The sequence below is a fragment of the Tasmannia lanceolata genome, unplaced genomic scaffold (assembly GCF_043159265.1).
Source record: "Tasmannia lanceolata isolate RefF3 unplaced genomic scaffold, GAP_Taslan_0.1 ptg000024l, whole genome shotgun sequence".
Lineage (NCBI taxonomy): Eukaryota > Viridiplantae > Streptophyta > Magnoliopsida > Canellales > Winteraceae > Tasmannia > Tasmannia lanceolata.
This window is the reverse complement of record NW_027518701.1, coordinates 5951440-6095618: the sequence shown is the minus strand read 5'-3', so window position 1 is coordinate 6095618 and position 144179 is coordinate 5951440. Positions and strand designations below refer to the sequence as shown.

The 144179-nt window shown below is 38.7% G+C and overlaps 4 protein-coding genes and 1 long non-coding RNA gene across 6 annotated transcripts; all 5 read right to left on the bottom strand.

Moving 5' to 3' along the window:
- Positions 1–15679: 15679 nt before the first annotated feature.
- Positions 15680–27037, bottom strand: LOC143857213 (multiple C2 domain and transmembrane region protein 7-like). The gene is made up of 5 exons (XM_077367629.1): positions 26898–27037; positions 19383–20303; positions 18908–19097; positions 16961–18631; positions 15680–16260 (listed from the first exon to the last, which is right to left on the bottom strand). Exons 2-5 carry the CDS (start codon positions 20251–20253, stop codon positions 15969–15971), a joined length of 3024 nt encoding a protein of 1007 aa, XP_077223744.1. The 5' UTR covers positions 20254–20303; positions 26898–27037; the 3' UTR covers positions 15680–15968.
- Positions 27038–45292: 18255 nt separating this feature from the next.
- LOC143857389 (uncharacterized) lies at positions 45293–46815 on the bottom strand. Its single transcript, XR_013238649.1, has 2 exons — positions 46619–46815; positions 45293–45727 (listed from the first exon to the last, which is right to left on the bottom strand). It is a non-coding gene; the product is annotated as an uncharacterized LOC143857389 (long non-coding RNA).
- An 8530-nt stretch (positions 46816–55345) lies between these two features.
- Positions 55346–81986, bottom strand: GSTT1 (glutathione S-transferase THETA 1). Its single transcript, XM_077367178.1, has 7 exons — positions 81853–81986; positions 81428–81501; positions 80251–80311; positions 75725–75778; positions 75381–75460; positions 62673–62878; positions 55346–55737 (listed from the first exon to the last, which is right to left on the bottom strand). Exons 1-7 carry the CDS (start codon positions 81915–81917, stop codon positions 55525–55527), a joined length of 753 nt encoding a protein of 250 aa, XP_077223293.1. The 5' UTR covers positions 81918–81986; the 3' UTR covers positions 55346–55524.
- A 2017-nt stretch (positions 81987–84003) lies between these two features.
- Positions 84004–96864, bottom strand: LOC143857215 (copper-transporting ATPase HMA5-like). Of its 2 annotated transcripts, none has more exons than XM_077367630.1 (6): positions 96540–96864; positions 88869–90257; positions 87771–88025; positions 86974–87096; positions 85419–85898; positions 84004–84606 (listed from the first exon to the last, which is right to left on the bottom strand). In XM_077367630.1, exons 1-6 carry the CDS (start codon positions 96849–96851, stop codon positions 84190–84192), a joined length of 2976 nt encoding a protein of 991 aa, XP_077223745.1. In that variant the 5' UTR covers positions 96852–96864; the 3' UTR covers positions 84004–84189. The 2 variants fall into 2 exon arrangements, with proteins under 2 accessions (XP_077223745.1, XP_077223746.1); XM_077367631.1 differs by having other exon boundaries at positions 96567–96864.
- A 4489-nt stretch (positions 96865–101353) lies between these two features.
- Positions 101354–129631, bottom strand: LOC143857335 (putative copper-transporting ATPase HMA5). The gene is made up of 6 exons (XM_077367763.1): positions 129320–129631; positions 110026–111414; positions 104461–104715; positions 103868–103990; positions 102711–103190; positions 101354–101925 (listed from the first exon to the last, which is right to left on the bottom strand). The coding sequence occupies exons 1-6, from the start codon at positions 129602–129604 to the stop codon at positions 101509–101511; spliced, it is 2949 nt and encodes a 982-aa protein (XP_077223878.1). The 5' UTR covers positions 129605–129631; the 3' UTR covers positions 101354–101508.
- Positions 129632–144179: the final 14548 nt, after the last annotated feature.

Below are 144179 nucleotides of genomic sequence, written 5' to 3'. Positions count from 1 at the left end.
AAGGGTCGTGAAATTTTAATGAACAGTGAAAAGCACTTCAAATTGGTCGTTTTGAACACTCAACTTCTTAGGTGTCAATAGTCCAAAAAAGAGCTTTTTTTAGGTCATTTTCCCAAAAAAAAGGCAAATGAGCTAAAAAAAGCTCTTTTTGGGACTATTGACGCTAAAGCAGTGGAGAGTTGAAAATGACCAAAGTGAAGTGCTTTCACTGTTCACAGCTTTTTTCGGACCCTTTTGCCCTTCTCCAAATTCGAATAAAACGAGTGCCTTTCTCGAAATTCAGACCCTTTTGCCCTTCCCCAAAGTAGAGGTTGCAATCACTACGCACAGCACTCTCCAACCAACGCCTTTAATGTGAGAAAAGACAAAAGAAAAGAGACTACAGGATGAAGAAAATGGTATCTTTGTGGTAGGTGCAAAGGAAAGTACGTGAAGAAGAAGGTAAGGGATTAAAAAATTGCTTTTTAGTGCTGATATGACCACTGTCAGTGGCAATAGGTGGGAGGGGCAAATGGGTCCTGAAATTTTAATGAACAATGAAAAGCACTTCAAGTTGGTCGTTTTGAACTCTCAACTTCTTTGGTGTCAATATTCCAAAAAGAGCTTTTTTAGGTCATTTTCCCAAAAAAGGGCAATTGACCTAAAAAAAAGCTCTTTTTTGGACTATTGACGCTAAAGCAGTGGAGAGTTGAAAATGACCAAAGTGAAGTGCTTTCACTATTCAATGCTTTTTCGGACCCTTTTACCCTTCTCCAAATTCGAATAAAACGAATGCCTTTCTCCAAATTCGGACCGTTTTGCCCTTCTCGAAAGTAGAGGTTGCAATTACTACACATAGTACTCTCCAACCAACGCCTTTAATGTGAAAAGAAGAAAAAAGAAAAGACACGACAGGTAGAAGAAGATGGTACCTATGTGGTAGGTGAAAAAAAAAGTACGTGGGGAAGAAGGCAAGCGATTAAAAAAATTACTTTTTTAGTGTTGATATGGCTACTATCACTGGCAATAGGCGGGAGGGGCAAAACGGTCCTGAAATTTTAATAAACAGTGAAAAGCACTTCAAGTTGGTTGTTTTGAACTTTCAACTTCTTAGGTGTCAATAGTCCAAAAAAAGAGTTTTTTTAGGTCATTTTATCAAAAAAGGGCAAATGACCTAAAAGAAGCTCTCTTTTTTACTATTTACGCTAAAGCAATGGAGAGTTGAAAATGACCAAAGTGAAGTGCTTTTACTGTTCACAGCTTTTTCGGACCCTTTTGCCCTTCTTCAAATTCGAATAAAACGAGTGTCTTTCTCCAAATTCGGACCCTTTTGCCCTTCTCCAAAGTAGAGGTTGCAATCACTGCACACAGCACTCTCCAACCAATGCCTTTAATGTGAGAAAAGGAAAAAAGAAAAGAGACTAGAGGTTGAAGAAGATGGTGTCTTTGTGGTAGGTGGAAAGGAAAGTACGTGGGGAAGAAGGCAAGGGATTAAGAAATTGCTTTTTAATGCTGATATGACCACTGTCAGGGGCAATAGGCGGGAGGGGCAAAAGGGTCTTAAAATTTTAATGAACAGTGAAAAGCACTTCAAGTTGGTCGTTTTGAACTCTCAACTTCTTAGGTGTCAATATTCCAAAGAAGATCTTTTTTTAGGTCATTTTCCCAAATAGGGAAAATGTGCTAAAAAAAGCTCTTTTTGGACTATTGACGCTAAAGCAGTGGAGAGTTGAAAATTACCAAAGTGAAGTCCTTTCACTGTCCACAGCTTTTTTGGACCCTTTTGCCCTTCTCCAATTCGAATAAAACGAGTGCCTTTCTCCAAATTCGGACCCTTTTGCCCTTCTCCTTTGAAGAGGTTGCAATCACTACACATAGCAATCTCCAACCAACGACTTTAATGTGAGAAAAAGAAAAAAGAAAAGAGACTACAAATGAAGAAGATGGTATCTTTGTGGTAGGTGGAAAGGAAAGTACGTGGGCAAGATGGCAAGGGATTGAAAAATTGGTTTTTAATGCTGATATGACCACTGTCAGTGGCAATAGGTGGGAGAGGCAAAAGGGTCCTGAAATTTTAATGAACAGTGAAAAGCACTTCAAGTTGGTCATTTTGAACTCTCAACTTCTTCGGTGTCAATAGTTCAAGAAAGAGCTTTTTTTATGTCATTTTCGCAAAAACGGGCAAATGACCTAAAAAAAGCTGTGGAGAGTTGTGGAGAGTTGAAAATGAACAAAGTGAAGGGCTTTCACTATTTACAGCTTTTTTCGGACCCTTTTGCCCTTCTCCAAATTCGAATAAAACGAGTTCCTTTCTCCAAATTCGGACCCTTTTGCCCTTCTTCAAAGTAGAGGTTGCAATCCCTGCCCACAGCACTCTCCAACCAACGCCTTTAATTTGAGAAAAAGAAAAAAGAAAAGTGACTAGTGGTTGAAGAAGATGGTATCTTTGTGGTAGGTGGAAAGGAAAGTACGTGGGGAAGAAGGCAAGGATTAAAAAATTACTTTTTAATACTGATAGGACCACTATCAGTGGGAATAGGCAGGAGGGGCAAAAGGGTCCTGAGATTTTAATGAACAGTGTAAAGCACTTCAAGTTGGTCTCTCAACTTCTTAGGTGTCAATAGTCCAAAAAAGAGGTTTTTTAGGTCATTTTCGCTAGAAAAAACAAAGAAGAGAACCGCATTGGGTAACGTTAAATTCATAAAATTCTTCTCTAGAGTGCTTCGGTCACTCACACGAGCATGTACTCTATATGAGCATTGTTGGTTGGTGATAGTGATTGTCCGGTCCCACATTGAAGGGAAGATCGTAGCCACTAATTCTAAAAGGGGACTATTTTAGGGACGAATAAGATAGTGGCCACATGCGGAAAAAGTATAGTAAGGCCATCTATTTGGATAATCTAAACCATGTATTTGTTGGAAATTTTATATGATGTGTGTGCCAGAAGTCAGGGCCCACTGCTTAGAATGATCCAAACTGCTCATTTGATGGGCCACAATGTAAATAGGCAGTATCCTACAAATCATATCCATAGGATGATCCTAACCCTCCGATCTGAAAAGGGATTGCATATTATAGAAAACCCATCCAAGTGGAGGGCTAGGATCATCCTATGGAGATGATTTATTGGATACGGCCTATTTATGTTGTGGCCCATCAAATGAACGGTTTGGATCATCCTAAGCATTGGGCCTCACTACACCTCTTGGAAAATTCAAAAGCTATTGTTTTTGTTGTAGCCTTCTAAGAAATTTAACTTACAATACAATGTAAGTAGAACCTACTAGGACACTTCGATGGATGATCCAATTCTAAATGGATTGGACTGAGACACAGTAAGTAGGATTCGACGTACTACGAATCCAATCCAACCATTAAGGAATTTGAATGGATCGTGACTGACACCCCCCTAATTTTAATGGGGTGTTGAGAGCTTTATAGGAATTGTAATAGCCTTTGATAGCTGGTTAAAGTATAAATGCAAGGTGAGGTTGTCATATTATCAAAACATACTAGTGCAAATATCACTAGCCTATAAATAACAGGATTTGCTAAGGACTTTTGTAGAAAGGCATTTCGCGGTTGCTTGTTGGATGAGAGTAGGGCCACTTTTTCTCTCTTTAAATAAATATAATAGGGAAAATGTATAGGAGCCGTTGTGTAAGGCTTTTGATGCCCCACTTTTTCAAGAGAGAAGGGCCACTTCGTAAGGAATTTGCCTTAATAATTTAATTCGTATGAGGTGGCACTCCTCTCTTGAAAAAGATTGGCTACAAAATTGCTTTTGCGAAGTTGCCTACACCATTTTTTCAAGAGAGAAGAGCCACATGTGAATTTGTCTTAATCATTTAATTCATATGAGATGGCACTCCTCTCCTAAAAAGGATTCACTGCAATTTTACATAGACAATCCCAATGTATAAACATTGGATAACAAAATAATGGAGATATGAATTTGAAATTAATGATGTTGAAAGTGACAATCCAAGAGGGGGGTGAATTGGCTAATTAAAAATTTTGAGCTTAATTACATGGATTATTAAAACTAATTTATTAATTAAGCATTAATTAATCTAACCCTTGTTCAAATAATCAATATATTGAAAGCTAGGGTTTAGATATTACTTTAAGCTTATATGCTCTAACCCTTGTTCAATAAAACATTAATACAAGTAAAGGGTAGAGATTACAAATCACCAAATGTGCAAAGGAAGGAAAAGAGAAAGCATGCCACGAGAACACACAATTTTTATAGTGGTTCGGTCTATCACAAGACCTACTCCACTCTTCCAAGTTTGTCACCTTGGGTGCTCCACTAAAGGTGAGGTTCTTCAATGGCAAACCTCCAAGCCATACAAACCCAACTCTTCCAACTCCAAAGGGAACAAATCCTTTCTGCACAAACCCTTGACGAGGGGACACACCCTCTTACAATGATTCACTTTTCTTATCGGGCCGAATCGAAGACCCTCAACAAATGAAGGACTACAAATAGAACTCTCTCAATGCCTCTTAATAGGCGGATTACAACTTTGTAGCTCACAACTCTCCATGATAAAGATAAAATGTAGAGGCCTATGGAGATCCTCTTGATGGAATGTAAAAATACAAGTTCAAAGAGGTAAAACCTTTGATATAAAAGTTTTGGTTCAAGAAGATAAGATTTAATCTTACAAAATGATATTTATAAAGGTTTTTATGATGTATATATAGCCCATTTGAAAATATGACCGTTTCGGGATAAAACTGTAAAAAAGTGGATTGAAAATGTCAACCTACAAAAGCCTCAACGGCTAGTTTGCCAGACCGACCGGTCAACCAAGGCACAGCGGTCGTCCGCCCCTATCGGGTTCCCTTTTTTTATTTTCAAATTTCTTACCGTTGGGGTCGACCGACCCATGGCGGTCATCCAGTGAGGGTTACCTGTTTGATTAAAAATTTAAGCTCAAAAACTTTCCGTGGTCGATCGACCCCATGGCGGTTGCCCACCCAAACCATGCTGTCGCCCGGCTTATCCCGGTCGACAAGCCCGCCTTTGGAATCCAAATTCTGGATTTTCAGCCTTGCTTTCGTGGTCGCCCGGGACACCCCGGTCGATCGGCCCTGTGTAAAATTCCATTTTAACTTTAAAAGATCAGGGGCTTTTGGGCCATGGTCTTTGAGCTAAAGTCCTAGGTTTTCAAACACATTTTTGGGTGTGTTGATGATTTTCAAAGATGTAAAAAGTTACGTATGAAACCATTTGAAAACCTTTTGAAAATGCATTTTACATAAAAATAAGAGGACTCCAAATACATTCTAAAAGTGGATACCATTGAGTCTTCTTGGAATATCTTTGCTCCTTTGCACTATCTTGGACTACTCCGGCTTGTGAGTGAACTTCTTGAACTGATTTGGCTCTTGTGACTTCCTCCAATCTTTAAACATGTTAAAAGATGCATAAGGTGTCACCAATGGCTAGTTCAACTCCAAGCTTCTTCTTGACACTTTGTTAGGCGACTTGTGGGATCTTGAACTTGAGCTTCTTGACTTGAACATCCTTCAAATGGTGATGTCTTCAAATGTATGTGCAAGCTCTTGAACATTATGTGTGTGGATTCGCAAGTCATGTGTTGTGTTGAGTTGTGTAATGGCGATATGATATATTAAATTCCTGTATATAACACAATATCTCAAAGCAACACATTAGTCCACAAATGCTTATCAATTTGGGTTTGCTAGCATCAAAACAAGAAGGTAAGGTGAATGATTGAACCCATGGGAACCCTTGGGCTTACATTCTCCCCCTTTTTTATGATGGCAAACAAATTGATTAGGGAGACATGAGATATCAAGATAATAGATATATGGAGATTAAATGATATACAAATAGAGCATTGCTCCCCCTCACTATATGCACAAATATAATATATGAATGTAAAGCATAAGCTGTATATAAAACATGGACTGCCTAATCAATTCCAAAAACTCTCTCCCTTTTGGCAGCAGCAAAAAGGAAGGATTTTCACAGTTAAAGTGTAAATAGTGTGTCAAGGTAAATAATAGCTTATCTAAGTTATGTACCTAGTGTATGATATTTCATTAAACCTCATATGATGCTTATCAAAGAATAAAACAAAGTAAAATGCATGATAAGCCAATTTTTTTTATTTGAGATGTTTTGCAAATTAAGCACAACTATTGGGGTAATACATCATGTGAGCATATCATAATGATCTATAAAAATATAAAAGTATAACCATGTGGCTCTCCCCTTATGTATTTGTCATTGGCCCTAGGTGAAACCTACGTAATAGGGCATGATAGGGTACTATGGTGCAAAAGGTGAATGATTTGAACTCTTGAGCTTGATTTGCAACTTTGAAGCAGATAATATGCTAGATTTATGATGTAACCATTTAGGTTTACAGGTTGCTTCATACAAGAGTTTATACATATGAGAGTGAAAGCTCCCCTGACAATGTGCAGCTAGTCTAACTGTGATAGCTTAAGGCACATAGAGCCCATGATTTGAATGTAACCACCTTTAACCATTCAAAATTGCTCTATTCACAAGAGAATCACAATTTGATTAGGAATGGATGAATATTAGACAACAGATAATGACAACCAAGAGAATATGGTATAGTAAACACATGGATACAGAAGAATGAAACAACAGATAAGTGCACATTCATTGTAATCAAGGAACATGTATATATAGATGAGAAACATGAGGTTCCATATACATGAGCAACAGATGGAAGAGACACACCCTCTTCTCAACCTATCATAACATCATTAGAGAGACACAGATGGGCGTGAGATACATGTACTCATCACCACTTCAATAGATACAATCAACTAATCTCTGAATCATGAACCAAAAAACAATATAAAGCATAAGGCCACTTGTGGCAAACATCCTGTGCATCCATAATAATGCCATAGATGGCATATCCATCCACAAAAACATAAAGATAAAAGCCCCTACTGGGCATGTCCATCCATCATAACATCTAAAAGCCCATCTAAGGCAAGATCAACATCCATGAAGAAAAAGATATAACATAGTCTAAAGGCCCATACTGGGCAAGAGGAAGAAGCTGAAATAAGAAGATGATGATCAAGCAGCGATCAAGATAAGGCAGGCTCCAGTACGCCTGCTGTTGAGAAGGTGCTAAGCATCTATCACTCCTAAGGAGGGCCCTCGTCAAGAGGAGTCCTGGAATAGTATCTGGTGGTTTGGCCCCTCTGATAGTCTCGCATCATCTTAGCATGCTGCTCAGCTCTGAGTCTCCTGTCCTCTCTCAAAAACTCCATCATAGCAGAGTGATCAATGGCTCTCTAGCTCTCTGCAGTCCCGAACCCAGTGGTGAGGGTCTCTAGTCCAGTCGTGAGAGTGTTTAGGCCAGTTCTCAAAGATGCAATATCTCTGGCAAGAGTCTCATATGAGCCAGTGAAGGGAGCCTAGCGCTGCTGCTCCTGTGTGCGAATCTGCTCCTGCATCTGGGCCACTAGTTCAGCTTCAGCCATAGCCTCATCAACCTCATCTATTGTAACCCCACTAGGACCATCTCCACCTGGTGTATGGATTCTCATAAGAGTAATGGTGGTATGGTTGAGTACGGGATCAGGGCTCTCTGAGAATGCATTGTTTAGGTTGATTTTCTTACGCCTCAGGAGCTTAGTAATTTGTATCCCATAAGGAAGACCACCCTGTCCTCTTTTGATAGCCTCATCCATGTAACCTAGAATGATGAATCCTAGGTTTAACTGAATCTTTTTCATAATGCAGTGAACCAGGAGGGCTTCAAAGGGTTTTACTGCATCAAAATTTCCTGCTCGAGGTGTGATGTTAGGCTATAACTTTGTGAACTAACCTTGTAGTAGGATTCATCACATTGGCATTGATGTTCAATTTGTCACTTGGAGGAGGAACGGTTCCAAGTGTCTCATATACTTCCTTTTTTGTGAAATGTTTTTCAATTTCGTCCTTTTTCCAAAAGAAGATCATTCTGCCATCATTAGGCACATCAAGCCAAGCACAAAGCTCTTTCACATTTAGCCCAAATTCATTTCCTTGCATATATGTATTCATCACTACTCCTCCATGGGCAATATCTAGATTAGCGTAAAAATACCTAACTAGTTCAAGATAAACCAAGGAGCTATAGGTGAGAAAGAAGGTCCAACCTTGGAATTCAAAAAGTGGTAGGAAATCGAACTTCTTAAAGTCTTGGAAAATGACTTTTCGTCTAGAGATTACGCCTCGCTGTTGAAAAACGGCGAATCGATCCATAGCCTTCTTGTTGAAGAAGTGTTTGGTGGGGAACACTTCCTCTTCAGGTTCATTCCTTGCTCTTTTGCCCTTTTGTGCGGTGGATTTCCTTGAAGTTGACATTTTAGGATTTAGGGTTTTGTGAGAATGGTGAGGAAATCAAGAAGAAATGTGAGATTTTGATGTAGGATGATGGGAAATAGGTAGATGAGATGAGAAATGAGAAGGATCGAAGGATTTATGAAGGATATGAGGAGAAATATGAGGAGAGTGAGCTATGGGATGATTTAATGGAGAAGATAAGGAAAGAAGATGAGAAAATGAGAAATCAAGGAAGGGGAATAGATCAAACTCACTTAATACCCTTACTTCTTGAAGCTTTGGCACTGAAAATTAATTTGGGGACGGAGAGGAGCAAAAACCCTAGGAGAAAGAGAAACCGCGGAAGTTAGAAAATGTCTCGCGGAAAGGGTTTAAAACCCAGTTTTCGACCGTCGCGGTCGACCGGGCTATGGCGGTTGCCCGCTGCGACCCGCCTGACTCTTTTTATTTTTCTTTTGTTTCCCTACCGTAGTCGCCCGCCGAGGCTCGGTCGACCGCCACACCCCTGTTTTGGATTTTTCAATATCTCTGAAGGGATTTTGTGGTCTAACCCATTTTCTCCTATTTTTCTTGGGTTTATGGGATTCTAATGGACATATATACTTGATCCCAAGACTATGTGAGGACTCCTAAAAGTCTATTTCTATATCCTTACATTTAGACTTATGTGATTGAGTTGACATATGTTTCCATGAAGATCTTTGAGGATGTGATTTTGATGGATTTTGCTAGATACAAGATATGATATGTGTTTGATCTATGTCTAGCAAGATTTGACATATTAGTTCTTCTAGTTGTGGATGCTAAGTGCACAAGTGATGTGTTTTTGCACTTAGATGGATTTTTCTAAACGATTTTCAATAAAGCACATATTATAGTCTAAAAATAAATATAGCATTATTTTCTTTATAGACTATAGATAATAAATGATGTGATCACTAAGCTCATATGAACATAGATACATTCTATTGAATCAAGTATAATTATATGTATCTAAGCTCAACTTTTAAAAGGATATGTCTTTTAAGCACATGTATTCTGGATACAAAGAATGATGCAATAACATGAAGTATCTAGAAGAAGTTTATATGATATAGCAATTAAAGCACAACCCATTATATTGACATATTCAATGAATAGTTTGAATGGGAACCTTTGGAACCCAAATTACTTTGGTTCCATACAAGTTTGTTGCGGGAGTGCATCTTTTCTTACCCAAACAAACTTGTTTGATTTCACAAATCTAAGCTTACACCTAGATTTGTGATGTCCCATCTACCACAATAATTACAACAATAATGATAGGTAGATGAGGAGCAACTAGAACCACAAGAAAACACATGTGAACATGCATGTTTGTCTTTATCTTCTTGTAATATTTGGTTCTTTGTAGAGAGTTCTTTATTTACTAGTTTTATCTCATTTAATTGGTTTTCAAGAAAATTTATTTTATGAGATGAACTTGTTTTTTATTGTTCTTCATTTTCATAAACAAGTTTATATTTTTCATTTAAATCCTTGTTTGTATTTTCAAGGCTTTCTTTTTCTTTTCCAAGGATATTACATATTTTAATTAAGTCATCATTTTTATTTATTAAAACTTTGCTTAATTGACTTAATTTTTCATTTATTTTTAAGCTTTCATTAACTTCCGATTTCAAATTTTCAATTTACTTTTCCAAATCGAAAATTTAATGTTTGAAAGAATTTTTTTTTGCACAAAATTTTTGTATAGTCTCCTTTTGTTCAAGAACAATAGTTTTAACATTTGAAGAGAGACTATCATTTTTCTCATAAAAATTTTCAAGGTTAGTCCAAATATCTTTTGCATCTGTACATGATGATATTTTCTTAAAAGAATTGGGACATAGTCCACAACATATTATAACAATAGCTTTTGAATTTAATGAAAATAATTTTGCATCATTTTTAGTAATTTCCTTGGAATAAAAAATCCCCTTTCAATGACATCTAAAATGTCAAAATCTATGGATTTGAGATAGGCAAGCATTTTTACCTTCCAAGCTCTATAATTCGTTCCATCAAAGAGTGGAGGAATTAGAGAGGATCGGCCTAACTCAAAATCCATTTGGATTGTCACGAATCTTTTCTCTTGTAGATTTAACTTTAAAATCTCTTTAAGAGCCTTAGCTCTGATACCAAGTGAAATGCAAGTGTGACAACCCAAGAGGGGGTGAATTGGCTAATTAAAAATTTTGGGCTGAATTAGATGGATTATTAAAACTAATTTACTAATTAAGTATTAATTAATCGAACCCTTGTTCAACTAATCAATATATTGAAAGCTAGAGTTTAGATATTACTTTAAGCTTATATGCTCTAACTCTTTGTTCAATAAAACATTAATACAAGTAAAGGGTAGAGATTACCAATCACCAAATGTGCAAAGGAAGGAGAAGAGAAAGCACACCACGAGAACACACAATTTTTATAGTGGTTCGGTTTATCACAAGACCTACTCCACTCTTCCAAGTGTTTCTCCTTGGGTGCTTCACTAAAGGTGAGGTTCTTCAATAGCAAACATCCAAGCCGTACAAACCCAACTCCTCTAACTCCAAAGGGAACAAACCATTTCTGCACAAAGCCTTGACGAGGGAGCACACCCTCTTACAATGATTCACTTTTCTTATCGGGCCGAATCGAAGACCCTCAACAAATGAAGGCCTAAAAATAGAACTCTCTCAATGCCTCTTAATAGGCGGATTACAACTTTGTAGCTCACAACTCTCCAGGATAAAGATAAAATGTAGAGGCCTATGGAGATCCTCTTGATAGAATGTAAAAATACAAGTTCAAAGAGGTAAAACATTTGATATAAAAGTTTTGGTTCAAGAAGATATGATTTAATCTTGTAAAAGGTTATTTAGAAAGGTTTTCATGATGTATATATAGCCCATTTGAAAATATGACCGTTTGGGGCTAAGACTGTAAAAAACTGGGTTGAAAAAGTCAACCTGCGAAAGCCCCAACGGTTAGTTTGCCTGACCGGCGCAGTCGACCGAGGCACAGCGGTCGTCCGCCCCTATCGGGCTCCCTTTTTTTATTTTCAATTTTCTTACCATCGCGGTCGACCGACCCAGGGCGGTCGTCCGGCGAGGGTTACCTGTTTGATTAAAAATTTAAGCTCAAAAACTTTCCGCGGTCGACCGGCCCTATGGCGGTCGCCTGCCCAAACCATGCTGGAATGGTTCTGTTTCAACAGAACCATTTTCGAGGTCGCTCGGCTTACCCCGGTCGACCGACCCGACTTTGGAATCCAAGTGCTGGATTTTCAGCCTTGCTTCTGCGGTCGCCCGGGACACCCTGGTCGATCGGTCCTGTGTAAAATTCCATTTTAACTTTAAAAGATCAGGGGCTTTTGGGCCATGGTCTTTGGGCTGAAGTCCTAGGTTTTCAAACACATTTTTGAAGGGGTGGCCAGAACCGAACCAGACTCGAAGAACCGAACCGGAACCGAACTGTTTAAAAATACTTTGGGTCCGGTTCGGTTCCACTGATGAAGAACCGAACTTATTCGGTTCGGTTCCGGGTCTAATGTTCTTGGTTTGGTTCTGGAACCGAAGAACCGAACTTTTAAATATATATATATAATATTTTTTATATTTCTATTATACATATACTTATTAATATAATTTACTTATAATATTAATAAGTAATAGTTAATACTATTCTTATAATAAGAAAGTAACTTATATTATAACTTTAATTAAAAGTTTTTATAAATTATAATTAGTAATTAGTAATTAGCCATTAGAACCGGAGAACCGGACCGGACTGAACCGATTATGTTCGGTCCGGTTCGGTTCGGTCCTACTATGTACTATGGTTCGGTTCGGTTCTTATGGTTCATGGACCGGGAACCGAGAACCGAAAAAAAAAAGTAACCAAGGACCGAAAACCGAACCTATTGGCCACCCCTACATTTTTGGGTGTGTTGATGATTTCCAAAGATGTAAAAAGTTACGTATGAAAACCTTTTGAAAGTGCATTTTACATAAAACTAAGATGACTCCAAATACATTCTAAAAGTGGATACCATTGAGTCTTCTTGGAATGTCTTTGCTCCTTTGCACTATCTTGGACTACTCCGGCTTGTGAGTGAACTTTTTTAACTGATTTGGCTCTTGTGACTTCATCCAATCTTTAAGACATGTTGAAAGGTGCATGATGTGTCACCAATAGCTAGTTCAACTCCAAGCTTCTTCTTAACATTTTGTTAGGCAACTTGTGGGATCTTGAACTTGAGCTTCTTGACTTGAACATCCTCCAAATGGTGATGTCTTCAAATGTATGTGCAAGCTCTTGAACATTAGGTGTGTGGATTCACAAGTCATGTGTCGTGTTGAGTTGTGTAATGGCGATATGACATATCAAATTCTTGTATAGAACACACCATCTCAAAGCAACACATTAGTCCACAAATGCTAATCAATTTGGGTTTGCTAGCATCAAAACAAGAAGGTAAGGTGAATGATTGAACCCATGGAAATCCTTGGGCTTACAAATGTGATTAAAGAGAATAAATAAATATAAGAAATAAAAATATATAAATTAAGAGATAATGATACTAGACAAAAGATGTTCATTAATAAATCAAACTTGATAGTTTTTCAGAGAATTGCTAGGGAAACCGATAGTAGGACCTATATGGGGACAAAACAAATAGATTTTTGCCACATCATCCCAAGTGACGTGAGAAATCCCTTAGATTTAGAAAAATCAAGAAAAAAGTAAATTTTTTGTACACATGGCATTTTCTCATTGTAGGTCCCATGCTCGGTGGTACTCTCGGCCTCCGTATCAATTTCCTTTTGTCATATATAAAAGTAAACATTGCAAAGATAAATATGATCGTGTCACGATTACAATTGAATCCGTTGAACAAATTTACAAACATATAAGTCAATCAAGCATCAAGTAGAGATTCAAATGTGATGAGGCATGAATATAAGTAATAAATAAATAGCATATAGAGCATAAATAAGATAATCAAATGAATACATTTTCATAAGGAATTTGCTAGCTTCCATCGCAAAAGGCATTTAGTGGATGATCTGTTGCATCTGATAGCAGCCATAGGCCCACAGAGGCTCACTTTTCAGCAGATTTTGTCTTCATTCACGAGGTGGCTGTTGTCAAATGCAACAGACCATCCACGAAATGCCTTCTGCGATGGACACTAGCAAGTCCCTTTTAATGAGCACTAGATCATATGAATTACATGAGATTCAAGCATAAATAATAAAATTAATTAATTAAAATATGAAGCAAATAATGAATGATTAAGACTTAGATCAAATAGATAACATAAAAAATATAATAAAATAAAGAATAATACTTTTTTGGTAAGAAAGATGGGATCGAACCTGCGACCTCAAGGTTGAGGAGAAACAAAGCCTCAACCATTGAGCAACAGGCCCAAACCCAATAAGAATAATCTACTCAACTCAATTAAACCTTTGTCCCAAACTAGTTGGGGTCGGCCAATAAAGAATAATACTATGAACAAATGAATAGAAAGAGTCTAGTGCTTCTCCTATCCCTGTGATTAGTTGGGCCGGGGGCATATAAAGGGGTGGATTTATAACCTCACTTTTTGTAATCCTATATCTTGGAATGGGACTATTACTACGTGGGTTGCCACATGATGGTTTATAAGATTAACAGTCTGGATTTCAGATGCACACGCCGAGGGAACCAAAAATTGCATGTTTCCTATGTATCCATGCAGCGGTTTGTGTAGTTGTTCTCGAAAAATTAATGGCACAAACCGGATGTCAACGTGTAATTGAATTAGTGAGTTGAAATTATGAGAATGAACAGCAAAATAGAGTTGCAAATGAAAATTTGAAAGTAAATAATTGAAGGGTATTTTACTTGTAAATCATAATTTTTGAATTATACTCCATTTAGTCAGAGCGAATCCTGATTTATCCAAAAAAAGTAAGAACTTTTAAAAAAAGAATAGTTGCAATAAGTCCCTAAATACTACTTCAACGCATAGTTGCGAAAGCAGGTTCGGAAAGCAGAAGCAAGGGGTTTAGAAAAGAGAAAATGCTGGGACAGAAAGGCTGAAAAAAAAGAAGTAAAGAGATAGGTGTGTGAAGCGTCATTGAAAGGTAAAATGAAGCATGTAAGAAGCTTTATTGAAAGCGACCAAGTACATAAAAAAGTAGAATTGTGATAGGTTAGGGAGGAGTGGTTAATATAGGTAAGGATTACAACTAGAAAAGAAGACTTTGTCACTAATTAGAATTACAAGTTCTAGGATTCCAATAGGGGTGGCGAATTATTAGGAGGCTGAAGTGAGAGCTGTTCATCAAGGCATTAAGTTACTTACTAGTAACCGATTAAATAATGTGGTGATTGGGAGAGATTCTCTCAATATCATTCGTTGGCTCAACGGGCCAGCTTCTTCCCTTTGGAGTTGATCCGATTTGATCATTTCTTTGATGAAATGCTTGATTGGATGGGTTGAAATGCTTGATTGGATGGGTTGCTGATCATTTCTGTTTAAGCATATTTTAAAGTTCTGCTAATTCGATGGCAGATGCTCTGGAGTTACCTTGGAGGATTTGGCGCTTTATGATTCTCTACCTTCTTGATGCCTTGCTCCTAGCATTTTCATGCGTTTTCCATTATTTTTTTTGTCTTACATTATTCCTTTTTCTCTTTATTTTGACCATCTCAGTTTTCCTATACATTGTCATTTCATAATTTTGAAATACACATTTGAATTATTAGGCAACTGCGGAAGTGTTTTCCTTATTTATTTTTCCTGGTTTGCTAATCCCTCTTTCCACTAGTAATAAAACTAAGAAAATAGGTGTTGCTGGCAAAATATTGGGGTGCCGACATCAGCAATTTCATTTCATAATGTCCTGCTAGGCAAGAATTTGTTTGAAAAGGTAAAACTTCTCCAAAATTTCTTAGTTTTCCATTTTCTTGGATGGTTTTTATTATTGAGGAATGCTTGATTCACAGCCGCCCCTGCAAAAAAACAGGAGCCAAGGGTGCCCCTATTGGTCAAATAACATTAAAGGCTGATTGTAATTTTCTATGCCATCTTTAATGCTATTTGACCGATAGGGGAGCACTTTGCTCCCGTTTTTTTGCAAAGGCGCCTGTGAATCTAGCATTCCTCTTTTATTTTGTGAATACCAAGCATGCTATTCATTTGTTGCAGTGGGGATGTGCCGTGTGCGGTCTCAACTTGGATATTTAGTTTTCCATTGGTTGATTACAAATGAAAAAAGCAACCTATACCACAGCAGTACAAATTTTATATAGAGGTACCTTCAATTTATAAAGACATCCCTCCAAATATGCCATAAATTCATCATTTCCTTCAAAATGGTGGACAAGAAAAAAAATTCCTAGGATAATTTTTTTTTGGGAGAAATGTTTTTCCTGCCATCCAAACAGGGGATAAAGAAAAGTTATTTTATAGTCCTCGCTCCCAAGTTTCCCCACTACTCTAATGAAAATGCAACAACAGAATTCATATAACAAAAAGAAATAACAAAAGCAAGTTCTCTACACATACCAACCGGAATTTCCCACCGGCCGGGAGCGACTCCACCGGAAAGTTTCCAACCCTTATTCACAACATACTATCTGTCCTCGCGGGCAACCGCCGGAAGAAATTTACCGGCACCGACGGGAGCCTGTGCCTGAACCTTGGGTGCCTCATCTGATAGAACCCCGCCACAACCGCAACCACCTGGAAAGATGTTACATACAACACCATTGCTGATATGACACAAAATATTACAAAGATAGTCGTGGCACGAGGGTCCCGCCAACTAAGTAATGCCTGGACCCGCTCCCCTTGGGTGGCCACATCCCCCACCACTGTTTGTATCCTCCCCGCCACGCTCCTCAGCCGATCATACCTATAATTAGCAAAACACCATTTAAAAACTCATTTCATTGGTTTGCCATTTAACATTCGGTTTAAAACTTTTACCGTGAAAAAAAATACTCTGTTTTAGATGTATCAAGGCAATGTATGCCGGTATGGATATTTTTTTCATGATAAATTAGTGTCTCCGAGTGGTTAGAGAGGGGTACGGCGAGTGGGCGAGTGGGCGTGCAGGAGAAGGAGAGAGATTTGAGAGGGTACTACTGAGATGAGGGTGAGAACTGGCTAAAAATCACGAAAAGGTCGATCTTATTTTGATTAGAGTTGTTTGTTTCCTGATTTTTAGCCACTTCTCACCATCTAGAGATGGTATGCTCAATTTTTTTTCTTATTCTTAGCCAATTCACCCTTTCTACCCCTCTCGCCAGTTGCAGACACTAGTTTATCATGAAAAAAAATTCATGATACCAAAATGTGCCCTTAATAAGAAAAAAAAAATCCTTCTTTTAGGAAAACGTCTTAAACTAAAACGCATTTTAAACATATCAAACATGTTTTTTTGGCCAACTTTTCAACTTTACCCCGCTATATTTTCTAAATGACAATTGTAAACGCAATTTTTTGTGTTTTCATTATTTTACCACGTTGTCTTGACCCAAGACCGTATTAAACTCGAATTTTTCCTGTCCCATATTTTTGCCGAATCACATTTTGCTATTTGCTATTCATACCTCATCCGAACAATCTCCGGGCTACGAGAAGTTGGAAATGTGTCAAATTCCTCATCAAGCTCATCAGGATGCACGGCCTCCGCATGCGAGATCTTCGTGTTCATATGAGGAGGATAACGAGGCCGATACCGATAATTCCACATCCCGATCAAGAACATATATAAAAACACTGTGGGGAGGATCAACTCCGGGAAGCACACGAGCATCACAAAGAGCACGTGCACGAGAACAGTGGTGACCGCATTTCTCCACGCACAAACATCTCCGAACCACTTCCCCACCACGAACACACTGGAAAACACCGACATTAGCCGGAAAAAGTTTGCCTTACTCCGGCGCATACTCCATGAGTGCGAATGCACATCGGTCATGTACTCTACTACCTCCTTCCGAAGTGGCGGCTCAGCCCGGCTTAGACGAGCGGCCACTATATTGACGGCATGGAAGCGGAGTAAGTCAAGCTGAACCACATTCAATGGCCGTATATAGTGCATTTTCGGCAAGAGTGGCCTACAGTATATGTACATCATGTTAACCAACGATGTACACGAAAACCGTATTGCCAAATGCAATTCCCCCATCTTCTTCACGCCCGAAGGGTGTAGAACTAATAAAGGATATGAATGTGTATAAACACGGCCAGTTTCAAGTGTTGAGAGGCGAATTCGAACCTTCCCAATCTTCATATCTTTGTTATGACTATCATTTGAGCCCTTCTCGCCAATCTGAGAGTTGTCAAATACGCCTATAGTGAGGACTGTGGCTGGATCATAGACCTCCCAAGTATATTGCTCATTATACTTTGGGCTTAGACTGTTGACAATGGTTCGAGTTCGTATCCATTTATGACCATATTTTGCTACACAATATGTATCAGAAGTACCCTTACCTTCTCTGGTTTTCATTGGGTGTAGACCCTCTGCACTTAGAACGCCGAGTTCTAAGATCCCAATTGATGGCTTCCATAGCTGTTTTGCTGTTGGGCGTAGATCACTACTGTGGTGTGTGGACTCGTCAAGAACGTGATAACCACCATCTAGACAGAGGCGGAGATGGAGCCGGCTGGAGAACTTATCTTTCTTCAACTGATCAACATCTATGGCCACTGGTTTTTCGAGGTGGAACCAACGTGTGTTGATCATCCGATCATCTGCTCGTTTATCTATTTGGTTCAATGGAATAATCACCCTCCCAATCAGCTCATCCTTATTGGGTCCAACACGGTCTTCTACCGATATAAACAGATGATCTTCAAATGGTTCGGCGGCAACTAATAACAGATCTTCATTCCATAGTGGGCTCTGTGTCCTGGACTGGACTGTTTTTGTTTTCAGTGTCTGATTTCCAATTTGCACCTTCACATACACGTCTGGGAAACGGGTTTTATCTGTCGTAACCAGGTCTTGTGCCTCTATGACATTGACGCGAACATACCATAGCCGTGGAGCATGGTAGACCTTCGAACGTATGTGGGTGGCAGAGGAATCATGAGCGGTAGCGGCATCTGAATGCCAAGCTTCTGGGAATGCCTCATCAGCTTGGGTACCAATCCAGACAGCCAGCATCAGTTCTCCTCTAGTCTTATCCCCCTTCTTGTCCTCAAGCCGGTACCATTCCGGCGCCAGAGGACTATCCGGTGGAACACGAGTTGGAACATCATTGAGGTCAAACCTGTTGAAGTATAAATGATTAAATAACGCAAACTCTAAAGGCTTAAGCTTTTGGAGTGATTGGTTGTTTCACATGGTATCAGAGCTATTGCCTTGACGGCATGTCCTGATCAGTTCGAAACCCAAAAACACCTTGATATTAAAAATCCACGTGTAAGGTCAACCCAAAAGAGGGGCCACATGTGAGGCGGTGAGGGTGAGTGTTGAAGTATAGATGATTAAATAATGCCAACTCTAATAGCTTAAGCTTTTGAAGTAATTGGTTGTTTCACAAAACCTGACGAAGCCGACAAAATCATCTTTGACAAGGTCTTTATCCTTGACCACGACTTCAAGGACCGACGATTGCATCCGGTCCCTTGAGAAGGCGAACACATCATTCCACACGGGATCTTGCTTCTTCTCGAAATGCTTTGTCACACCTTTGTAGTTCCCAACCTTCACCTCCACGTATGGATCGAGACTCCCTGTTATTGATGTATAAATGACTAAATAACACTAACAACTTAAGCTTTCGAAGTAATTGGTTGTTGGTATCAGAGCGATTGCCTAACGGCAGGTCCTTGCTTCAAAACCGAGCAACTCCCTGGTATTAAAAATCCACATGTACAGCCAAGCCAAAAAGAGGGGCCTGTGTACGGCCAACTCAACAAAAGAGGGGCCACACGTGAGGGGGAGTATTGAAGTATAAATGATTAAATAACACTAACTCTTAACAGCTTAAGCTTTTGGAGTAATCTGTTGTTTCATACCTGTAATGTCCATTGCAGGGAGCTCACGTGCCTTCACAACTCGTACGAAAAGGAATTGCATCTGCTCCACAAGGTCATAAGTAGTGGCAGGCTTGTCTGCACGAATGACACGACCCCCTACAATCTGTCCACCTCCGAGGAACGGGCTAGTCTCTTTAAGTTCATAATCGGCCGGTTGCTGTGATGAAGCTGAAGAATACATGCGCACAATTTTCGGTGGCTCGGGTTTCATTTCACCGGCTGAGTATTTTATCGGTTGTTCATTCATCATGGACGAAGAATAATGTTGCTGCTGGTTCTGGTGCTGGTTGGGGAGGTTGTAGAAGGTGTGTTTTGACTCTGCCTTTTGGTCAGAAAATGTGGTTGGATTTGGATTCTGGGCTTGAGCCATTGATTGTGATTGGTCATGTAGTGGATTAGAAATCGGAAAGGGATCGATTGCCGGAAGTGGATTGGAGGAGGATTTCAAAGACGGGTCATCAGTGAGATATAGTTTAAGGCCAAGTTCTCCTTTTACGCGGGAGAAGATGCTGCGTCTTTCTACAGGGTAATGCAAGACAACAGCATCGGAATGGTGAACGAAAGAGGTACCACTGAGGCGGACCTTTCCAAGGAAGGATTTGGAATGTGTGGCTTTGACGTTGTTATAGACGTAGGCATCAAGGCTGAGGTTGGGAAGGTTGTTAGGGTCGGAGATGTTGAAGAAGAAGCTCTCATTCCAGACGGGGTTGAGATCTTTCTCTTTGATAGTGGTGCGGTACTTCTGGCCATCGAAGTGGAGCTCTACAAAGGCACTGGCAGAGCCCTCGCCATCTTTAGGCATGAGGTTGTGGGCACTCACCACCTCCACACCTAGCTTAAGGTTGTTCATGTTTGGTTTCTTTTTCTTGCTGGTTGGTGGTGTTGGTGAAGGGAGTTCAACTACCAGAATGAAAAAATATCAGCAAAGAAAAAACAGAGAATTGTAAATGGCTTAACCAGTCAGCATGCATTATACAAGGCAATCCAAGTACAACTAATGGTATCTCTCTAATACATACGAACACTTTCCAAGGCAGACAAAAATAAGATCAGCTTTGACTTACTAGCTACAAAAAAGAAACTTTATCTCATCAGATTTCACTGTTAGATTGGGTTCAAATAAACTGTTGGATCATCTTAGTGGCAGATTAGGCAAGTGGGCTAAATGAGGTAACCTAGCTAGATTAGGTAGATAGATTAAATTGGTAATCAGAAAGAGATAAGAATTACCTCATTTAATCCACTTGCGTAATCTGCCACAAAGATGATCCAATGGTTTATTTTAACCCAGTCCAACAATGAGATGTCACATATTCTAACACAAGATAGGGTAGTTCAAGAGAAATCAGGCATGATAGAATAAAACACAATGGAAAGCATTATTGAACATAATCACAACTGATCCATACATTTACACCCTGTTCGTTTTGGATTCGAAGAATTGATTTTGAATTCAAAACTGAATCATTGGACTCAAAATTGCGTTTAATTTTTAGTCCAATAATCATTCGACTCAAAACTCAATTCTCAGAATCCAGAACGAACAGGGCCTTTAGCTTTTGTATTTAATGGGCTTAATGGGCCAATACTCAAGATGCCGCGACAGTTTTGCACATCTTTAAAAGGAGATTGACAAGAAAGACGATCTGTCTTGCTGAGCAAAAATAAATATGACTTTGTAAGTTGTGTACATGACTTTGTGTAAACATGGCATATGTGCACTGTGGTTGGAATCATTTATCTGAAGGACAAATCACAGTAAGCCCTGTGGGTCCAGATCCGATGCCAAAGGTATCTTAAGTGTAAGATTGGGGTGTCCACAAACCAACGACTCAAACACATCTTAAAGGGCGTTTTTTGTCAAGCTTAATCAACTATCTAGAATCATCCGAAGAGGGTGGGACCAAGGGAAGAGGTTGGACTTGTGCTGGCCAACAATACTCGTGGACCCGATCACCGTAAACAGATAGTGGGCCCATCTCTATGATGATATTTTCATTCCGTTCCAAAAGTGTTTCTCCTTTAAAAATATCAATTTACTTTGATCAAACCATACTAATGAATCAAGTAAATAGGCGAGAAAACTGTGATTAGGAAAGAGAACAACAACAAATGCCTAGCCGCCAACTAGGAAGGCCAATCCAATAGTAGCCGACAACTATCAGCACTGTGACAATTAACAGACTCAATTTGAACATAAGACGATAGACAAGAAATGACACACATCTGCTATGGAGTGCAGAAGTGAAAGAAGATTTAACACTGAAAAATAAAAATGTAGCCCTGTAAAAACAAGAAGCAGGGAATGATTACACTTCAAAATCATAATCAACATGCAGCTAACCCATTTGAGTGGATAATTATAAAACTGTGTGGAATTGCAAACTTCTAACAGACTGGATGTCAAAACTCTAGACCAACAAAGAGCAACCCTAACAGTAGCATATGTCCAACTTACAGGCCAACTCAGTAACTGTTTCTTTAGTAGTTCTATAATAAGTAACAAGACAACTGAATTTTTCAAAAATATTCAAAGATTGTATGTATGTTGGAGATGCATGTCACCACTCATCAATGCACCTATCACAGTCAGATTTCTGTTTTTTTTTTGGGGTGTTGTTCTCATCTATGTTCCACAGATACAGGTAACAGTGTCGAAATCTGATATGAGTACCGGCTGTCGGATTCGGCTGACCTCAGAAAGAAGAATTCGTGGATTCACCAAAAAAAAATTTTAATCAATTCTAATTTTAATTATTTCCCATGATAATATAGTTATAATAAGTAATATATCAGGAATTTTAGTAGATGAATTAAATATTATATTTTATTTCCATTCTAATTTTAGGAAAACCTTCAAAAATAAAATTTGGGATCTTCTAGAGCTACTAGTTGGTGATTAGTTTGCCATTTCTTACATAATAAATTAGTGAACAAATACTGCACATCGAAGAGAAAAAGGATAGAAAGAAAAGAATTAAAAGAAGCTCAAGCTTGAATAATCTTTGATAAGAACATGAACAGGCAATGTATCATTGACTATTTCAGAAATAGTTACTTTTGAATCAGAAAAGGAGAAGAAATTTGCTTCAAAAGTTTTTAACTCAACGAAATAATGAGTAATTTAAAAAGTATCTACCAATTATTCCAAAAGCAAGGGGGTATCCAACATTTCCCAAAATCTATTTGATGCTTCTGCCACCTCAGAAGCAGTTAATAAATTGGGCAGGCAATTTTTAAATAAATCAAATAATGTCACCATTTAGGTAAGCTGGGTGTAGATCTCTTTATTTCATGTAATTTGGGGAGAATCCTTGATTCTCATAGATAATTACCTTGGTGACTGGTGCATTTAGAACTAGAAAACTTGGGAAAAGCACACGGTGAGGATAACAGTTAGGAATAGACAAAAGTCATATTCTCCAAATTTTACCATGATTTAAAAAGAAATAATTAAAGGGTGAATTTATCGGCTCTCTTAGTTACACAGAGTAACTGGTACTAAGAATCGAATCCAGAATTTTTCCTTGCACAGCCCAAAAAAAAATTGAGGATATGGAAGACACAGACCACATTACAGCTACTGGACTAAATGTTCAAAAAATTTACCAAGTATTTGCTAGGTAAAATTCCAAACAACAAGTGATGATGTCAATTGTTCTTGATACTAAATACATATTTTACTCAGGCACAGAAATGTGTAGTGGTGACAGACATGCATAGGAGATGTCAGAAACCATAGCAAATATGACAAAACTAGGTAAGGACACACACACACACACACGAGTCTGCGTGCGTGCGTCAGGGAAAAATATGAGTACAGGTTAAGGTTTTTCACTGATAGCCGTCGCAATTTGTGTCCTTCATGAGTTTCCGATGTGGAAAGGTTTTGGAAAATATGGTCCTAGCTACATGGCTAGATATTGATGTACAGAGATCCTCGGATGCCAAGGGCATCGATGAGTCCAAGGAAAAGTTCCAGATCACTGATGAATTTGGAAGGAATGGTTAAGATGTCTGAGGGGCTACTTTGAATTTCCAAACACAATCCGTATTGATTCAGGGATTAAGAAAATTAATCACTTGCTTTTGCTAAATACCAAATACTCTTTCAGAGTCACAGAACATTTTGCTCGGTGTTAGAGAAATGTTTGTATAAAGGACATGCTTCTGCACGTTCTAGTCCACAGGAGTGGTAAGATGGATACACAAACATAAGCAAACCAAGAGAGACTGGGAGAAGAGAAATTCAATATTGCAAAACCATTAGCTAACAAAATCCCAAAATTGTTCTACTTCAATTCAATTCTCTAAAATGTTCTCAACTCACTATGCCATAAAACGATTAAAGACACCAACACTTCCAAAAACTTGAATACAGTTCAAAACCCAAACTAAATCCACTATAACCTACGAAAAACATAAATGCATTACCACAATGGCCCAATCTAACCCCTTCTTGAGTCTGTTAGCCCAATTTACAAAACCTAAAGAACCATTACTTTATCTCCAAGCTAAAATCAACCGACTTTCTAATAAAGGAAAATGACACAAAACTATATGCAGAATAACAAAGGATTGAGATCATTAAGCTAAAGGAACAGAGAGGAGCTACTATATGCAGAATAGCACAAAGATTGAAATCGTTGAGTGAAAGGAAAAGAGAGGAGCATTAAAAAAACAATGCATGTCTTCCAGCCACAATTCCCTTCCGAGGAGCAGAGAGGCAAGAAAAAAGTAACAAAGTTGAGATTCAGAATTTATATTAGGGAGGTAAAAAATTTAAGGTGCCTGCCTGTGTTCCTAGATAAATTCCAGGTTACAAAAAGATCTCCTTTACACTACCTTGTTTAATACTGAAAACCCTCTCTTTATTTTAGACATTTTTATATTGGATGCTACAATTGCCAAACAGCTTCCAGTGGCTAATCAGGGATGTCTGAAATAAAGTGAAAGGAACTGAGTGCAGATATCATCTCCCTTTCTTTAATTCCTACATCCATGGTTTTAAATTTCGACACCGACACCGAAATGTACCGAAACTTACCAAATTCCGGCAATTTCAGGGCAAGGTTTTAATTTTCTATTCCTTTACCGAATTTCAGCCGAAATTAATTTCAAATGAAATTTCGGCCCAAAAAAATGACATTTCATGCGCCTTCACTGACTTTCGGCAGAAATTTCGGGATTTCAACAAAAATTTCGGTTTTGGTTACCCCCGCAATTTTGGCCAAAACCGAAATTTAAAACCTTGCCTACATCTATCTTACAGAGATTAGATGCATATGATTTCATCAAAGGCCAATATATCAAACAAGTATGATGGCCACTAAGAAGCTGACAGCAGGACGTGCACAAACTTGTCTCCACTGAATGGGGAAAGGACATAGAAAATTACCCATCATTTCACCTTTTACGATTAATGATCCTTATGTTGATGGTAGAAAATGCAGAAAGCAGAATAACAGACAAATATCTCATTTCATTTTTTCTTTATCTTTTTTTGAATAATAGATATCTCATTTATAGCAAAACAGTAAGCAGAACGATAAAAAACAGTGGGTGTAAGCAATTTCTCCTTAACTGTGCCAATGAAATTTCACAGAATGAGAAAGCAAATCATTGAATTAACAGAAATTTCAGCTTTCGCCTTTAAAAAAAAAACAGAATTTCAGCTTTCTAAGATAAACCCTCAAGTCTCTTTAATAGATATCTCATTTATAGCAAAACAGTAAGCAGAACGATAAAAAACAGAGCAAATGATAAATATACGTGTGTGTGTGTGTGTGTGTGTGTGTGTGTGTTATGTAGAAGCAATTTCTCCTTAACTGTGGCAATGAGAAAGTAAATCATTGAATTAACAGAAATTTCAGCTTTCGCCTTCCAAAAAAAAAAAAACAGAAATTTCAGCTTTCTAAGATAAACCCTTAAGTCTCTTTAACATAATTTCCTATAGGAAATTAAAAGCAGATAATTCATCATTCTCATTTCAAACTGTAAATATATCATGTTGCAAACAGAGAATGGTAATACAAAAAACGCAGCCTTGGACTTCAAATCTAAAACAGAAAATGTTAGAAACAGAGAATCAGTAGCAACTTCGCCTCTTCACCCTTTTTTTCGAAAAGCGTCTTCACCTTCTTTTTAAAATTTCTGGAAGAAATAAACAACTGAAAAAAGGGTAATGAAGACTCGGATATCTCAAGTCTACCATGAAATAAAAAGATCAGAAAGAGTTGCGCCTTTTCTCATCAAATTCATTACAAATCACATGAAATAAAAAGGAGAAAATCAACAGCCCAACCCCGCCAAAAAAAAGATCAGAAAGAGTTACGCAATTTTCTCATCAAATTCATTAAAAATCACATGAAATAAAAAGGAAAAAATCAACTGCACAAAATACAGAAAGAATTCATTTAATTATGTTATCCACTAAAAATGCGAGAGAAGCAATCAAAGATCTCATTCCTAGCTCTTCTAACTAGATTAAAAAAAATAAAAGAAAACAAAAATAGCATCTAGAAAGAAACAGAAAAGAAGCTGCATCATGTTTGGATTGCAAGAAAAAACATTTTCGCCTTGAAGTAGAGAAAGAAAAATTCAAAAATAAAAATAAGAAACGAAGAAAAAACAAAACAATTAAGCCCTGTTTGGATTGCAAGAAAAAACATTCCTGACGGAAAATTATTCGTTGGGAAAAAAAAAAAATTAAGAATTTATAGAGAAATGATATGTCTATGCTTAATTGAAGTTCACTCTAAATAAAAATTGAATAGGATTGGTTTAAGACTTGAGTTATATTTTTTCATGTGTAGAAAAAGTAAGAAATTATATAAAAAAAATCCCTTCCCAAACTTTTCCGAAAGATTCCTGAATTTTTATGTGTAGAAAAAGTAAGAAATTATTAAAAAAAATTCCCTTTCCAAACTTTTTGGATATTCCTGGATTTTTATGCTTAGAAAAAGTAAGAAATTAAAAAAAAAATCCCCTTTCCAAACTTTTCCAGAAGATTCCTGGAATCCAAACAGGAAGAAAGTTAAAAATTAAAAATTAAAAAAAATTAAAAAAAAAATTAGGAAGAACAGCTTAGAGATCTCATCATTTCCAACTAATTCCACAACAGCACAAAATCAAGACCAAAGAAAAACTGATTTTTTTAGTTTCATTTAACCTTTTCTTAGCTACAGCCCCTGGTTTTAACTCTTTCCTTCAGATCAAGAGCTCATAAAAATAAAAAATTTTCACTAATTTCTTTGATCTTTGCGTGTTTCATAGGATCTCAGCCAGATAAAACAAAAAACATAGAATCGACCACTACATCAAAAACTAGAGAGAAACAAAACTGAAGAAGATAAAGAGAAAAAGCATCACTAAGTTTCAGCTAATTTCTTTGATCTTTTCTCGATTCATCGGTTTTGCAGAGAATCGAATCGGTTACTAAATGAAGAACTAAAGAGAAAGAAAACTGAGAAAGATAAAGAGAAAAATCATCACCTTGTTTTAGCTAATTAGAGCTGAAATCTGTCATGGATGAGAAAATAAAAAGAAAATGAAACCCTAGAAATGATTCGAGAGAGAGAGACAGAGATAGGGAGGGAGAAATCTGTTTTTATAGTCGTTCCGTAGAGAACGAGGTTTTTGCAAAATTTAATTTTAAATACATAAAGAAGGATAAAATGAAGGGAAATGATATTCCCTCCCCCCCCTAAATGGATAAAATCCCCCGATTTAACGGTTTCTGTGAGAATGGTTGATTGCTTGAGAATAAATTCACCCCCCTTTAACGTTTTTCTTGGCCTTTAAAACCTAACGGATAACGTTACAGGGGGGGATTTTATCCGTCAGCGGGGGGCGGGGGGGGAATATCACTTCCCTAGACACCGAAACTTCAAACCCTGTCCAACGTTACAGAAGAAATTAAAGATAAGTAGTTGAAATGACGGATTTCACGTTGGTTCTTTCCTAGAATAACGGAAATGCCACCCAAATGTTTTAAGACAGAATTTATTAGATACGATAGAATGGGTGACAAGGATCCGTACAACCAGTGGGACCCACTGACGGAGTGACGGGGAAATGGCATTTATTAGGAAAGTGTTATATTCGCTCCTTTTCTTACTTGAGCCAGCCCCTCTAGTCTCTAGTGTATTTATCAGTCCATGGTTTTAAATTTCGGTTTGGGTACATATCTTGATGTTGTCCGGAACCAAAATTTCGGATGAAATGCTGAAATTTCGGCCGAATTCCGGTATGGTGATACGAAATCTTGAATTTTTGGGCCAAACTTTCAGTAATTTCGGTCGAAATTCAGTAAGAAAATAAAAAGAACCCATTTTATTGAAATTTCATAAATTTAGGTTTTGGTACGTTTCGGCTTCGGTGTTGACGGCTAGGATCGTTTTTTTATAACTGCCCTTTTACACCAAATGGGGCTGTCCCAAGTAAAGAAGATGCGAATATTTCATTTTCCCATTTCTTCATCTAATTTTACTTTTGTGGACCAACTGTTGACGGCTAGGATCGTTTGGTTTAATCTTTCCAGTGAGTGGACTTCTCAATTTAGGTTTCGTCCAGGACACGATATTCATTAGATAAGATAGAGTGACTAGGATCCATACATCCAATGGGACCCACTGGGAAAATCCTTTTCTTAGTTCAATATTTCATTTTTCGAGCAATAATGAACGGTCAGGATCGTTTGGTTTAATATTTCCATTGGGTGGGCTTGTCAAAACATGACCACAAGTTGGACGGTCACGATCAGTTCCTATGAGCCTTCTGTGCGGTGAAGATGCATTTACACAATTTTATTTGGGGGTAGTACCGTCTTTTGTGGGAAATCTGGTTGATTAATGTTTTTTGGGGAAATTATTAGATAAAGATAAGGAGATTTTAGTAATTTGCCAGGAATAAGTCTCTCAGTCTCTAATGATTTTGATTGCCCGGGGGGGGGGGATGTTATCAGCACTACTGTATTTTGATGAGGGCACTCCTCACTTTATTAAAAGTACGGTATGGGCCTATGGCCAACACCATAGGATGATCCAAACCGTCCATTAGATGGGTCGCAGCCTAAATAGATTGTGCCCCAATAATTATTTCCATAGGTTGGTCTTAACCCACCGATCTATACAGGGTTAAGATCAACACTCTAACAAACAGATCGGAGGGTTAGGCTCAATCAATGTAAATGATTTTTGGGCCACAACTTATTTAGGCTGTGGCCCATCTAATGGACGGTTTGGATCATCCTATGGCGCGGGCCATACCGTACTATTAATAAAGTGACGAGTGCCGTCGTCAAAATAGGGTGGTTTAATAAATTAATATTAATAAATTGACGAAAATAACCTTTTAAATTAATAAAATACCCTGAGATATGGGACCCACAATTGGATGGTGAAGATCTATGTCCACATGGCAACTTGTACGGTGTACATTTTATCAAGTATCTATCGTAATATTCCATAACATGACGTCGCTTACGTGAAAAGACAAAAAGCCTTTATTTGGTCCACGATGCTTATCGTTCTTTATAAACAACTAGGAACATTACATTTTCGCTAAAACTATGATTACAACTTAAAGATCGATGTTTATCAGCACGACTCATAATGATGCGCGTATCAAAATTGGACACATGTATTCCAATATTTAAAACCATGATTACAATGGGCTAGCAAATTTTATCTTAAACATCACACTTTCGTTAGAACCAAAATACACTTAATAGCCCGAACATTTTTAGAAAGTAAAGAAAAAAGAAAATTACATCATGCAAGCTAGTATATGAAATTATATAAAAATAATAATTAACCTCTGGATAATCCTTAATTTCTTTTATTTTTGAAATGACCATAGATTGGTATCAAAATTTGAGTCGACATCAAGTAATGCCCTATAGGAAAAGGGCAAAATACCCAACCGAGGAAGAAGAAGAGGATGAGGAAGAATACGAAGAGGACGAGGACGAAGAAGAATTGATGCCGAAAAAAAAAGGAAGACACCGGAAAAATGAAAAAAGAAGAAAAAAATTAAGAAAAAAGAATCATTGACCAGCAAAAAAAATGAAAAGCACCCCAAAGGAAAAAGAAAAGAAGAATACGATATTGTTGTTTGGGATTTGCTAGGGACCATGCAGAAGCCATTTTGAAGATGGTCTAATGCATCATAGAGCAGACACATTGTGAATAAAGAAAAAATCTGTTGAAAAGTGAGCCCATGTGGCTGCTCTCCAATGAAATGCCTTCTGGGATGGTCCCTAGCAAATCCCTTGTTGTTTAATCACATGATTTTGTTGTTCAATTAGTAACTGTCATGTGGGGCCAAATTAATTTGTGCCCTCAAGTTGAATGGTCACGATCGGTTCCTAAGAAATTATATATGGTAAAGATGCATCTACACAATTCTACTTTTGATAGGGGGTAGTACCATCTATTGTGGGAAATCTGGTTGATTAATGTTCCCTGGGGGTAGTGCCATCTATTTCTTAGAGGTAGTACCACCTAAGAAATTATATATGGTAAAGATGCATCTACACAATTCTACTTTTGATAGGGGGTAGTACCATCTATTGTGGGAAATCTGGTTGATCAATGTTCCTTGGGCAAGTTAGTTAAAGAGGAGGAGATTTTAGTGATTTGCCAAGAACGATTAACTTCAGTTTCTTCAATTGGCAAAGGTCTGTATTCTCAATTGACCTTATTGACCTCAGCTTAATAGTAATTCTGATAAATCCCCATTCAACTATGGGTTTCGCTAACGAGTGCCTTAAGGCACTTGTTAAGCATCCTTTAATTGCCCTTGGGATCTTGAATTTACACATACTTTGAGGGAAAAATCTCAGAACATGTGTAAAAGTCTAAAAAGTCTAAAAAGTCTAAAAGTATGTGTAAATGCAAGTTCTAAATAGGCAATTAAATGATGCTTAACAAGTGCCAGGCACTCGTTAGCAAAACCCTTCAAATATTGATAAATTGACCAAAATAACCTTTTAAAGCTTTGATGTTTTCAAGTATCTGATGTAATAATCCATAAAATGATGTCAGCTCCGTGGAGGACAAAAGGCCTTTATTTGGTCCACCATGCGTATCACTGTTTACGATAAAAAAATGCAGCCAAGTGGACAGAAAAGGACAAAGTAAAGGGGAAAGAAGTCCAATCTCATTCCCTCTGGTTGTAACGTGGGTTGGACTGAACCCGGACCGACCGGGTTCAACCCAATTTCGGCTCTAGTTGGGTCGCATTGGGTGTGGCTGTTGTTGGGTTGGGTTTGGCTGGGGTTGGATTTGGGAAAGCCAACCCCTATTTAGGTTGGATTAGGGTTGGGGGCCTCGGCAACCCGACCCCACCCGTCCTATACTCTTTGCGCCCATTTCAATGGATGGATTGTTAAATCCTGAATTTTACGAGCTGAAACCTAGATTCTGTAAGCTAAAAGTTGGATTTTATAAGCTAGAACTTGCATTTTACAATCTTGAAAATGCACAGTCAGGCTTTAGCTTGTAAAATCTAGGATTTTACATTCTACATTATAAAATCCATGTACCCAAATAGCTTAGGATTATTATTATTTTTTTTTTTTTCTTGTTTTTGTCCTGGGCTAACCCGAACCAAACCTTACTTGATTGTGGAAACAATTGTTTGAGAGTAGACCTGGCAAACGGGTGGGTCAGGCCGGCTTTGACCGACTCGTATGGGTCCGGGTAAAAATGACCCGTAAGGGTCAATAATCGTGGACCCGGACCCCACATGTACTGTCCGGGTTGACCCGCAGGTCACCCGTTTTTTCTTAAGATTGAATGTTCGATGACGTCATGACTATGTGTGAAAAAAAGGAGATATCTTTTTCTCTATGGTTATTTTAGTCATTTCGTGACAGATGATGTGTGGAAGTGGGACAGATTCCGACCAAGAAAGATAGACATGTGGGAGCGGGTGTTTTACTTACTTTTTACATAAAGGGAAAATGTTCCAGCTGCCTAGTCGATAGCTCGGCGCGTCATTTGCCTACGCTGTAAAAAGTTAAAACATTTAAAAGAAGGGATAATTACATTTACACCCACTCTATAGTTTCTGATACATCCACTTCCACCCCTTCCACTTCCACCCCTGTAGTTTAAAACGTGACAAATACACCCCTGTAGTTTGAATTTGTTTAAGGTTTGCCCCCTCAGCTGAAAGTTCGTCCATAGATTGAAGGGTTAGGATGATCCGATGGAGCTGATTTTTTGGGCACACCCTATCTATGTCCAGGCCCATCAAATGAATGCTTTGGATCATCCAAATAATGTGGGCCCATACCCGAATCCAAACACTATCAAAAAATCATCCAAATAATGTGGGCCCACATTGTTTGGATGATCCAAAGCGTTCATTTTATGGGTCCTGACATAGATAGGGTGTGCCCAAAAAATCAGCTCCATCAGATCATCCTAACCCTTCAATCTATGGACGAACCTTCAGCTGAGGGGGCCTACCTTAAACAAATTGAAACTACAGGGGTGTATTTATCACGTTTTAAACTATAGGGGTGGAAGTGGAAGTGTCAGAAACTAGACGGGGTGTAAATGTAATTATCCCTTAAAAGAATTCTACTTTTTTCACGGCACCCCTGAGTCCACCAGGCCCGGCTCAGTTTTGACGGGCCCGGTGGACCAGCGGGTCACTTGTAATCGGCCACTATTTAATGACCCGGACCCGTAATTTATGGGCGGGCCGGGTGGACCGGCGGGTCCAGGCCACTTTTTGCCTGGTCTAGTTGAGAGATCCGGTTAGGGTTGGCGAACCTTAACCGAAGTTCGGGTTGGGTTGGGCTGGGTCGGGTTAGGGTTGAGGGAATGTTATCACGGGTTAGCATGGGGTTGGCCTCAACCCGACCCAACCCAGCCAGAGTTGCACCCCTAGTTCCCTCATGTTCTTTAAAAAGTCCTAAAACAAAAGACCGATGCTCCATTATTTTGACATCCACATCCACACTCCTCTCTTTATTCTACTAGATAAGTGCGGATATCAAGAAAGATCAGATATAATAAGCCCACTATTGAATAATGGTCCCACCTTAATTAATCCGACATAAGGTCAGTGTCCAGGTTGTCCTAAAAAGAACATGCTTAAAATTATCTTCCTAGCTGCTCCCACAAGGGTGTGCATATCATTATCGATATGATATATTGGCTGATATATTGCATTATTTAAAACCATGATTACAAAAGAACCAAAGTACACTTGATAGGGAAAATGCATTAAAAAAAAAGGAAAGATAAAAAATAATATCAAGCAAGCTAGAACTGTGAAATTATGAAAAAATAAAAAAAAATTAACCTTATTTTTTTTTATAACTATATTTTGATATAAAATATAAAATAATACTCATTAGAGTATTATTTATAACTATATTTTGAGTATTATTTTATATTTTAGCTTTTCTTTTTAAAAAAAGAAGTATGTGTACCCATTAGATAATAAATACTAACACTTTATGGATAAGTGATCTTCCCATCTTCTTTTAATATTAAAAAAAACAAGGGCAGTGATAAATCGACTCCCCAAATGTCTATCTCTCTCCTCTTTCTCTCTCTAACCTAGAGGAGAGAGAAAGACACATGAGGAGTCGATTTATCACTCCCCTAAAAAAATTGAAAAGGAGAAAGGTCCGAGTTTTTATGTATTTTTGCCTTGGCTTTTCTCAACCGTTTTATCGCTTTCATGCCACGTGGATGCGATAGGATCGGAGCACCTTGATCAGATGTTCCTATGCCCTTGACCCATCAAGTTTCGGATCAAGGGTTTCACCAAGTAAAGCTAATGCTGTGTTTGGCAACCATGAAAAAAACATTTCATGTAATAAAAGGGGGTCAGTTGTGAGAGATAGGTGGTGAGGGGAGATTTGAGGGGGTGGGAGTGAGGGAATCAGGAAAAGACCCTCGAAAATCCAATTTGAGTATTAAAACAGAAAAGGCAAGTTGAGTTTGTGCGTTTATTAAAATATGATAGTGCCAATATCACTAGCCTATACTTATTTATAGGGATGCTGTCTCATGCAACAGTCAGCTGCGGAATGCCTTTGTGCGAAATTACCTAGCAAATCCCTTAATTTTAAATAGTGATTATAGGACTACATTAAAATTATATTATATGGAAATAAGGTGCATCTTTGGTCACATACAAAGAGGTCCCAATCATTTTACATTTGTCTAATTTTTTTGGCTAATGATATTGGCACTACTATATTTAATAATTGCAATAACTCATCTTGTCTTTTATTTTTTAAATTCTCAGTGAGCCCTTGCATGCTTATTAATACAGAAAAGAGAAGCTGAGTTAGTGTGATTATTAAAACATGGCCGTGCCAATATCTCGCCACCGACATAGCTATCTGCAAATAGATATCCCAAGTTTTTGGGTCCCGTATGGAGGCCAGAGAGGACATTATGACTACATAAAGGGCTACAATAATTTATGGGAAGTAATATTTACCCCCCTTTTCATCACGAGGGACACCCAGCGCTAGTGTACGTGGCAATCAAGGCCACTAGATTCTTCTGATATCAAAGTACATTAGGCTCCCTTTAGTCGTTGGTATACTGGCACCAGGTGTCCTTGGTGATTAAAAGGGGCGTAAATATCACTTCCCTAATTTATGGTTTATCTTTTTTTAGCTAAATCCTGACTGAAGGCTTGATGGGTCAAGGTCTATCTATCATCCAATCACTGTATTCATAATGAAACATAGACAAGGAGGAAGTGAGGCCCAACAAGTTTCTGCTAGGAAGGAGCGTGAAAGGGACTTTCTTTCTGACCTGAAGATGACGCAATGAAATTCATGGGTCTCACAACTGCTATAGTTTTATTAAGGAAAATTTTCCAAATGACGTCGCAGAAATAGGTAAAGGTCCGTTTGAAGTCACCCAATTTCAACATGTCGAAGTGGGTTCGAAATTTAATTCCGGCCCGAAAAAAGATGGAAATGCCCTCACGTTTAAAAATCACAAGCATGCGAGAGTTACTTTTTACTTCACTGATTTTATTTTTCACCGTTTCGAAACCCTCGTTTTCTTCTTCCTCCGAAATCTAAGACTGGCCGGAGAATCATGGTGGTCCCGCCATTTGAAAACCCTTGTTTTCTTATTCCTCGAAAACCCTTGCCATTTCATCTGCCTTCGCCGCCGCCGTCACCGTCATTGTCGTCTTCCTTCCGGCGTTTAGTCTCCCGGCGTAAATAGGTAAGTGGAAGTTATTTTTTTCAGTTATTTTTTTTCTCACTAGTTTTTCCGGGAAGACGGTGTGTACCATTGAAAATTCTCTGTTTAGACTTGATACCCCCTCTAAATATTCGATAACCCCCATGTATATGTTGAAACGTTGTTTTTCTTATGATCTGAAACCTATTTTACAACTAATAACTGATATTTGGATTTTTTTAGCCTTCTTAGGACTTCAGAAACTCTTGATAGCCTGTGTAGATAATTGATAACCCGAGTTTACCATAGAAAATCTTGCTTTTTTGGTGTGTTCTGAAAAGTTATTTAGTTTCCATTGATTTTGTTAGTGTATTCTGAAGAAGTTTGTATGGTATAAATTGATAACCTCAGGTCGACCTGCAGGTCGACCTTTCCACCATTCCGTCAAACAGGTGTAAAACATGTGAAAATGTATAATTAGTGGTTCCTAGGTAAAATTAGTGGTTCTTAAGTATACTTAATGGTTCCTAGGTCTAATTAGTGGTTCCGAGTGTTTAAAATCTAATAAATACAGTCATTCGCACTTTTTATAGTGGTTTTGACTGCATAACTATTTCAATCTCACAATTTAAACTCTCGGAACGGAACAAGTATTAGGCCATCTAAACTATGAACCACTATAAGATCTAACTATTTAGACAACTATTTAACCCATTGTTCATACATTCAATGCAACTTTGACATCCACTGAAGTAATATTGATTGTGTGAAATAATATTTCTACCTTGGAACCACTATTTATGCCTTGGAACCACTAAATACTGGTAAATAGTGGTTCATAGGTAAAATTAGCGTTTCCTAGGTATAATTAGTGGTTCTTAGGTCTAATTAGTGGTTCCGAGTATTTAAAATCCAATAAATACAGTCATTCTCACTTTTTATAGTGGTTTTGACTGCATAACTATTTCAATATCACAATTTAAACTCTCGGAATGGAACAAGTATTAGGCCATCTAAAATATGAACCACTATAAGATCTGACTGTTTAGACAACTATTTAACCCATTATTCATACATTCATTGCAACTTTGACATCCACTGAAGTAGTATTAGATTGTGTGAAGTAATATTTCTACCTTGGAACCACTATTTATACCTTGGAACCACTAAATACTGGTAAATAGTGGGTCCTAGGTATAATTAGTGGTTCCTAGGTCTAATTAGTGGTTTCGAGTGTTTAAAATCTAATAAATACAGTCATTCTCACTTTTTATAGTGGTTTTGACTGCATAACTATTTCAATCTCACAATTTAAACTCTCGGAACGGAACAAGTATTAGGTCATCTAAACTATGAAGCACGATAAGAGCTGACTGTTTAGACAACTATTTAACCCATTGTACATAAATTCATTGCAACTTTGACATCCACTGAAGTAACATTAGATTATCTGAAGCAATATTTCTACTCTGGAACCACTATTTATACCTTGGAACCACTACATGGTTCCAAGGTATATTGTGTGAAGCAATATTTCTACTCTGGAACCACTATCTATACTTCGGAACACCTATTTATACCTCGAAAACCACTATTTATGCCTCGGAACCACTAAATAGTGGTAAATAGTGGTTCCTAGGTATAATTGTTGCTTTTGAGTGTTTAAATACTGGTTCCGAGATATGAACAGTGGTTCCGTAAACAAAATATTGCTTCTACACATTTAAATAGTTGTTGTAATTGTATAGACATGAGTTTCATCCTGGTTACTCTAAATAGAAACATAGAGGAATTGATAGGGAAAATGCATTAATAAAAAAAAGGAAAGATAAAAAATAATATCAAGCAAGCTAGAACTGTGAAATTATGAAAAAAAAAAATTAACCTTCTTTTTTTTATAACTATATTTTGATATAAAATATAAAATATTACTCCGAAATTATTCAAAGAATAGAAAAGTCCAGTGATTACGTTAGCTTTTCTCTTTTAAAAATGAAGTATGTGTACCCATTAGATAATAAATACTAACACTTTATGGATAAGTGATCTCCCTCTCTTCTTTTAATATAAAAAAAAATTGAAAAGGCGTAAGGTCCAAGTTTTTATGTATTTTTGCCTTGGCTGTTTCTCAACCGTTTTATTGCTTTCATGCCACGTGCATGTGATCGGATCGGAGCACCTTGATCAGATGTTCCTATGCCCTTGACACATCAAGTTTCGGGTCTAGGGTTTTGCCAAATAAAGGCAACTATGAAAAAAACATTTAATGTCTTACGATCATCCAATCAACGTATTCATAGTGAAACATAGACAAGGAGGAAGTGGGGCCCAACAAGGTCTCTGCTGGGAAGGAGCGTGAAAGGGACTTTCTTTCTGACCTGAAGACGACCCAATGAAATTCATGGGTCCCACAACTTTTATAGTTGGGAAGTGATATATCCGCCCCTTTTGATAACTAGGATCACCCCATTGTCAGTGTTTGTGGCAATCAGGGGCATTGAATTCTTCTGACATAAGTACAACAGTCCCTCTTTAGTCATTGATACACTGGTGATAGGGGCGGCTATATCATTTCCCTTATGCTCTGTTTGGTTGCTGGGTTTTTTTTGTTCCCAGGATTTATGTGGGTAAAGGTTTAGTGGTCACATCAGCTTTTTCTTGCTGACATCAGCAAAATCTTGTCTTGAAATGGGTGTTTTCTCTTTCTCTCTCTACCCTCTCTCTCCACTCATCATAATATCTTTCTCTAATTAATGCTTGTCCCCTCTTTTGTCTCCTACCTTTACCCACATAAATCCCAGGAAAAAAAAAAAAACCCGGCATCCAAACAAAGCATTATAGTTTTATTAATATTGGTTCCTTTAGACCACATGATTCACATCACAATGTGCTACATTTGACATGATCTATCCGTTTGCATAAGGGAATTAAGGGCATGATTGGCAACAATGAAAAAAAATTTCATTGAATATTAGTAGGGCTGGTTGCGGCCCATGCCACCACCGACTCTATCCTCTTCATAGAGTCCTTTCTATTTTAGGATTTTGTTTTATAGATAGGATAAAAGGAGTTTGTCTTTATCTAGATTAGCTAGAAGTGCTATTATTTATCTACGATTCTTAGAGTCCTTTAGTCTACATGCAATATGTTATGTTGACTTTTTATGTGAAAAAAGTATTTTTGTAATTCAAACTTACAATGGGGTGTTTTTAGTCATTATATGTTTCTCTTGCTTTATGCTTTTGGGCTTCCCTCCAAAAGGACTAAAGTCATGAAAAAACTTTAGTCCTAGATGGGAAGTGTGAGAGGGTGAGAGTGGCCATATATATACTTTCACTCTCTTAGCCTTGTGAATGAACAAGAGGTTATGGGGATCCTACGCGCACGAATCTCCCACTTGGGTCCGGCGGGCTTTTGGTCTTACCACACACGCGGGCCGCCCAGCTCGGCTTGCCGCGCGCGTGGGCCAAAGCCTTTCAATTTTTTTTTCTCTTGGTTTACTAATTATTTAATAAGTTTTACCGTTTAAGAAAACACGTGATCATGGTTTAGTGACCGTTGGGAAACATTTCTCACGCACTAAATGAGTGCGAAGTTTCAACCTAACGTGTCTCTTAGTTTTCTATTTATTCGGATTTGTGGAAAACAGAAAAATATCTTTTTTGGAACGACTTTCTGTTTTTCTACTGTTCTTCTCTTTGTTTTCCTGTTTTCTGGAACTTCTATTTCTCCCCTAAACTTTCCGATTAAGGCGATTTGGCTTATATAAGCAAGTTCTAAGGCATCCGGGCTGCTTGAGTGCACACCCCTGGAGCGAGAGTTGTTGTATCCTGGAGGTATACGCCGAGACGCCCATCTGCACCGTCAATTCGTCATAGTGGGGGCGAGATTTACCTTAAGGACAGCGAAGATTCTTCTTGCCTCAACTCGATAAGTGTTCTAACTATTTCTTTACAGTTTATTCTTGCAGAAAATAGAACTATGATTTCTGATTTCAAGTTGTGAGGTTAATTCGTTATAAGGTATTCTCAAATCCTAAAATTACAGATTTGCACATCATTTTTCTAACTTGTTATGCATAAAAAAAAGTGAACGTGAATGAAAAGATAGAGTGCTCTTTTCACTTTTTTATCAGAGTGGCTCAACGTTTTCTTCCACAGTTTTGCATATTATTGGTATTTCTGTGTTTCACATGCAATTCTTATCTATTCCTTGTTAGTTCCAATAGTGTTTCTTCTCCAAGATTAACCAAAGAAGTTTACATGGGGACATGTGTTGGAGCGGGAGTGAAGAGAGCAGGAAAAACATCAACTCCAATTTGAAGTATCATAATTTTTTTCACTGTTTTTTACTTTTTAGGGAGTTCTCATTCCGCCCCACACCCCCCACCCCGCGGGTCATTCTCATCTCTTATTTCACAATTAGGGCCATGACTATTCCGTAGAATAATTTTTCATGCTTGCCAAACATGTTCTAAAGGAAAGCAAGTAAAGCTCACAAAAAATCCGGATAGAAAGCCACACTTTGAAGTAACATAATTTTCTTCACTGCTTTTTAGACATTTCTAGTGCCCTACCACTCGCCCTCCTCTTCCCATCTCTCATGGACGAAACTTGGCTCAGGTCAGAGGGTATGAGGAACTTTCCTCAGACCCCTTGCTAATGGTCTGATAGCAAGGGGTGTGGAAATATCAATTACGTCTGAAAATAAAAAGTAAGCATGGAATTGATATTCCCACACCCCCACCACACTCTATGCTGACAGGGGTCTGAGGAAAGTTCCTCAAACCCAGACCTGAGCCAAGTTTGGTTCCATCTCTTATTCCACAGTTGGGCCCACGAATAATTTTTCACGCTTGCCAAACACGTCCTGATGGAGAGATGTCAGTGTCAACTCTGAATAAGGGTGCAACTTGGGTCGGGGTGCAAGTATCAAAAGAAGGGGTTAATCTAATATATAAAGGGAAGCTAAAAAGAGGGGCAGTTTTGTGATTTCAGGGCATATCCAGAGTATTTATTATGATTCAATGAAAAGACTCAAATTGCATGGGGCCCATACCTCGTCCATGACCAGCGATTAATTGCGACCAACCGAGACAAAGTACGGAAACATCGTGATCGCTCTCTAACAAAAGCACCAACAAAGGCACGGTCATGATCGTTACACGTGGCTCAAGTGAGTCAACTTGATTTGACCCGACCCATCACGTGGGGACAACAACGCAAAACACGTGAAGGGATTTTCAAAGGATCCCAATCGCAGGAATATAATCTAACTCAGATTCGCACTTATATTAAATGGTGCCACGTGTAATAAATTCTGTGGTTCCACGTCATCCTTTATCTTTGTTCTTTTGGAACTATGTGAGAGACGACAAAGGAACAGAAAAAGTAGCTCACTGCTTGATTAATTAATTATAAGCTTTCTGCTTAGTCCCTTTTAATTTACATTTATTATCTTAAGAGAAAGTCATCTAAGGATCAATTTTTGGGTCCCACATGGACACTTCCTGACCATTGATCTTGTAGGACATCATGAGGCAACCCCCATAATCTCAGTCCCCTACGTGTAATATGAAGGGCTACAAAAATCGACGGTTTGGATGTTCTTGATGGATCATCCGATAAGTGTAGATCTTTCTCTAGCGGTTAATCAGGCCCTCAGATTTGATTACTCATGTAGTACATGTTGGACTAAAATAGTGCTGTTAGGAATCGAAGTCGGCATTCTATTCTCATTCTCATTCTAATTCTCCTGTAAACGGAATGAGATAATTAAAATGAAAATACAAAAAAATTCTACTAAAAAATTGATTCTGATCAGGGTGGATGTAGAATTCTATCTCGTGGGGTGGGAAACAGATTCCGACATTCTTTCGCCCTTTAATTATGCCCTAGTGTCATTTCTTGCCCTTATTTTATTCATTTTGTTGAAGAAGACCTCGAAATCAAGCAGAATTGGCCACTCAAAGCGACTCTGAGTTACGTAGTTTTTAATTACTTCCTCCTTAAGTGTACGCCATGTCGCCTCTTTCAAGGTAAATAGATGGCAACAAGGAAACAACTTACGAGGAAAGTTGCTTCTATTTTGATTATACGAACACCCTTAAGTTTTGCATGCAGGGTAAATGAATGTTTTACCCCCCTATTTACCCTCACACGAAGGTTGTTTAGACTTCTCACTAGTTGAAAATTGTACCATCTCTGGGGTATGGACTTTTACAATACTGAGTTTTATTGAGATAATTGGGATATTGTGAGTCTTTCAATTTCAAGTATAGTAAGATAACTGTTGAGAAATTTGCCCGGTAAAATCCGATCTGATGGTGCACAACTAAATAAAAAAGTGAAAGTAAAAGCAAACCACAAGATGAGAACACCAAGATTTTACGTAGTCCAGTCAAGATACCTACATCTACAAATGACAACACGATCTTCCACTATGTGATAACAAAATTATAAGGATTGCAACAAGATTAATCTACAAACCCGCAAATTGCAACTCGTTCCCAGGTCCTCTCAACCAAGATTGTACACCAAAACGAGCGAAAAGAAAACTGAGAAGAAACCCAAAAAGAAACTCTCCTTTTCTCACTCCCTCCTTCCCATGTTTTGTATTGTACACCAAAACGAGCGAAAAGAAAACTGAGAAGAAACCCAAAAAGAAACTCTCTTTTTCTCACTCCCTCCATGCCATGTTTTGGAGCCGCCAATCCACTTTTAAGTGAGATTTGAGAGCTCTTATATTAGGTTTTACAAAACCTAATGGAAACCCACCTTTCTCGTTTTCCCCTCTGGCCACAGCTTAGAATCCTAGTTAATGTAGGAAATAACCTGTATGGGATACACAACAACTTTCCTAGCAAGAAGCCTTCTAATTTAGCCAAGCAGCCTCTAATCTCAACAAATCTATTTTGACCCTTATTCCAACAATTGAAGGTTCTCAAATCTTACATAAATTTCTTTGGATCAGCCTTTGTAATGTTTTGTATAATCTTGGCCAAAGTATTTTCAATTGACGAATTAGTTTGCACAGGGTTTTCATGAATTTACCTCCAACATACAATGAAGCTCAATTTGTGTTCTGACTTTTGCTAATGTTATGCACATATTGAAATAAAACTGAACTCCTTTACGCCCTGTTTGGATTGCAAGAAAAATATTGCTAATTGAAAAAAAATTCGTAGGAAAATTTATTCTTTTCACAATTTAGAAGCAAATAATATGAATATGGTTATTTTAGAGGGATACTATCATAAGTTGAAGGTCCCTCAGCTTAAAAATTGAATAAGTTAGCATTTTCATGCATAAAAAATGTAGGAAATTTTAGAAATATTTTTCCTTTCAAACTTTTTAAAAAATTCCTGTAATCCAAACATGACCTTAGACTTTGCAAGTCCGCAAAGATATTGGTTTTTATTTTTTATAAAATACCAGAGAGAATAGGAACGATGTAAAAAGCCTTCAAAACACTAGACAATTGTAGTCCCCATCGTATTTTTTGTAGTGTACTTGATTGATTGTATTTGGTCTTTTTGTGTCTTTTCAATTGAAATTGCACTACTTGCCCGATCAATGCCATATTCCAACTATTAGATCAAGTCTGATCACGATCACAACTGTACAATCCAAGTCCTATTCAGATTGTGTCCATACGCAAGTTTGTATTTCAGATCGGACTGGGCAATTATTTGACTGTGCAAAGCATGCCAACGAAATGCCACTATGCACCTGTAGCGCCTTACATCCCACTACTTCGCCTGCTCACTTGCAAATGGTTCAAACATTATTGATGCGGACATCAACAATGGGCGTGGATCAATTGTAATTAGGTAATTAGGTATTGTCCTGGATCAATTGTCTATTACCCACCAAGTAAGAAAGGATGTGTTCAAAAAATGTGAAGTGGAGGAATCACTATAAATATCTCTCTCTCTCTCTCTCTCTCCTCATAAGTCTTCTCTCTACACTTTTAAGTTTTCAATGTGGGACTAAACTTTCAATCTTCCCACATGCTCCCTACAACATACATTATGAAAGACCTAACTTAGACTGCTTCAATTAATGAAAGGCTTACTTTGGGTGTTTTTTTTAATAGGTCTTTACTATTAATAGTCTTGGTGGGATGTCTTGTCCTTCTCTTGTATTTGGATCGCTTGGTTTTAATAAAATTTTGCTACCTTTGAAAAAGAGAGAAAAAAAAAACTAAACTGGGACTGCTTAAATTATGAAAGAAAAGAATGGAGAATAGTATGTTTGGGTGGGAAAGCTTGTCATTGGCCAATGAATGCAGATAGGGTTAACCTTATCAAAGCAGTCATTTTAGCCCTCCCAACCTACTCTTTGTTTTGCTTTCAAATTCTTCAGTTCATTATTGAAAAATGTGGAAAAACTCAATGTAACCCTGTTGAGAGAGTGGAAAACCTTACCTACCACAGCTCTCACTTGTGGAATATAGAAGAAATTTCCAAAAGAAGGGATAAGGATTAAGGACACATTACCTAAAATCCAACCCATTGTTCTTCCTCTCTTCCCAAGCAAACATAATCTTCATTGGAAATTGGGAGAGACTTGATACGGTAAGAATGGAGAGGGCAGGAGAAATCCTTAAAAATGGTGATAAAAAATACGCTAATTGAAATTGGGGTTTTATTTTCTTGTTTCAGGGGTTTTTCATGCTTCCATCACTCCCACTCTCTCAAGTCTGTGCATCTCATATCCATCTCTTACAACTGCCTAGAAAGGTTAAAGACCATAACCGCGTAGGCCATGTTTGGCAACCCTGAAATTTTTTCATGAGAGGGCGCGAATGAGTAGATGAGAAGTTGCTAAAAAACGAGGAAAAAATGAATCATATTTGGGTGAAGTTTTTCGTTTCCTCGTTTTACAGGCTTTTCTTACCCTCTATTCATTGGTGACTATACAATATATTTCTTTTGAGCCATATGCTCCATGCTGACACATGGACCAAGTACATCTGAGCTTCCCACATCTAGGAGCTAAGGCTGTGTTCTTCAATGCTTCTCATACTTCTTTCTCCATATTAAAATGGAGTCACCATAACCGTAATGCCGCGGGGCGGGGGGGTGAAAATATCATCACCCTGAAATATTTTATGGTGGAAGTTTATTTGATCTATGAATCTAAGAAATAGTGAGAATTCTTGATCTCTCTAGATAAAAAGATAGATTTGACTTGATGTCGTTACATTGATTTATGTTCCTAATCAGTGGTTTATGTTGGGTGCACAAGGAAAGTTTTGATAGAGCGGGATTGATAAGTGTAGGTGCACATTTAAACAAAAAATGCAATGCATCTCTGATTGTATTCTCTGATTGTATGTGATGATGCTTCCCATTACTCCTCAAGCTCCCGATTCACCATGACTTTGCCTGGGTTCCGGCCGGATAACCGCTGAGCCCCCTTTCCTAACAATACATACAAAGAGACCCGCCACCAGTCAAGTAATTAGTGGACCGGTGAGAGATGAATATTTACATGGGAAATGAGATATTCACCTCCTTTTCTTCCCCAGGCCACCACCTTCACCTTGTAGTTCTTTTTTTTTCCACGTCTGATGGACACTCAACTCCCTGAAAGTTGACTTTAAATGTTCCCATTTGGGGTGTGGTCCATTTAGTACTTTTAGGAGTATGATTAGGCTTGAACATCTAGTGGTCTTGATTCCAATTTCGGGAAAAAAGAAGAAAGGGAAATGATCTCTTGGTTTCGACACCAGTGGGCGAGTACAAGAAGATTTCGAAGAATGGAAAGATAGATTTCCACCATTCAAAAGCGATCCCTCATTCATCGCATCTACAACAACATGACCACATCCTTTAAGAGCCGTTTAAGGGACCCAATCACAGGCGTCCGGCATATCGCCATTGTGGGAACGGCTTCTCCATTATAGTCGATGTAACGATGACCGAAAACCGCTTCTAGCACTCAAGTGTTTTGATAAACATGCGCTCCACTTGTTTGTCGTGTAGTATTTAAAGGGATATCAGAGGATATTACGGTTCTCAAAAAGCTCTTAAAACCCTTTAAATACTACACAACAAAGCTTTTTGAGAACCGCAATATCCTCTCCTCTGGCATCCCTTTAAAACTACACCTCCTCTGACATCCCTTTAAAACTACACGACGAACAAGTGGAGCATGTGTTTATCAAAACACTCGAGTGCAAAGATCATATCCCAAAAAAAAAAAAAAAAAAGCATTGTAATCTTCACTGTTGAGGAATGTGGGATCATTGTGGATAATTTTAGGGTGATGATATTTTCACCCCCCTGCATTACTTGCACACCCCCCTGGTAACGTGATTTGACATAAAGTTGCTCACTTTTCTGTCAAATCAGGTTATAAGGGGGGTGTGCACATAATGCAGGGGGGGTGAAAATATCATCTCCCAATTTTTCTAATTGATTCAAAGTTTACGCACAAATTGCGCCCAAGATGCTGCAATTCAATTACACAAACAGACACCTAAATAACTTTAGAAATCTTGGGAAGACAGGATGGATTACTTTCCAAAATGCTACCAGATTTATCATAACTAAAGATTGTTCCCTTTGTGATTTTTTGATTTTCCTCGAAGAAGTGAAACAAATGTCTCCTCCCTCAAACCAGTCTTGAAAAAATATTTTAAACCTAGATCAGTCCCTGCCGAATTTCGAGCTTCAACAAGCTGAAACAGTGATTCTCATGTACCAAACAGAATTTCTGAAATACAGATTTCAAACCGGAAGGCATAAACAGTATATGATTTCTAACCCAACATTTCAACAATAAATAACATCGCATCAAAGGCCCAAATCAGAATACCCAAATGAACTGCTGTCATTCAGTTCATTTATAACACTGCATAGCTCAATAATTTTTTACAGAGACAGTGCAAAAGCATCAAACCTCGCATTCTTCCAGCTTTTCACAGCTTTGAAGGTGTTGTGGTGTTTGGGCTTGTCGTCATCTTGTTATTAGCAAGAAGCAACCGATTGTTATGGAATCTTGCCTTAGCTTTGTAGAGTACCTCATGAACTTCTTCAAAATGAGGTTTTGTTGCAATTTTCAGATTGTCGATCCACTGCAGAACTTTCTTGTGCGGCCCCAGTATCCGATCATAATCATTCTCATCCAAAAGCTGAAACCAATGGACAAATAAAGAAAGTAATAAATCAGAAGCTAATTCTACTAATCCTCAACGACTAATAATCTCTTCGACATATGAAATAATGCAGAACGGATGCAAGAGGCCTTGTACGGTGTTTAAAATCTTATATCAAATACTCAAGAATATCTTCAAGTTTACTTGAATTGATCAAGACTTAGCTTGAGTTAAAATGCTCCTCAATTTTCTTAAAACCTGAACAAAAAAAACTTTAAAAACTCGAAGAGCATAGCGTAAAGCTTTTTAAACTAGAAAAAAGGCAATCAAGTACTTAGGCTGACACAAACTCCAGCCCTCATCGAGGTAGACTTGAAATCAAGTAATTAAAACTTTGAGGTAATCTGTGTCTTCATCAATAAGCCCAAAATATTTCTTTTCCATTACATGCATACCCACTTTCTGTTCAGCATACATTCAATAAATTGGATATATTTCCATCATTAAATTTCACCTTCTCAAAAAGGAATAAGAAAACCAAGCCAATGGAGAAAAACTATTCAGAACACGGTCAATTTTATTTTTTGAAGTAAAGAACCCATAGTCAAATGACTTGCAGATATTTCCAAAAACATTGCAGAAGGGTGCATCTGTTTCAAGAAAGCTAACTTAGAAGATATGACTGCATCTAGACTTATAAGAGGCCAACTTTCAAAGGTTAAATATCACGATTCTTGACTTCAACAAACTCAAAACACGGACAACATAGAAATCATTTTCTCAATTTCTGGGTTCCGTGCTGCCTTGTAAATTGAAAGCCTCTCAACTTTACAATTTTGGATAAAGGTAAAGTATTCACAACACAAGATTTCTATTTTAAAATCGAAGTTACAGCCTAATTAAACTTGCTAGAATGGGTCGACTCACCCAAGTTCCAAGTCGATCAACAAGAATTAGTGCACATAACCACAGCTCTTAATTTCAACAGGAATAAGTTGTAAAAAGGAGGTGAAATATCAAGGGTCAACAGTACCAGAACTGGAATTGCTAGTTATCAAGGCATAAGAAACAAAAACAGCAGGCTTCTAAAGGTTCAGTAAATTGGTGAGGCTGCAAAGTGACGGATTATAGTATGCATCCATGTATTCTATAATAATCCATGTTTTTTTTAAAATATTACTATAATAATAAAGGATTTGTTAGCGTCCATCGCAGAAGGCATTTCATGGATGGGCTTTTGCATGAGAGAGCAGCCACACAGGCTCACTTTTCAGCAGACTTTTTCTTCATTCACGAGGTGGCTGCTCTCACATGCAACAGCCCATCCGCGAAATGCCTTCTGCGATGGACGCTAGCAAATCCCAAATAATAATCCATATATATCAGTTGCGGTCTATTTCTCTTGCTAGAAGCCTAGAACTCCCTCAAATACCCATAAAAGACACATGTAACTTGAACAGGGACACATTATATTAGTTCATAACAGCATAAAATAGAGACTCGTTAAATAAAATAGGTGGCATATAAATTATGCCAGAAGAATATCAAACTGAAATACTGAGGTTCTGTTTTCTTTGAAATACTGAGGGACTTTCTTTCTGACCTGAAGACGACCCAATGAAATTCATGGGTCCCACAACTTTTATAGTTGGGAAGTGATATATCCGCCCCTTTTGATAACTAGGATCACCCCATTGTCAGTGTTTGTGGCAATCAGGGGCATTGAATTCTTCTGACATAAGTACAACAGTCCCTCTTTAGTCATTGATACACTGGTGATAGGGGCGGCTATATCATTTCCCTTATAGTTTTATTAATATTGGTTCCTTTAGACCACATGATTCACATCACAATGTGCTACATTTGACATGATCTATCCGTTTGCATAAGGGAATTAAGGGCATGATTGGCAACAATGAAAAAAAATTTCATTGAATATTAGTAGGGCTGGTTGCGGCCCATGCCACCACCGACTCTATCCTCTTCATAGAGTCCTTTCTATTTTAGGATTTTGTTTTATAGATAGGATAAAAAGAGTTTGTCTTTATCTAGATTAGCTAGAAGTGCTATTATTTATCTACGATTCTTAGAGTCCTTTAGTCTACATGCAATATGTTATGTTGACTTTTTATGTGAAAAAAGTATTTTTGTAATTCAAACTTACAATGGGGTGTTTTTAGTCATTATATGTTTCTCTTGCTTTATGCTTTTGGGCTTCCCTCCAAAAGGATTAAAGTCATGAAAAAACTTTAGTCCTAGATGGGAAGTGTGAGAGGGTGAGAGTGGCCATATATATACTTTCACTCTCTTAGCCTTGTGAATGAACAAGAGGTTATGGGGATCCTACGCGCACGAATCTCCCACTTGGGTCCGGCGGGCTTTTGGTCTTACCACACACGCGGGCCGCCCAGCTCGGCTTGCTGCGCGCGTGGGCCAAAGCCTTTCAATTTTTTTTCTCTTGGTTTACTAATTATTTAATAAGTTTTACCGTTTAAGAAAACACGTGATCATGGTTTAGTGACCGTTGGGAAACATTTCTCACGCACTAAATGAGTGCGAAGTTTCAACCTAACGTGTCTCTTAGTTTTCTATTTATTCGGATTTGTGGAAAACAGAAAAATATCTTTTTTGGAACGACTTTCTGTTTTTCTACTGTTCTTCTCTTTGTTTTCCTGTTTTCTGGAACTTCTATTTCTCCCCTGAACTTTCCGATTAAGGCGATTTGGCTTATATAAGCAAGTTCTAAGGCATCCGGGCTGCTTGAGTGCACACCCCTGGAGCGAGAGTTGTTGTATCCTGGAGGTATACGCCGAGACGCCCATCTGCACCGTTAATTCGTCATAGTGGGGGCGAGATTTGCCTTAAGGACAGCGAAGATTCTTCTTGCCTCAACTCGATAAGTGTTCTAACTATTTCTTCTTTTCTTTACAGTTTATTCTTGCAGAAAATAGTACTATGATTTCTGATTTCAAGTTGTGAGGTTAATTCGTTATAAGGTATTCTCAAATCCTAAAATTACAGATTTGCACATCATTTTTCTAACTTGTTATGCATAAAAAAAAGTGAACGTGAATGAAAAGATAGAGTGCTCTTTTCACGTTTTTATCAGAGAGTGGCTCAAAGTTTTCTTCCACAGTTTTGCATATTATTGGTATTTCTGTGTTTCACATGCAATTCTTATCTATTCCTTGTTAGTTCCAATAGTGTTTCTTCTCCAAGATTAACTAAAGAAGTTTACATGCGGGACATGTGTTGGAGCGGGAGTGAAGAGAGCAGGAAAAACACCAACTCCAATTCGAAGTAGCATAATTTTTTTCACTGTTTTTTACTTTTTAGGGAGTTCTCATTCCCCCCCCCCCCCCCCCCCCCCCCCCCGGGTCATTCTCATCTCTTATTTCACAATTAGGGCCATGACTATTCCATAGAATAATTTTTCATGCTTGCCAAACATGTTCTAAAGGAAAGCAAGTAAAGCTCACAAAAAATCCGGATAGAAAGCCACACTTTGAAGTAACATAATTTTTTTCACTGCTTTTTAGACAATTCTAGTGCCCTACCACTCGCCCTCCTCTTCCCATCTCTCATGGACGAAACTTGGCTCAGGTCAGAGGGTATGAGGAACTTTCCTCAGACCCCTTGCTAATGGTCTGATAGCAAGGGGTGTGGAAATATCAATTACGTCTGAAAATAAAAAGTAAGCATGGAATTGATATTCCCACACCCCCACCACACTCTATGCTGACAGGGGTCTGAGGAAAGTTCCTCAAACCCAGACCTGAGCCAAGTTTGGTTCCATCTCTTATTCCACAGTTGGGCCCACGAATAATTTTTCACGCTTGCCAAACACGTCCTGATGGAGAGATGTCAGTGTCAACTCTGAATAAGGGTGCAACTTGGGTCGGGGTGCAAGTATCAAAAGAAGGGGTTAATCTAATATATAAAGGGAAGCTAAAAAGAGGGGCAGTTTTGTGATTTCAGGGCATATCCAGAGTATTTATTATGATTCAATGAAAAGACTCAAATTGCATGGGGCCCATACCTCGTCCATGACCAGCGATTAATTGCGACCAACCGAGACAAAGTACGGAAACATCGTGATCGCTCTCTAACAAAAGCACCAACAAAGGCACGGTCATGATCGTTACACGTGGCTCAAGTGAGTCAACTTGATTTGACCCGACCCATCACGTGGGGACAACAACGCAAAACACGTGAAGGGATTTTCGAAGGATCCCAATCGCAGGAATATAATCTAACTCAGATTCGCACTTATATTAAATGGTGCCACGTGTAATAAATTCTGTGGTTCCACGTCATCCTTTATCTTTGTTCTTTTGGAACTATGTGAGAGACGACAGAGGAACAGAAAAAGAAGCTCACTGCTTGATTAATTAATTATAAGCGTTCTGCTTAGTCCCTTTTAATTTACATTTATTATCTTAAGAGTAAGTCATCTAAGGATCAATTTTTGGGTCCCACATGGACACTTCCTGACCATTGATCTTGTAGGACATCATGAGGCAACCCCCATAATCTCAGTCCCCTACGTGTAATATGAAGGGCTACAAAAATCGACGGTTTGGATGTTCTTGATGGATCATCCGATAAGTGTAGATCTTTCTCTAGCGGTTAATCAGGCCCTCAGATTTGATTACTCATGTAGTACATGTTGGACTAAAATAGTGCTGTTAGGAATCGAAGTCGGCATTCTATTCTCATTCTCATTCTAATTCTCCTGTAAACGGAATGAGATAATTAAAATGAAAATACAAAAAAATTCTACTAAAAAATTGATTCTGATCAGGGTGGATGTAGAATTCTATCTCGTGGGGTGGGAAACAGATTCCGACATTCTTTCGCCCTTTAATTATGGCCTAGTGTCATTTCTTGCCCTTATTTTATTCATTTTGTTGAAGAAGACCTCGAAATCAAGCAGAATTGGCCACTCAAAGCGACTCTGAGTTATGTAGTTTTTAATTACTTCCTCCTTAAGTGTACGCCATGTCGCCTCTTTCAAGGTAAATAGATGGCAACAAGGAAACAACTTACGAGGAAAGTTGCTTCTATTTTGATTATACGAACACCCTTAAGTTTTGCATGCAGGGTAAATGAATGTTTTACCCCCCTATTTACCCTCGCACGAAGGTTGTTTAGACTTCTCACTAGTTGAAAATTGTACCATCTCTGGGGTATGGACTTTTACAATACTGAGTTTTATTGAGATAATTGGGATATTGTGAGTCTTTCAATTTCAAGTATAGTAAGATAACTGTTGAGAAATTTGCCCGGTAAAATCCGATCTGATGGTGCACAACTAAATAAAAAAGTGAAAGTAAAAGCAAACCACAAGATGAGAACACCAAGATTTTACGTAGTCCAGTCAAGATACCTACATCTACAAATGACAACACAATCTTCCACTATGTGATAACAAAATTATAAGGATTGCAACAAGATTAATCTACAAACCCGCAAATTGCAACTCGTTCCCAGGTCCTCTCAACCAAGATTGTACACCAAAACGAGCGAAAAGAAAACTGAGAAGAAACCCAAAAAGAAACTCTCGTTTTCTCACTCCCTCCTTCCCATGTTTTGTATTGTACACCAAAACGAGCGAAAAGAAAACTGAGAAGAAACCCAAAAAGAAACTCTCTTTTTCTCACTCCCTCCATGCCATGTTTTGGAGCCGCCAATCCACTTTTAAGTGAGATTTGAGAGCTCTTATATTAGGTTTTACAAAACCTAATGGAAACCCACCTTTCTCGTTTTCCCCTCTGGCCACAGCTTAGAATCCTAGTTAATGTAGGAAATAACCTGTATGGGATACACAACAACTTTCCTAGCAAGAAGCCTTCTAATTTAGCCAAGCAGCCTCTAATCTCAACAAATCTATTTTGACCCTTATTCCAACAATTGAAGGTTCTCAAATCTTACATAAATTTCTTTGGATCAGCCTTTGTAATGTTTTGTATAATCTTGGCCAAAGTATTTTCAATTGACGAATTAGTTTGCACAGGGTTTTCATGAATTTACCTCCAACATACAATGAAGCTCAATTTGTGTTCTGACTTTTGCTAATGTTATGCACATATTGAAATAAAACTGAACTCCTTTACGCCCTCTTTGGATTGCAAGAAAAATATTTCTAATTGAAAAAAAATTCTTAGGAAAATTTATTCTTTTCACAATTTAGAAGCAAATAATATGAATATGGTTATTTTAGAGGGATACTATCATAAGTTGAAGGTCCCTCAGCTTAAAAATTGAATAAGTTAGCATTTTCATGCATAAAAAATGTAGGAAATTTTAGAAATATTTTTCCTTTCAAACTTTTTAAAAAATTCCTGTAATCCAAACATGACCTTATTGGTTTTTATTTTTTATAAAATACCAGAGAGAGTAGGAACGATGTAAAAAGCCTTCAAAACACTAGACAATTGTAGTCCCCATCGTATTTTTTGTAGTGTACTTGATTGATTGTATTTGGTCTTTTTGTAGACCTATTGTCGTCTTTTCAATTGAAATTGCACTACTTGCCCGATCCATGCCATATTTCAACTATTAGATCAAGCCTGATCACGATCACAGCTGTACAATCCAGGTCCTATTCAGTTTGTGTCCATATGCAAGTTTGTATTTCAGATCGGACTGGGCAATTATTTGACTATGTGCAAAGCATGCCAACGAAATGCCACTGTGCACCTGTAGCGCCTTACATCCCACTACTTCGCCCGCTCACTTGCAAATGGTTCAAGCATTGTTGATGGGGACATCAACAATGGGCGTGGATCAATTGTAATTAGGTAATTAGGTATTGTCCTGGATCAATTGTCTATTACCCACCAAGTAAGAAAGGATGTGTTCAAAAAATGTGAAGCGGAGGAATCCCTATAAATCTCTCTCTCTCTCTCTCTCCTCATAAATATTCTCTCTACACTTTTAAGTTTTCAATGTGGGACTAAACTTTCAATCTTCCCACATGCTCCCTACAACATACATTACGAAAGACCCAACTTAGACTGCTTCAATTAATGAAAGGCTTACTTTGGGTCTTTTTTTAATAGGTCTTTTACTATAGTCTTCGTGGGATGTCTTGTCCTTCTCTTCTATTTCGATCGCTTGGTTTTAATAAAATTTTGCTACCTTTGAAAAAGAGAAAAAAAAAAAACTAAACTGGGACTGCTTAAATTATGAATGAAAAGAATGGAGAATAGTATGTTTGGGTGGGAAAGCCTGTCATTGGCCAATGAATGCAGATAGGGTTACCCTTATCAAAGCAGTCATTTTAGCCCTCCCAACCTACTCTTTGTTTTGCTTTCAAATTCTTCAGTTCATTATTGAAAAATGTGGAAAAACTCAATGTAACCCTGTTGAGAGAGTGGAAAACCTTACCTACCACAGCTCTCACTTGTGGAATATAGAAGAAATTTCCAAAAGAAGGGATAAGGATTAAGGACACATTACCTAAAATCCAACCCATTGTTCTTCCTCCCTTCCCAAGCAAAGATAATCTTCATTGGAAATTGGGAGAGACTTGATACGGTAGGAATGGAGAGGGCAGGAGAAATCCTTAAAAATGGTGATAAAAAATACGCTAATTGAAATTGAGGTTTTATTTTCCTGTTTTAGGTGCTTTCAATGCTTCCATCACTCCCACTCTCTCAAGTCTGTGCATCTCCTATCAATCTCTTACAACTGCCTAGAAAGGTTAAAGACCATAACCGTAGGCCATGTTTGGCAACCCTGAATTTTTTTCATGAGAGAGCGCGAATGAGCAGAGGATGAGAAGTTGCTAAAAAACGAGGAAAGAATGAATCATATTTGGGTGAAGTTTTTCGTTTCCTCGTTTTTCAGGCTTTTCTTACCCTCTATTCATCGGTGACTATACAATATATTTCTTTTGAGCCATATGCTCCATGCTGATACATTGAGCACTTAACCAAGTATATCTGAGCTCCCCACATCTAGGAGTGTTCTTCAATGCCTGTCATTCTTCTTTCTCCATATTAGAACGGAATCACCATAACCGTAATGCGGGGGGGGGGGGGGGGGGGGGGGGGGGGGGGGGGGATATCATCACCCTGAAATTTTTTATGGTGGAAGTTTATTTGGTCCATGAATGTAAGAAATAATGAGAATTTTTGATCTCTCGATTCAAAGATAGATTTGAATTGATGTCGTTTCATTGATTTATGTTCCTAATCAGTGGTTTATGTTGGGTGCACAAGGAAAGTTTTGATAGAGCGGGATTGATAAGTGTAGGTGTACATTTAAACAAAAAATGCAATGCATCTCTGAATGTATTCTCTGATTGTATGTGATGATGCTTCCCATTACTCCTCAAGCTCCCGATTCACCATGACTTTGCCTGGGTTCCGGCCGGATAACTGCTGAGCCCCCTTTCCTAACAATACATACAAAGAGACCCACCACCAGTCAAGTAATTAGTGGACCGGTGAGAGATGAGTATTTACATGGGAAATGAGATATTCACCTCCTTTTCTTCCCCAGGCCACCACCTTCACCTCGTAGTTCTTTTTTTTTCCACGTCTGATGGACACTCAACTCCCTGAAAGTTGACTTTAAATGTTCCCATTAGGGGTGTGGTCCATTTAGTACTTTTAGGAGTATGATTAGGCTTAAACATCTAGTGGTCTTGATTCCAATTTCGGAAAAAAAAGAAAGGGAAATGATCTCTTGGTTTCGACACCAGTGGGCGAGTACAAGAAGATTTCACAGAACGGAAAGATAGATTTCCACCATTAAAAAGCGATCCCTCATTCATCGCATCTACAACAACATGACCACATCCCTTAAGAGCCTTTTAAGGGACCCAATCACAGGCGTTCGGCATATCGCCATCGTGGGAACGGCTTCTCCATTATAGTCGATGTAACGATGACCGGAAACCGCTTTTAGCGCTCAAGTGTTTTGATAAACATGCGCTCCACTTGTTTGTCCTGTAGTATTTAAAGGGATGTCAGAGGATATAACGGTTCTCAAAAAGCTCTTAAAACCCTTTAAATACTACACGACAAAGCTTTTTGAGAACCGTAATATCCTCTGACATCCCTTTAAATACTACACGACAAACAAGTGGACCGTGTGTTTATCAAAACACTTCCTCCCCCCCCCCCCCCCCCCCCCCCCAAAAAAAAAGCAATGTAATCTTCACTGTTGAGGAATGTGGGATCATTGTGAATAATTTTAGGGTGATGATATTTTCACCCCCCTGCATTACTTGCACGCCCCCCATGTAACGTGATTTGACATAAAGTTGCTCACTTTTCACGTCAAATCAGGTTATAAGGGGGGTGTGCACATAATGCAGGGGGAGTGAAAATATCATCTCCCAATTTTTCTAATCGATTCAAAGTTTACGCACAAATTGCGCCCAAGATGCTGCAATTCAATTACACAAACAGACACCTAAATAACTTTAGAAATTTTGGGAAGACAGGATGGATTACTTTCCAAAATGCTACCAGATTAATCATAACTAAAGATTGTTCCCTTTGTGATTTTTTGATTTTCCTCGAAGAAGTGAAACAAATGTCTCCTCCCTCAAACCAGTCTATCTGAAAAAATATTTTAAACCTAGATCAGTCCCTGCCGAATTTCGAGCTTCAACAAGCTGAAACAGTGATTCTCATGTACTAAACAGTATATGATTTCTAGCCCAACATTTCAACAATAAATAACATCGCATCAAAGGCCCAAATCAGAATACCCAAATGAACTGCTGTCATTCAGTTCATTTATAACACTGCATAGCTCAATAATGTTTTACAGAGACATTGCAAAAGCATCAAACCTCGCATTCTTCCAGCTTTTCACAGCTTTGAAGGTGTTGTGGTGTTTGTGCTTGTCGTCATCTTGTTATTAGCAAGAAGCAACCGATTGTTATGGAATCTTGCCTTAGCTTTGTAGAGTACCTCATGAACTTCTTCAAAATGAGGTTTTGTTGCAATTTTCAGATTGTCGATCCACTGCAGAACTTTCTTGTGCGGCCCCAGTATCCGATCATAATCATTCTCATCCAAAAGCTGAAACCAATGGACAAATAAAGAAAGTAATAAATCAGAAGCTAATTCTACTAATCCTCAACGACTAATAATCTCTTCGACATATGAAATAATGCAGAACGGATGCAAGAGGCCTTGTACGGTGTTTAAAATCTTATATCAAATACTCAAGAATATCTTCAAGTTTACTTGAATTGATCAAGACTTAGCTTGAGTTAAAATGCTCCTCAATTTTCTTAAAACCTGAAAAAAAAAACTTTAAAAACTCGAAGAGCATAGCGTAAAGCTTTTTAAACTAGAAAAAAGGCAATCAAGTACTTAGGCTGACACCAACTCCAGCCCTCATCGAGGTAGACTTGAAATCAAGTAATTAAAACTTTGAGGTAATCTGTGTCTTCATCAATAAGCCCAAAATATTTCTTTTCCATTACATGCATACCCACTTTCTGTTCAGCATACATTCAATAAATTGGATATATTTCCATCATTAAATTTCACCTTCTCAAAAAGGAATAAGAAAACCAAGATTCAAGAAGCCAATGGAGAAAAACTATTCAGAACACGGTCAATTTTATTTTTTGAAGTAAAGAACCCATAGTCAAATGACTTGCAGATATTTCCAAAAACATTGCAGAAGGGTGCATCTGTTTCAAGAAAGCTAACTTAGTAGATATGACTGCATCTAGACTTATAAGAGGCCAACTTTCAAAGGTTAAATATCATGATTCTTGACCTCAACAAACTCAAAACACAGACAACATAGAAATCATTTTCTCAATTTCTGGGTTCCGTGCTGCCTTGTAAATTGAAAGCCTCTCAACTTTACAATTTTGGATAAAGGTAAGTATTCACAACACAAGATTTCTATTTTAAAAAGCCTAATTAAACTTGCTAGAATCGGTCGACTCACCCAAGTTCCAAGTCGATCAACAAGAATTAGTGCACATAACCACAGCTCTTAATTTCACCAGGAATAAGTTGTAAAAAGGAGGTGAAATATCAAGGGTCAACAGTACCAGAACTGGAATTGCTAGTTATCAAGGCATAAGAAACAAAAACAGCAGGCTTCTAAAGGTTCAGTAAATTGGTGAGGCTGCAAAGTGACGGATTATAGTATGCATCCATGTATACTATAATAATCCATGTTTTTTTTTTAAAATATTACTATAATAATAAAGGATTTGTTAGCGTCCATCGCAGAAGGCATTTCACGGATGGGCTGTTGCATGAGAGAGAAGCCACACAGGCTCACTTTTCAGCAGACTTTTTCTTCATTCACGAGGTGGCTGCTCTCACATGCAACAGCCCATCCGCGAAATGCCTTCTGCGATGGACGCTAGCAAATCCCAAATAATAATCCATATATATCAGTTGCGGTCTATTTCTCTTGCTAGAAGCCTAGAACTCCCTCAAATACCCATAAAAGACACATGTAACTTGAACAGGGACACATTATATTAGTTCATAACAGCATAAAATAGAGACTCGTTAAATAAAATAGGTGGCATATAAATTATGCCAGAAGAATATCAAACTGAAATACTAAGGTTCTGTTTTCTTTGAAATACTGAGGTTCTTGTTTAACAAGCAATAACAATAGCAATGTATCAGATACATTTATAGGGTTTCAAATGTGCCCTTCAAAACATAAAAGAATATAGAGCAGTGTCCAGTTGCACACATGCTTGTCCATGTTGATACATGTTGAGATAGCTATATACGATACAAGTTTATTTTTCAAAGAAAATAAGGAAAAATTATAAAAGTGGCATGCCCTTGCTACATGAGCACACAGGATTCTCGCCCTCCTTACTTTTTTCCAAGGTATTTCATGTGGCAATCAGCCTTTTGCCTTGTAATAATGGAAAAAGAATCCTATAGACAGAAACAATGATCATAAAGGGTAGAAAGTGTCTAGGTCTTCCTTCAAATCCATTATTGTGTGTTTGTGTCTTTCATCAGATTGGAATTGTCTTGTAGGACCCTAAGGGAAATGAAGTTGACCTCTAGCTCAAATGGTTAAGGGTTTAGTTTTCAACTGGAGGCCCAACTTACCTATTAAAAAAATGATCCTAATGCAAATGTAATAATCCTATATGTCAAAGAAATCAACGAAGAAGCAATAAAGATCAAGGCAAGAAACAAAATGCACTGTTGTGTGCACAATCCCAAAATGTGGCCTAAATTAAGATTACAATTATAGGCCCCACCCGTAAAGGAAAGATTCTTTGGCATGTCTTTTTAGCTACTATTTGGGTCTTGTGGAAGGAACGCGATGCAAGGATATTCAAGGGTTACTCAAAGGGAGCCCGGTACCTTTTCAATAAGTTGGTTGCATTATCCATCTCATGGGTGAAAATGTTTAATTCTTTCAGATTTGAATTAGCATACGATTTGTGGCATGGGTGGAGAGAGATTTGTTCCGCCTCTACCAATAATCCTAAAGTGGTACAAGCATGATCCTCTCCGCCTCAAGGAACTCTCAAATTGAATTTTGATGGCTCCAGTCTGGGGAATCTGGGACTGTAGGTATAGGTGGCTATTAAGAAATGAGAAGGGGGAGGTCATTTGGGCTTTCGGTGGGCCAATAGGGGTAGCAAACTCAAATGAGGCGGAAGTTCGAGCCATCCACCAAGGAATTTATTTCCTGCGAAGTGTAGACATGAATAAGGTGGTGGTAGAAGGCGACTCTCTCAATGTCATAAGGTGGCTAAGAGACTCTCATTCGGTCCCTTGGAGATTTGCAGCTCTATTTGATGAGATTTGGGATAGGATTGGAACCTCTTCGATACCTTTCAATCATATCAGGCAGACAACAAATTGAGAGGCGGACAAGCTTGCTAGAGAGGGGGTACATAGGGAGAGAGTGGAGCTTTTCAATTTTCTCCCTCCATAGCTGCTAGCATTTTTTGCCTTCATTTCTTATGTATTTTTTCGGCTCTATTTGCCCTTTCCTTTGTATTCTTTCGGGACCTCCTTGATCTTGGATTTTTCAATGAATTGATCCTTACTTCAAAATAAAAACAAAAAACGAAAAAAGAATTATAGGCCCCATGATGGAGCATATGAGTTGAAACTTGACGCGGAGGATAACAAATTTGAAAGGTATCCTACATCCGATTCAAAATTTTTTTTTTGAAAGGCAACAAATTTTATTCCAGAAATAAGGATATACAAGGAGGATAAGCTGTCCCACTACATGAACCGAGGAGGCATCCTACATCCCCCGTGTGAAAAGCAATAACCTACAATTCCCCAAGTATTCGAGACAAAAGTTCAGTGGGATTAAAGACAGCAATACAAAAGTGGGAGCCTTATAGATGAGGTCAGTTTTCAGGTATGTTCTGAGTCCCAGGAGGAAAGGTGATGTGTGGTTTCGATGTTAACTCCCTCCTTAGCTAAGGCATCCACCAAAGAGTTAGCAGATCTCCTTTGATGTTGAAGCCACGGATGTAACCTGCTGATTAAGTCTCTAGTCTCATCCAATATCATATGCAATTACGACGGTCCTCCACAACGATTTAGTGCCCAAGCTATCGTGTTGGCGGAGTCCCCCTCGACAATCAGTGGGCCCATATTGTTTTTAACATACCATTGCAGCCCATATAGTAATGCCTTGGCCTCAGCTTTGTTTTTTTTTTTTTTTTTTGAAGTGGTTGGCCTCAGCTTCGTTAGCGTCGCATATCCCAGCCGAGCCCGAATAGATCATGACAGTCGCCCCATCCGCATCTCTGATTAGACCGCCGATTCCAGCCCTACCGGGGTTCCCCAGTGAACTACCATCGAAGTTTAGCTGGAAACATCCCATTGGTTGCTGGTTTTGGAAGCTAGAAGTGGACTGGTTTAATAATTTCTACAAATGGGGGTATATTTGTTGTTGTTGAAGGGTGTAAGGGCATTTGGGTCATTATGTGTATAAGCGAGGGGTATTGCAGTCTTCGTACTATGTTGCCCTATTTTGGGCTCTATATATACATCATTACATGGGAGAGCTCCTAAGTGGAGAATCTCACCATCTTCTCCCCCACTCTTCTTCTTCTTCCTCTCTTCTCTTATCCATTTTCCATTCTAACATGGTATCAGAGCAAGATCCTTAGGGAAGAAAGAAGAAGAGTTTCAAGTTTCCATCTTCATCTATCTCGTCTCTCTCGTTGTCATCTCTTCCTCGTCTCGTCTTACGCCTCATTTGTCATAAAACCCAAAACCCAAACTCATTTTTTTGGGTTTCTCCTCTCTGCACCCTAACTCCATAACCTTCAAACCCCTTGTGAACCTCTAATCCCAAACCCCTCTTGTAAATATCATTTGTAGATCCATCCATTTCCCAAACAAAAAAACAAGGAAGATTCCCCTTTTATCTATTTTTTTTTCCCATTTATAAGCTCTTTTCTTGTTCTTTCTTTTGTTGCAAATCCATAAATCTCTCTCTTTTTTAGTTCTCAATCCCTAAATCTCCTTGTTGGGTTCTTTCTAGTTTCTTTACCCCCTTTTTATGGTTTAAATCATTTCTTTCTTTCTTTCTCTCTTTCATGTTTGGAGTCTCATCCCCCTTCTACTCCATCCCAATTCTTGTTCTATCCCTCTATATTCGTTGTTTCTTATGGCGTTTGTATTGATCTCAAAGGTGTACGCCGAGTGTTTGTAAAAATGTCCAAGAGGGATATTGTGTGTTGAAGGTTGTATTTTCGTTGCAAGTTGAAGGCCGAAGAGGGGGAGTGTTGTAGCCCTCATGTAGTTCCATGGATGGAGTGTGTTGCATCCTTGTTTTCTTGTTGCTCTGTTCTTTCCATAGTTTTCTATGTCTTTTGTATTGATGTCAAAGGTGCACACCAAGTGTTTGATAAAATGTCTAAGAGAGGTGTCTTGCCTTTAAAGTCTTTTTTTCTCGTTGCAAGTTGACGGCATTCGGTCTTCAACTTGAGGGGGAGTGTTATCAAGTAGTTGTGCTAGTATGTAGTTGTTGGTGTTATCTTTTTTTGGTATTGTCTTCTTGTTGTCTTTGTTGGTAGTCTTTTTACTTGGTTGGTTTGTCTCGTTGCATCGATTGATTTTTTGTCTTCAAGGTTGCTTCTCGATAAATACTTAGAGCCTTCCATCTCCTTCCACAGTCAAACACTAAGGCAAGTGATAGTGGACTCTCATAATAATGGTTTCTTTAATGGTTTTGATATATAGTTTTGTTGCATCATATTTCTGTACCTTGGAATTTCAAAAAAAAAGAGGAGAGTTTTGAAAGGATTTGATTTGAAAAAAAAGTAGTCTGATCTTATGCATATATTCCTTGTCGCTGTATGGTAACGTTATTGACCTATATATATGAATGGCATATATATAAAGACCTATGCTTCCACCCACTTCGGCCAGGTGATGATGACTTGGGATATATACAAATGATGATTTAGATTTGAGACCGTATACTTTGGTACACGATGTGACTTTGTTTTCCAGTGCCTATCTATGTTTTTCCTCCAATACGAGGTTTTGATTCTTGCGTTATTTATCTCTACTATGATCTATTGATGTCCTCCTTGTTTGTTCTCATATCTTTTAACTATCGTACTCTTACTCTTATTTCGATTTCCATATCTCTGTTCAAGTTGTTGCCTATTCTGTTCATTGATGTAAGAATCACTGTTATAATGCAATTTCATTATTGTGCCATTTTATTATGTGAGCCCACTAAAGGATCTTGTTCAGCTCGTTCTGACTCAGTTACTACAGTTCTTGTAGGTTGAAACGATGACATTAACACAAAACAAGGGAGTTTAAAGGGATCGAGAAAAGAGTGTTTGGCAATGTGGCCTTGTCGGGCAAAGTGCCTTTACCTTGTGAGCTGTATTGGGTTTTTTTAGTCAGCTTGTTTCCCTTTTGGGTTGGCGATTCGGATTTTGGGATTTGGAAGAAAAAAAATCATGTCAAAAAAATTTGCCCCAAATCCGGGTCGTTACAGTTGGGTATCAAAGCTTAGGCTGTAGGTCCCTAGGGCTAGTATTTAGCCAAGTTGTGAGATAGGTAAAACCGTAAAACTACGCAAGGAGCATATAGGAAACGATGCAATAAATTCGTGTGTACTGCAGGCCCATGAGTCAATTGTATTGTAAGAACCATGTAACGAACTCACGTGCAACGGGGACGCCTGGTTCGACATGTGAGAGAGTTATATTGGCAGAAACCAAGAAAGTTGTCTGTGAGCTCCAAGGGCAATTTAGCCTTTTCATATGGAGTTAAAGTATTTTTTTCCCATAATGCGATATGCCAACGTGGACGTTGGGTCCCAAGGGGTAGGATTGTAAGCTCCCACATAATAAAGTGAGTTGTATTAGGTTCTTAGAATTTAATTTCTTGGGTAAGTCTTAGGAAAGGGTTGCCGGTTGAAATTAATTAAAAGCTATGCACCCACTCATGTTTTTCAAAACACACTTAAAGGAAAACACAACACCAACATACATTACTCGATCACATCTCACATCACATAAAAAGGACCAAAGTCATACCAGAGGGCCTATGATAGTTCATTAAATATCTCGTCTGTAAATTTACTCATGCCTATCCCATGATAAATGATAACTAACTATGCTCTGAAGCTTGAAAAAGAGGGAATTTTAGAAACATAAAAAAAATATAGTTTCCCGTACTACAGAAAAATGAGTGTTTCCCACCATTTTCCATTTCTCTTAAAATATGGATTATTTGCAGCTATCCTTCACATTTCCTAGAAAACATGTTTCCCCGCTCAAGAATAGTTTCCACGTACTTATGATCCAATAAAAACCACATCAACTGAATAGATTTAAGGTTGAAAGGTAGAGAAATTCTTGGATAAGAAGGACTAGCAATATCACAAATGTGTGGTGAGGTTGGTGCATGATATGACAATTTTCAGAACACTGCTACAAAAAAAAATGCCAGGTAAAAAAAAAACCCCCCATCCAGTGGAGATGGTGTGTATAGAGTACCTTCAATTGCATGATTTCACAAATGAGACTGAGATCTGCAATAGATGGTTGATGACTGCCTAATAAGAACTTCCCATTTCCTTTGAGCCAAATGGATTCAATTTTTGAAAGAGATGAAGTCAGAACCTTCTCAGCTTCAGCAGCTGCTTGCGGATTCAATGGAAGACCAAGTGCAGGTGCTAGTACAGTATTTAGGACAAAGGATGCTGCACAGAGAGATTCATGTGACAACTTACCAAAAAAATACTATTAAAAAAAAAAACTTACCAAAAAAATGCACTCATGACTATATCCAAAAATCAGTTGGAAAGAGATTCCACAGTTGATGAAAACCAAAATACTCATCAATAAATTGCACTCTCCAAGAAGAGGAATGATAGAATGAAGGGCGCCCTTGCAAAAACTAACTTCAAGGGCGCCCTCATTGGTCAATTTCAGCAAAGGTGCATTTATGATGGCGCCAAAAAAATTGGATGGCACCATAAAAGTGGAACGGCTTTGACTTTTGCCTCAAACAAGAGGAATGATAGAATGAAGGGCGCCCTTGTAAAAACCAGCTTCAAGGGAGCCTCAATTGGTCAATTTCAGCAAAGGTGTGTTTATGATGGTGCCGAAAAAAGTGGATGGAACCATAAAAAGTGGGAAAAATTGGATGGCACCATAAAAAGTAGTGGCGCCGAAAAAAGTGGATGGTACCATAAAAAGTGGAAAAAAAATGGATGGCACCATAAAAAGTGGAACTTCTTTTACTTTTGCTGAAATTGACGAATGGAGGCGCCCTTGAAGCTGATTTTTCCAAGGGCACCCTTCATTCTATCATTGCTCCAACAATTACGTAAAAGAGGTTTTATAATCTAGAGACGGTAGGTATGCTCCATTGTTGCAAGCTGTATGGATATTGTTCTACATAGCTCTGACAAAGTTGAAATCGCATCTGAGATAGAACACGGGCCTCCACATCATAAACGAATGTATAAGTGAATAGGAGTGGATGACATCGAGTCGCAGATGGTTTCAGATATGGCATGACCAATAAATGGCACAATTAGCAAAAGGTCAGTATATCATATGATGGTACAAAAAGATAAGCTACTAATAATTAACTAACAAGAAAGTCCAAGAAAACAATATGTATAATCTAAACATAAACTATAGATCATATCTTACATGTGGAATGCCATTATGAGTGCAACTTGGGTTGATTTTGGGAATCCAAGTTGTGCATTTAAGTTGAAATCAGGTTCAGGTTGAAACCAAACAGATTTTAGCAAAAGGTCAACCCATCCTGACCCAAGTTGCAGCCTTAAATATTATGATAATATAAATTTGGAGAATAATTTGAACTCAAGGCTAAGATCCTAAGGCTCCAAGGTTGAATAGCAAAACATATAACTGTATGTAATACCCGGTAAAAATAACAGTTATTATGTATAAAAACTATTCACATGTTACTATTCCCCTCAGTTTTTCCTATAAATAGAGTAGCCAGGAAGAGAAAAGGAAGAAAGAGAAAGAAAAGGGAGGAAGAGAGGGAGAAGAAAGAAAAGGCTAGGAGAATCACTTTTCCCTTATCGTTGTCATCTTCAAGGTCAAGAATCTTCAAATTCCCACTTCTCAGGTTTGATAAGGCATGTGATAGCTAGACTCGACTGATATCTTTTCTCAATGAAAGTGATGGGGATATGATTATATGTTGTTTTATTCAGATATTTCTTATCCGTTTTACTTCAAATATTCATTGTTTATATTTGGGAAATATCAAATCATATTTGTTTCAAAATGATGAAATGTGTTTCATTCTGGAAAATGAAATGAAATGTTGAATTTCATATGTACGAAAAGGTTGAACAAAAATGAGAAATGAAAGAAATGGAAGAGGTAAATGTGGCTCTCGTGTGACGTATTTGTATCTCTGAGCCGTCGACTTACCCAAAAGCGGAAGCGGGCCAAGTCCAAAGCGGACAATACGAGGGTGAGACGGATCGTTACAGGAAACTTCAGAAATAGAAACAGTTGGAAACTATTGGGCTTTAAATGGTTTGTTTTACTATTTGGTTAAATTGTTTCTATAAAAAAATCCTATTAGTATTAGTTTTAAATTCACATTATGTTATATACAAAATACAGCATATTTTTATAGAACTGTCTCTTATTATTGATTTCAGCTACATATCGAAGCTTCTATATACCTGCTCTCCTAACCCACTTTTTCCCACCAGGATTTGAAAATTTGGATGCGAGAGTATTTATCAATGAGGAACCTTAGTTATGAGAAGTGTGAAAGCAACTTGAGGAAATACGGATGATGAACCTGGTCAATCTCCTCAGATGTAAAAAGATTTTAAATATGTCATACTTGGGATTTTTTATAAATTCAGGATGTACTTTAACCTTCCGCTGTGTACTTCCAGGAATAAATATGTTTTGTTGCCCGTAGCGATCCGTGCAGTAAAAATCCGGGTCGTTACACTGTAACTTTGATGCTTCTAATTGTTCAGAATGCTGAAATAACCTTGAATTTAATGGAAGAAATCTTAGAGAAGAGGAACAAAGGAAGAAGAATGAAAGAAAAGAAAACTTCACATAATTCATTGATATCCTTCTTTTACAATTTCCTCTGCTTATAAGTAGATCCTATCACTTACAACTGTTCAACTACCTTAGTCCCATCAGTAGACTTATTAACTAGAGTTCTAACTAACATCACATCTTTTAACTATAGTTCTAACTACCATTAGTTGTCTTAACCACCTAGCTGACTCAGCTTCTTATTACTTGGATACATAGTCAGATAACCATTTTGGTTGACCTTTACTTCTCTGAAGCCGTACTCTTTCTGTTGTGTGAAGTGCTTGATCCACTGATTCTGTTTCTGCATTTGGAAGTGTATCATTGCCTCCCCCATTGAGAACCACCTCATCCTCAAGGTGAAGAGAAGGATGGAGTTGGTGAAATTCCTCAGCATCTTCCCAGGAAGTTTCTTCCAACGGCAAGTTCTTCCACTGGACTAGCCATTGTGTAACCCATTTGCCAAGCTTCAATACCTTTCGCTCACTCACAATAGCTAAAGGTTCAATAACGGGCCGATTGTTGAGACAAACCAGAGGCAAATCAAGCGGTACTATGGCTGAATGAGGATCTCCTTGAAATGGTTTCAAAACAGAGACGTGAAAAACAAGGTGAATTTGTGATCCTTCCGGTAGTTTGAGTTTGTACGCAACTAATCCAATCCTTTCGATAACCTGGAAGGGACCAAAAAACTTCTTTCCAAGTTTGTGATTTGGCTTATGACCCACCGTTACTTGTCTGTAAGGTTGTAATTTCAATAAAACCCAATCACCCTCTTGAAATTGTAATTCTGTTCGATGAACATCAGCATTAGCTTTCATTCTCGTTTGAGCTGAAAGAAGGCATTGTTTGATCTAAAGCTTGTTCCCAAATCTTAATCTAAAGCTTCCAATTTAGTACTCCCTCGGCAATAAGCTGGAATGTTAGGAGGAAGCCACCCAAAAACCGCTTCAAATGGAGATTTTCCCAAAGAAGAATGAAAAGGTGTATTATATTGATATTCCGCCCAACCCAAAAAATTGTACCATTTGGTAGGATATTCAGAAGTAAAAGCCCTCAAATACTGTTCTAAACAACAATTGACAACTTCCGTTTGACCGTCTGTTTGTGGGTGATATGCAGAACTCATCCCTAATTCAGTTCCTTGTAATTGAAACAAAGTTTCCAGAATTGACTCAAGAACACAGAATCCCTGTCACTGATTAATGACCTGGGTATTCCATGATGCTTACACACCATGTTCATAAACAATGAAGCAACCTTGCTGGCATTATAATGTTTGGGCAAAGCGCCAAAATGGGCACTCATAGAAAATATGTCTACCACCAGAATAACCGAAAAGCCTTGAGAAGTTGGTAAATCCAAACTTAAATCCTCCCAAACCTGTTCAGGAACAGTCAAAGGTTGTAAAAGACCATAAAAAGGAACGGTAGGACTTTTGATTTGTTGGCAAGTCACACATTGGCGAACAAACTTGTGGACATCTAATTTCATGGATTTCCAATAAAAAACTGTGGCTAAACGAATATATGTTCGATGAATACCAGCATGCCCTCCAATTGGTGTAGAATGAAATTCCCGAATCATTTGTTCCTTGAGTGTAGAATGAACAGGCAAGTAGAGATTCCCTTTAAAATGTAATAACCCATCCTTAGTTGACCAGTGAAGTGTATCGTCATTCTGTTGCTGTAGCTTCTGAAACACTTGTTGAGACTCAGTATCCCCTTCTAATTCCTGCTTTAGAATGCTCAAAAATTCATATTGAGGTGTAGAAATAGCCATCATTTGCATTGATAGTGAAGCAGAGGTTCCCAATGGTAATCATGACAAGACATCAACGGCGACATTCTCTCTTCCTGGTTTATATGAAATTTCACAGTGATGGCCCAACAATTTTGTAAGGTAGTGTTGCTGCTCAGGGGTTTGAATCAATTGGTCCATAAGTCCTTTTACGCTTTTCTGATCTGTATGAATATAAAATTTGCTTCCCAACAAATATTGTCGCCATTTTGCCACGGAAGAGGTAATACTGTAATAGCATATAATTCTCGTATATAAGTGGAAGCTTGTTGCATTCGAGGAACAATTTCTTACTGAAATAGGCACTAGGATGGCTTTTTTGCATCAAGACAACTCCAATTCCCACCCCAGAAGCATCCGTTTCTAAACAGAAAGGTATTGAAAAATCTGGTAATGTTAAAACTGAAGCCTATGTCATTTGCTTGTTTCAAGTTCTCAAAAGCTAATTGAACCAAATTATTCCATGAAAATCCTTTTTTTTTTAGTAATTCAGTTAGGGGAGCTACAATGGTAGCATAACCCTTGACAAACTTTCGATAATATCCTGTTAAACCCAAAATGCCTCGTAGTTGTTTCAGATTCAAAGGTATTGACCATGTCAACATAGTTTCGATTTTCTTATAATCAGGTTGAACTCCTTTGTCCGATAAAATGACCCAAGTATTCGATCGAATGCTTTCCAAATGAACACTTACTGAGCTTTACATACAATGAATGAGTTTTGAGTGTTTGTAAAACATGAGATAGGTGAATGACATGATCAACAATAGTTTTACTGAACACCAAAATATCATCGAAAAAAATGATGAAAATTTTTCGTAGAAAAGGTTTAAAAACCTGGTTCATAGTAGCTTGGAAAGTGGACGGAACATTGGTTAAGCCGAAAGGCATGACCAAAAACTCAAAATGTCCATCATGTGTACGAAAAGCCGTTTTTGGAATATCCGATGGACTCATTCTGATTTGATGATAACCTGCTCTTAAATCCAATTTTGAAAACACCGTAGCTCCATGTAATTCATCGAGCAACTCATCCAGTATTGGAATAGGGAATCTATCCTTAATAGTAATAGCATTCAATCCTCTATAATCTACACAGAACCTCCAGCTACCATCTTGTTTTTTACCAACAAAACAGGGGCGCTAAAAGGGCCGGTACTAGTTTGAATTATCCCAGAATCAAGCATTTCTTTCACTAATTTTTCAATTTCTGATTTTTGAAAATGTGGGTATCGGTACGGTTTAATATTCACAGGTTTAGAATTTGGTTCTAACAAAATGCGATGATCCGTAGATCTTGATGGAGGCAAAACAGAGGGTTCAGTAAATACCTCAGCAAATTGCTGCAAAACAGGTTGTAATGCAGGAATCACTTGTTGATATGGAGCTGTGATGCTGTTGTTGTTGAAGAAAGCAACATGAAACAAGATGATAAGCCCGTTATCCGCCAATTTGTGCAACTGAGTTGATGATATAAAATCTGACAGACAATCTTGAATTCCTTGTAAATGAATTTGATCTTCTTTCCAAACAAAATCCATGGTTAATGTCTTATAATCTGTTGTAACAGGACCCAATCCTTGCAACCACTGAACTCCTAAAATAGCATCAGCCCCTTGTAATGAAATGACGAAAAAATCAGTGACAAATGAATGGTTTTGAATGTCGATCTGAATATCGGAACAGATGCCTTGACAAGTTACAAATTGTCCATTGTCCGCTTGAACTTTAAAATGAGATGGAGTAATAGGTAAGCCCAGAAATTTTGCAACCCTTTCTGGTATAAAATTATGGGTACTACCTCCATCGACTAGTACTTGAAGAGTATGATTTGCAATGGTGCCAGCTAATCTGAGTGTTTTTGACACATTGAGACCCATTAATGCATAAAAAGTAATAGTAGGTTCAACCAAAGGGTCTGATGGAATTTCAGATTCCACCAAAGGAAATTCGTCAGTTTCGTTATTTTCACCTTCAAGAAACAAAAGCGACATTTGATTTTTGCACTTGTGTCCAGGATGAAATCGTTCATCGCAATTAAAACAAAGCCCTTTTTCTCTTCTTTGTTGCATTTCAGCAAAAGATAGTTTCTTGATTGGGATTTTTGTCGGAATTGTGTTACTTGAAGAAGTAAGTGTTCTTGATGTTGGAACATTTGTAGTATAGAACTGATGAGGTTGATTGTGTTGGTTTGAAAAGCTTGGATTTGGACCTAAAAGAGAAGGTTGAGTAACAACTTTGGAATTCCATTGTCTACCATTGAGACGAGTCTATGCAATTTTTTCTTCTTGCAAACGTGTGAGACCAATAGCCCGATGTAACCCAAATGGCTGATGTGCTAACACATCTCTTTAATCTCAGGTTTTAGTCCATAAATAAATAGCTTTTCAAGAAATTATCAGAAAGACCATAGACTTTATTGGGCATTTCCTCAAATTGAGCTTGATATTCAAGAACAGAACCTACTTGAAGTAATTTGACAAACGCACCCTGTGGATCTTCAAAAGGAGAAGGACCAAAACGATACCTGAGTGCTGTTTCAAATTCTTGCCAAGAACGCAATTGATTGATGTTCGACATCCATTGAAACCAATTCGAAGCAGATCCTTCCATGTGAAAGGAAACCATTGGAAGTTTTTGATTCTCTGGTGTGTGATGAAAAGCAAAGTATTGAGCTACCCTGAAAAGCCAAGCAGAAGGATCTCCTCCACTAAACTTTGGAAAATCAAGTTTTAGATGTTTCGGTGGAATCGCAGCAATAGCATTGGACTGTAGCTCTTCTTGATTTGAGAACGAAGTAGAATTGAACTGGGCGGTCTGATGTTTGCTATTCTCAAAATCAGAAGACAATTTGTCTAATTTCTGTTGCATAGGAAGGATGGCCATGAAATCATCACGCATTTGTTTCTGGAATTGAGCCATTTGAGGTGTGAGTTTATCCGATGCAACATCAGATTGGGAGTTTTGACGAGATCAAGCGCCGTCTGGCATTAGTTCATAACAATGAAAGCACCAATGATGCTTCTAATTGTTCAGAATGCTGAAATAACCTTGACTTTAATGGAAGAAATCTCATAGAAGAGGAAGAAAGGAGAAGAATGAAAGAAAAGAAAACTTCACAAAAGTCATTGATATCTTCTTTTACAATTTCCCCTGCTTATAAGTAGATCCTATCAGTTACAACTGTTCAACTACCTTAGTCCCATCAGCAGACTTATTAACTAAAGTTCTAACTAACATCACTTCTTTTAACTATAGTTCTAACTACCATTAGTTGTCTTAACCTCCTAGCACACTCAGCTTCTTATTACTTGGATACATAGTCAGATAAGATAACCATTTTGGTTGACCCTTACTTCTCTGAAGTCGTACTCTTTCTGTTATGTGAAGTGCTTGATCCACTGATTCTGTTTCTGCATTTGGAAGTGTATCAAACTTACATTATTATGAGTGTTAATAAATTACACATGTGATTAGCTTGACCTAAGCCCATGGAGTGTGCCATGGATTGGAAAGTATATAATCAGCACACAAATAATAATGATATCAAGTATATCTGATGGGGACATCAACGAAGGAGGAGGATTTAAAGTTTACAAGCGAAGAAAGAATCGTGGGAAGGAGAATGACTGATTTTTGCATGAGAGATGGACGTTCACATGCTGCATATACCACATGTGTTGTGCCACATTTGCCACATGGCATCCACTCTATGTTGATGTTTTTCTTTTAGTTGTTTTTTACTATTTACGATCTATTTTCGTCATTTTATTAGTAGCCTACTTTTTAAGCATCAAATCTCATTCGTTTGGCATGTTTTTGGTATTATTAGAAAGGTTTTTCAATTACGTATCTAATGAGCCCAAGATCACATGATTTGGATGTGATTTGAGCAAGCTATGGGTGTTTTTAGGAAGTAGTAAAGGTCTATTACGGGATTACTATTTTAGGTAAGTTTTTATCTTTACTTAGTTTACTTTGGATTAGATGAATGGTTGAGATTAGTTTTTAACTTTAAGTTATCTTCTAGGGTTTCTGTTCTTCTAAATACATCTTATGAAAGCAATGTAAGGGAATTTGGAATATTGAATAGAATTGAGAATTTTTTGTGAGAGCTATTGTGTCTTGGACTTCTTCTCTTCTCCTCTTGGTGGCTAGGAGCCATTCTTTTCTCATCTCCTCTCATCTATTATCTTCTATATCTTTAATCAAATCAACACAAACAAGGTTAGTAAATCAGATTTTCTATTTTCTTTGTTCTTGAACCGTAAAACTAGAAAACCCAAAATCCATAGATCTCTCTTGTTCTCCAAGATCTTATTATGAGATTTTGACGGATTGTTTTTATGAGTAAACCTCAGCCTAAACAACCAAGAACCCTAACTTTAAACCCCTTTTGCAGCCAATTGAAAATTTGCACCATTTTCAAGCCCGGAAACCCTTTTTAAAGATCCCTAGCATAAACCTACTATCAAATCAGAGCCTAAGCCCTAGATTAACCTTTCTTTTACTTTCTAAACCTTAACTTAAGATTTGGACAGCAATATTAAACCAAAATCCCAGATCAGCCAAATTTCCAAAATACCCCTACCACCCAAAACTGGACCGTTTTGAGCCTTTTACTGTTGCTGGACATTTTTTTTTGTTTTTCTTCATTGGATATTATTATTTTCATGCTTGTGTAACATCTCTTTCATTGGTACTTACATTAGCTTTTAGTTCTTTTAATTGGTTGCAAGCGTAGGCCTAGTTTCGGACTAATCTTTCTATTATCAATTCGTCTAATGAATTCTTATCGCTTTGATTGATTTGTATAAGGTTTAGTTCATGATTAATTACAATCTTTACAATTATTTTTGTTATTTAAGTCTCATTATTGCTGCTGCCCATAGATTAATTAGGTGTTAATTCGGTCCTAGGTAAGTTGTTAAGTGTTCTTTTAGTTTTCCGTGTAAGCCCTAAATTGTCCTAAAGTCTTAATCCCACTAGCAGTGTAGGATTTTCCCTAAATTAGGTATTGTCCAGCATCAATATCCTTAAAATATTTTGGTCATTAATATGAATACTAAAATACATTTCAAAATTGCAACCAGGGTGGAGCCAAGACATGTAAAAAAGAAAACAAAAAGACTTATCAACTCTGACTCGACTTACTCCATTAGAGTGAGAATTGTCATCAAGGTCCAAGACGGTGTTGGATAGTTGTTCTTGTTGCTTGCTACTTTAACCTTCTTCTATACACTAAGGAGATTTTGGCTAGCATATTTTGAGCGGCAGGACTTTCAAGTGGCCAATGCAGGGATAGGAGAGTGATTCTCAAGGGTATTTGCATCAGATTGGCTACTTCAGCATGCATGCTAAAGGTCGTGTAAGTGCTTTTTACTATGAAGCATGCTCAAGGAGCCAGAGAAAACTGCAAAACCCAATTTTAGTGGCGCATTTCATGGATCCCCCTCCCAATTAGAGGAGTTGTTTCATATAGAGGTCAGAGAAAAGAAGGCTACAGTGGAAGAAGCAATGGTTCTCAGGGAAGGTCTTTAAGCGTTTTCACAACCAGAAAGTCCAAATTCATCCCTTTCCTGTGGTGGATTGAAGAAGACTTCATGTAATTTGATGGGCCAATAGGTTATCTTCCTTCTTTGGTTCGTGTATCATTCTTTGAGGGAAACTTTCAAGTAATTTCTAGTAAATTTCACATATATTAATGAGGAGGCAAATCAGGTGGTTTCTTTATCTCATTAACCAATAGTTGAAAACGATGCTCTCAAGAATTCTCTGCTTTCTAAGAAATTGACAGCATAGTTTTATTCCACCTGAATTAGTAAATCTCTACATTTGACCAAAAAAAAAAACTTATGAAAAGACAATGATCCCCTAAATTAGTTGGCTAGGAGCCAATTCATTGTTTCTTTGAAGGGGCAAACATAACCAAAGTGAATGAGCCAATCTTCTAGGAAAGCCAATCTCATTCTCCCATTCCAATCCCTCCTGACCAGACAAATTGGAAAATGCACACAAATTATATAAATAGGCAATCGGGAAGGGGAGGGGGGACCCTAAGGCAACTAATGAAGACCCATTGACAGAAACATAACATTGTGATCAAAGGAATTGGGCTACATCTTAAATGTTTAACTAATAGAACAACTATACAAGTGCACAAAAAGTAGGGGTAAAAAATGTGGTGAGAAGGGAATCAAAACTAAGAAGGGATGGTAGATGCTAAATTCATTCCCTTCCCACTTTTGGCCTTGAAAATCATTAAATCAATTGACGTGCACTTGTAGGACAAACCAACAGTTCAAGCAGAGGGAGGTGATAAATTTAAAGTGGTTATGCAAGTGTTGCATATGAAATATCAGGACAAAAAAAACTATATTAATACAACATTTTACACAGCAAAAAAAGGTTTTATGGCAAGACAATTTAAATTAAATACAGACATTCATTAAAACCAACAAATCACGTTGGCAATGATCTTTCAAGGAAACCAGGTTGCTCCAGAATAAAGATCACTTGCGATTTCTCTGCTAAAATAAAGATCTGCGCTATTTCTCTGCGTAGAAAGTCAAAAGTTGAGGCTAGCTTTTTGGCCACTAGAGGTGGTCTCTCTTTATTTAAAAGAGGTCTTCTTAGTGGCTTCAGAAAGGATGAAATTAGGAAGAGTAATTTTGTAGCTAAAGTCCAAAACTTATTACAAGAAGTTGATAACCTTCCACTCCGGTTATGCCGGGGTCGAAGGAGTCTAGGAGAGGAAAAGAAAGTGTAATCAAGATTTCACCTTTGAAGTAAATGACTTAGAATTGTTGAAGGAACTGGATTACAATGAGAAACTTGCCAGAAAGGAATCCCCTACCTCGAGAGAATTAACTCTGAGTATTTTAAAGAAGCAGTGGAAGCATTTCAATTCATACGCTAGGGGCTCTAATGAGGACCCCATCAGTTCATTGGAAAAGAATGCGGTCTAGGATGCTTGTGTTCCTCTCTTCAATTCTTCCCAGTTCAAGGAGGCTTTGGAAGAGGAAAGGCGACTTCGCCGGGCTCGCTGGGAAGAGGGGAAGGCAGCAGAGATTAGGAGGTTGGAAAAGTTGAAGGTGGGATCACATGAGGAACCAGTTTCTAGTGATTCGCTGAATCGGGAGGTTGGTCAACTAGTCAGAGAGCGTTTGTATCGAAGGAGGACGTCAAAGGAAAAGGAAAATCAGTGGAAGATAATTTAGCGCCACTGGAGGACTGCAGACATCCATCGGAAGAATTTGAAGACATGCTATCTATTGGGGACGTCTTCAGAACAAGGTATGAGGAGAATTTTGAAGCAACAAAAGTAACGTTTGAATCCATGACTGCAAGGGACTTCAGAGAGAAAAAGAAAAAAGAGGCTATAAAGAAGAATGGGGAAGGGAACCTAGGTAATTAGCGAGCTATCTATGGATATGTTCAAGAGTCCTTAGGTTTTTGAGTCTCTTTCAGTTTGTGAATCATTAAATCGCTTTCATGCATCAGTACCTTCTCTAGAATCTGAGCCTTTCGGGTCTTTTGGGAAAAAATTGGGTGTTTGGGGAGACTACCTTAGGTGCTAAGTCACAGGCAGATAGCAGTCCCGGTGGTCTTAGTGGTGATCAGAGATTTATTAAAAGTTCAAGGGTATTTTTGTTTGGTGATACTGGCCTCGGAGTTAGGTAAAGAAGCATATTCAGAAAGGGAGAGGGATAGAAGAGAAAAGGATCCCCTCTGGAATTACTGATTTGTCTTCCGATAAGTGAAGTATAAGCATGGTGAGCAAAATTGAGGTTGAAAGATTGAGACAATAGCAGTAGTACTTGTCCCATGAATTGAGAACATCCAGTTTCGCCTTGTATGGTTTTCACCAAAATAAGGCTCGAGAGATCTGGATCTTTCGCTTAGTTTTGGTTATCTTGCCTGGAACTCTTTTTATGCTAGTACTAAAAGACTGTGGTAGAGTGGCTGCTAACGAAGTTTTTAGATGAAGACAAAGAATGGTTAGATGGATCGTAGTGAAGGGCAGTTGGTTGGGCATAATCGGGGAAAAGACTCCCTTCAATTGATTGTAGGCACGGAAAGAGGATCCAGAATTTCTTTGGTTCGTTCATCTTGTCCAAGGGTACGCCCTGGCAAGTTTTATTTGACATTATGTAATGCTAGTTAGGCCTCCTTGTCCCCAATGTATTCCTCATATTATCAATGAAATTTTGTCACTTTTCAAAAAAAAAAAAACCAGATGGTTCTTGCAAAGTTGAAAAAACACAACCACAGTAGTAGGAAGCATTAGGCATCAGTTAGGAATCTAGTAATAGACTAAGGAGTTGAAATCTACAGTACCTGAACCACGGCGTAAATTGGAATGATGCCAATCCAATACTGAATTAATCTTAGCTCTCTTGGAAAGATCCGCTGGATACCTAACCAAAAAGAGTGCCAATAGAAAATCCTGTAGGAACTTGGAGTTGGAAAACATATCTAAGGCATTAGAAGTAGCGGAGAACATTTACAAAAAATGTAAGAAAGAAACTGGGTTGTGAATGCATAATATAAATTTACAAGGCCAAGCAATCAATTAAAGAAAACCGACTCCAATAACCAAGGGGAATTCCTCAGAACAACAGCAAGCTAGCACAAGTATACATTAATTCTAGAGATGGAAAAATCCGAGTAATTAAACTTACCAGTGATCTGAAACTCCAGGGAATGCACAAGCAATGTAGCTCAGGATTGCATGACTGTAGAAGATACAATGGAACAAAAAAATACTGTAGACTTAGGATGAAGAATTTCAGAAGATATTACTAAAAAAGGAGGTGCAAATGGTCAATGGTCAGAAATCACTGTCAGTGTAGCTTTGCAAACTGTGTATTTGTGCATAATAATGATGATAAGAAATGTTCAGCAAAAGAGAATAACAGAAATACAATTAAGGTACAGAAGTACAATAGGAAAACAGCAGAATTGAAATACACATTTTATTGACAGTGATTGTTTGTTGAATTAATTATAATATGCACGGAGAGAGCAACAGAAAGACATGCTTCTGCCATGCATGCACAGCTGAATGGATAAAGAAAGATAAAAGGGGAAGGGAAAGAGCTAGGGTTGCAAGGGGTGTTTTGAATCTTACCAAGAGCATCTAATTGAGCTTTCTTGGAGGATGAGGAAGGTTCTTTCTTGCGAGGAGTGGGATTGGGATGTTAGCCAACACTGCTTTAATAAGAGTTATCCTAGCTCCCAGTGAGACCAGATTCCGCTTCCAAGAATCCAACTTTCTCTCCACCCTTTCTACAATCGGATCCCATGCCCTTTTCCAAGGTCTTCCAACACACAATGGTAGACCAAGATAATTCGTCGAAAACTGATCTTAGGTAGAACCTGCAGGTGACTTTCTCAGGGGCTTAAAATAGTGTCCCCATCTTTAGAGATTATATCAAACGATTTCTCTTTACAATCAAAGACGAAGGTGAAGGTTATTTCCTTCCTGCACGGTACATCTTCTTCCATAGAGTTAGAGTAGAAAAGGTATAATTGAATTAGTGTGCATGGAAAGAGAAAAGATGACTATGTTGGCTTTGCTAGGCCAGTTATCTGAAGCACCCACAACCAGTTCCATGATCGGGGTCGGTCCATTGTGACCTCACTTGAAGTGAATTAAAGAACTCGACACCGAACATGAAAGCAGCACATAAGACGGCAGTGATGATAATTACCGGAGTGAGAAGCAAGTGCGAGACGCGATGCGGGAAGCGAACGTGGGAAACAAGGGGTTTGAAAAAGAGAAAAGCGGGAAGCGAGAAGTTCTAAAGAAAGTAAATAGAAAACGTGTTAGAAGTTTTATTGAAAGGCAACATGAAGCATGTAATAAGCCTCATTGGAAGCAAATAAGAAGTGTATAGAAAGAGTAGGATTATCACAAGTTAGGGAGGAAGGGTTAATACAGGTAAGGAATACAATTAGTAGAGAAGACTTTGCAACTGGTTAGAATCATAAGTTTAAGGGATTTATAGTTATGCAGGTTTTATTCACGTAGATTTAATGTTAAGTATTTGGAAAAAGACCCACACAAGGTTTCATTTGAAACTTAAGATGAGTTTTTAAATTTTAAATATACTCATTTTTTAAAGACACTCCGGCATTATAAAAGAGAGAGAACCTTTTTTAGCAGAAGAACTTAGCTTCCTGAGTGTATTAAGAGAAAGAGTGTAGGGGAAGCGTTTGTGAAGCGCGCTTCACCTAAATTTGGGAAGCGAAAACTTAGCTCCTGAAGCGAGCTTCCCATCCTACTAGGAAGTTTCCGGTAACTATGGGTAGAACCTTCTTCAACGACTCAATCAAAACCTTGGCTATCTCATATTGTTGTCTTTTCCCCTTTAACCAGCCCTCCATCTACACATATTTTTACCATGATTACCCACCCTAGTTTTAGTTTCTTTATGCCATAGTGTTAAATTTTGCCTTGTTTCAGATTGTAGACAGATCTTTATATCATTGTTACCCCTTATTTATAAATTTGATTTATTTGGTGTGAGCTAATTGTTACAAATGCTACTTGGCTGAATTATCCTGTTAATAAATGAACTCAAAGGCTAACATAAGTTGTAAAAACCTAGTTGTGCATTGATTATTTTTCTGGATGATGAATCTGTTCATGGACTGTTGATGCCTTTGTTGTAAATTTTGTTTCGGTCACATTTCGTTTTGGTGACCGGACTGGTACGTTTCAGTCATTTCGTTCCGATTTCGGTCGAAACTTTTCATTCCGCTACAACGAGGGAAAGCTTTTTTAATAGTTAAAAATATAAAAAAAATCCAATCAAATCAGAAATTGTTAGAAAAATATAAGAAACAACTAAATTATTCAATATATATATATATATATATATATATATATATATATATATATATATGAGAAAACGGTTCCTACACATATGTGTAGATAAGTTCTCTACACACTAGCTTAAAATACAGTGGGGGCCACATTATTTGGGTGATCCAAACCATTCATTTTTAAGGCCCTCACATAGATAGGGTGTCCACAAAAAATCAGATCCATAGATCATCCTAACCATTCGAACTGTGGAGGCAAAAAATGGACTAATTTGTGAAGGTTTAAAGACATCCATTTTACCTCCACAAATCGTAGGGTTGGGATGATCCTATGGATCTGATTTTTTGTAGACACCCTATCTATGTGAGGGCCTTTAAAATGGATGGCTTGGATCACCCAAACAATGTGGGCCTCCACTGTATTTTAAGCTACTGTGTAGAGAACTCTCTACACATATGTGTAGGAACCGTTTTCTCTCTCTCTCTCTCTCTCTCTATATATATATATATATATATATATATATATCTATATATCTATATATATATATATATATATATATATATATAGAAACAACTAAATGAACTAATAATGTAAAAGATCCAGCATTTACTCAAAGGAAAATGACTATCAGTCAACAAAAATGCCTGTGTCGACTGTTGACCAGTGCCTAACAAGATGAAAATTTTTGGAGGCCAAATTATGAGACTTTTTTTACCACACTTTTGGGATTTAATAATGTTTGGACATGATAGATTTTATGAATTTTTAAAATTGGAAAAATACCCCACCCAACCCCTTTTTTCGAATTTTGTACTAGAACTGGAGAGTTGACTTTTTATCCTTTTAGATTTGGGTCTAGAAATTATTTTCAATAGACCCAAATGGGGGTATTCCCTTATTTACATGTAAATCTTAAGTAAATGGACATTTACTTAAGATTTACATATAAATACTAAGAAGAGCTATGATTTAGCCGACACTTCGAATTTATTGTTGACACACGTGTCGTGCCGTGTCCGACACGGCAGGCATGTCCACCCGTGTCGACACTCCTTTGGACACTTTTAAATGTATTTCTAGGAGTGTTCGAGTTAATGTGGGCGTGTGGACACGTATTTGTGTAATAATCAATAATTTTATGTATATGTACGTGTCACAATTTCTAGATTTTTAGATGTTACCATGTCAGACAACTCATCCGTGTAGAAACTCGACACGTGAATCCGTATCGACAAATTATGATTATATATACTTTCTATTTTACCCGTGTCCCCGTTTCTAAATTTTGGGGGTTTGCCGTGTCTGACACTCCGTGTCAGTGTCGACACACGACACTCGTACCCGTGTCCACAAATCATAGAAGAAGAGAAAAGATGAAGAGAAGAGAATCAGGAAGAGATAAGGAGAGTAGAACAAAAACAACTAAATGGACAAATTTCAGACGATATCCCAAATTTCAGGAATTTTGTACGTCTAGATTTCGTGCGAAATTTCCTGATTCGAACGAAATCCGCAACGAAACGAAGCATATGGTCATTTCGTTCCGGTTTTCATTTTTCTTGTGTGAACCTAAAGTTTTCACTTTTATGCTCCAAAGTTCTCCTTAAAAACATGTGAACCCTAAGTTTGCACCGCTATCCCACCTAAACATAATTCTAAAAAGACCTAGTCTAGTGATATAGCTTGTCTCTAGTCGGTCAAGTAAAGAAGATAATCATCACATCTTTTGCTCATACACGTTGTCATCATACTCCATGATTTCAATCTAAGCAAATCAACTCCATAAAAGAAAGTGAGTTGAGGCTCTTCCCTTCCAATACCAATATCCATTTCCTAGTCCCATCCTGGACCTAATCCTGTACATGAAAGATCTTTGCCCACTCAACTAATTGCACATACTACAAAAATTCTATCATATTAGCATTCCGAAATCCTCCAGAGTCCAAACTTCGGTATTTGCCCTTCATAATATTATATTAAAACCCCCAAGTTCAATACCAAATCTCCAGTTGCATTAACGCAAAAGTGCATGACTCACAGCTCTAGACTTGCAATGGTGAAAACAACGACATAACTGGACAAGCAGAATTAAATTAGTAAATCAAAATTCATATGGCAAGATTGGACTCCATCATCAAATAAACTACTATTTCACAAGATCTACTCTCAAATCCTAGATGTAGAAAACATGATGATAAACCCAATGTATTCAAAGATGAAGGTGGAAAACTAAATCAAGTTGCATTGAACAATAAAATAAACATTTGTACACAAATCTTAACAACTGACAACCCCAACAGATTCATATATGCATTCATCAGACAAAAAATATACAGTTCATGTATAATGAAGACGCCAGAAAAGGCCAGCAACTACCTCTCAAACAACTTGAATCTTCCATCAACAATTGCTGGAACTTGTCCCATGGGATTGATTTCTACAAAAGTATCATGCGAAACTTTATGTAGCAAAAATTATATAGTCCACTTTTTCTTCTACAATGATAAATAACTATTTTGTTGTATTGGAAGTCAATCAAACTTAGCATCAAGTTACAAAGAATTTGAAAGAGTGCATAAACACAATATAAAGTTTGCAAGTTCCACCTTCAAAAGAAGATGATTTTTGGTAAATTCCATTTTGAACAGTTGAAATTTGAAAGCTGAAAATTTATACATATCAAATCCATCTATACTTCCAATATGATTATCAAGATTGAGAAAATTATCGATTGATTATGACGTAATACCATCTATTATGCAGGTGCAAGAGAGCTAGCGGATGCATTTACATTGCCACATGTTTACAAGGTAACAAAGTATGCATCATTATAAGCATAGATGGACATTTAACATACTACTTATGTATGTATTATAAGTGCACTCATGTGTATTCATATACACATAAATCAATTTGCAAGAGATCAATTTAACATACTACTTACATATGTATTTAAGCACACTCAGTGCTAACTTGATTTGGCCAGACTCCCAATACAATGTTCAAACTCAGATTCTAGATTTCAAATTATATAAGAAAATCCACAGTCCAAATTCCAATTTAAAAAAATCGACAACTTTTTCATTGATTCTGCCTAGTCGCATTTAAAAATTGAAAACCATTTTCTTTGTTGGATCCAAGCCTACATGGACGTCATTACTGTTCAACAAGTGAATGTTTTCCTATAAAATGTGGACTATTGAATATCAACTATTTTTTTTCTAACTGTTTGTTTGATAGCCCCAACTAGAACCAGGATTAGAGCCGGGCAGATTCCTTTTACCTTCTTCATGAATTTTTTTATAAAGGATTCATTTAGCCGACCCCAACTAGTTTGGGACAAAGGCTTTGTTGAGTTGAGTTGAGTTGAGTTTGTTTGATGGGCACAGATCATATCGTTAGGATTGTCTAATTGGCATGAATTTAGTAAATTAGCCTATCAATAGTATACCCACTGTATACACTATGCAGATCATGGATTAACAAAATTAAATACTAGAAGAAATTCTACAAATTGGAAATTGAAAAGGAGAAGATAACCTAAAAAATTCACCTTTAAATTCGGGAGAACGATGCTGGCCCTTTGCAATATCGATTCTGATTTCCTCAAAATCGATTCCATTTACCCTAATCATCAAATCAAATCAAAATTATAACATATAAACAAAATTTTTAATGAAACTCGCAATGAAATACCAAATACAAATGCATAAATCAACATAAAGAAGTAATCAAAATGACGTTCTTCAACTAGAACAATTTTTTTGCATTGAAAAGAAAAGCTCACCACAAAAAAAGATAGAGAGATTGAGTTTGTAATGGAAATTAGATTATTATGAGAGGTGAGTATAAGAAATCAAATAGCAAAATCGGATTTATTTATTTATTTTCTTTCTATTTCAAATTTTCCTCTTTTGGTTTTTTGATTTTGGGAGATTTTTCATAACGTGATGAGAAGAATAGGGAGGAATTATGTACTTGCAGAAAATGATAATCGCACGCGTTGGTTGAGACATGCGATCGCCATAGATTTTCAACTTCATATCTCTCTCTCTCTCTCTCTCTCTCTATCGAAACTGGGAAGAAGGCAGATAAGGTCGCTTTAAGTACACTAAAAGGGGGCTGTCCTAAGTAAGAAAAGAGGGCGAATATATACTCCCCTATTTAAATAGGGAAATGCATTTTTAGCATTTCCCTTTAAATAATGCACAACGACTATGGGTAGGGGTGGCAAAATTGACAGAACCGAAAATTCGGTTTCTGTTTGGTTTAACCAAACCGATTCAAATTTCGGTTCGGTTTCAGTTCGGTAGAACCAAACCAATTCAAAGTTCGGTTCGGTTCTGTTTGGGGGTCAAACCGAATCGAAACCAAAGATTTTCAATGATTATGAGTAAAGGGTGGCAGAATTGGCGGAACTGAGCCAAAACCGAACCGAAATTTTGATTTCGGTTTGGTTTAGATTCAATTTTCGGTTCGGTTTTGGTTTGGTAGAACCAAACCGATTCAAATTTCGGTTCAGTTTGGTTTGGGGGTCAAACTAAACCGAAACCGAACCATTGCCGCCCCTAACTATGGGGCCGATTATTTCTCATTTTAAGTGGGGCCCACTGCAATTGGCAACTAATGACAGGCCTATTATTGGGTTTACAGCTTAATTTCGTTCTAGTGTGGTTTCTTTTACTCTAAAGGGGGCTGTCCCAAGTAAAATCTAGGGGCGAATATATCATTCCCTTATTAAAATATTACACAACTCCTGCTGGGCCGATCATTTCTCATTTTAAGTGGGGCCCACTGCGATTGGAAACTAATGACACGCTTATTATTGGGTTTGGGCGTCCGTTTCAAGCCTGATTATTAGTTGGACCTATGCTCTTATAATCAAAATCCAGCTTTATTCCGGTCAAGTGTGGGCCCGTGGGCTGTTTGTTTGCTAATAGGATTATAGGAAAGTGAGAATAGGGTGGACTATATTCACTCTTTTAACTTACTTAGGACAGCCCCCTCTAGTGTAAAAGAGTAGTCATGAATACACTAAAGGAGGCTGTCCCAAGTACAAATGGGGGTGAATATATCACTTCCCATTCATGAATAAGGGTGCAACTCGGCTCGGGTTCAACATGAAAAAATCACGGGTTGGGTTGGGTTGTGTTTGACTTTGATCAGGTTCGGTTCGGGTTGAGGAAGTTGAACCCAAGTCGGGTTGGGTTCGGGTTAAGGTGTCGGGTTGAAAAGAAAATACCTACTTAGAATTGGTTTTTTGTTTTCTTGGTTTTTACGAGCTTTTCATGCTTCCCTCACTATCACCCTCTCAAGTCTCTCCATCTCTCACAACTGGCCTTGCAAATATTTCATGGAATATTTTTTCATGGTGACCCAACATGGCCTAAACATTGCGTTTTGAGTATAGTTGGAGCCTCCCAGCTGCGCAACTTAGGCAACCCTATATCTAGAATTTAACCAGGTCATACTCAATTTGTACCCCATATCTGGTTTGCACTACCAACAAGGATCAATTTGTACCCCATATTTAGTTTGCAACCCCATATTTTTCTCAGAATACTTCAAAAGTGACAGATCGACAGTCATCCCAATAATTCTATCACAGAGATAACAGTTAAACCTAAATTTGGAGGGTAGGGAAGTTGAGTGATTGAACCTCCGACCTCAGGGTTGAAGAAACATAGTCTTAAGTCTTAACCCGGAGATTAAATATCCAAACGATGAGAAATGATAGAATGAAGGGTGTCCTTGCAAAAACCATCTACAAGTGCCCTTGCATTGGTCCTTTCCAACAAAGTGCAACATGGACCAATGCAGGGTTGTCCTAGTAGCTCAGCTGGTTTTTGAAGGGTGCCCTTCAATCTATCATTATTTCCTTATTTTTCAGTCTTTTCTCACCCTCTCCTCAATTCCTCTCAAGTCACTCCCTCTCCCCCCTCCCTCACCATTGAGAAAGCTAATATTCCATGGAAAAGAAATCCATGGTTGCCAAACATGGCCTTAGAGTTGGAAAAAAATTGATAAATATGCTGATAGTTTTAACATTATATTCCAAAAATTATTTTGCGTCATAATAAGGTGGTTTCAAAGCTAAACACACACACACAAAACATTATGTACACCAAGGAAACAAATGAGCTATAAAATAAAAGATACAAAACAAAGATCATTCATACATACAGACATGTGTGCACCAAGGAGAAATCTTTCAAATACCAAAAAAAAAAGCATAAATCTTTTTCCTAGACCTCGCCCAGAACATGACATACTTAAATCAGTATGTGCACAAACTAAAAACTACTTAGGAACAGCTCACTGGACCATGATCCCTTTCATCTGAAGGGAGTCGAGCTTCTTGGGTCTTTTATAATTCTTCAACAAGAGAGAGCAGCAAACAACACTAACTGAGGAGGCTGCCATTGCGGCGCCGGCAACCCATGGTGGCAGCCGGAATCCGGTGGATGGAAAGAGCACTCCGGCTGCAATTGGGATGCCAAGTAGGTTGTAACCAAGGGCCCAAATGTAATTAAGACGGATCCGAGAGAACGTCTTTCGAGAGAGGTCAATGGCGGTTATAACATCTTCCAAGTTGCTCTTCATAAGAACAATGTCAGCGGCCTCAATTGCTATATCTGTGCCAGCGCCAATCGCCATCCCAACATTGGCGGCCACGAGCGCCGGTGAGTCGTTGATCCCATCTCCAACCATTGCCACAGTTAAACCAGACATCTAGAGATGTAAGAGTAATAGTACAATTATTAGTAAACTTTAAGCAAAGATTTTAAACTGAAAAGAAACAATGCTTAAAACATCTTTTTCCAGCATAAGACAAACAATAATAGCTCAGTTTAATGGAATTTCAAATTATCCAATGTCATTTTTCATTTTTAAATTTTTCATTATTTTCTAGTGATTTTCATTTAGTAGGCAGAGCCGCCTCAAACACTGGATAAGATCATATGCTATGTTGCATCAGTATGAGTACGAGTGTTGGGATTCTGCAGCCTCAAAAAGAAAGATCTGTGGATTCGCCAAAATATATTATTAAATTCTCAAATTTTAACTTTTTAGATAATAATATAGTAATAAGAAGTAATACATTAAAATTTCTAATAGATTAAATAAATATAATGTTTTATTTCCATAATAAAAACTTACTATTAGGATGGATAAAACTAAAAAATGGTGGTAATTGTAACGTTGTGGTAGTAGTGTTCAGAAAAAACCAGATAAAAGGGATCTAGAAGTGTCACGGCGAATCCTGAAGTATTAGAATCTGACACAGGTACTTCGCTCATTCAGAAGAATCCATTCACATGGATCATGGGAGTACATAGCCTTGATGTGTGTGTGACTAGATGAAATACACAAAAAATTACATGTATACATATGTATGCAAGGCACAAGTATGCGCACGCGCACACACACACACACACACACACACACACACACACACACACATATATATATATATATGCAAGGTACAAGTAAGCACATATATAACACAAATGGTTCATAGAAATGAAAAGTCAAATTAATACCTGTAATTCCTTTACTTTATCCGCTTTCTGGTCGGGTTTGGCTTCTGCGATGACAGTTTCAATCCCAACTTCCTTGGCAATAGAATTTGCAGTACCCCAATTATCACCAGTCACCATAATGCTCTGAACCTTCATGGACTTGAGAATGGATATGACATCTTGTGCACCAGGCTTTAGAGGATCAGATACGGCTATTACTCCGACTACCTCGCCATTTATAGATACCAAGATCCCGGTTTGCGCTGCCTCTTCAGTTTCTACTAGAATTTCATCTGCATAAACTGGAATGGGAATCCCACATTCAAACATGAAGCTCTTGTTTCCTACAATAATTTCTTTGTTTTGGACTGTGGCTTTCACACCATGGCCCGTGATAGAGAGGAAGTCCCTTGCTTCTGGCCAGATATGACTGTCATCATCTCCTCTGAATTTTTTGGCATACTCGACAATGGCTTTGGCAAGAGGGTGCTCACTGTTTACCTAGTCAGATAAAAGGCATGCCAATATTGTCAACACTCAAACATATAGGTTAAAAGAATTGCCAGTCAACTTGAGAGATGCCCAACTCTACACAGATTCTATAGAAAAGGCATCATAAGAGAATGACTTCTCTTCTGAAAATTTAGCATTAAATCATTCTAAAATAGGGGTATCATGGATTCCAAAAAGGTGGGTTGCAATGAAACTAAGGTCAGTTTCTTAGCAAAGAAAGAAAAATCAGTAGCATTTAAACAAGTGAAAGGTATGTCTATCTCTCTCTGTCCCTCTCTACTTTCTTTTTATTTAATTTTTTTCATAGTTACCAAGGTGGGAAACGAATTCACCAAGCAAAATGTGAAACAGAAATGGGAACGCAGGGAAAAATAGAGGGGAAACAAGAAACGGGAAAATGATAGAAAATCGTATGAGAAACGCCTTGAGAAACATCTTGAGAAACACAATAGAAACGTTTCAGAAACTATAGAGAAACATCAATGAAAACACATACGAAACAGAAGGAAAACATGAAACATATGGTTACATAGTTTTCCGTACTTTTCTCATGCATTTCACACATGTTTCACATAAGTTTCTCATAAGTTTCCTATGCGTTTCGGAAACATTTCCCCAATTTTTTATCAAATTTTCGAAACATGTTTTAAGGGAAACGAGTTTCCCACCTGCCCAAGCTTTCCTCAACATGTTGACTTTATTAAGGGAATTATCATTGCCACCCTTCTCTGTTATTTCAATTTTCTCCGTTGGTGTATTCAACTCATTGTAAGATGTTACAATGGAGATAATTCTACGTAGCAAAGACCAGAATAAGTGTATGGCAGTATTAGTTCCATTTGTTAAATGTAAAACAGCTTATTCTAATGACGACTTGTATAGATCACTGATTCCACTCACTTGAGTGGTGATTTTCACTCTGAACACGTTCAGTTCAAGTCAATATTTCCCGAACCTTGGGCATATTAATGGGAAATAGCTGGTGTGTGAATGAATTTCATGAAATTTAGCTCATTTAACTTCTCTCATCATAACAGCAGAACAAAAAGAAAGCATTGCCTACCTCAGTAGCAGCAACCAAATCATAGAAATCACACAAGACCATATTTTTCAATAGCCTTGTGCTAACAACCACGGGCTTCCCAATGGTGAGCGTCCCCGTTTTGTCAAACACAATGCAGTCCACCTACAAGAGCTTCATATTTCAGTTCCATCAAAAATATCTAGAGCAACAGCTAAACAATGAAATTCTACCTATCAACTCTGAAAAACATAAGTGACAAACATGATAAAATGGGTATGCAATAGCATTTTAAAAAGAGAGGTAGATAGGAACACGTTGTTCAAAAGCCGGAACTTTTCAGCTAAGCTTGAAGGCCGAAATTCTACCTACCCAGCATTTGCAATACTATTTAACGCATGGCTTTTTAAACTTCAAACTCTGAACCATGGTTACCAAAATTTGACGAAAACCAAAATTTTGGGTTTGAAATTTCAGTTTGTATTTCGGAAATTTTGGACATTTCGGCTGAAATTTCAAGAATTTTTTTTTAAATATAGAATTATTCCGAAATTTCGGTTTCGACCAAGAGCGAAATGGAAACTGAAACCGAAATTTAAAACCATGCTCTGAACGTCAAACCAGTTTTCAAAATTTCATCATTTCAAAACATGCCCAAATTGTCGGTTTCGCCATGACATGAGAACAAAATCAGAACTCAGCGTACAAAATTGGACTGGGTGTGAGAACAATGTAGAAGACCAATTTCCAAATGGAGTCCGAGTTTTTTTAACATTGACTTAAAATTAATTTGGGAAGCAAGTAGCAAAACTAGGAAATAAAGATGAATTTATACAGACCTTATGTGCACTCTCTAATGCTTGCCCACCTTTAATCAGTACACCTTGAGAAGCACCAACTCCAGTACCAACCATGACAGCAGTGGGCGTTGCCAAGCCCAGAGCACATGGACACGCTATGACCATGACAGAGATGCCAAATTGAAGAGCTAGCTGAAAGCTATCCATGGAAGATGGAATCCAAGATTTTGGGTATCCATGGAACTTTCCAGCTAAAAACCAGGTGAGCCAGGTGGCAAATGACAGAATAATAACCTACAAAAGTGAAGGGGGAGCAGTTAAAACTTGAAACAAAGGACAAACGTTTGTGCATGTGTTCACATGTATCCCAATGTACCAAATAAGGATTCAACTCGGATGGCCTTTGACTTCTGAATTTGAAAAGGCCAAATGAATGAAAAACTCATCAAACGCATAAAAATGAGCAAGCCAAACAATCAACTTGGTCATTTAAAAAAAAATAATAGTTTGAACTCGATAGGTACCACTCAAAAAAAATTGATCTAAAATAAGTTCAACCAAATCTTCTCATCTTGGTCATGTTCCAAAGCAACTAGTGATTTTGGGACATTGATGTACAATTATCTCTTACTTTTATTTTATTCCTATTGTTAATACTAAAATATGTGAATATGATCCACTAAGAGGTGGATTGCTAAGTTAGCATGATCATAGTTACCATCTTGATAATCCTCATTAAATAAGTTAAACATAGTTTAAGTAATACATATGTTCTTTTTTCCCACAAAAGAAAAGAAAGGCAATTTTCTAAAGATAAGAATACCCATGAAATGACAAAATATCCTCCAGTTATGATCCAATGAAAAAGACAACCTCCACTTTAAGAATGCACATATCCTTCTTAGGAGGTGAATCTGTTAATAGTTTAATATTCAGGGAGGGTTCTTTTGCTTTTTTATTTGTTTCGTATGATAGGTTTCTTTGAATACTTTGTAGATAAAATAATTACCTTTTACAGATCTCTATTAAAACCATTCTTTAAGAATTCTTCAATCAAATTCCCCCCTTCCACCATTGAGAAAAAATCAACCAACAAGATGAATATAAAAGATCACAACAAAAATTATATCTACTTACGAGTGGCACAAAATACTTGGAAATACGGTCAGCAAACTTCTGCACCGGAGCTTTCGCCATCTGTGCCGATTCAACAAGCCGAACAATTTGAGAAAGAGCACTTTCTGACCCGACATGTGTCGCCTGAATGTGCAAGACCCCATTTTCATTCAAGGTGCCCCCTATCACACTATCACCCTTTCTCTTTGCTACGGGCCGTGCTTCTCCAGTTATCATGCTCTCGTTGACATGGCTCTGCCCCCATATAACAAAACCATCCGACGCCACCTTTCCACCAGGTATAACTTTAATCACATCGTTCTTTTGAATTAATCGGCTATCAATCTCTCGTTCATTAGTCACATTGCCTTCACGGTCATAAGATAGTAGGGTAGCGGTTTCGGGTGCCAAGTTCATAAGCTTGGCAATAGCTTCGGAAGTTTTGCCCTTCGCCAATACTTCCAAATACTTCCCAAGTAGAATAAACGAAATGAGCATCGAGCTGGTCTCAAAGAAATCCGTTGCCATAAAATTCGAAGAAGTTGCAGCTCTAAGAACAGAGTAGACTGAATAGAAGTACGCTGCATTGGTTCCTAAGGCAATCAGAACATCCATATTCGGAGAGCCATGGCGCAAGGCCTTGTAAGAACCAATGTAAAACCGGCGGCCTATGATAAATTGGACAGGAGTAGATAATATCCATCTCAAAAGCTCTCCGATAGTTAACATGTTTACAACTTTGGTGTCTAATCCATGCTTAATTCCTGGGATATACATAAATACCATTGAGGTGAGGAACACTGGGATTGTGAAAACCGAACTCCAAAGAAATGATTTATAATACTTCTTAATCTCCTCATGCCTTTGAGGTTCCCTTCCCCCATTGTCCGGGAATAGAGAGGCTTTAAAACGGCCCGACCCTGTCGACTCAATCACTTCAATGAAATCTCTAGGCCCTGTTTGATCTGGCTTGTAAGAAATGGAAACTTTATGAAGTACAGGATCAATGTCAATATCATCAATCCCAGGGAGTGCTTGAAGGGAACTTTCAACCAAGTTTATTGATTTCTCCGTCCATATTCCATCTACTTTGAGCTTTATCTTGCTCTTATCTTCCCCTGTACTAATAAGTATAGCTTCGAAACCTGTATTTTCTATGGCCTCCAACAATTGGCTGTAGCTTATGAGATTTGGATCATGTCGGATTTCCGCCTCTTCAGTTGCCAAGGCAACTTGAGCTTTATGTACACCGTGAATACCTTGCAAAGCTGATTCAACAGTTGTTGAGCAAGAAGTACAAGTCATTCCTTTTATGCGTATCCGGCATATGAGTGTGGATCTCTCATTATCGTCATTAATCAATGTGGCCTCAAACCCGACATCTTCAATGGTTTCTCGAATTGTATCCTCCTACAAAATGCAATCATGAATAGGAATAACAAGTTCTTAAAAATATTTTGGTAGAACAAAATTATAAAGGATAAACTGTGAACTAAGCTGATAGATGGCGCATAATTTTGCATAAGTAGCACAATTCAATTATTAAGAGCATGATAATTTCAAGGAGAATAAAAAGGAGATAACTAGTTTTTGCGTTGCGGTACAAACAATGCTCTGAAAATTTGCTTCAAGAACTACTACCAATATGATGGATGAGTTGAAATTTTGCATGCATAAATAGAAGTAACCATTCAGTTTTTATAATTAAACAAGCCATGGCTTGAGGTCTTTAACGGGATAAGGAGCAAGACACAGCAGTACGAACAACATGTGATGTAATTGACACTCACTTCAATTGAAAAAAAAAGTGCCAGTACATAATCTAGTAACTTGCATTTTTCAGACACCAATAATATAATATGCATATGAAAACCCTGACAGAATCCTCACAGTAGGACTACCAGCAAAAACTATGCTATGGAGTGCCAATACATATACTAATGTAAGACATGGAGGATGCAACTCAGCACAACCCAAAAGTAACGATGTGATTCATAAAAATGTACTCTAAGAAAATAGGTGTTACCATTTTTCCAGTTTTATTTGAAAACAGTTTCACACTTCGCAATATCACTTGTGTGCAATATAATTATATATCATATCTAATTTTCTCCGGACCTTTTATTTGTTTTAATCAACTGGAAGTCGATCGAAATTATTAATATCCTTAAGGAAAATAATAGAAAAAATTTTTAAAAAGAAAAAGATAACATGAGGACCGTCAGGTATATGATTACTACCTATTTTGACCTTCTGAACTCCCAAATCTGATCGTATACTAGTGACTTCTTGTGGAGAATGTTATCTCCTTCATCTATAGATATAAACCAGTAAGCTGTTGATATTCCTAGAGATGGTACTGTTAAAGTAAAAAAGATAAATAACGCCTTTCTCCAGCAGCTTACGCTTTTGGAGAAGTCGGTAAGTTAACATGGTATCAAAGCCAAAGGTCTCGAGTTCAAACCTCCCTGATAGCAAAAATCCACATGCAATGGTCGGCCCAAAGTGGGACCACATGTGCCACGTGTTTGCCAAGTGGGCCACACGTGAAGGGGAGTGTTAAAGTATAAAAGATAAATAACGCTTTCTCCAACAGCTTAAGCTTTTGGAGAAGTCAGTAAGTTAACAGGTACTATAAAAGCTATAAGTAACAGGAGAGCATATGACAACTATCTCATAGGAAGGGACAGTTTTTTTATAAGGGTTTAAACCATGGAGGAATGGTGATCCTGGATTGTAGTTTAAGACTGATGAAGATTTTCTATGGTTTGGAAAATCATAGTAGATCTACGGTGGGCGATTAAAGTGAGATCTATTTCTATTTAGATTTGCAAAGTATGCATCTCCTGTTGTATTATGATGAGACTGATTTCAAGCAAAGTGTTAAATTTTGGTTTGGGTTTGGGTTTCAGTCACCACGAAACAGAAATGATTCGGCTTCAGTTGAAAATCTCGGAGGAAATCCTGTAAAATCACGAAAACATATGGAACATGTGCTAATGATAGAGTTTAAAGATGAAACTTCAGGAAATGCTAGAAGAAGCACAAATACACACTTTGAAACTATTACATAGGCAAGACAACCATCCATAATGGTTTAAAAACATCAAACACCTAGTGACATGCACTGTCACGCATGACGCATGTCTGTTATTTTAATATAAAAAAATTCACATATAACTCACATAAATATTTTATACACAATAAATGCACCACATTTTGTATGCAATTCATATAAATATAATTATGTAATACAAACTAATATAGCATACCAGTCCTTTTCTTTTAATGAATCTTTCGACCATTCAACAAAAAACTAATATAGTATACCAATATTACTTTTGGTTTATTTGTTTCGGTCATTTCAGTTTCAGTTTCAGTTTCAGTAGGGATGGAAACGAAAACATTTCAATTGTTTCTTGTCAGTTTCGATGTGATTTCATGTTTGTCGACAATCCTAGCCTATTGGTAGGCAAAAAATTCTCTAGGAACCTCCTTCTGAGCATCCATTGGGCTTAATAGGATGATAATAGTCATAGTAACCTGAGATATGTTAAATTCGGTGTCTTCACTATAGCTGTAGTGGAGAGGAAACAAATGAGTTCAGGGCACGGGCTGTGATGCCTTGTGTTTGAGATATTCGGGCTTCTTGTTTAATTAGGACAGACTCTCAAAACGTCATTGGGCTGCTATAATGGTAATGGCAAACCACATAGTTCAGGAGCACTTTTATAAAATTCTCCTAGATACCAATAGTGTAAGCTATGTAGATCATATCAGCATAGCTATAGTGAGGCCTGTTAGCATCTCATATTTCTATGAGTTATAGACCTACGGATCAATGTGTTTGGGTAATTGATTCTAACTTAAATGAATGGTTTCTTTAATAAAGAGAGATCCATGTCAGATCGGGAGATGAATTATGGGGAAATTGTGGGCTGCTATCAAAAGTTGTCTTCTTTGTAGCGGAGGGTGGTCCCCAATCTGGAAGGGCTAGATTTTGATTAGATCGGATATGGGGCAATGATATTCTGGAAGCGGGCATTCAGTGTGGGGGAAATCAGAAGTGGCTTGTTCTCTATAAAAAGAAATTGGGCTCCTGACCTGGATGGTTTCTGTCTGGCCTTTTCTCAAGTGTGCTGGAAAACGTTGAAAGGGAATATGATGGACGTGTTTGAGGCTTTTCATAGGGGCATGACTCTTTATATGAGCACATGCACTTTCTTCATCGCAATTATTCCAAAGGAGGATGGGTGTCATCCAACTGACTTCCATCATATGAGCTTGGTGTTTTGCACCGCTAAGGTTTTAGCGGACAAGGTGAAGAAAGTTATGGGTAAGATTATCACATAGAAGCAAAGTGTTTTTATCAAATGTATATACAGAGGCAATGATCGCTGACGAGGCTATTGGATCCTACAACCACAATTAGAGAAGAGACTAAGGGGTAAGATAGACATGAAGAAAGCTTATGACAGAATAAAATGGGGGTGTTTGGATTATCAAATGAACCGAATGATGTCTGCGACTAGATGTCGAGCGTGGGTGTCTAGTTGTGTTTCTTCTGCATGGTGCATGGCCCCAACCATAGGTTCTTCAAAACATCCCAAAGGCTTTGTCAGGGATACTAGCTTTTCCCTTCACCCTGGTTGTTGAGACCGAGTAGAATGCTTGAGAAGGCGAAGAGAAGCGAGCTCATTGAGGAGTTTAGGCTGGGCTCCCAAGAGGTGAAAATTATGCACTTGCAATATGCATATGACACTGGTTTTTAGGAGCGTGGGGAAGAGCAAAATTTAGAATTTAAAGGTTGCACTTCATTGCTAAGCAACAATTATGGATCAATGATCTAACTTCAGCAGGTCCATTTTGATGAGCATTCATCTTAGAGAGAAGGTTTGGCTTGACAATGCTCTTGGGTGTGGTGGTGGGAGATTTCCTAATGTGTACCAGGGCCTCTTGATCTGTGGAGGCAGACCCGGTCGGGCACTTTGAGATCCTATAATTGAGAAGGTTGAGAAGTGTACAAATTTGTGGAAGAAATTTTTTGTTGTTGTTGGGTGGCGAATAAGTTTGATCAAAGTGGTATTAGCCAATCTCCTTATTTACAACTGATCCATATTCAAGTGTCATGTTAATGTAGCTATGCAGGACCTACTGACTCTAAAGGAAAGAAAGAGAAGGTAAGTTGGAAGGAGGTTTGCATGTTGACGACCGGTGGTGGCTTGGGCTTCAGTAGTATTAAGGCTATAAACATAGCTCTTTTGGTTGCTTTGGCAGTTCAAGCAGGAAAGAGCCCTTTTGTGAAGATGCGTAGTTGAGGAGAAGTATGGTGCTAGGTTTGGGGTTATGGTTTGGAGAGATATTATGAAGGGCCTACTGATTTTCTTCAGAGGGACTACTCACTTCATAGTTAGCAAAGGGAATTGAGTGAAGTTCTAGACAAATTTCTGGTGGAGTGAGATATCCCTGAAAGAAAGATTTCTAGACATGTTTCTATGGCGACAGAGTTAGAGAGGACAGTCAGAGACTCCTTTTTTAGAGATCATGACAGAGTGACCTGGTCTATTATCACTTTTTCGCAAGAATTTCTTTGACGGAGAACTTGAGAGGGTGGCTATGCTTCTAGAGACTGGACTAAGTTTATTTTAAGAAGGGTAGAGAGGACATGAGAGTCAGGATATGGGACAATGAAGAAGACTTTTCTATTCATTCTTTCTAGGACATACAGAATTTCGAGGATATCGGCCCTGCCGAGTGTTTGCGCATTTGCTTGGATGGATCTAGCTTAGGGAATCTAGGACCTATAGGCTTGGGGGATCTCATCCACGAGGTAGACAGTACTACCAAGAGAGCTTACTTAGGCCCGTTAGGACTCACAGACACAATTGGTGCGGAGGTCCATGTGTTATAGACTAGGATCTGCTCGGTCGAGAACATTGATCTTGATTGTGGAAGGCGATTCCCTCAATGTGATTCATTGGATGAACCAAGGAAGCAGGATTCTTCCCTGGGAGCCTTCGATTCCCGTTTCGATTCCCGCTTTTGATTCCCGCTCTGGCAACCTTGAGCAGGATTCTTCCCTGGGAGCCTTCGATTCCCGCTTTCGATTCCCGTTTCGATTCCCGCTCTGGCAACCTTGGGATGAACAAGGGGACCAATTGCCCATGGAGGTTCTCCAATTCTATGGAACACCAAGAAGAGAGGTAGAACTAAACACAATTATCTACATAAACAAATTACATAATATAAGCAAAAAAGAAATGAATGGACAATCATTGCAACACAAATATAAATGAACCATTCCTTCTAGGAAAAAGAAGAAATTCAAGGAAAAAACTGTCACACTTTGGACTGTCAAAATGAAAATAAGAAATTGATTTTTGTATCGTTACAAACCCAAAGGTTATTTGTAAAAAACACTAAATACTTCATGAAACAAACAGAACACGTAAAAAAATATAACAAAATCAAATACATGAATTAACTTTCTTCCCATAAAATTTTAAAAGGAGAGATTAAATAATATCTCCGATAGGAAATGGAAAATGCAAGTAAGAAATCAAATTCAAATTCTCTTATCATTAGATGGAATCCAAATCCCAGACCAAACCACATAAAAATAAAAGTCAAGGAACAAAAAGATTAAATAATCTGTTAGGTACCTAACCAATACGATAAAAGCTCCAGAGCTGATGGAAGGCGTTAGGCTAGGCCCTTTAAACATGCCCCTGGGTCCTACCCAGTCCCATACCTAGGCAGGCCCCCACTTAGCACCATAACATTCCACCACGCTTTCGCATCGGCCATCCTCGGTGGTGGCCCACTTCGTGACGGCTTTTACTCTACCCTTTTTTCCATGTAGCCCTTTTCACATGCCACCCTTTCCATGACTCAAACATGGGACATGATTTTTTTTTATTTGATGATATGGGGTATCCTCACCCCATTTTTTAGGGCGGGACTATTACCTACAGATGCGCACTATCACCCGTAAACCACGCACATCGGGTAAGCCGGGGATTCGAGCTAGCGTCAATGGGGAGCAAACCTTAATCCAAAGAGCCACAAAGCCACAGAGCCACACCCGTACGGGACATGCTTTAAGCCAAAGAGCCACAAAGCCACACCCATACAGGATTCAAGCTAGCGTCAATGGGGAGCAAACCTTAAGCCAAAGAGCTAGCGTCAATGGGGAGCAAACCAATGACTTTAAGCCAAAGAGCCACACCCGTACAAGACGTGCTTTGATACCAAATGTTATGAACCTAACAAATACGCCAGAAGCTCCAGAGCTGATGGAACACATGTTAGGCCCTTTTAACCATTCCCATACCAGGCTGGGTCCCACCTAGTCCCATAGCTAGACAGGCCCCCCACTCAGGACCCTAACATAATCCTTTATCTAAAATAGGTTAAAAAACGCCCCAGAAAAAAAAAAATCTACAAACAGATCTGAATGAAAACCCCATAATCACGCAATCTTAGATTTCACACCAAACAGATTAAATAATCCTTTATCTGAAAAAGGGAAAAAAAAACCCAGAAAAAATATCTACAAACAGATCTAAAAGGAAACCCCATAAACGATTAAGGCGAAAAACCAGATACTCTACCATCAAACATGTAGAATCCAAGAAGTAACCAAACAAAATCTCTTCTACCAAAAAAAGGCTAAAAAGAAATCAAACTTACGTTGACAAAAGTTGGATGAAACAAAACCTGGGTTCTGTTGTTTAGAACATCAACAGCCGCGTTTTCAATTCCAGGAAGTCGTTTAATCGCTTTCTCAACAGAACCAGCACAAGCTGAGCAGGTCATTCCAATCACTGAAAACAGAGCTTTTTTCACTTCGGATCCACCCAAATCCTCAAGATCCGAAAACCCATTAAGATCCGAAAAACCTTTTGGGTATTTGGGCATTGAAGGGTAATGGGGTCGAGGAGAGAGATCATGGGAATTCTCATTGCCGAAGCAAGAGATTGCAAAGAGGCTTCTGGTAGCCATGTCGACTTTCGCCTTTGCCTTTGAAATTTTAAGGTTTTATAAGAGGGGGATTTTGAATTTATAAAAGTAATTGGATTTGAGTGGGCTGCGGGACCCACTTGGTAACCGTCTTTGACTGTGCCCGCGTTGATATGATGAATGATTAGATTCGTCGGATGCAATATTCACCGTCCATTTAAGGTAGGACCCACTTCTTTGTCAAGTGAGGCTTCTTTCCCAAGATTTATTCTATTCGGTCAAGTGGTGGGACCCATGCCAATTCTCAAGGGCGGTCTTACGTCATTTGATGGGTCCCACTATCTAACATAATTTTGGGAAATTATATATTGGCCCCCTTTTCTTCGTTGGGCCAGCCACCGCTAGTGTATTTATGGATTATGACCATGGTTTTAAATTTCGGCTGAAACCCAAAATTCCGTTGAGACCGAAACCGAAATTTGGCTAAATCTGAAATATCAGGTTTTACTAAATTTTGGCCGAAATTTCGAGTAATTGATTTTTTTTTTAAAAATATAGAAATATTCAGAATTTTCTATACTTAGGCCCAAATTTGATAAATAATTAAATAATAATTTTTTATTACCGGATTTCGGCCGAAATTTCAGTTTCTGCTAAGACCAAAATGTAATCCGAAACCGAAATTTAAAACCATCATTAAGACTACCCTTTTACACTACGAGCCGGTGGCCCAAGGAAGAAAAAGGGAGGAATATATCATTTCCCCCTTTTGGGAGGGAAACAAGAGGTTCAAAGTACTAGCCTAGTTGGTTTAGTATTCCCTAATATAATATTGTTTAAGGATGTCAATGATCCACATTAACAAGTAAAGCGAATTTGGTTTGACTAGTATTATCCATTATAATATAGTTTTAGAATGTTAATAATAAACTTTAACAAGTAAATTGAAATGTATATTAAAACAAAAAAGTCTATCTAAGTGAAGAGTCGGGATCACTTGTGGGTCCCAGATAGAAACGTACAAATATAATGAATAATGTTGATCTTTCAGGCCGTCATGAGGGGATCCACATGGTTCAGGACCCATGCCAAACAAACATCTCATCTTGTAGGTTAAATGCCTGATCTGTTTGGTTGCACAAAAGCCCGGCTTTTGTAGGGGTTTTACTTGGGTTTTGGATGCCACATCATCAAAAACCTATATTTGGTAGTCATTAGACAAATGAAATCCCTGGAGATTACCAGCTGCCAACTCCTTGTCTGGTGATGTGTCATCCTTCTCATCCCAACAAATTCCAAGTAAAAAAAACCACATGTCATTCTTGTCTCTTTAGTTTTTTGCTTGGATTCCTTTGGAATGATGCTTTTACTCTCTCTCTCTACTCATTACCACTACTCTACGAGGTTGACAACCAAACACTAATTACCACTATTCTACGAGGTGAGTTATTGGTAAATCCAAGGCTTGTCTCCTCCTTGTTGACTAAAAAAATAGAAAAAATGCGTCTTTTCTAGTAGGAACCCTAACAAGGCTCATGGATCAATCAAGCATCTAGGATCATCCCAATCAATATAGCGTAGGCAAGAAGATATATGATCATCACTCAGGTACAATGTGTTAAGTATGGGAATAATCCTATCAGGGTTAATAAAATGAAATATCAAGGTAATGCTATCAAAGTAAAGAGTTTAATTTATCAAGGTAAAAAGTAGGAGAGTACAAGTGAAGTGATGCTTACTTGTGAACTCACATGGGAATGCAACTTGTGAGTCCACAAGAGAGTACTCAGTGGGCCTACTTATGAGGGGCACATAAGAATACAAATGGGCCTACATGTGAAGCCTATATGAAAGTATAAGTAGGCTTACGTGTAAGCCTTACTGCACATTTTAGGGAAATGATATATTCACTCCCTATACAACTTTTGAGTCATTTCAGAGAAAAAGTAGGGAGATTTTTGGAAATTTCGTCCAGAAATATAGGAACGTCATGAAATACGATGTAACGTGAATTTTTGAATTTCTAAGTAACGTGAGGACACAGATCTCAAGCTGTGTGGGTCCCAGCTTCTCTTCACACCAAAATCATGAACTACTGCCCTGTTTACACCCGTTTTGGGGAGTTAGTCGGTCATCAAAGACCAAACTGATAAGTGGCAATTCACTTGGACTAAATCAAAGACCAAGATGCCGATGCCAAAGCCATGCAAGCAACTTATGGACGTGGGAGTTTACATGCATATACCGGAGCCTAGAAAGTAGACCTTGCAAAAAGTGACCCGTACCTGCGGGTCCACCCGGCCCGCCCCATAATTTACGGGTACGGGTCACAGATTAATGACCCGTCCTTTTTTTTTTACCCGGACCGCACAGGTCATAGAAAAACTGACCCGTCCGGGTCGACCCACGGGTGTCCCTACTAACAGGGAAATGATACCCCCCCCTAACGGTTAAAATCCCCCCTTCACTGAATATTCTTAAGTTTTTCAACGTTAAAGGGGGTAATTTTATCCTCAAGCAGTTGAAATATCTCATGAAAAACGTGAAATATCACTCCCCGAACATATAATGGTTGAAAATGAACAATGAAAAAGGCAAAAAGAATAATTTAAAAAGTTTTTTTTTTAAAAAAATTAAATATAATTTTGCTGGGTTACCCGCGGGTTTACCCAACCCGCCCGGGTGGGGTCCGGGTACACTAAAAGGCTACCCGTAGAATCACGGGTAATTTTTACCCGTACCCGCCGGGTACGTACCCGCGCGGGTTACCCATTTGCCAGGTCTACTAGAAAGATGGTCGGTTTTTGAAGATGTGGCACACCAGTTGCCAATCGTGAGAAGGTGGATGATAACCACATAGACAATGGAGGAAGTGGGAATAGGGGAACCCAGCGTGGGTTGTTACTAAAAAGTCTCCTCCAAGAGAATGTGGGGATGATGAGGAACGGTTACCCGAGTATATTAAGCTATGCAAGGAGGTGTCTGTGTACAAGGAAGAGGTCCCAAAACCAAGAATCAAAAAAAATGTTTTAGCATTTTATAATTTACTTTTCCTGCATTGAACTCTTACTTTTCGTAGTTGTAGCTCTTCCCGGATTAAGGAAGCAATGAATTCATCTACCCAAGTGAGTCTGTCTCTTTAATTCACTTATCCCTCTCGCTGGTGTCTTGTTTGTGTTGTTTTGTCGTTTAGCCTGAATCGGACAATCTGTCGACCCTGAGAGTCGGTTGCGCTCTGCGCGCATCGACCAGCCGTGAGTCGTTCACGTTATGTGCGTGTCAATGTGTCGTTCACAGTCTGCGTGTGTTGAACATTTAGCATCGCGCCTGTACCTAAAAAATCCTTTCCATATGTGCAAAAGCAGAGGAGCCTAAGGAAGTAGTGTTATTCCCCTCTTCTTCTCAATCACCTGAAATCCAATCCCAGAGGAGAGAAACGTTTCGGTTGTTGAACCCCTCAAAATGAGTTTCCGGCTTCTTACCTCGAGAGAGGCTGGCATGTCCGCACACTGTGGAGATATGCATAAGGGGGGCAAGCTTACACAGGCTTATACAAAAGGGGGGCATGCCTTCAAATATTAAGGATCTGGCCCAACTCAACAGGGGCAACTGCCCCCCTTATGCTACATGTAACTCCGCCCCTGGAGATGACCGGCCGCACGTGCATGGGTCATGTTTTTGCACTACCTTTACTTTTTTAAGTGTTTTGGTGCCTCTTTCTTTGATTAATATCTGTAATGCAACACATTTTCAAATCCAAAAATCTGAAATCGGATTGCACTACACCTCCCCACACAAACCGAGGTCCAATGGGGAACCAGGTAGAGTCCCCACCTAGGACAAGGGCCTAAGACCATATGATGACTCGGTAACCGTGGCCTACATCCTCAAAAGATTAGTTATGTTGCCTGGTTACGAGGGTGGAAGGTGTTAAGCACCACCCTCACCCGGAAAATTCCGATCTCTCATGCCAGTTTTACCAATTTAGGAAAACTTGAAGGAAAATGGGCAAAATGATTAAATTCGAGGTCCCTAGCAGCCTTGTCCTTGAGCATAGAAGTCATGTCCTTTGCACCCCCTCTAGGTCCCTAGCAGCCTTGTCCTTGAGCCTGGCTGACCTCCTTAGGACCTTTGGACGTCCAAGTCATGTAAGACCTCCTCCACTTGTTCGGACATATCTATAGTAGTGTGGTCCTCATCACCTTAGTCCCTCTCAAGTGACTCCCTCTGCCGCACGCCCTCATCATTGGGAAAGCTAATATTCCATGGAAAAGAAATTCATGGTTGCCAAGAATGGCCTTCAAGTTTAAAAAATTCATAAGAAATATGCTTATAGTTTGTAACATCATATTCCAAAAATTATTTTGAATGATAATATCGTGCACATGTAAGTTAGTTTCAAAGCTACAAAAAAAAGGGATATGTACAGCATGAAAACAAATGAGCTACAAAAAAAAGGATGAAACACAAATTTTATGCATACGTATAAACATATGAACACCAAACATAAATCACACAAATATCATTCATATGTATAAACACCAAACATAAATCACACAAATATGATTCATATGCATAAACATATGTACACAGGACAAATCTTTCTTATACCAAAAAAACCGAACATGACATGGATCGGTTTCCCAGCAATTACAATCTTAAATCAATATGTACAAAAACTAAAACTAGCCAGAACAGCTTACTCAACCATGATCCCTCTCATCTGAAGGGATTCAAGCTTCTTGGGTCTTTTATAATTCTTCAACAAGAGAGAGCTGCAGACAACACTAACTGAGGAGGCTGCCATTGCAGCACCGGCAACCCACGGCGGCAGCCGGAATCCGGTGGACGGAAAGAGCACTCCGGCGGCAATTGGGATGCCAAGAAGGTTGTAACCAAGGGCCCAAATGTAATTAAGACGGATTCGAGAGAATGTCTTACGAGAGAGGTCAATGGCAGTTATAACATCTTCCAAGTTGCTCCTCATAAGAACAATGTCAGCGGCCTCAATAGCTATGTCTGTGCCGGCGCCAATCGCCATCCCAACATCGGCAACCACGAGCGCCGGTGAGTCGTTGATCCCATCTCCAACCATTGCCACAGTTAGACCAGACATCTAGAGATGTAAGAGTAATATTAGTAAACTTTAAGCAAAGATTTTAAACTGCAAAGTAACAATGCTTATAATATCTTTTCCAGCACAAGACAAATAAAGAGAAACAATAATAGCTCAGTTTAATGGAACTTCAAATTATCCAATGTCATTTTTTTATTTTTTCATTATTTTCTAGTGATTTTCACTGACTAGGTGGGCCCTTAAATACGGGATAGGATCATAATCTATGTTGTATTAGTACAAGTATGAGTTTTGGAATTCGACATGGGTATCGAGTGTCGGATTTTTCAAATCTCAAAAAGAAACATTTGTGGATGCACCAAAATATATTAATTAATTCTCAAAATTTAATTTCTTACATAATAATATGGTTATGAAAAATAATACATTAAATTTTTTTAATACATTAAGTAACTACAATGTTCTATTTCCATATTAAAAACCTACTATTAGGATGGATAAAACTCAAAAACAGGTGCTAATTGTAAAGGTGTGGGAGTAGTATTCAGAAAGAAAAAACCATATCAAAGATATCTAGAAGTGTTGAGACGAATCCTAAAGTATTGGAATCCGACATGGGTACTTCACTCATGAAGAATTTGTGAAACATATTCGTTCATTCAGAAGAATACGTGTAACATGGATCATAGGAGTACCTAGCCTAAATGTGTGTGTGCCTAGATGAAATACGAAAAAAAAATTACATGTAGACAAATGAATATAAGGTACGAGCAAGCACAAATATAACACAAATGGTGCATAGAAATGTAAATTTGCATTAATACCTGCAATTCCTTTACTTTATCCGCTTTCTGGTCGGGTTTGGCTTCTGCGATGACAGTTTCAATCCCAACTTCTTTCGCGATAGAATTTGCAGTACCCCAATTATCACCTGTCACCATAATGCTCTGGACCTTCATGGACTTGAGAATGGATATGACATCTTGTGCACTAGGCTTTAGTGGGTCAGATATGGCTATTATTCCGACCACCTCGCCATTTATTGATACCAAGATCCCGGTTTGCGCTGCCTCTTCAGTTTCTACTAGAATTTCATCTGCACAAACTGGAATGGGAATCCCACAGTCAAACATCAAGCTCTTGTTTCCTACAATAATTTCTTTGTTTTGGATTGTGGCTTTCACACCATGGCCCGTGATAGAGAGGAAGTCTCGTGCTTCTGGCCAGATAAGACTTTCATCATCTTCTCTGAATTTCTTGGCATATTCTACAATGGCTTTGGCAAGAGGGTGCTCGCTGTTTACCTAATTAGATAAAGGCATACCAATATTGTCAAACTCAAAGACCAAGGTTAAACGAATTTCCATTCAACTTGAGAGATGCCCAACCTAATACATCAACTAGAAAAGGCATCATAAGAGAACGACTTCTCTGCTGAAAATGTTGCAGTAAATCATCCTTAAATAGCGATATCAGGGGTTCCAAAAAAGTGGGTTGCAGTGAAACTCAGGTTGAATTTAGTCTGGTGAGAGGTCCGCTTATCTATCTTTTTCTCTGTCTACTTTCATTGCCTTTCTTTTCTTTTCATGTTTTTTTATAAGCTTTCCTCAACATTTTGACTTCATTAAGGAAAATACCATTGGTTCAGTCAACTCATTGTAAAATATAACAATGAAAATAATTCTACATAAAAGTGATAGAGTGAAGCAAATAGCAGAATAAGTGGATGGCAGTACTAGCTCCATTTCTTAATTATAAAACAGCTTATTCAAACAACATGACGAGTATATATCACTGATTCAACAGTTCAACTCACTTGAGTGATGATTTTTAAGCGGAACAAGTTCAGTCCAAGTCGATAGTTCCTGAACCTTGGCCATATTAATGGGATATAGCTAATGTTTGAATGCATATCATGAAATTTAGCTCATGTAACTTCTCTATCATAATAACAGGAGAACAAAGAGAAAAAAGAGCCTACCTCAGTAGCAGCAACCAGTTCATAGAAATCACGCAAGACCATGTTTTTTAATAGCCTTGTGCTAACAACTACAGGCTTCCCAATGGTGAGCGTCCCCGTTTTGTCGAATACAATGCAGTCCACCTACAAAAGCTTCGTATTTCAGTTCCATTAACAATATCCAGACCAACAACTAAACAGTGAAATTCTACCTTTCAACTCGGATAAACAGAAGTGACAAACGTGATAAAATGGGTATACAATAGCATTTTTAAAAGAGGAAAGGCAAATAGGAAACGTGTTCCTAATGCCGGAACTTTTCAGCAAAGCTTGAGGGCCTTTTTAACCCAACATTTGCAATAATGTTTAACTCATTGGCTTTCTAAACTTCGAACCAGTTTTCAAAATTTCTTCATTTCAGAATGTGCCCAAATTGTCAGTATGGCCCTGCCATGAGAACAAAATCCGAACTCAGAGGATACAAAATTGGACTGGGTGTGAGATCAATGTAGAAGACCAATTTCCAAATGGAGTCCGAGTTTTTTAACATTGACTTAAAATTAATTTGGAAAGCAAGTAGCAAAACTAAGAAATAAAGAAGAATTTATACAGACCTTATGTGCACTCTCTAATGCTTGCCCACCTTTGATCAGTACACCTTGCGAAGCACCAACTCCAGTACCAACCATGACAGCAGTGGGCGTTGCCAAGCCCAGAGCACATGGGCATGCTATGACCATGACAGATATGCCAAATTGAAGAGCTAGCTGAAAGCTATCCATGGAAGATGGAATCCAAGATTTTGGGTATCCATGGAACTTTCCAGCTAAAAACCAGGTGAGCCAGGTGGCAAATGACAGAGTAATAACCTACAAAAGCGAAGGGGGAGGAGGTAAAACAAACATTTATGCATGTGTTCACATGTACCGCAATGTACCTGTTAGAAGTGTGTATGCGTGTATATGTGCCTAAGGGCATCTTAGTCATTTTTTTCTTTTATATAAATACATAAGTAAGTGAGGGGAGCTATCCTGAGTCAATATTTTCCTCTCATCTTCTTCTCTCTACTCTTCTCTCAAAATGATATGAGAGCCGAGCCCCAGGGTTGTGGTGCCTAGGGACCACCATTGAAGACCCTTTCAGCCTCTTCTTTTTCTCCTTTCTCTTCTTTTCTTTTTTTTCCCTTCTCTTTATCCATCTTCTATTTTGTCGTCTTCTCCTTCCTCAAACCCTAACCTGCAAACCCCTAACTTACAACACCCCTCCCAACCTCCCACACCTCACAGACCTCTCGCATCTCTCTCCCTGCTTTCCGCCACCCTCTCCTTTGTAATCCAGACCACCCACCCACCTCGCCACATCCCTTTGCACTCCCGACTCCCATTCCCACCACCTCCATCCCCGTCACCTCCCTTTGAGATCCCCGACCCCCACTCCCACCACGTCCATCCCCGCCACCTCCCTTTGCAACCCCCGACCACCCATCCTCGCCGCCTCCTCTCTCTCTCTCTCTCTCTCTCTCTCTCTCTCTCTCTCTCTCTCTCTCTCCGGAACACCTCTACCTCCTCTGTTTCCTTTTCTTTCTTCCTCTCCCTCTTGTAATACTTTTCCCCTCTTGAAACCCTAATCGCAAGGGTCCCTCTCTTTTTTTGTGTGATTTATTCTTCTTAAAACCCTACTCTAGGCCTAAATCTTGCTCGAGGGCTTTTTTCATTCGCTTCCACAGCTCCGATCTCGTTTCCTAGCCCTTCTTGCTCTGTTGGATAGTACTTCTATGTCTATCTCTCCTTTATCTCTCCATCGGAGCCGCGATATCTTAGACCCTTCGGCTGATCCTTTTGTCACCTCTCTCTCCTCTAACTTGTTTATCATTGATCATTGTGATTGAGACCCTCCATTCTCTATTGGTCTTTAGGGATACTCCTGTCATCATGGATCCACCTGTTAGCCCAGCTCCTGCTGTTTCCACTGCTCCTCCACCTATGGCTCCCTCTCCTTTTGTGGAGCACTCTTACCCATAGATGACTTTAGAAAAGCTTGACGGGTCCTACCTCCTTGCCCGAGGTAAGGTCGCTCTCATTGAGCGGGATCCTCCATCCCCTTCAGATCCCTCATATGACAGGCGGCGGCAGGATGATGCCATGATCCTCACCCTTCTTTGGCAGAGCATGACCCCTCAGGTGGCTCTCACAATGATGACCATGCGGACTTCGAAGGCCATATGGGATCATGCCTCTTTTTGTATTCTGGGGTTGATAGCCTCACTTGTATTTGTGCCACCTACTCCGAGTGGATGCGCCTCCAGCGTGACAATATCCATCTCTGACCGCTACAGTCGTTTCGTTTCTCTATGCAAACAGCTTGATGCTTTCATGCCTCACGACCGATCTGATGGTTCTTACCTGCAACGAGACCGGCTCCGTGTTATTCATTTCCTTGGTACCTTGGGCCCGGACTTTCTACATTTTAGACATCAGATTATTGGCTTGGGTTCTATCGCCTCTCCCACAGAGGTTTATTCCCGTGCACAGTAGTGTCTCCCGGGCAGCTCCTTCACTCCTATCTCCGTTGACGGCTCCGCGCTAGCCGTTTATGAAAGCAGTGGCAGATCTGGTCGTGTCAGCGGTTCCTTTGGCCGTGGTCGAGGCCGTAGCTGTCGTGGTTGAGGCTGTGCCGTGGTGGAGGCCATAGCGGCCGTGGTGGTGGTGGCTGCGATTTTGGTGGTGGACGGGGTGCCATAGCCACCCATATTGTTCTCACTATCGACGGGAGGGCCATCATGTTGATACTTGCTATACCCTTCATCCCGAACTCCGTCCCTCCCGCTCTGCACACCTTACCACTGCTGATCTTTCTGAGGCGTCGACATCCCGCTTCATTCTTGGTGCCATTCCACTAGCAACACAGAGTGATTCTTTTACCCTCTCCAGGGCCGACTATGAGGAGTTCCAGTGTCTCCGTTTGACTAGCCGGCCACCAACTGCAGGTTTTGTCCAGTCAAGTTGATCACCTGTCTCTCTACTTACTAGCTCTAGCTCCTGAATTATTGATTCTTACATCCTCAGGGAGATCCTTTTTCCATCACTCCCAGGGTCTTTGGTTGTGTCTGTTTTGTTCACAACCTCTCATCAGGACTGGCTAAATTAGATCATCGGGTGGAGAGATGTGTCATTCTGGGATGTTCTCTCACCTAGAAAATTTATGGTTGTTATAGTCCTCGGTTCAGGAACTACTATGTTTCTACTGATGTCACCTTCTTCGAGTCAGTCTCCTTTTTTACTGCTCCTGCTAAGCGCAACAGTATTCTGCCCGACTCTTAGGTTTCTCTACCTCTGCCTATATTATCTGATCTTGTGGAGTCCCCTTTACCCCAGTAGAGGTGCCTTCGGGTCGTTCACCTCCATTAGAGGTGACTTTGGCTCCTTCAGTTTGTCTAAAGGTTTATCAGCGACGCTCGAGGCTCAATCTGCCTCCATCTCAGCCTGAGGCATCGTCTTCTCAGCAAGAGATATTGTCCTCTTCATAGGTACCTCTTCTTCCATCGCCTGCTATTCCTTTAGATTCCCCTATCGCTTCATGTATGTGTTCATGTACTACTGCACACCCTATTTCGTCTGTTGTTTCTTATGATCGTCTCACCCTCTCATTTCACAACTTTGTCTCCCCCTTGTCTTTTGTTTCTTTGCCTTGGTCAGTACCCGAAGCTCTTACTCACCCAGGTTGGCATGCTGCAATGGATACTGAGAAGGCCGCCCTTCAGGCCAATCATAATTGAGATTTGGTTTCCCTCCCTCATGGTGCTCAGCCTGTTGGCTGCTATTGGGTATTTGCCATCAAACACTTTCCATATGGCACTATGGAGCGCCTTAAGGCGCGATTAGTTGCCAAGGGGTATACACAGACGTTCAGCGTTGACTATACAAAGAGTTTTTCCCCAGTTGCCAAAATCCCTTATGTGCGAGTGTCTATCTTCCTCGCTGTCAGCCGAGGCTGGCCTTTATATCATCTGGATGTCATGAATGCTTTTCTCCATGGAGACTTGACTGAGGAAGTCTATATGGAGCAACCTCCTGGGTATGTTGCTCATGGGGAGATGTCCTCCTTAGTGTGTAGACTTCACAAATCTTTATATGGGCTCAAGCAATCTCTTTCAATCTCTATTTGGCAAAGGGAGACGGGGCCGAAGAGCATGGTTTGGGAGATTAAGTGATGCTATCATGCAATTTAGCATGACGCAATGTGCACTTGACCACTCTGTTTTTAGTCATCGTTTTGATACTAGACATCTCCTTCTCATAGTCTATGTGGATGACATTATCATTACAGGGAGTGACACAACTTGCATACAGAGGTTGAAGGCCTTCCTCATAAAGAATTCTCCACAAAGGACCTTGGGCGTCTAAGATATTTTATGAGGATTGAGATCGCATATTCTGGTAGTAGTCTCTCCCTCTCGCAGAGGAAGTATGTGTTAGATTTGTTGGAGGAGACAGGACACATGGGTGTGAAACCAGCTGGTGTTCCCATGGGCCCTAATACAAAGTTGCTTCCAGAAGAGGGAGACTTGTTGGATGACCTTGCACATACATACGGCTAGTTGGGAAACTAATATACCTCACCGTCGCTCGCCCAAATATTTTATACGCAGTGGGGTTGTTAACCAGTTCATGAGTGCTCCTCATACCTCCCACTGGGCAGCTGTGACTTAGATTCTCCGATACTTGAGAAGCGCCCCAGGAAGAGGGCTTCTTTTCTAGAGACATGGGCATGAGAAGTTATAAGGCTTTTGTGACGCATGCAGGATCACCAGCAGATAGACGCTCTACTACTGGATATTGTACATTTGTTGGAGGTAACTTAGTATTATGGCAAAGTAAGAAACAAGAAAAAGTGGCCAAATCGAGTGCAAAAGTTGAATACCGAGCCATGTCACATACTAGTAGTGAGCTTATCTGGTTGCACTCCCTACTATCTGAGATTGGGTTCTCCTCATCATACCTAGCTGAGCCGTATTGCATCAATAAGGCTGCTATTCACATTGCCACCGATCTTGTCTTTCATGAGCGCACCAAACACAACGAGGTGGACTGTCACTTCATTCGCCGGAGAATTCGAAAGGGAGAAATACGCACTACTTTCACTCGCTCAATAGATTAGATAGCTGATGTTTTCACCAAATATTTCAGTAGAGCCAAACTAAATGATATTTGTAACAAGCAAGGAATGCATGATATATACATTCCAGCTTGAGGGGGAGTGTTAGAACTTAGAAGTGTGTGTATATGTGCGTAAGGGCATCTTAGTCATTGTACTCTTTTCTTTTATATAAATACAGAAGTGAGGGAGAGCTATCCCTAACTCACCATTTTCTTCTCATCTTCTTCTCTCTAATCTTCTCACAACAGTACCAAATCAAATTCAACTCAGATGGTCTGACTTCTGAATTTGACCAGGCCAAATGAATGAAAAACTCACTAAATGCATAAAAATGAACGAGTCAACATCATCTTAGTTATTTAAAAAAAAAAAAAAATAGTTTGAACTTTGATGCTCTAGGTACCAGTCAAAAAAATTGTTCTAAAAAAAGTCCAACAAAATCTTCTCATCTTAGCCATGTTACAAAGCATTAAGTGACTTTTTGGACATTATAACTTGCTCTTATTTATTCTCATTATTAATACTAAAATATGTGAATATGATCCACTAAGAGGTGGATAGATAAGTTAGCATGATCATAATTACCATCTTGACAATTCTCATTACATAAGTTAAATATAGTTTAAGTAATACATATGTTCTTTCTTCCCACGAAAGGAAAAGAAAGGAAATTTTATAAAGAATCACGTGCAAGAATGCCCATGAAACGACAAAATATCCTCCAGTTATGATTCAATGAAACATACCACCTCTACTTAAAGAACACTTGTGTCATTCTTAGGAGGTGAATCTGTTAACAGTTTAAAATACAGGGAATGTTTCTTTGATTTTTAAATTTTTTATTTTTTTGAATGATAGGTTTCTTTGATTACTTTGTAGAGAAAATAATTACCTGTTACAGATCTATTAAAACCATTCTCTACAAATTCTTCAATCAGATTCCCACCTTCCATCATTGAGACAAAAAAATCAACCAACAAGTTGAATACAAAAGATCATGAGAAGAGGTATATTCTACTTACTAGTGGCACAAAATACTTGGAGATACGATCAGCAAACTTCTGCACTGGAGCTTTGGCCATCTGTGCCGATTCAACAAGGCGAACAATTTGAGAAAGAGCACTTTCTGACCCGACATGTGTTGCCTGAATGTGCATGACTCCATTTTCATTCAAGGTGCCCCCTATCACACTGTCACCCTTCCTCTTAGCAACGGGTCGTGCTTCTCCAGTTATCATGCTCTCGTTAACATGGCTCTGCCCCCATATAACAAAACCATCTGACGCCACCTTCCCACCAGGTATGACTTTAATCACATCATTCTTTTGAATCAATCTACTATCAATCTCTTGTTCATTAATCACATTGCCTTCACTGTCATGAGCTAATAGTGTAGCTGTTTCAGGTGCCAAGTCCATAAGCTTGGCAATGGCCTCAGACGTTTTGCCCTTTGCCAATACTTCCAAATACTTCCCAAGTAGAATAAACGAAATGAGCATTGAGCTAGTCTCAAAGAAATCAGTTCCCTTGAAATTCGAAGAAGTTGCAGCTCTAAGCACAGAGTAGACCGAATAAAAGTACGCTGCATTGGTTCCCAAGGCAATCAGAACATCCATATTCGGAGACCCGTGGCGCAAGGCCTTGTAAGATCCAGTGTAAAAGCGGCGGCCTATGATAAATTGGACAGGAGTAGAAAATATCCATCTCAAAAGCTCTCCGATAGTTAACATGTTTACAACTTTGGTGTCTAATCCATGCTTAATTCCTGGGATATACATAAATACCATTGAGGTGAGGAACACTGGGATTGTGAATACCAAACTCCAAATAAATGATTTATAATACTGCTTAATCTCCTCATGCCTTTGAGGTTCCCTTCCCCCATCATTGGGGAACAGAGAGGCTTTAAAACGCCCAGACCCTGTCGATTCAATCACTTCAATGAAATTTCTAGGTCCTGTTTGATCTGGCTTGTAAGAAATGGAAACTTTCTGAAGCATAGGATCAATGTCTATATCTTCAATCCCAGGGAGTGCTTGAAGGGAACTTTCAACCAACTTCATTGATTTCTCCGTCCATATTCCATCTAGTTTGAGCTTTATCTTGTTACTATCTTCCCCTGTACTAATAAGTATAGCTTCGAAACCAGTATCTTCTATTGCCTCCTGCAGTTTGTTCAGGCTTACGACTTTTGGATCATATCGGATTTCCGCTTCTTCAGTTGCCAAGGCGACTTGAGCTTTCTGTACACCTTGAACACCTTGCAAAGTAGATTCAACAGTTGTTGAGCACGAAGTACAAGTCATTCCTTTTATGCGCATTCGGCATATGAGTGTGGATCTCTCATTCTCCTCCTTAATAAACGTGGCCTGAAACCCAGCATCTTCTATGGTTTCTCGAATTGTATCCTCCTACAAAATGCAATCATGAATATGAATAACAAGTTCTAAATAATGGTTTGGTACAACAAGAAATTGAAATGGCATGGCATTAACTCCGATATGTGACGCAATCAGATGTGTAAGGACCTTAATCGGGTAGAACTCACCCCTAAAAGCTAGTCGTTAGAGGGAGGGTGCCCATTCCCTTATAACCCATCCACATCCACCAGTTTTTACCGATGTGGGACTATTTGCTTTTGCGTGGAAGACCAACAAGATGTGATATTCAATTATAAAACAAAACTATAAACTAAACTTTCAGATGACGCATAATCTTGCATAAGTAGCACAATTCAATTATCAAGAGCATGACATTTTAATCAAATTCAAGGAAAATAAAAGGGAGATAACTAGTTTCTGCATTGTAATACAAACAATGCTCTGAAAATTTGCTTCAAGAATTACCAATACGATGGATGACTTGAGAATTTGCATGCTTAAAAATAAGTAACCATTCAATTTTTATAATTAAACATTCCATAGCTCGAGGTCTTTAACAGGATAACAAGCAAGACACAACAGCATGAACAACAAGTGATGTAATTGACAATCACTTCATTTGAAAAATAAAATATAATGCTACTCTGAAGGGCATGCCAGTCAACACATGAAAAGGAGAACCATTTCAGACACTAATAATATAATATATGTATGAAAACCCTGAGAAAAATCCTCATTGTAGGATTAACAGCAAAAACTATGCTATGGAGGCAAGTAAATAAACTAGTGTAAGACTTGCATTTTCAGACACCAATAATATGATACACATATGAAAACCATGACAAAATCCTCACAATAGGACTACCAACAAAAAATTATGCTATGGAGTGGAAGTACATAAACTAGAGTAAGACTTGCAAGGAGGATGCAAATCAGCACAACCCAAAAGTAAGGATGCAATTCATGAAAATGTTCTCTAAGAAAATAGGTCTTACCATTTTTTTTGGTTTTATACTTTTATTCGGAAACAGTTTCACACATCACAATATAACTTGTGTGCAATATAATTATATATCATATCTAATTTTCTCCGACCCTTTTCCTTTTTTTAAATCAACTGGAAGTTGATAGAAATTATTAATATCCTTAAGGAAAAAAGAATAGAAGACTAAAAAAACCTATAAAAAATAGAAGACTGAAAAAGACAACATGAGTACCGTAAGGTAGATTCCTACCTATTTTGACTTTCCAAACTCTCAAATCTAATCACATACTAGTGACTTTGTGTGGAGAATGTTATTTCATCCATCTATAGATATGAATCAGTAAGCTGTTGGTACTTTAGAAGGTATATGTAACAGGTAAGCAGATGACAACTATCTCATCGGAAGGGACAGTCTTTTACGGGTGTAACCTGTGAAACAACCAGTTACTCCAAAAGCTTAAGCTGTTGGAGAAGGCGTTATTTATTCTTTTATACTTTGACACTCCCCCTCTTTCTTTGGGTTGGACTACACGTGGCACATGTGGCCCCACTTTTGGGTTGACCATTGCATGTGGATTTTTGACATCAAGGAGGTTTGAACTCAGGACCTTTACTCTGATACCATGTAAAACTACCAGTTACTCCAAAAGCTTAAGCTGTTGAAGCGTTGGAGAAAGCGTTATTTATTCTTTTATACTTTGACATAACCCACGGAGGAATGATGATCCTGGATTGTGGTTTAACATTGATGAAGATTTTCTATGGTTTTGAAATTCATAGTAGAACTAAGGTGGGAATCATTCAAGAAAAAAACTAAGATGGGCGATTAAAGTGAGATTTATTTCTGTTTGGATTTACAAAGTATGCATCTCCTGTTGTGTTATGATGAGATTGATTCCATGCAAAGTGTTAAATTTCAGTTTGGGTTCCGGTTTCAATCGCCACGGAAACAGAAATGATTCAATTTCAGTTGAAAATTTTAGTGGAAATCCTGTAAAATCACGGAAACATATGCTAATGATAGAATTTAAAGATGAAACTTCAAGAAACGCTAGAATAAGCACAAATACACACTTTGAAACTATCAGATAAGCAAGACAACCATCCAAAATGGTTTACAATCATCGAAAACCTATTGGCATATGTGGGATGATACACACTTTGATCAATGGCATCATCTATGTGGATCGAGAGATGAATTGGGGAAATTTGTTACGAACCCGATTCGATTCGTAACGTGATTGATCTTCTTCGAGGGAAGATTGGCCTCTTTATCCACTTAGAGGGAAGGATCGGTCCTCCTTTGTGCAGAAACACAATTTCTAGAATAATTTCTCCATTCATGAAATAGAAGATTACAACTTATTTATATCCCATAATCCTACATAACTTTCCGACATAATAAGAATCCTACCCAAATCTACTTCCTAATGAAATAATAGCTTATTATTCTAAGAGTAGCCAATATGGTAAGAGTCCTATCAAACCTCCATCTCCTACTACTAAAATATTACCATCAACCACATTAATATCAAAAGCCAATTTAGATATTGATAAATCCTAAGTGAGACCCATCTATATAGGTGCATATCATTCCACCCACCTTGAAATCAGCCTTGTCTTCAAGGTTGGAGATTAAGCGATGACTGTTTGAGGAGATGATCTTCCGCACGAGTTTCCAAATTTCTTCTTTCTTCTCTTTTTCTTTATTCTTTCTCCCTCTTTTTCGTAATTTCTTTGTCTTGTAATTAGTCACCATCCCATATGACCTCATCAAGGTTTGAGGCAGCTTCGTCTTCAAATCGACCGGATCGTGCCATTCATCAAAGAACTTTCGATGTGTATTTTGGGAATGATTGAGATGTTGATACACAAATTTAAGTGGGAGAGAATCTTTCTGATGGCGTTGGACTGGTTAAGAGGAATGGTAGAGCCCAACCCTCTCAGGTCAAAGTGCGCTTCTTTTTTACCGACAAAGCATGAACTCTCTTCCACGAGCTAGGTTTTCGTGACATCCTATCTGGTAGGTACGTAAACATTTCTGCACTCCATCGCTATGACATTGCTCCCTATTTTGATGACCAAGGGTGGAACTCCATCTTAGGTTTGAATAAACCCATCTATCTTGACCTAATCCGTTTGTTCTATGCCCATGTGAGGCTTTCTGATGACGGGCTGACCCTTCAATCGAATGTCAAATCCATTCCTATTGTACTCTCTAGGAAACTATTTTGTAAAATCCTAGACATTCTTGACAATGGTGAGGCCATCTTTTTCTGGAAATTGGGCGAAAAATACAGTGTTGATAAGGACTCTATCTACTCGGCGATGTGTGAAGCTTATAACCCCAAATTGAAGGTCCATTCTCAAGATATCCATTGCCCAGCTCGCATTCTTCACAAAATCGTGGCCTAAACATCACTCCTCGAGGTGGAAGCTTAGACTCCGTGCGTCCGTTCGAACCCTTTATCGTCTATTGCCTCATCGTCCGTCGGGAACTTAATCTTGCTCACATAATCTTTCGTTTCATGAATGAAACCCCTTCTCGCTCCAAAGCCTCATTGCCTTTTGGCATGATCCTTACTTGAATCTTTGAACACTTTAAAGTAACCCTTGACGAGGAATTAACTAAGGATCCATCCCCTCCGTTTGATGGCTCGTCATTGACGAAGATGAGGATTGATGAAGATGCAGCCATTCCGCGAGCTCCTCCTCAAGATCGACATGGTTTGACTCAGGTGTTCATCGCCCAGAAGTTCATGGCGCTCCATAACATTATGGCCTCTCAGCACAATGTTGTGCTCACGCGCTTGACACAGCAGGATCAACGGATTGACGACCTTGATGAAAAGGTTGTCGGCCTTCAGAATTCCATCACACGACCTCTCTTTTCTAGCTTCTTCGCTTTTTCTTCTATTTGCTTTCGTTCTCTCTTCTTCTTTTTTTTTTTTTTTCTGTTTCATTTTTTTCATCGTGCACTCGACGGTGCTCTCGCTCAACTCTTCCATTAGACATGGAGGTTCTTCTGACTTCATGCCAAACGATAATGCTATCTCGTTGAACTTGGCCTTTATAGAAGCTGGATGCCTAAGGATGTCTCTTATATTCTCATCCCACTGATCCATTACTCCTTCGATTTGCTTCGACATGATAACGGATCGTGCCACTCTGATACCAATTGTTACAAACCTGATTCGGTTCATAATGTGACTGATCTTCTTAGAGAGAAGATCGGCCTCTTGATCCACTTAGAGGGAAGGATCAATCCTCCTTTGTGCAGAAACACAATTTCTACAATAATTTCTCCATTCATGAAATAGAAGATTACAACTTATTTATATCCCATAATCCTACATAACTTTCCTACATAATAAGAATCCTACGCAAATCTACTTCCTAATGAAATAATAGCTTACTATTCTAAGAGTAGCCAATATCGTAAGAGTCCCCTATCAAACCTCTATCTCCTACTGAATATAGATAACTACTAAAATATTACCATCAACCACATTAATATCAAAAGCCAATTTAGATATTGCTAAATCCAAAGGGGGACCCATCTATCTAGGTACGTATCAAAATTACGGGCTGCTATCAAAAGTTGTATTCATCGCAGGGGAGAGTGGTCCCAACTCTGAAAGGGTTAGATTTCGATTAGATCGGATAGGAGGCAATGATATGCTGGAAGCAACATTCACTGGGGGAAATCAAAAGCGGCTTATTCTTTCTAATAAGAAATTGGGCTTCCGGCCTATATGTTTTCTACCTGGACTTTTCTCAAGTGTGTTGGGAAACAGTGAAAGGTATTACAATGGACTTGTTTGAGGCTTTTCAAGGGGGTATGACTCTGGATAAGAGTGTGGGTGAAATACCCCAAATACCCTAAGCCATTTCATTTATAAGTCATATACAAGGTTTTAAATCTCGGTTTCGATTTCGGTTTCGGTCATCAGTGAAACCGAAACGTTTCGGTTTCGGTATGAAATTTCTGACGAAATCTTGCAAAAATTTCTGAAACGTTTCACTCAGAAATTTCTGAAACGTTTCACCAAAATTTCTGAAATTTTCGAAACGTTTCGACGAAGTTTGGTACTATTTCGAAACAATGTGTATTTCATTTCGTTTTCTACCGCAACCGAAATATTTCGCGGAAATTTAAAACCATGGTCATATAAAGAAGGGTATTTCTGTCATTTCATTTGAGGAAAGACAGTAAAGAACCAGAAGCTTCTTGTTCTTTCGACAAAAACACAGAGAGAAGGGTTTTGCTGTAGAAGAGGAAAAGAAAAGAGATTTTCGTCGGAACAGGGTGGCCGGACACTGGATTTTTAGCATAGGAGGTAAGTGGTGTTGGAGATTTTGATTATCAACATGTAGAATAGGATTTTCAGTTTCGTAGGGTTTTAAAAATGGAAGATATGGCCTTCGAGGGTTGTCTAGGGATTTAGGACTATGACCAGATTTCGTCTGATATTAACTCTAGGGCTTGTTTTTCATACCTAAAATATCATGGATGCGCATGTTAAATTATGTTTCTGATTTTTAGGTGATCCTAATTAATAGAAGGTAGGATTTCGAGTTCTGAGGATCTGGGATTTGCACTCGAGGTAAGTGATATGCACTTCCTTCCTTAGTGTTTTCCGCCAAAACTTCCCATTTGTGATTCTTTAGAAATTGTAATATCTATTTTGAACTATCTACCTTACGAATTTCATAAACTCATTGTAATGTTACCCATCTGTTATGAAAATCGGGTATAGCATGCCTCGTTTGAGAGATCTAAGGTTTTAAAATGCTTGTGTTACCATATTTTGATTGAAGGATTTTAAACTTATTGGAGATCAAGATACGTTTTCGAAAACTCTGATAGATTATTATTATCGGCTTTGAAAGACTTATATGTAGCTGCGATAACTTCTTCTGCAAACTGATATGCCTTTATGGTAAGTTTAGTACATGTTTTGTGACACTTTACTAGTAGTGGATAGTTGTGGTACATCAGTGCCCTCGAGTTGCCGGCTTAATAGCAGTTGTTGTTTTGTGGGACTTTAGTAGTATATAATATTTGTGGTACATCAGTGCCCCCGAGCTGCCTGCTTAATAGCAGTTGATGTCTTGTGGCACTTTGGTAACCCTGAGCTTCCGGCTTAATAGCAGTTGATAGTTGTGATACATCGGTGCCCCCGAGCTGCCGGCTTAATAGCAGTTGTCATTTTGTGGCACAGATTATCAATTTTCATATATACTTTCAAGTACTACGTCGTTTTATCATTTATGATGCAAATGAGCGTCTGAAATTCTATAGTGTCCTCCATCATGATTATGAGTTTATATCTGCTTATGTTTAATTCTATTTTGGTTTATCAATTCTGATAAAAAAATAAGAACTCTGAGCATGTACTATTTGTTGAGGAAGAGAATGAGAGAAAGAAATTGTGAGTTAGGGAGTCTCCCCCTCACTTATGTATTTATATATAATGAGAAATGTACAAAAGACGGATATGCCCATAGGCATATACATACACTAACACTCCCCCTCAAGCTGGAATGTATATGTCAAACATTCCTAGCTTGCTACAATTATAACTCAATTTAGCTTTGTTCAATGGCTTGATAAACATATCCACTAATTGGTCCACCGATCTAGTGAACACTGTGTATATTTCTCCTTTTTGAATCTGGTGCCGAATGAAGTGGCAATCAACCTCAATATGTTTAGTTCTCTCATGAAAGACTGGATTTGTGGCAATGTGAACCGCTGCCTTGTTGTCGCAATATAACTAAGAAGGAAATGATGGGGAGAAACCGATCTTTGACAAGAGAGAACGTAATCAAATGAGCTCTCCACTTGTGTGTGCCATAGCTCTATACTTCGCCTCTGCACTAGATTTGGAGATAACATCATGTTTCTTACCCCGCCATGACACAAGGTTACTTCCCACAAATGTGCAGTATCCTGTGGTAGATCTCCTATCAGCTGGAGATCCTGCCCAATCTGCATCTGTGTACCCTTCTATCTTCTGATGTCCATGTTTCTTGAATAGCAACCCTCTACCTGGAGCACTTTTTAAATACCGAAGAATCTAAAGAACTGCTGCCCAATGTGAAGTACGAGGTGAACTCCTATGTTGGCTGACAACACCAACAACAAAGGAGATATCTGGGCATGTGACTGCAAGGTAGATAAGTTTACCAACCAGCCTCCTGTATCTGCCTGGGTCATCTAACAAGTCTCCCTCTTCAGGTAGTAACTTCACATTTGCATCCATGGGAACTGAGGCAGGTTTCACTCCAAAACAACCTATCTCCTCAAGCAGGTCTAAGACATATTTTCTCTGTGAGAGAGAAATCCCTTTTGTCGAATATGCAACTTTACAATACCCAAGAAGTATCTAAGACGACCCAAATCCTTGGTAAAGAAATCATTTTGCAAGAATGTCTTCAATTTCTGGATCCCAGCTATATCACTGCCAGTGATGATGATGTCATCGACATAGACTATCAAGAGTACACACCCAATTGTAGACTGACAGCTGAAGACAGAATGATCAACTGCACACTGCTTCATACCAAAGCGCATAATGACATCACTGAACCTTCCAAACCATGCTCTAGGAGACTGCTTAAGACCGTAAATGGCTTTCTTTAATCGACACACAGAGGATGACATCTCCCCCTGAGCAACATACCCAGAAGGTTGCTCCATGTAAACTTCCCTGTGAGCTCACCATGAAGAAAAGCATTTTTGACATCCAACTGATGTAGAGGCCAGCCTTGATTAATAGTAAGAGAAAGTAGAACACGCACTAAAGGAATCTTCGCCACAAGAGAAAATATCTCGTCATAGTCCACCCCAAATGTCTGAGTGTACCCTTTGGCAACCAAGCGCGTCTTAAGGCGCTCAACAGAGCCATGAGGCAAATATTTCACAGCATAGACCCAACGACACCCAACGGGGCGTGCAACAGGAGGCAGTGGAACTAAATCCCAAGTCTGATTTGCCTGAAGGACATCCATCTCAAGGTCCATAGCAACGCGCCACCCCGGGTGATCAAGTGCTGCAGCCAAGGACTCTGACAAAGGAAAAGAAGATAGAGAGGACACAAAACTGCGGAAAGCAGGCGTGAGAGCATCATATGAAACAAAAGACGAAATAGGATGAGCAGTATTATGAGACCGAGTGCGGGAGGCAATAGGAGAGTTAATAGATACCTCGGATGTGGAAGGAGGGAGCTCTTGATGGGCTGGTGATGGCGATGGCGCTGCCGGAGATGGATGAGCGGCAGAGGTATGGCGGCACTGATAGGTCTGCTTAATTAATGGAGCCAGGGGCCGAGAAGGTACATGTAAGGGAGGAGAGGTATCTGGAACAGGAACCACAGAAGGAGAAGGTAAGAGAGACGATGGAGATGGACAGACTACCGGGTCAGGAAGAACGAGAGTCGGTAGAGGAAGATCTGAAGAATGAGAGAGAGGGGTCGTATCCGGAGAGCTCAGAAAGAAGGGCTCAGTTTCGACGAATGAAACATCCGCCGAGACATAGGATCGATGCAACTGAGGGCTATAACAACGATAACCTTTCTGGGTGTGTGAATAGCCGAGGAAAATGCATCGTTCAGATTTAGGATCAAATTTATCCAAACCATGTCGAAGATTGTGGACAAAGCAAACACACCCGAATACCCAAGGAAGAGGAAATGGCTCATGATGAGGATGTAAAATTGAGAAAGGGGATGGGCCGCCTAGAACCGAGGATGGAAGCCGATTGGCCAGATAGTTAGCAGTGAGAACTGCATCGCCCCAATAAGATTTGGGAACTCGCATCTGGAAGAGAAGAGTGCGAGTTCCATCCAATAATGATTGCATTTTTCGTTCAGCAACACCATTCTATTGAGAGGTGTGAGCACAGGAAGATTGATGTAGTATACCACTAGTGGAAAGAAATTCCTCAAAACCATTGGACTTTGAGAAATATTCCCTGGCATTATCAGTGCGAAGGCGTTTGAGAGTGCAATTAAATTGGTTAATAATTTCTGAATGAAAAGTACGAAAAACAGAGAATACTTCTGAGTGATCTTTCAGTAAATAAAGCCAACACATACGTGAATAATCATCAGTAAAAATGGCAAAATAACAATGTCCAAAAACAGAGGTAGTCCGCGCGGGACCACATACATCGGAGTGAACTAAATCAAAAGGGTGCGAGGCCCGACTAACAAGCCTAGACGGGAAGGACACCCTATGGTGTTTCCTAAGTTCACAGGCCTCGCACGTAAAGGGGGTAATAGAAGAAGAAACCATAGATGTCCATCGCAAACGATCAAGGCTGGGATGTCCAAGATGGCAGTGCCACTAATATGCGTCGCTAGAGCTGTGTAAAATGGTACAAGAAGGGCTACAGTCCAGACGATAAAACCCATCTATCTCACGGCCCGAGCCAATCGTCCTCCCAGTCAAGAGATCATGAAACAAGCAGTAAGAGGGATAAAATGAGACAAAACAGTTGAGATTATTAGTAAGCTGACTAACTGAGAGTAAATTAAAGGGTGACTTAGGTACACATAGAACAGAGGACAATGTATGTCCAACACGAGGAGAAATATCACCACCACCAGATAGGAGTGGAGCTCCCATCAGCCAGTATGATGGACTGATCAAAAAGTGGACGAAATGACGAAGTGTGGAAGTACCTGTCATATGATTGGAGGCTCCAGAATCAATGATCCAGGAGCTAGAGCTAGTAAGAAGAGATGCAGGGGAGCTACCTGACTGAGCAAAAGTCGCAGTCGGGGGATGGATGGTAGACCTGAGACGTTGTAACTCATCATAGTCAGCACGAGACATAAAAACACCACCAGCCTGAGGCCTAGTGCTGGGCGGAACGGAAGCAGAGGAGGGCTCAGAAGAATATGGTGCAGCGAGGTGTGCGGAGTGGCCAAAACGAGCCTCCGAGGAAGGATGAAGCTCAGGGTGCAAAACATAGCAAGTCTCCATATAGTGTCCCTCACGACGACAATGGGAGCAATATGGACGCGGTCGGCCACCACGCCCTGCAGGAAGATCACGTCCACCGCCACGACCACCACAGCCAGGGTCATGGCCACGGCCACGACCAAAGGTGCCTCCACCCCAAGTAGCACGGTCACCTACGCCATAGGCAGCAGTGGCAGTAATATCAACCGAAGGAGTCGACATAGAGTCACCAAAAGTACACTGCTGGGCATGCAAGTAAACCTCCTTAAGAGAGGGCATCGTGCCAGATCCAAATATCTGCTGACGGAGATGCATGTACTCAGGCCCAAAGTCTCGAGAAACTAAACGACACGTATCTGATCACGTTGCTACGCGGCCGTAGTCAAATCAGTGGTAAGAGGCATAAGAACATCTAACTGCTAGCAATGGGAAACAAACTGACTGTAGTAGGTCGAGAGAGGAGTGTCTCCGCAGCGAAGGTTCATCCACTAAGAATATATGGAACAGATTCAAGAGAGGTTGCCTTTTCCGGAGAAGGTAGTAGCAGTATGATCCCAAACCTGGGGAGCAATGGGAAGGTGTATCGTGGTCCCGAAAATCTCAGGGGGACATACTCTACCAGACGAGTGTACGGATAAGGGCATCATCCTGCTCCCACTTATCATAAGTGGGATCACTAGAAGGAGGGGGGTCACGATGAAGAATAGAAATATTCCCCTAGCAATGAGATAGGTCTCCACAACCACTTTCCAATTCAGGTAATTGGAACCATCAAGCCTGAATGTGGTCATGGGAGGAAAAGAACTATCCATCGAAGAAGACGGAGGTTTATAAGAGGAGGAGGATGGGCGAGCCATAGGAACAGTAACCACAGGGTGCCGCCCGAGAGAGGGATCCTTAATAACGAGGCTATCCATGAGTAAATAATCAAAGAGAGAATCAACTGACGAGAAGAAACGATGTCGAGGCGGAGAGCAGAGAAATCAATAATAGAGATCGCGTCTCCGAAGAGAGACAAATGATAAATAGGGCATGAAAGAAACCCTTGCTGACATGATGAAGACACACAGATCTAGGGATATAAGATCGGAGCCGCAAAAAGAAGACGAAAGTAGGTAAAAGAGATTTAAGCCATTAGAAGAAAAAGACAAAGAGAAAGTGAGGCTGGGGGAGCAAATTTCTAGGGTATAGAAATGATTTTTTTTTTAGGTTACTGTAGCGGGGATGGGAGGCAGTGGGGCAGGTTACTGTAGCAGGGAGTGGAGCAGTTAGGGGAAAGGGAAGAGGGGCAGTGGGAGGAGGAGGAGAAGCGAAGAGAAAGGAAGAGGGTGGGGGGCGGGGATGTTGGGTTAGGGTTAGGGTTAGAGGAGCAGGGAGAAAAGAAGAGGGAGGGTGAGGGGCTGCTATGGGGGTCCCTAGGGAATCAAAATCCTAGGGCTCTGATACCATGTTGAGGAAGAGAATGAGAGAAAGAAATTGTGAGTTAGGGAGTCTCCCCCTCACTTATGTATTTATATATAATGAGAAATGTACAGAAGACGGATATGCACATAGGCATATACATACAATAACACTATTTATTCTCGATCGTACATTGTTCGACTATCTGTTTTAGCCTTGTTTTATTTGGCATGCTAAGATCCAACTAGGGCAGTGGTATGTTACTTACTGGCTTTTGAGCTCACTGTGGTTTATAAATTTTTTCAGATCCCGAGTTTGATTTTGCATAAAAATAGAGGGAGAGACAAGCACGTCGAGGAGTTTAGTTGTGGACTTCTTGTCATTTTGTGGATGTGAGTATGTATAGTCGTAGAAAGATTGGTGTAGTATGAATAGTTTCAAGGATTGTAAATAAGAACTTTGGTGGTTGTTTATATAAAAAGTGATAGAAGTTTAGTTGCTCTAAATACTGCCCAGGTGAATTGTTGATACACTCTTGGTATTATGAATGTTTTGAAAGAAAGCCTTGTGTGCCTGTGAGATTTTATTTTGCAGGTACGAGGAGCCTGTCGTGCCTTCGGTTCGGGGCATGACATGAACAATGGTATCAGACCTTAGGTTTTAGATCTTTAGGGCAATCAATTAAAGAATGAGAGTTGGGTAAAAACTAGGCAAGGAGCAACTAGGAAATAGCACAATGAATTCGTGTGCATTGGGGACGCCTGGTTTAGCACATGAATTAGTTGTGCTAATAAGGGACCACATGATAAACCCCACTGGGGTTGCCTGGTCAGTATGTGGGCGAGTTGTGCTGTTATAGGACAAATACGATCAGTTATGTGCTCTAGAACGTGTAATTTTATTACTTTCTTTTGATTCAGTATTATTATTTAGTTAAAATGTATCCTGATATCATATGTGTTATTAAATTAGAATGGTGCTGCCCAGTAAACCTCAGACTAAGAAGGTGAATAGGCGTAAGGGGACATCACAGGGCAGAGTCCCCGATGATATGATGGCAGTGATGCCTCTGGAGCAGGAGGAGATGAGAGTCCCTGATGATTTGATAGCAGTAATACCTCAGGAGGAGGAGATGAGGAGTCGACAAGTAGTGGGATGGCCTCGTAGAAATCAGTCATCGGCTTCACAACAAATTCCGCCTCAGCCTATTGTGCATCAGGAGAGTAGGTGGTATCAGCCACCCGCTTCACAGCAAGCCACCCCTCAGCCTACGGTACATCAAGAGAGTAGGGTAGAGGATTCATGCAGTGTACGAGACTTTGTTCAAGAGTTAGTGGGGCTTCTTCTTCTTCTTCTTCGAGAGAGATCTCAGCTGCCATCCCAGTCAGATCCTCATGCCATGCATAATCATGATATATCCGAGTTCATGAGAATGGCTCCCAGGATTTTCTCGGGTACCGCTAGGGCTCAGGATGCAGAAGCCTGGATGAAAAGGGTAGAAAAGGCGTTTCGGGCAATGAATTGTGTAGATGATATAGAAAAGGTGAGATATGCTACATACATGTTAGAAGATAATGCCCTCGAATGGTGGAAAGGAATTGAGCGGGCAAATGCAAGTAAACCTGGGTTATTCAGTTGGCAAAATTTTTGTGATGCTTTTTACGCTAAGTACTTTCCACCTAGTATGCACCATAATTTAGTGAGGGAATTCATGAAACTAAAACAAGATGTGAGATCGGTTGAGGAGTATGAGATCGATTTTGACAGGTTGTCTCGATTCGCCCCTACTTTAATAGCAGATGAAAATGCTAAGATAGTTTTGTTTGAGGATGGATTGGAATCCTATATTCAAATAAGCTTGGCTTCAGTGAAGTCCACTAGTTATGATGAGCTGGTGGATAGAGCAAAGAATGTAGAATTGGTATTAAAAAATAACCAAGACTCGGGAATCAGAGATTAGAAAATGAAGGGTAAAGATGTTGGCACCTCTAGAGATCAGAGTTCTCAGAGATCTGCGAGATCCCAGCCTTGTGAGAGGCCTCAGACTGCTCTTGAAGTTCATGATAGGTCGTGGCGTCAGGGAGGTTCCCATCAGACCGAGGTTTGGAGGAGGACATCTGGTGCATGTTTTAGATGCGGCGAGCAAGGCCACAGGAAGGCCGAGTGTCCTCATAGAGTGCAGGAGTCCCACTCGGTACAGGGATCTCAGACGACCAGGCCAGTTCAGAGAGCTTTGCCAGTTTCGAGTCAGAGGACCCAGCCAGTTCAGCCTCAAAGATTCCAGCCATTGTCGACCCAGTCGGTTCAGGCGTCTACATCGCAGCAGCAAACTAGGGACAAACCTCCTTTAGTGGGCCGACTGTTTTCTATGTCTCATCAAGACGTGCCGGCATCTCTAGAGCAGCAGAGACAGGTACCCTTAGTAGTTGTAATCAAGGTTTTAAATTTCAGTTTCGGGGTATTATTCGATCCCCACCGAAACCAAAATTTCAGCCGAAATACTGAAGTTTCGGTCGAAGTTTGGTAAAAGGCCTCGAATTTTCAAAATTTTGGGCCGAAATTTTGGTAATTTCAGCTGAAATTTGGTAAAGGATTAAAAAAATAATATTTTTTTCAAATTTCGGCGAAATTACCGAAATTCCCAAAATTTCGACCGAAATAATGTATGTTTTGACGATTTTGGATTTCGGTCGTTTCGATTTCGATCTCGATCGAAATTCGAAATTTCGGTCCCCGTAATTTTGGATTTCTGACTAAATTTAAAACCTTGGTTGTAATTGAGCTTGCTTGTATTTGCTTTGTATATTTTAGGTTTAATGTCTGCAATCCTAAGTTTTGGATTGTGTATGTATATTGATGGATAGAGTCTGTAGCACATGTATCGATCCGATAGAACAAGTGAAAATAGAAAGATCTAGAAAGAAATGTCTTTAGCTTCTGATTGGTTCAGGTAGGAGTAGCTTGTTTAGGTTAAATTTCAAGGACGAAATTTCTTTAAGGTGGGAAGAATGAAATACCCCAAATGCCCTAAGCCATTTCATTTATAACTTATATAAAGAAGGGTATTTTTGTCATTTCACTTGAGGAAAGATTGTAAATAGCAAGAACCTTCTTGTTCTTTCGACAAAAACACACAGAGAGAAGGGTTTTGTCGTATAAGAGGAAAATAAAAGAGATTTTCGCCGAAACAGGGTGGCCGGACACCAGATTTTTACCTTAGGAGGTAAGTGGTGTTGGATATTTTGATTATCAACATGTAGAGTAGGATTTTCAGTTTCTTAGGGTTTTAAAAATGGAAGATATGGCCTTCGAGGGTTGTCAAGGGGTTTAGGTCTTTGACCATATTTCGTCTGATATTAACTCTAGGGCTTGTTTTTCGTACCTAAAATATCCTGGACGCGCATGTTAAATTATGTTTCTGATTTTTAGGTGATCCTAATCAGTAGAAGGTTGGACTTCGAGTTCCGAGGATCTGCGATTTTCCCTCAAGCTACGTGATATGACACTTCCTTAGTGTTTTCCGCAAAAATTCCCATTTGTGATTCTTTAGAAATTGTAATATCTATTTTGAACTATCTACCTTACGAATTTCATAAACTCTTTGTAATGTTACCCATCTGTTATGAAAATTGGGTACGTTTGAGAGATCTAGAGATTTTAAAATGCTTGTGTTACGATATTTTGAATAAAGGACCTTAAACTTATTGGAAATCAAGATATGTTTTTGAAAACTCGGATAGATTATTATTACCGGCTTTGAAAGACTTTTATGTAGTTGCGATAACTTCTTCTGCAAACTGATATGCTTTTATGGTAAGTTTAGTACATGTTTTGTGACATTTTACTAGTAGTGGATAGTTGTGGTACATCAGTGCTCCCGAGCTGCCAGCTTAATAGCAGTTGTTGCTTTGTGGCACTTTAGTAGTATATAATATTTGTGGTACATCAGTGCCCCCGAGCTGTCGGCTTAATAGCAGTTGATGTCTTGTGGCACTTTGGTACCCCCGAGCTGCCAGCTTAATAGCAGTTGTTGTTTGTGGCACATATTATCAGTTTTCATATATACTTTCAAGTACTACGTCAGAGTTTTATCATTTATGATGCAAATGAGGGTCTGAAATTCTATTGTGTGCTCTGTCATGATTATGAGTTTATATCTGCTTATGTTTAATTCCATTTTGGCTTAGCAATTCTGATAAAAAAATAAGAACTGTGAGCATATGCTATTTATTCTCGATCGTACATTGTTCAACTATCTGTTTTAGCCTCGTTGTATTTGGCATGCTAAGATCCAACTAGGGCAGTGGTATGTTACTTACTGGCTTTTGAGCTCACTGTGGTTTATAAATTTTTTTCAGATCCCGAGTTTGATTTTGCATAAAATCAGAGGGAGAGACAAGCACATCGAGGAGCTTAGTTGTGGACTTCTTGTCATTTTGTGGGTGCGAGTATGTATAATCGTAGAAAGACTGGTGTAGTATGAATAGTTTCAGGGATTGTAAATAAGAACTTTGGTGGTTGTTTATATAAAAAGTGATAGAAGTTTGTTGCTCTTAAAACTGCCCCGGTGAATTGTTGATACACTCTTGGTATAATGAATGTTTTGAAAGAAAGCCTTGCGTGCCTGTGAGATTTTATTTTGCAGGTATGTGGCGCCTGTCGTGCCTTCGGTTCGGGGCATGACAACAGGTGCTTACTTCATCAGAATTATTCCGGAGTATGGGTCTCGTCCAACTAACTTCCATCCTATTAGCTTCGTGGGTTGAGTTGCTAAGGTTGCGGACATGGCGAACAAAGGAATGGGTAAGATTACCTCACAAAATCAAAGTGCTTTTATCAAAGGTAGAAAGATCCTCGATGAGGCATTGATCCCTAACAGGGCTATTAAATCCTATAATGGTAGTCATAGAAGAGGAGTGATGTGTAAAATAGACATAGAGAAAGCTTATGACAAAATAGAATGGGAGTGTTTGGATTATCAGATGAGTCGGATGGTGTCTGGGACTAGATAGCGATCCCGAGTGTCTAGTTGTGTTTCTTCTGCATGGTGCTCCATATTGATCAATAGTTCCCCCATAGGTTCTTCAAAACATCCCATGGGCTTCGTCAGGGATACTCATTGCTTTTCCCTTCACCCTAGTCGCTGAGACTCTGAGTAGCATTTTTGACATGGCAAAGAGAAGTGGGCCCATTGACGAGTTCAGACTGGGTATCCAAGGGGTAAAATTATGCACTCGCAAAATCAGTGTTTAAAAACGCAGATGCGAAGCGGAACACGGCCGAAGAAAATCCTAGTCGCTTGACACAAAGCGGTCGAGTACTCGGTTGACGCAGTCATAATTCGAGAGAGTAAAAGGAGTTTTTATTGACTCTGTAGGGCAAAATGTGGAACGCGGTGGCAAAATGCAGAACGTTGCTAGGGTAAAAGACAGTCAACTCGGGGGAGTCCACGATGAGACGAGGGAGTTCTAAAACTATGTGCAATAAACAAATGACACTCTAGTTTTCAGTTGCATGGAGGAGAGCAATATTAAGAATTTAAAGGCCGCGCTTCGTTGCCATGCAACAATTATGAATCAATTATCTAACTTCAACAAGTCCATTTTGATGGGCATTCATCTTAGCAAGAAGGTTAGGTTTGACAATGTTCTTCGATATGGTGGTGGGAGCTTTCCGAACGTGTATCTGGTGTGAAACTACCAGTTACTCCAAAAGCTTAAGCTGTTGGAGAAGGCCTTATTTGACTATAGGTAAATATAGTCCTCCGACGCTGCCCCTATTTTTTAATAGATAACTGAATAGAATTGCAATCACAAGATTGGCCACTCTCAAAGCTAAGGAACTTTGAAGAGAAACACAATATAATCTTGACTCAATAATGATAATCTTCACCCTCTCATCCAATTCTATGGAACATCAAGAAGAGGTAGAACCAAACACGTTTATTAAAAAAAAAAAAAACAAATTACACAATATAAGCATAAAAGAAATGAATGGACAATCGTTGTAATACAAATATAAATGAAACCATTCCTTCATGTTAAAGTATAAAAGATTAAGTAACGCCTTCTCCAACAGCTTAAGCTTTTGGAGTGGCTGGTTGTTTCACATGGTATCAGCGCAATTGCCTGGGTTCAAAGTTCAAACCTCCTTGATATTAAAAATCCACATCTAATGGCGAACCCAAAATTGGGGCCACATGATCTGTTATACTTTAACACTTCTAAAAGAAAAGAAGCAATTACAAGAAAAAACTGTCAAACTTTAGTTTGGACTGACAAAATAAAAAATACGAATTTGATTCGAGTATCATTAGAAGCAAAGGTTAATTGTACAAAACACTAATAGCCCATCGAACAAACAAAAAACTTAACAAAATATAACAAAACAAATGCTTAAGCTGTTGGAGTATTGAACAAAACATGGGTTCAAGGAATTTTGAACCCAAGTGAAAAAACCAATTACTCAAAAAGCTTAAGCAGTTGGAGATGGCATCATTTAATCTTCTATACTTTAACACAAACATGTATAATACAAACAAAAAGTAACCCAAAAAAATAAATAAATCGAACTTACGTTGACGAAATTTGGATGAAACAGAACCTGGGCTCTGTTGTTTAGAACATCTACGGCCGCGTTTTCAATTCCTTGAAGTCGTTTGATCGCCTTTTCGATCGAAGCAGCACAAGCAGAACAGGTCATTCCCATCACAGAAAACAGAGCTTTTTTCAACTCTGAATCCTCAACAAGAGAATAAACTTTTGGGTATTTTGGCATTGAAGGGTAATGGGGTCGAGGAGAGAGATCAGTAGAACTCTCATTGCCAAAGCAAGCGATCGCAAATAGGCTCCTGCTCGCCATCTCAAGTTTCTCAACGAACTCTTTGCCTTCAAAATCTGTGAGGTTTTAAAAGAGGAGACCAATTTGAATTTATAAGCAAAGGGAGATTGACCGATAGGTGGGGCCCACTTGTTTGCGTGATCTAACGTCAATGTGACCGCATTGTTTTGATGAACGATTGAGGTTCGATGGATGATTAGAGGGGGCAAGTGGTGGGACCCATTACCCAACATTTTTTATTCTCTTGGTATATGATACATGCATTAGCCCTATAAAAAGAAGTCACAAATACTCTAGGGGCAGAGGGGTGGCGCAGGGAAGAAAATGGGGCAAATAAATTACTTTCATTTTTTTTTTTGGAGGGAAACAAGAGGTTCAAAGTAGTAGCCTAGTTGGATTAGTATTCTCTAATATGATATGATTTTGGGATGGAAACATCCACATTAACAAGTAAACTGTATATTAAAACAAGGGTTACAAGTAAACTGTATATTAAAACAAGGGTTTTGCTAGCGTCCATCGCAAATGCATTTCGCGGATGGGCTGTTGCATGTGAGAGCAGCCACACAGGCTCACTTTTCAGCATATTTTGTCTTTGTTCATTTAATTCATCTTACAAGGAGGAGGAGAGCTTGGTCACTTGGTGGGTGGGTAGGACTACGTACTTCATCTTCTTGTAGGAGGGTCCAGGTCCATAGCCCTTTATCGAAGATCCATATTCAGTTGATGCCAGGCACAGCTTATTTAAGAGCCACTTTGAGGAGTTATTTATCCAGCAGTGGAACCATGGCCCGGAAGGTTGATCCAGCAGTGGAATAAGTCACGTAGGCGGGGCAGCACCCCCTCCGATTATATAGCCAGTATCAGGTGCAGCCACACCGGCTCACTTTTCAGCATATTTTGTCTTTATTCATTTTATTCATCTTAGGTGGTTCCTCTCACATGCAAAAGCCCATCCGCGAAATGTCTTCTGAGATGGTAGCTAGCAAATCCCAAACAAAAAAATGCCTAACAAGACGAATAGTTAGGATCACTCTGTGGGTCCCAGATAGAAACATTTGAGACCTTTGATCTTGCATACCATCATGAGGGGATCCCATATGGTTCAAATCCCATGCCAAAAACGATTATATCATCTAGTAAGATAAATGCCTAAAAAAATCAACGGTGTGTCTTTTATGGGATGAACCCTAACAGGGCTTGATGGATTAGATCAGGGGTCGCAATCATCCCCTTTTCTTCCCCTGGACCACCCCCTTAGAGTGAAAAGAGTAGTTGTAAACAAGGTTTGAAATTTCAGTTTCAGTATCAGTTCGGTTGTGATCGAAACAGAAATTTCAATTGAAATCCGGTAAAAAAATCGTCAAAATCCAAAATTTATGTCAAAATTTTGGCATAAATTTCGGATTTCTGTAAAATTTTTGAAAAATACATATGGCTTAAATTTCAGGCAAAATTTTGGCCAACATTCGGTCCAAAATTTCGGCATAAATTTAAAACCATGACTTGTGAATAGAATAAAGGGGCTTGATCTCATGCTGTTGAAGTATAAATGATTAAATAACACTAACTCTAATAGCTTATGGTTATGGAGTAATTGGTTGTTTCACATACCATAACCTTTGCCAAACAGCAAGTCATAGTTTGAGTGGGAGTGTTGAAGTATTAAAAACCGTTATAAATGATTAAATCAAACCAACTCTCTCTCTCTCTCTAGCTTTGCATGAAAATCCCAACAACTCAATTGTATTAAAAACCCACGTCTAAGGCCAACCCAAAAAAGAGTGGCCACACGTGAGCGGGAGAGTTGAAGTATAAATGATTAAATGACAGCGTGTCTCTCTCTCTCTCTCTCTGGCTTTTCTTATTTTCAAGTGGGGAACGACTTCACCAATGATAAAAGGCTATTTTTGGGTCCTAACATCGGGGCATAAGGACGCATGGATGTAAAATCAAAACCTTTATCGTGTAGAATACTAGAATGTGATGAGGCGAGCCATTTATTTTGATATTGACACCCCCTTATTTTCAATCCCTTTTGTCACAATTCCCGGCAAGGTGGGTGAAGTTATACCGTTTTATGTATTGGTTGTTGTTGCTAATTCTATACTGTGAACCTACAATATAATTCATTTTATTCCTGGGCTTAACCTACATCCGAATTGGGATTTCCATGCCAAGAATAGAGGCATGCAAAATGCCCCTGGACCCACCTGTAGGCCATTGCCTCGCATTCTATTTAATGCACTCTTCAGTCATTTTAGAGACAGAGTAGGGAGGTTTTGGGAATTTTGTCTTGCCTTTTCTTTTCTTTTCCTATAAAACAGGGGAACGTCATGGAGTACGAGATAGGTGATTAAGACATTTGAGTTGAATTTCCAATTTAATTTAGGGTGCAGATTTCATGATGTCGCTGCATTATATTTGACTTTTATCACGTGGGGCCCACGCGTGGGGCCCACTTCATATTATCACGTTGATAACGAAATCCCGGCAACATTAGTGGAACATCGGCTATTGGTGGTTTTCATTTTTTTTTAAACCGCAATACTAATCATCACCGCTAGGAACAACCATCTAGTTTAGGTGGTCCCTAACCATAGTTAGCAAAACTCTGTTTGGCTAACTTTCCAATTTTAACTCCACCATATTTTGTAAATAACATTTTTAAACGCATTTTTTTGGGAGGTGATATTTATGCCCGTTTTGATCATCAGAGACACCAAGCTAGGGTTGCAACTTGGGTCGGGTTTTACGTGACCCGCATCGACCCTACCCGAAAATAACATGGGTTGGGTTTAGAAATCATGGGTCTTGGGTAGGGTTGGGTTTTAAATTGGAAAACCCGACTCAATCTTGGGTAGGGCCGGGTTTAAAGAAAAAAAACCAGAAATCCTACCCGACTCATATGGGTGCACTGTGACTTTCTTAAATATCTCTCTTGAATAACATAGAAAATTATTTTCCAATATATTGATACAATTGTTTTGATTGAGGTGATCATGTATGTTATGTGAAAATATAGTGTTCTTCTTAAAGTTATACACTTGATGACATAAATTTAGAATTTTTTGGTGTGAAGATTTTTTTTTTTTTTCTACAATCTTTAAACCTACTCTAAAAAATGAAAACCCGACCTGACCCAACCCGAGAAACTATCTTGGGTAGGGACGGGTTTAGGAATCTCGGGTTTTCCTGTAAAAAATTAGACCCAACCCGACCCGAGATAATTCTCGGGTAGGGTAGGGTTTTGGAAAACCAGACTCGAGTTGCACCCCTACACCCAACGCCAGTGTACGGGGCAATCATACACCCTGGATTTTTTAGACATCAAGAACATCAGCCGCCCGCTTTAGTCATCGATACACTGGCGCGCTGGGTGTCCCTAGTGATCAAAAGGGGTGTAAATATCACTTCCCAATTTTTTATTCCATTTTTTACTACATTTTATTTTGAACCAATATCGTGTTAAACTCGAATTTTTCCCGTCCCATATTTTTGCCAATCATGTTTTGCTAACTATGTCCCTAAATTGGTTTTTGTGATTGGTAGTGTCCCAAAGGCGGCATTTTTCTAGCGTCTTTCATTTTTCTAGTGCCGATTCTTCTTTTTTTCTTATTCTCTCTTTGTCATTTTCCCTACGTCTTCCATTTTTCCAGTGCCGATTCTTCTTTTTCCTTGCACTTTCTATTTTTCCGGTGTCGATTCTTTTTCCCTTCGTTTTCTTCTTCTTCTCCTTTAACTTTTTCTGCGTATTCAATTTTTTTTCAGCGTTGATTCTTCTTTTTTCTTCCTCTTCTTTTCTATTTTTCTTGAATCTTTCATTTTTTTTCCCGGTTTTGATTCTTCATTTCCCCCCTCTTCTTCTTCTTACTCTCCCGCGGTCATCGGAGAAAACATAGGGGTAAGTAGAATGTGCAAAATGAGGAAGGAAAGACTTAAAACTGGGGTGGGGAATTGGAGTTGTGCTTTTCAGGACAGTGGATTTTCCAAATCCAGACTTCTCGGCCTCTTGAAGGGCATTTGCGCCTTTTTCCTCATAGGCTGCAATTCTAATGTGAATTCAAAATTCGTCGTTGTTAGACTACTGTTATTTTAGAAAAAAACATATTTTCTGAGTAGTTTTCCCTTTAAATAAGACAAAAATATGTATTTTTTTTGTCTCTTCAGAGACATCCGATAAAATTTGAACGAGAAGGTTAGCATGCATAAATCGAGAAATGGTCCAAATTATAATTAAAAAAAAGGGAAAAAAACTATTTTTTAAAGGTTTAGATAAACAAAGGAGTTCAACTAGGCCGACAGTTGACCAATTTGTGAGTCGTACAAAAGAGCATAAGCATTGATCTTGTAGACCAACATAGAACAACTCACATTGGTTTGATCCCATGCCAAAAATACAAAGCCTTCAGAATCAACAGTTTAGATTTTCTTGGAGAAACCCTAAACTCGGCTTGATGGATCAAGCGGATATGATCAACAGATCGTGGGGCCCAAAAGTGGCTGTAGGAAAGAGCTTAATAGAAATTGTCTCTTTAGCGAGTTTTTATATGGTGGCCGACCGACAAACAACAAGGGCAGAGAGAGAAAAAACTCTCCCTTGATTTTTGATCCACGTCAGACTCCCTTTTTTTACTTTTACCTTTATATGTAAAGGGCGGCCACCATATAATTTCTCCTCTTTAACATATTTCTAAAACAAAACCAATAGCTATAAATCCTATATAGTAGAAGTCCGTATGATATCCACGGTTGGGATTGCTCCATCTATGCAGTTTTAGCCTCTGGCTCATGATCAGGACAATTGCCTCGCATTGCATATATGCACATTTCAGGCATTTTAAGAGAAAGAGTAGGGAGATTTTGGGAATTTTGTACAGTCTTAGGTTGTCTTCTTCTTTTAAAACACAGGAACGTCATGGAATGCGATGTACGTGATAAAAAAACACAAGTAGATTGTTGCCTTGGAGTTTGGAATTTTGTCCAGTCTTTGGTTGTCTTTTCATTTTAAAACGCAGGAACGTCATGGAATGCGATGTTGGTGATTAAAAAACACAAGCAATTGGTGCCTTAGAGTTAGGAATTTTGTCCAGTCTTTGGTTGTCTTTTCCTTTTAAAACACGTGGACGTCATGGAATGTGATGTAGGTGATTCAAAAACAGAGTTGAATTTCTATCTGGGGACAGAGATCTTAAGCAGTGTCGTTGAGATTTTAATTTTCTACGATGTGATCACGTGGGGCCCACTTCAGATCACCTTCCCATGATAAGCGGAATTTTAAAACAGCATCTAATATTTGTGGTCGGTTAATGGCTTTAGGTGATTGCCACGTGTCCCAATGTTTTTTACCAAAATAATGAATTACTCCTTTACGTGGAATGCTAGACTCAAAGGAGCCCTTGCAAAACAGAGAGTAAATGGCTCTTCCATTGGTCAAAATCCAACGATAGGGGTTATGGATTTTGACCAATGGGATAGCCCTTTACTCTCATTTTTCCAAGGGCTCCTGTGAGTCTAGCATTCCTCTTAAAGAATAAGGAGGCTGATAAAACTCTGTTATTTTTACGGAAAAAAAAAAAGGGGGCTGATAGAACCACAAGACAAAAGGCCCACGGTAAATGGTTTAGATGTTTGAACAAGGTGGACATCATAAAAACTAAAAAGTATGTTCTTTTAACAAATCACTTGGGTTCACTTTATTCAAAGATCCAAACCATTCATTGGTTTTGCCAAGGTTTCAAGGATAAATTCCTCCCCTTTACTTGCTCTGAAGCCACAATAGAAGTATTCTCTCTCTCTCTCTCTCTCTCTCTATCAATATGAACCTTTTTTTCTACAGGTAAGTTGAGATTAGGTAGGACTCCTACCAATCATTAATCAAGATAAAAGCATTTCAATATGAGATAGCAGAATCCATTGAAATCCTTATATACAATTTCCTCTAGGGTGGAAGGAAAATGTGAGAATGGAATGTCCTCTCCCTTAATTGGGCAATATGAACCCTTGGTGGGGACTAAAAACTAAATGGCTCAAAACTGCAGAGGTTTTCCAGCGAAGGAGATGAGAGAGGTTTTGCGAAAATGAAAACAGTAAAGAGGCAAGCCCGGTAAGCAGTTAACTTTGTAATTAGGTTTCCTTACCATTTGATCTGAACGGTAGAAAAAATCGTACGTTCCTCCATATACGACGAAGCACTTATACGTACGTAACGACGTACCTAAAACGGCCTCAATACTTTTTCAAAGTAGGGTCCAATTTTTTATGAGAAAACCTGACCTACCTGAGATAGTTTTTCGGTTCAAGTCAGAGCGAGTTTTTATTGTTTAGCGTGACTAATTTCAAAGTTTGTAGAAAACAACAAATCTTCACACCAAAACTCTCTAAATTTATGTCAACAAGTGCGTTAGTCAGTGTAGACACCCAATTTTGTCAAGGTAGAACTAATGATAGGTTGTCGCGAGGAAGATCTCATGACGAGTCCCGGAGCACCTGTTGTATTTCTCTCAATCTCTCTTTAGGTTATAAAGTAGGACAATTTTTCAAAAAATGAACTTTACCCCTGAGGTGAAACCAAAGCCCGTCTTTACAAGGTCTCCAGCCTTTCACAACATGGGCAAAAAGTCCGTCTCCACACGGCCTTTCAACCGAGAAGTTAACTTTGGGGCAAACGATCATGTTTACCAAAAAAACATTTCATATTCCGAAAACCAACGATATTAGGTTCATTGTAATCTCCTCGGAACGAGGAATCCAATGGATCTGACCGCATGCGATTCGGAGTCCAAACGGAGGAGTTATGGTCTGAAACTTCCCGAAAACCCATCAAAAGAGATGAAAAATCACGTTTTTCTAAACCAAAAGAGACGCAAAATCACATTTTCCAACCTTTGCCGACCTGACACTAACAGATGTCAGTGTTAGACAAATTTGCAGGGTGCAAAAATTTCGCAACCTGCGAATTTCTTGACCTGAACCCTATAGGTAAGTGTAAAAGATAAGATTTTAAATCAGATTAAATAGATTTTAATTGGTTTTTAACCTCTGGCTTTCCCTCTTTTGGTATTTCAGTTCAAAAACACTATAACAAAAGAGGGTTATATTTGTTGTCTAAACCGCCCCTGTATACTACATTGTCCGCCGGTACAAATTATAGCGGCGGATAGCCTGCGGTCCAACGTTCTGCCTTGGGTCTTGCCGTCGGTGCATCCTATAGAGGCAATCATAACCGCCTCTGTTTAGTTTAACTTATAGAGGCGGTCATACCTGCCTCTATATGTAGAAATCCTCTGGTGGAATCTGAATCTTTTAGAGGCGGTCAAGACCGCCGCTATATATGTACAAATTATAGAGGCGGTCACGACCGCTGCTATAGATTCTCTCCATGGGTTGTAGGTGACCGTGTAGGCTTAGATGAGAAATCCTATAGCGGCAGTCATGACTGTATATGAGTTTTTTTTTTTTTTTTTTTTTTTTTTGAAAAATCTGCTGATTTCTGAAAAACCCAAAATATGGGGTACACATTCACATGTAACCTGTTTAATTCGATATAGTACACAAATACACAAAATCTGTTGCACCATTCTACACAAAAAAATGCATACATTCATGAAATTAAGATCCACTACACCATTTTTTCATTTCCATAACCACATTCAAAACCACTTTTGTATTACAATAAACTATTCAAAATCCATCTAAAACCTAGATACGAAGTCCTTTCACTACTAGAAAATGAAATTGAAAATGAAAATGCATCTTGGTGTCTTCATTATCCATGGGTTCCAACGACATCTATTATCATCATTCTTCTCTAGAATCGGATGAGTATCACGGACCGTCCAATTGTATGTAACAGAAAGAAAAGTTAAAAAGAATTAAATAAAGTGAGGCCATGCATTTGAAGAGTAGAACACATGTAAGCAAAAAAAACATACGATGTAAACCCTACGTATGATTCATTTGAAGAGTACAATACATGCATTTTTTTTACAGCATATAAAGTTGTTTTTCCATGCTCTCAAATAATATTAGTCTTCATATTAAACTTCTCTCCCACCTCCCTTTTATTTTTGTAATTTTGCAGTAGATCTTGATGCAATATCTTTGGCATCAATCAAATATGTAATTATCTCATTTACTTACCATAAGAAAGAAGAGAAGAGAGCGGCTCAAGTTCTGTGATCGAGTTTAACCTGGAGACGAAAACAAGAATCAAATTAGGAGAATGCCCTGTGTTGCTTGCATGTACACACGTCATTAATGTTTTTTTTATAATGAAAATGCATGTACATGAGTCATTAACTTACGAAGCAAGAAGGCCATACGACAGATGATCCAATGACATCCATGATATTCATGGCTTGTCCGTATGGCCTCATCAAAGGATGATCCTCCACCAGCCGAACTTGGACTATGACTTCGGATACTCCCTCTCCCAATTGTTTCCCACCAACTACTTTCATCGGATCCTGGGACAGAAGAATGCACCGTGCCACTTCAACATCAGAGTCTTTAAAGCTCATCAGGACAACCTTACATATATAGATTCTTATTTAACACTGTGAAATATAAAGTCAAATAGCGGTATTATTTAGATGCAAATGTAAATAATGGTTTTATCTCAAGGAAGGACGGAACGGCATGACTCGCAAAGGAGGGGGGTTGAGGCTGTGATTGAGGCGTGCCGCCTTGAGCCTAATAGATAGTAACATTTGTATATTATGCAATTCATGAAATTTCAAAATCATAAATTAATGAAATTGTGCGTAATTAATTTATTACATGCTGGTTGGCTCTGTAATTAGAGATGAAGTCATTGACCTGTTGACGAAGATTGCTCACCTCCCCTCTGAGGGTGTTAGTCTCGTCCATGGCGTGCCTTCGGCATCCATTGCGGTTGAATGAGGAGCCACAAACCTCGGACGGGATCGAACATATGCATACGCACTTGTCCACGCCTCTCTTTGCCAAAAATCTTAGCAAAGGTGTCATTTCTAGCACCCGTGTTCATGGAACACTCGGGATGTTGAGTCTGATGCTCCACAAGTTGATCCTGAAAAGAAAAGGGGAAAATTAAAAAAAACTCATGTAACGCAAGTCCAATTACAGTGAAAAACAAATAAAATTTAAATGGAAAAAACACTAAGACTTACAATAAGAGCCCCTGCGGCTTCATTTACGGGCTTCCCTTATTTATTTGTATGGGTAAGAACATTTCGGTGCAATTGAGCTCCCTCCCCTCATTTTCAACTTTCTATACCAACAATATCAAGCAAATTACTATCAGCATATAAACTTTCTAAATGAAAACCAAATGTCATGAAAGTACCTTTTCCTTCTTTAAACAAGCGAAACTCTTCGTCCCAGCCTTGTGCACGATAGTTTGCATTGCATGATTGGTCTTATTTGTCTGACTTCGTGCCTGGAATTTGCAATCAATATAACGACAATAAGAGGTCTGTGTTCAAAATAAAATACAAAAAAATATTTAATGTTTATCTTACTTTTCCTTCTGGTGAGTCCCAAAAGACACATAGGTTCTTATACTGTGACTCCGTTGCCCTAGAGTCAGTGCATGGGAGTTGATTGTTGTAAAATTCCCACTTCAAAGAATTTTTCCAATCTCTCCATTTTTTATCAAGGGACATAAACACCGAGAACTTACCAGCTTCAGGAATATCATATATTTCCTACATTACATGTTAAAAAGAAAGACATTAACATTAGCAAAATAATAAAGAATTCCAACAAGTAACAATATATACAAATTGTGCACTCATACCGTCACTATGGACCGCGCATCTTCTTTATAAGAGTCGTCCATCTGCCTCCAATCTGTAATTTCTATTAGCAATTTTCCTCTTTTTCTTGCAAGTGTGACGAGGAATATGGTAAGTTATTTGGCAATGTCATTATCAGGCTATCCTAATTTGTTACATTCAACCTTCTTCCGTTTTCCCACTCGGTTAGCCCAAACCTCTTTCATGTAAGTTGCGCCTCTAGTTCTCTTCATTGAGGATGGCCCACTCTGGTCCTGGTGGTGGACCTCATGATGGCCTCATGTGAATCAATAGGATGTGTTTAGAAGTGGCTAGACTGGGTCAGGGCCTGTGAATCAACTGGCAGTGTCTGGAAATGGCTGGATTGGGGCTAATGTGAGTGGGGTGGGACTTTAGCCTTTCTCGCCATACTTTTTTACTTAATTTGAAGTTAACCTGAAATGATCAACAATTGAAAGCATCAGTTTAATCCAATAGGCATGTATCGATAAACAGTAAAGAAGTATGGCATTTATCCGTAGTAATGAAAATGAAATTTATCAAAAGTAAAGAACATGGCATTTATCGGTAGTATTGAACATGACAGTAAACCCATGGGTTCCTATGGGTTAATCATGCACCTTACCTTCTTGTTTTGATGCTAGTAAACCAAATTTATTAGCATTTATGGACTAATGTGTTGTTTTGAAGTGTTGTGTTATATACAGAATTTTCATGTCATAATCGCCATTACACAACTTATCTCAACACATGGCTTGTGGATCAAGGATCAAAGGAACTAAGAGCATTGCACTTACAGTGAAGACATCATCATTTGAAGTTGTTCAAGTCAAGAAGCTCAACGTGATGATCCTACAAGTTCCTAGTAAGTGTCAAGAAGGAGCTTGAAGTTGAACATGCCATGGCGACTCCTCATACACCTCTCAACATGATTTGAAGATTGAAGGAGGTCACAAGAGCCAAGACAAAGTTCAAGATGTTCACTCAAGCCGAAGTAGTCAAAGAAAGTGCAAAGGTGCTGATACAATCCAAGATGACTCATGGTATACATTTTTAGATTGCATTTAGAGTCCTCTTAATTTATGTAAAATGCACTTTCAAAAGGTTTTCAAATGGTTTTCATATTCAAGTTTTTATCTCTTTGAAAACCATACACACATCCAAAAATGTGTTTGAAAACCCAAGACTAAAGCCCATAGACCATAGCCCAAAGCCCTTGAATTTTAAAGTTAAAATGGATTTTCAATATAGGGCCGGTCGACCGTGGCAAGGTAGCTGGAAATCCAGTACTTGCCGGATATTGGTGGGCCGGTCGACCGGGGTGAACTGGGTGACTGCGGATATGCTTCTGTTTCAACAGAAGCAATCCAGCTTAGTCTGGGGAGGTAACTGCCAAGGGCCAGTCAACCGCGGATAGGTTTTGTGAGCCAAATTTTTGAGCAAATAAGTAGCTCTCGCCGGGCGATTGCCATGGGGCCGGTCGACCGCTATGGTAAGAAATTTGAAAATAAAAAAGGGCACCCGATAGGAGCGGTTGACCGTGGTGGCTCGGTCGACTGTGACGGTCAGGCAAACTAGCCGTTGGGGCTTGCGCAAGTTGACTTTTTCAACCCTGATTTTTACAGTTTCACCCCCAAACGATCATATTTTCAAATGGGCTATGTATACATCATCTAAACCCATCTAAATAAGCTTTTGAATATTTTGAAAAGATCAAATCCCATCTTTTTGAGCTTTAACCTTCAAATCAAAAGCAAAAACTTATTTGAGCTTGTATTTTCACATTCTATCATGAGGCACTCCATAGGGCTTTCATTTGCTTATTTTCTTGGAGTGATTGTGAGCTTACAACTTTGTAATCCGTCTATCAAAAGGTATTGGGTGTTTTTCATTTTCTTTGTTCTTCATTGAGGGTCTTCTCTTCGGCCCGTTAAGAATTGTGAAGACATTGTGAGGGTCTCCTCTTCGGCCCGTTAAGAAAAGTGAAGACATGGTGAGTGTCTCCAATTCGGCCCATTAACAAAGTTGAATCATGTAAGAGGGTGTGCCCCCTCGCAAGGCTTCATGCAGAAAGGGTTTGTCTCCTTTGGAGTTTGAGAAGTTAGTTGTAAAGCTTCGAGATTAGGCTTGAAATCTCACTTTTAGTGGAGTACCCAAGGAGCTAAACTTGGAAGAGTGGAGTAGGTCTTGTGATAGACTGAACCACTATAAAAATCTTGTGTTCCTTGTGGATGGCTCTTCTCCTTTCCTTGCACGTGTGGTGATTGGTAAACTATAACCCTAACTTGTATTTATATGCTTAATTGAACAAGGGTTAGTAAATGTGCTTGATTAGTTTGTCTAAACCCTAGATTTCACTAACATGCCTATTGGAACAAGGGTTAGACTAATTAGTGCTTAATTAAGTGGATTAACTTTTAATCTTCCACCTAATCAAGCTTAAAATTTTTAATTGACCAATTCATCCCCCTCTTGGATTGTCACACTTGGATTTCATTTGATATCAAAGCTTAGGCTCTTAAAGAGGTTTTTGGTTCAAAAACTACAAGAGAAAAGATCTGTGACAATCCAAATGGATTTTGAGAAAGGTCAATCCGCTCAAATTTCACAATTTTTTGAAAGAACGAATTATAGAGCTTGGAGAGTGCAAATGCAAGCCTATCTCAAATCCATAGACTTTGGCATCCTATATGTCATTGAAGAGGAAATTTCTTTTTCAAGAAAATGTAATGAAAGTGATTTAAAACTATTTTCCTTGAACTCAAAGGCAGTGATTTTACTGTGTTATGGTTTAACTCCAAACATTTTTTACAATATTTCAAATTGCATCAATGCAAAAGATATTTTGACTATATTAGAAAACACTTTTGAGAAAAATGTTTGTCTCTTTTCAAATCTAGACAAAAAGAGACTTCACAAAAATCTTTTGCAAAAGAAAGTTCTTTCAAACATTCAATTTCCAATTTTGAAATTCAAATTCAAAATTTAAAATTGGAAATAAATAAAAGTTTGAAAAGAAATGAAAAATTAAGTCAATTGAGCATATTTTTGATAAATAAACATATTGACTTATTTCAAAGATGCAATGCCTTCGAGAAAGAAATTAAAAGCCTTGAAAACACAAACATTGAATTTGTTGAAAAATATAAACATGTTTGTGAAAATGAAGAACAAATAAATGAAGAATTCTCTATTAAGAATCAAAGACGTCAAGAAGAAAAAGATAAACATATTTGTTTAATTTCAAAGTCTTATGATTCTAGTTGTTCTCATCTACCAAATATCATTCTTGTACTTATTGTGGTAGATTTATACATCACAAATCTAAGTGTAAGCTTAGATTTGTGAAATCAAACAAGTTTGTTTGGGTAAGAAATGACACACTCCCGTAAACAAACTTTATTGGAACCAAAGTGATTTGGGTTCCAAAATTCACCGTTCAAACTATTCATTGAATATATTAATATAATGGGTTGTGCTTTTATTGTCATATTATATGATTTCATTCTAGATACCTTATTTCATGATTAACATCTTTGTATCTAGATTTCATGTGCTTAATTGTTATATTTTATACATTCTCTCTAGATACTATAAGCTAATGTTCTAATTCTTTGTATCTAGATTATATGAGCTTAATTGTTATATCTTTTTATCTATGAATATAGATACTCAAATGTATGAAGCTTAAACTTAATGCATCTATATTCATAAGAGCTTAATAATCACATCATTTATTTGTCATAGTCTAAAAGCAAATTAATGTTATATTTCTTCTTTAGACTATATTTTGTGCTAAAATTGAATATCATTTGATAAATATGTTTGTATAGATACCATGTTCTTACTTTTGTTTGATTCCATGTATCTATGCATAATTGTGCTTAAATGATAAATCTCTTTCTAGTATTCAAAGTCTGTATGCCTAAACTTGATTATGATAAGACTTTGATATATAGAGCTTTATTGAAAATTATTATAAAATTTAGTCTACGTGCACACATTGTGTTTTAAGTTTTCTAGCACTTAGTATTCATTCACAAAAAGAAAACCACAATTTGTTTGCATGGCTTCATTATTTATAATATTTAATGCTTATTCATCTATTTGTTTAATATCTCTGTCTCCCTAATCAATTTGTTTGCCATCATAAAAAATGGGGAGAAAGTAAGCCCAAGGATTTCCATGGGTTAATCATTCACCTTACCTTCTTGTTTTGATGCTAGCAAACAAAATTGATTAGCATTTATGGACTAATGTGTTGCTTTGAGGTGTTGTGTTATATACAGGATTTTCATATCATAATCGCCATTACACAACTCATCTCAACACATGGATTGTGGATCAAGGATCAAAGAAACTAAGAGCATTGCACCTACAATAAAGACATTATCATTTGAAGATGTTCAAGTCAAGAAGCTCAACATGAAGATCTCACAAGTTCCTAGCAAGTGTCAAGAAGAAGCTTGAAGTTGAACATGCCATGGCGACTCCTCATGCACCTCTCAACATGATTTGAAGATTGGAGGAGGTCACAAGAGCCAAGACAAAGTTCAAGATGTTCACTCGAGCCGAAGTAGTCCAAGAAAGTGCAAAGGTGCTGATACAATCCAAGATGACTCATGGTATACATTTTTAGATTACATTAGAGTCCTTTTAATTTATGTAAAATGCACTTTCAAAAGGTTTTCATACTCAACTTTTTATATCTTTGAAAACCATACACACACCTAAAAATGTGTTTGAAAACCTAAGACTAAAGCCCATAGACCATGGCCCAAAGCCCCTGAATTTTAAAGTTAAAATGGATTTTCAAT

Bases quoted from the DNA above. Each gene is read 5' to 3' on its own strand.
- LOC143857213 (XM_077367629.1), bottom strand. From the start codon at position 20,253: ATGAACAACCTTAAGCTAGGTGTGGAGGTGGTGAGTGCCCACAACCTC. The intron at 18,632-18,907 runs GTTTTGTGAAAC...ATACTTCAACAG, and splicing joins GATTTTGTCGGCTTCGTCAG to GTTTGACCTCAATGATGTTC. The intron at 16,261-16,960 runs GTATGAATAGCA...TGCTAATTATAG, and splicing joins CCGGAGATTGTTCGGATGAG to GTATGATCGGCTGAGGAGCG.
- GSTT1 (XM_077367178.1), bottom strand. From the start codon at position 81,917: ATGAAGTTGAAAATCTATGGCGATCGCATGTCTCAACCAACGCGTGCG. The intron at 81,502-81,852 runs GTACATAATTCC...TTTGATGATTAG, and splicing joins GCGATTATCATTTTCTGCAA to GGTAAATGGAATCGATTTTG. The intron at 80,312-81,427 runs GTGAATTTTTTA...ATACTTTTGTAG, and splicing joins TCGTTCTCCCGAATTTAAAG to AAATCAATCCCATGGGACAA.
- LOC143857215 (XM_077367630.1), bottom strand. From the start codon at position 96,851: ATGGCTACCAGAAGCCTCTTTGCAATCTCTTGCTTCGGCAATGAGAAT. The intron at 87,097-87,770 runs GTCTGTATAAAT...AAGCTCTTGTAG, and splicing joins CATTAGAGAGTGCACATAAG to GTGGACTGCATTGTGTTTGA. The intron at 84,607-85,418 runs GTATTAATTTGA...TTACATCTCTAG, and splicing joins ATAAAGTAAAGGAATTACAG to ATGTCTGGTTTAACTGTGGC.
- LOC143857335 (XM_077367763.1), bottom strand. From the start codon at position 129,604: ATGGCGAGCAGGAGCCTATTTGCGATCGCTTGCTTTGGCAATGAGAGT. The intron at 111,415-129,319 runs GTAAGTTCGATT...TGCATTTTGTAG, and splicing joins TTCATCCAAATTTCGTCAAC to GAGGATACAATTCGAGAAAC. The intron at 104,716-110,025 runs GTAAGTAGAATA...TCGCTTTTGTAG, and splicing joins CCAAGTATTTTGTGCCACTA to GTTATTACTCTGTCATTTGC.